At 44.5% G+C, this 144179-nt stretch overlaps 1 long non-coding RNA gene across 2 annotated transcripts; it reads left to right on the top strand.

The window, feature by feature from the left end:
* Positions 1-43345: 43345 nt before the first annotated feature.
* LOC121004770 lies at positions 43346-136077 on the top strand. 2 transcript variants are annotated; one of them, XR_005779827.1, is made up of 4 exons: positions 43346-43554; positions 86346-86512; positions 134585-134706; positions 135246-136077. It is a non-coding gene; the product is annotated as an uncharacterized LOC121004770 (long non-coding RNA). The 2 variants fall into 2 exon arrangements; XR_005779826.1 differs by lacking the exon at positions 135246-136077 and having other exon boundaries at positions 134585-134778.
* The last annotated feature ends 8102 nt before the right edge of the window (positions 136078-144179 follow it).

Raw genomic sequence — 144179 nt, 5'->3', positions numbered from 1 at the left:
ACTCCATGTCTTTCATGACATGTCGAGTCTATGATGGGCCAAGAGATCGCCCTGACCAGAAGCCTGATATTACTGAAACAGACCTAGATCCTCTACGTCACCAAAGCTGCAGTCTCTACCTGACCTCAGATTACAACCGCTGACCCGTGGTACAGGTCTAGAACCCACAGACTTGTTGGCATCGGTAAGTAACCAGTGACTTTTCTGTGTTTTATCATCTTCCTGTACTGATTGTAATAAAGTCTTCTCATGTGATAATATATGTATGTGTAGTAAGTACTTAGACAACCACCAAAGGTTCTGGATAATGCCCACAAACATTGGCCCTTTAGCCTATGGGCCCCATAACTTTGCTGTGTCTATAGTTATACCTATTAATGTGGGGGTGTCCTAATTTATTATTTTAACTCAGTCCCAGAGACCTGATTATCAGGCAGTTGTGTCCCGGGAACATGTGTCAGACTATCAGATGATAGGGACTGCATCCATGAGAAGACCTTGTATCTTCATTGGGTATATTGATGATTTGTGATTTTTCTGCTTCTTGATATTTATGGTGTTTTCTGTATAATTTGGACACAGCGGTATCCACTGGTCACCACTGGAAATAAAAACAGCCTGGGGTTAAGAAGGCAATTGCAGCAGATCGGATCACCAGAGGTCTGAGACAAAAGGAGGCGCAGAATAAACCATCTCCTGATCTTCACCAGTGACCCCTGCTGGAAGGTATTGGTCTTAAGAACCAAAAAGAGCCCTAAATAAGGTAAGATCCTTGCTACAGGAGTCATAAAATGTAATGTGATTTATGACAGGAGCTCATAATAATAACAGACATGATGCCAAGTTCTGGAGGCACCAGAGTGATGACACAGAATAATTTAGGGTTTAGATTCTCTCAGTGGCCATTAGTGGAAATTCGTCCAAATCGCCTGATACATGGCATAAAAGTATAATACAATTCTAACTATCTGCAGTCACCACTAGGGTGTGTAAGAAAGCAGGGGTTTTGGCCATTTGTATCAGAAAAACGGAGCTCCAAACCCTATAAAGATGAAAATAAATAAGCCCACAATTATAAGGTGTATTATTCTGTTTATGTTGGATACAGCAGTGGGTCCCAGAACAAGAATAACAGCTATAACAGTCAATGAAAATGATAAGTGTTGGTATCGCTGTTAGAAACACGGACCCAAGTTTAATACAGTTAAAGGGATTACAATGACCCACAGTGACCGGGAGTAAATTGTGTGTCACTTACATGTAACTTTCCGCTGCTCCATGTTCACTCATAATTAGTTATATTTTTCACATCTGCAGATCACTGTACCAGAGTGGGGGTCTCACTGTGTCCTGGCAATGAATATGGGATACAGCTGGAGGTGATGACTCTACCACAAGTCAACGACACGGTGGCCGCCATGTCAGGATCAGATGACTTGCGCTTCAGCAAGAGGCAGATTCCGGGCTCGGTCTCTGCACTCACCCACTGGACTTTCTGCAGTCAGACGTATTCACCGAATAAGTGAGTTTCCTGCTGCACCAAAGGCAGATTCCAGGCTTGGTCTCTGCAATAACCACTGGACTTGACATTCACCGGACTTTCCGCAGACAGATGTATTCACCAAAGAAGTGAGTTTCCTGCTGCATTAAGAGGCAGATTCCGGGCTCGGTCTCTGCATTCACCACTGGACTTGACATTCACCGGACTTTCCGCAGACAGATGTATTCACCAAAGAAGTGAGTTTCTTGCTGCATTAAGAGGCAGAATCCGGGCTCGGTCTCTGCATTTACCACTGGACTTGTCATTCACCGGACTTTCCGCAGTCAGATGTATTCACCGAAGAAGTGAGTTTCCTGCTGCATTAAGAGGCAGATTCCAGGCTTGGTCTCTGCAGAAGTCAACGCACTTGACATTTACCATTGATTGAAGGAAAAATCTACCGTCCTTGTCATGTGACATTGTTTTCCTCCACCGCCTAGGGGAAGGGCAGTCCTTCAGCCATGGTTCCCTAGAGGTTTCCTCCACTGGGGGTTTTTCCTCTCCTGAGTGCTGAAGGCCCGACTCTTCATGAGTCAAAGCCCCATCATCAACAGGGCCACATTTAAGACTAGTGCCCTGACAATCTAATGAAAACATCTACTACTGTACATTTGATACCTTGCAGTTAATAAATAAGTCAGTGTATATTAAGTACTGGTGTGTCTGAGCCTCTTTATGAATCTTCATAGTCAACTGGATGGGGGTGCAGGGTGTCGGACCCTGCTGATCAGATAGTGATGGCTTTCTTGGTTTTACAGCTCAGCTTATTTTTTTATCCCCTACCTACAGGATAGGGGATAAGTATCTGATCGGTGGGGACTGCTGGGTTCCCCATGATCATGAGAATGTGAATCCTGTGTACTCAAAAAAATGGAATTGTAGGTCAACCATGTTCCCTTCTGCTTCATTCAGTGTCTATGGGACTTCTAGAAATAGCTGAGCATTGTACTCGTCTATCTCCAGCAGTCCCTATGTGCACGCTCGACCTGCCACTTCATTAGTAAGGGGCGCCGGATCCAGTTCTCGTGATCAGTGGATATTCTGTGGATAGGGGAAAGTTTTGTATTGACAGAAACTATCGCCGGACAACATACCCATTGAAGTCAACAGGTCCGCAAAAAATGTGGATGTAACATGGACCACATCCATATTTTTTGCAGATCAGCGATTTTCAGACTGCAAAATGGATATGGTTGTTTGCATGGCGTCTTATATAGATCCTACTGAAAAAAAATTAAATCGAAAAATTGAGGTACAGTCAGCTATGCACCTCCAATGGAGGCAGAATACGCTGCTGCTATGGGGCACCTGGAGGAGGGGGGCCCGATATTGGAAAATCCCCTCCTCCTAATTACTCTTAATTCTTGCTCCTGTCTTGAGTTGCTGCTCGGGGCTCAGGCTCCGCTTCCCAACTCCCTGCTTCCTTTGTCCTGTCCTCGGGGCCTCCCTTTACTCAGCACATCATCAGTGGCTAGCGCTGCACCTGCTGGAGTCCCGACTAGCGCTCTATGTTGTCTCACTGCTGGGTGCTGGGCTGTCCAATCAGCATTAGCGGTGCTCGCAGAGCCTGCTGCTGATTAGCTTGCCTAGCGCCCAGCAGAGAAACTTTAGTGCCCTGTGCCACGGGAGTTGGGATTTCATTCCTCTGTAAGCAACTTGCAAGTGACAGTGTAGAGGATGATGAGAGTGACTTCTGCGGAAACTATGACTTAAGGTGAGAAGTGACTGTGCTGTCAGTAATATGTGTTTTGGGTGTGAAGTGAACCCCTCATTTCCAGTACTGAACCTGCAACGGGGACCTCCCCTAAGGCCCCTCTATGTAATGCGACCCAGGTATAGGAATGCCATGTGGTATAGTGCAGCCTAAAATGTCCCTTTATGTGTGTCATGGTGCTCCTACCTGGATATGGCTGGACCCCAGGCGTTGGCTCCGAAGCAATAAATAGGGGGCATAACTGAGGAATTTGCAAGAAAAACTTAGTCCAGACCTTGCATGTATATGAACAGCAGCTTTACTTGAATAAACGTTCATCAGAATCAATCTTCAAAATTTATCTTGGTCCCAGTAGGCTTTAGCATGAAACTGGCAGGCAAACTCATCTCTGCTACATCTGTTTATGACGAGACTCAGGCCTAATTATAAGGGCTCATGCACACGACCGTATTTTTTCAGTGTCTGCTTTGTGTTGTTGTTTTTTTTGCGGCCCGTATGCAGAACCATTCACTTCAAAGAGGCCACAATCGGGCGGAAATGGCTCCATGTGCATTTTGTGTCCGTATGTCTGTTCCGCAAAAATATAAAACATGTCCGATTATTGTCCACATTACATACAAGGATAGGCCTGTTCTATTAGCGGCTGGATGTTCTGTTTTCCGCGTACCCGGGTTTTGCGGATCTACAATTTGCGGACCGCAAAGCATCCCAAGATCATGTGCATGAGCCCTAAATTAGCACAGTCTGTATGTCTAGATTGACTCCTACTCCAGCCCCTAGGTGGAGTAGATTTCAATCAGCATTTATATGCCAGAAAACGGTCCCCGCCTCTGCCACTCCTCAGAGTGTAAAAACACTGTGTGTGCCTAAATTTAGGGGCATTAGCATTCAAAAAGTCACAAACGGGGCCGTGTGACTTATTTTTTTACACCAGTTTCTGGCATAGGGGGTAATAATAAATGCCCTGCAATGACCCAAATTTACTAATTCACTTAAATTTACTTATGTGTGCGTCTAAAATCTGGCGCCATTTTGGTGCAACTAGGGTTTGCACATTTTTTCAGACTTGCTTGAAAGGCGGTGGAGCATTGTCGGAAGGGGTGTGGCCTAATTTTGCACCACAATTATGGCATAAACTTCTGTTGCAAAGTAAGCCAACCAATAGTTGTTAGCGAGTTAGAGAAAAGTGTCTATTCCTGCACCAGATTTATCATCCAGCCTGAGCCACTGTGATAAATCTGCTGCAGGACTAGACAGCCTTATGATCAGTGACTGCAGCTTAGCTGCATTGTGTATAGGAGGTTCTGTCTACATATAAACTTGGTCTGCTCTTCTGTATCTCCCTCATGCTTTACACTGCAGCACGGCCTGTTCAATTTTGCTGCTGTGTGTAAGTGGAAGGTCAGTACGTGGAGAGATGATTAGGTTACAGTAAGGACAGAAGATTATAAACTACAGGGACCCAAACCCTCAGAGAGAAGAGGACTATCAGGAAGCTGCTGCATGTAGATGGAGGGGAGGGGCATTAATAAGGGGGACGGGCCTTGGGAGCTGCTTTCATCAGCCATTAATTAGTAAACTCTTGACTCCTTCTCCTGAACGGTGCAGGACTCGCTGCGGAAGGAGAGGTTTTGGGGAAGTTGCTTGGGGTGTTTCCAAATTTTGACCCTAGTTATGCCCTTGGGGTACAGTAAGGCCCCATAGACTACTTTGGGGGCTGTATTATGGCTGCGTACCACTTGCATATTACTCTGGTGTCAATGGGAGGCTGAAAATAAATTGACAATTTGGACAACCCCTCTGTAATCACCAGTGTGGGCACAACACAAAAATACACATCTCATATACTGCAGACCTTCTTATGACGAGGCATTTTCCAAGCAATCAACGATGGACAGGAATCTCTTACTTACTTTTCAGAAAAGAGGTTCTGTAGCATCGGCATGATGTAATTTTATTTAAAGTATTAGAGTGTTTCATATAATATAAAGATCTGACCCCTAAGTTTTGGAACTATACAGATTTAAAAAATAATAATCAGCAACCAAATCAACTAAAAATGCGAAGCACAAAATGTACTGTAAAAGTAAAAATCTATGTATTCTCGAAAACTGAAAATCTGCATCCATTAAACAAACACTATCCATATATCTTAGTTCATTAACATATTATGTGCTCTGGCCATTAAGTGGTTAAAATAATCTGGCCTTCATCCTGGCACAGCATTGTGATGTCACCACATTTGCATAGAATGTTCTAGAACTGGGCCTACAGCTGTGATGTCACTGGATGACATCACAATGACGAATTTGTAAAGGTGTGACTCCAAGTTGCACACGACTTCAGAAAGAAGATTGGACGCCATCATGAGGATTCGTAGGCGTCGGCGCTATGTTGATCGGCGGCTGCTGGTCAACTCTCTCTCATCCTGCATGTCGATTGGCTCATTCTTTCTGACCCGATTCAGGAAATTGAATCAAAAATGGAGAACTCTGATCAGGAACTCCAGCTTCCTGGCCAAGAAATCAACCATCATAACACAGGCCAGGAGCTTCTTCAGGTCAGTTGTCTTAAGACGTAAAAACCATGTCATCCGCCATGACACAGCTGAGAAGACACCAACCAATTTTATTGCTGATCCAAAAGTTGCACATGAGGGGCCCGTAATACCACAAGGCATGTCCCTGGGAGAAATACCAGAAAGGGGGGAACCCCCACAAAAAAGACCCCGGGACACTGATGCTGTGGAGCCATTCCTTGTCCACAAAGCACCACCTGCTAAAAAAACACCAAAGAGCTGTAAGCGACGATATAATAGAAAAACTCGTCAAAAACAGGGCAAGAAAATGGCTGAGTCTGCTGAAGACCTTTTGAAGGCATCTTGTGAAGCTTCCAAAGCCAGTCTTAAAAGGAAAGCACCAACCTCCAATGACAGTCAGTCCGGGACACTTCCACTAGCCAAAAGAGCTGCGGCAGAAAACATGTCCGCTCCATCTACGAACGATGTAGGAAGCCCGGAGCTGGGAACACCACAAGTGGAGATGGCCTATACCTGGAGAGCACAGAACAACTTGTCTCCAGAGCACTTATCCATCCTGAAGAGCAGCGGCCAGGAAGGCATGCTGGTTGATGACATCATTAACAAGGCCCAGGATCTCGTTCAGAATCAGTTTGGAGACTTTGATGGCCTGCAGCCCGCAGCTGCTATTCTCTTTCCAGGGTACAGTGTGCTAAATGAGGCCGTACAAATCCACTACGACGAGGACAGGGTGCACTGGCTGACCACCTGCTTCAAAAATGGCGACATCTTAGTGGCCGACAGCATCAAGACCAGCAATTTGCCTCTATCTGTTTGCCAGCAGATTAATAACATCTACAGTGTAGTGGTCCATGAGCCCCTGAAACATCTAAAATTTCTCAACGTGGATCAGCAGAGAAACACCTATGACTGTGGGGTGTTCGCCATAGCATTTGCCTTTGAGTTTCTGGCAGATGACGGTGAACCCACGGCAATCTTCCAGCACAACGTGATGAGAGACCATCTAATATCCTGCCTGCAGAATGGCAGGATCACAAGCTTTCCCAAAAAGGTCAATTAGTGACTCCATGTCTTTCATGACATGTCGAGTCTATGATGGGCCAAGAGATCGCCCTGACCAGAAGCCTGATATTACTGAAACAGACCTAGATCCTCTACGTCACCAAAGCTGCAGTCTCTACCTGACCCCAGATTACAACCGCCGACCCGTGGTACAGGTCTAGAACCCACAGACTTGTTGGCATCGGTAAGTAACCAGTGACTTTTCTGAGTTTTATCATCTTCCTGTACTGATTGTAATAAAGTCTTCTCATGTGATAATATATGTATGTGTAGTAAGTACTTAGACAACCACCAAAGGTTCTGGATAATGCCCATAAACATTGGCCTTTTAGCCTATGGGCCCCATAACTTTGCTGTGTCTATAGTTATACCTATTAATGTGGGGGTGTCCTAATTTATTATTTTAACTCAGTCCCAGAGACCTGATTATCAGGCAGTTGTGTCCCGGGAACATGTGTCAGACTATCAGATGATAGGGACTGCATCCATGAGAAGACCTTGTATCTTCATTGGGTATATTGATAATTTGTGATTTTTCTGCTTCTTGATATTTATGGTGTTTTCTGTATAATTTGGACACAGCGGTATCCACTGGTCACCACTGGAAATAAAAACAGCCTGGGGTTAAGAAGGCAATTGCAGCAGATCGGATCACCAGAGGTCTGAGACAAAAGGAGGCGCAGAATAAACCATCTCCTGATCTTCACCAGTGACCCCTGCTGGAAGGTATAGGTCTTAAGAACCAAAAAGAGCCCTAAATAAGGTAAGATCCTTGCTACAGGAGTCATAAAATGTAATGTGATTTATGACAGGAGCTCATAATAATAACAGACATGATGCCAAGTTCTGGAGGCACCAGAGTGATGACACAGAATAATTTAGGGTTTAGATTCTCTCAGTGGCCATTAGTGGAAATTCGTCCAAATCGCCTGATACATGGCATAAAAGTATAATACAATTCTAACTATCTGCAGTCACCACTAGGGTGTGTAAGAAAGCAGGGGTTTTGGCCATTTGTATCAGAAAAACTGAGCTCCAAACCCTATAAAGATGAAAATAAATAAGCCCACAATTATAAGGTGTATTATTCTGTTTATGTTGGATACAGCAGTGGGTCCCAGAACAAGAATAACAGCTATAACAGTCAATGAAAATGATAAGTGTTGGTATCGCTGTTAGAAACACGGACCCAAGTTTAATACAGTTAAAGGGATTACAATGACCCACAGTGACCGGGAGTAAATTGTGTGTCACTTACATGTAACTTTCCGCTGCTCCATGTTCAGTCATAATTAGTTATATTTTTCACATCTGCAGATCACTGTACCAGAGTGGGGGTCTCACTGTGTCCTGGCAATGAATATGGGATACAGCTGGAGGTGATGACTCTACCACAAGTCAACGACACGGTGGCCACCATGTCAGGATCAGATGACTTGCGCTTCAGCAAGAGGCAGATTCCGGGCTCGGTCTCTGCACTCACCCACTGGACTTTCTGCAGTCAGACGTATTCACCGAATAAGTGAGTTTCCTGCTGCACCAAAGGCAGATTCCAGGCTTGGTCTCTGCAATAACCACTGGACTTGACATTCACCGGACTTTCCGCAGACAGATGTATTCACCAAAGAAGTGAGTTTCCTGCTGCATTAAGAGGCAGATTCCGGGCTCGGTCTCTGCATTCACCACTGGACTTGACATTCACCGGACTTTCCGCAGACAGATGTATTCACCAAAGAAGTGAGTTTCCTGCTGCATTAAGAGGCAGATTCCGGGCTCGGTCTCTGCATTCACCACTGGACTTGTCATTCACAGGACTTTCCGCAGTCAGATGTATTCACCGAAGAAGTGAGTTTCCTGCTGCATTAAGAGGCAGATTCCAGGCTTGGTCTCTGCAGAAGTCAACGCACTTGACATTTACCATTGATTGAAGGAAAAATCTACCGTCCTTGTCATGTGACATTGTTTTCCTCCACCGCCTAGGGGAAGGGCAGTCCTTCAGCCATGGTTCCCTAGAGGTTTCCTCCACTGGGGGTTTTTCCTCTCCTGAGTGCTGAAGGCCCGACTCTTCATGAGTCAAAGCCCCATCATCAACAGGGCCACATTTAAGACTAGTGCCCTGACAATCTAATGAAAACATCTACTACTGTACATTTGATACCTTGCAGTTAATAAAGAAGTCAGTGTATATTAAGTACTGGTGTGTCTGAGCCTCTTTATGAATCTTCATAGTCAACTGGATGGGGGTGCAGGGTGTCGGACCCTGCTGATTAGATAGTGATGGCTTTCTTGGTTTTACAGCTCAGCTTATTTTTTTATCCCCTACCTACAGGATAGGGGATAAGTATCTGATCGGTGGGGACTGCTGGGTTCCCCATGATCATGAGAATGGGAATCCTGTGTCCTCAAAAAAATGGAATTGTAGGTCAACCATGTTCCCTTCTGCTTCATTCAGTGTCTATGGGACTTCTAGAAATAGCTGAGCATTGTACTCGTCTATCTCCAGCAGTCCCTATGTGCACGCTCGACCTGCCACTTCATTAGAAAGGGGCGCCGGATCCAGTTCTCGTGATCAGTGGATATTCTGTGGATAGGGGAAAGTTTTGTATTGACAGAAACTATCTCCGGACCACATACCCATTGAAGTCAACAGGTCCGCAAAAAATGTGGATGTAACATGGACCACATCCATATTTTTTGCAGATCAGCGATTTTCAGACTGCAAAATGGATATGGTTGTTTGCATGGCGTCTTATATAGATCCTACTGAAAAAAATTAAATCGAAAAATTGAGATACAGTCAGCTATGCACCTCCAATGGAGGCAGAATACGCTGCTGCTATGGGGCATCTGGAGGAGGGGGGCCCGATATTCGAAAATCCCCTCCTCCTAATTACTCTTAATTCTTGCTCCTGTCTTGAGTCGCTGCTCGGGGCTCAGGCTCCGCTTCCCAACTCCCTGCTTCCTTTGTCCTGTCCTCGGGCCTCCCTTTACTCAGCACATCATCAGTGGCTAGCGCTGCACCTGCTGGAGTCCCGACTAGCGCTCTATGTTGTCTCACTGCTGGGTGCTGGGCTGTCCAATCAGCATTAGCGGTGCTCGCAGAGCCTGCTGCTGATTGGCTTGCCTAGCGCCCAGCAGAGAAACTTTAGTGCCCTGTGCCACGGGAGTTGGGATTTCATTCCTCTGTAAGCAACTTGCAAGTGACAGTGTAGAGGATGATGAGAGTGACTTCTGCGGAAACTATGACTTAAGGTGAGAAGTGACTGTGCTGTCAGTAATATGTGTTTTAGGTGTAAAGTGAACCCCTAATTTCCAGTACTGAACGTGCAACGGGGACCTCCCCTAAGGGCCCTCTATGTAATGCGACCCAGGTATAGGAATGCCAAGTGGTATAGTGCAGCCTAAAATGTCCCTTTATGTGTGTCATGGTGCTCCTACCTGGATACGGCTGGACCCCAGGCGTTGGCTCCGAAGCAATAAATAGGGGGAATAACTGAGGAATTTGCAAGAAAAATTTAGTCCAGACCTTGTATGTATTTGAACAGCAGCTTTACTTGAATAAACGTTCATCAGAATCAATCTTCAAAATTTATCTTGGTCCCAGTAGGCTTTAGCATGAAACTGGCAGGCAAACTCATCTCTGCTACATCTGTTTATGACGAGACTCAGGCCTCATTATAAGGGCTCATGCACACAACCGTATTTTTTTAGTGTCTGTTCTGTGTTGTTGTTTTTTTGCGGCCCGTATGCAGAACCATTCACTTAAAAGGGGCCACAATGGGGCGGAAATGGCTCCATGTGCATTTTGTGTCCGTATGTCTGTTCCGCAAAAATATAAAACATGTCCGATTATTGTCCACATTACATACAAGGATAGGCCTGTTCTATTAGCGGCTGGTGTAAAAACACTGTGTGTGCCTAAATTTAGGGGCATTGGCATTCAAAAAGTCACAAACGGGGCCGTGTGACTTATTTTTTACACCAGTTTCTGGCATAGGGGGTAATAATAAATGCCCTGCAATGACCCAAATTTACTAATTCACTTAAATTTACTTATGTGTGCATCTAAAATCTGGCGCCATTTTGGTGCAACTAGGGTTTGCACATTTTTTTCAGACTTGCTTGAAAGGCGGTGGAGCATTGTCGGAAGGGGTGTAGCCTAATTTTGCACCACAATTATGGCATAAACTTCTGTTGCAAAGTAAGCCAACCAATAGTTGTTAGCGAGTTAGAGAAAAGTGTCTATTCCTGCACCAGATTTATCATCCAGCCTGAGCCACTGTGATAAATCTGCTGCAGGACTAGACAGCCTTATGATCAGTGACTGCAGCTTAGCTGCATTGTGTATAGAAGGTTCTGTCTACATATAAACTTGGTCTGCTGTTCTGTATCTCCCTCATGCTTTACACTGCAGCACGGCCTGTTCAATTTTGCTGCTGTGTGTAAGTGGAAGGTCAGTACGTGGAGAGATGATTAGGTTACAGTAAGGACAGAAGATTATAAACTACAGGGACCCAAACCCTCAGAGAGAAGAGGACTATCAGGAAGCTGCTGCATGTAGATGGAGGGGAGGGGCATTAATAAGGGGGACGGGCCTTGGGAGCTGCTTTCATTAGCCATTGATTAGTAAACTCTTGACTCCTTCTCCTGAACGGTGTAGGACTCGCTGCGGAAGGAGAGGTTTTGGGGAAGTTGCTTGGGGTGTTTCCAAATTTTGCCCCTAGTTATGCCCTTGGGTACAGTAAGGCCCCATAGACTACTTTGGGGGCTGTATTATGGCTGCGTACCACTTGCATATTACTCTGGTGTCAATGGGTGGGTGAAATTAAATTGACAATTTGGACAACCCCTCTGTAATCACCAGTGTGGGCACAACACAAAAATACACATCTCATATACTGCAGACCTTCTTATGACGAGGCCTTTTCCAAGCAATCAACGATGGACAGGAATCTCTTACTTACTTTTCAGAAAAGAGGTTCTGTAGCATCGGCATGATGTAATTTTATTTAAAGTATTAGAGTGTTTCATATAATATAAAGATCTGACCCCTAAGTTTTGGAACTATACAGATTTAAAAAATAAAAATCAGCAACCAAATCAACTAAAAATGCGAAGCACAAAATGTACTGTAAAAGTAAAAATCTATGTATTCTCGAAAACTGAAAATCTGCATCCATTAACCACCTCAGCCCCCAGTGCTTAAACACCCTGAAAGACCAGGCCACTTTTTACACTTCTGACCTACACTACTTTCACCGTTTATTGCTCGGTCATGCAACTTACCACCCAAATGAATTTTACCTCCTTTTCTTCTCACTAATAGAGCTTTCATTTGGTGGTATTTCATTGCTGCTGACATTTTTACTTTTTTTGTTATTAATCGAAATTTAAAGATTTTTTTGCAAAAAAATGACATTTTTCACTTTCAGTTGTAAAATTTTGCAAAAAAAACGAGATCCATATAGAAATTTTGCTCTAAATTTATAGTTCTACATGTCTTTGATAAAAAAAAAATGTTTGGGTAAAAAAAAAATGGTTTGGGTAAAAGTTATAGCGTTTACAAACTATGGTACAAAAATGTGAATTTCCGCTTTTTGAAGCCGCTCTGACTTTCTGAGCACCTGTCATGTTTCCTGAGGTTCTACAATGCCCAGACAGTACAAACACCCCACAAATGACCCCATTTCTGAAAGTACACACCCTAAGGTATTCGCTGATGGGCATAGTGAGTTCATAGAACTTTTTATTTTTTGTCACAAGTTAGCGGAAAATGATGATTTTTTTTTTTATTTTTTTTTTTCTTACAAAGTCTCATATTCCACTAACTTGTGACAAAAAATAAAAAGTTCTATGAACTCACTATGCCCATCAGCGAATACCTTGGGGTCTCTTCTTTCCAAAATGGGGTCACTTGTGGGGTAGTTATACTGCCCTGGCATTCTAGGGGCCCAAATGTGTGGTAAGGAGTTTGAAATCAAATTCAGTAAAAAATGACCTGTGAAATCCGAAAGGTGCTCTTTGGAATATGGGCCCCTTTGCCCACCTAGGCTGCAAAAAAGTGTCACACATCTGGTATCTCCGTACTCAGGAGAAGGTGGGGAATGTGTTTTGGGGTGTCATTTTATATATACCCATGCTGGGTGAGAGAAATATCTTGGCAAAAGACAACTTTTCCCATTTTTTTATACAAAGTTGTCATTTGACCAAGATATTTATCTCACCCAGCATGGGTATATGTAAAAAGACACCCCAAAACACATTCCTCAACTTCTCCTGAGTACGGGGATACCAGATGTGTGACGCTTTTTTGCAGCCTAGGTGGGCAAAGGGGCCCATATTCCAAAGAGCACCTTTCGGATTTCACTCCTCATTTTTTCCTGAATTTGATTTCAAACTCCTTACCACACATTTGGGCCCCTAGAATACCAGGGCAGTATAACTACCCCACAAGTGACCCCATTTTGGAAAGAAGACACCCCAAGGTATTCCGTGAGGGGCATGGCGAGTTCCTAGAATTTTTTATTTTTTGTCACAAGTTAGTGGAAAATGATGATTTTTTTTTTTTTTTTTTTTTCATACAAAGTCTCATATTCCACAAACTTCTGACAAAAAATAAAAACTTCCATGAACTCACTATGCCCATCAGCGAATACCTTGGGGTCTCTTCTTTCCAAAATGGGGTCACTTGTGGGGTAGTTATACTGCCCTGGCATTCTAGGGGCCCAAATGTGTGGTAAGTAGGTAAATGACCTGTGAAATCCGAAAGGTGCTCTTTGGAATGTGGGCCCCTTTGCCCACCTAGGCTGCAAAAAAGTGTCACACATCTGGTATCTCTGTACTCAGGAGAAGTTGAGGAATGTGTTTTGGGGTGTCTTTTTACATATACCCATGCTGGGTGAGATAAATATCTTGGTCAAATGCCAACTTTGTATAAAAAAATGGGAAAAGTTGTCTTTTGCCAAGATATTTCTCTCACCCAGCATGGGTATATGTAAAATGACACCCCAAAACACATTCCCCAACTTCTCCCGATTACGGAGATACCAGATGTGTGACACTTTTTTGCAGCCTAGGTGGGCAAAGGGGCCCATATACAAAAGAGCACCTTTCGGATTTCACAGGTCATTTTTTACAGAATTTGATTTCAAACTCCTTACCACACATTTGGGCCCCTAGAATGCCAGGGCAGTATAACTACCCCACAAGTGACCCCATTTTGGAAAGAAGAGACCCCAAGGTATTCGCTGATGGGCATAGTGAGTTCATGGAACTTTTTATTTTTTGTCACAAGTTAGTGGAATATGAGACTTTGTATGAAAAAAAAAAAAAAAAAAAAAATCATCATTTTCCACTAACTTGTGACAAAAAATAAAAAATTCTAGGAACTCGCCATGCCCCTCACGGAATACCTTGGGGTGTCTTCTTTCCAAAATGGGGTCACTTGTGGGGTAGTTATACTGCCCTGGCATTTTCCAGGGGCCCTAATGTGTGGTAAGTAGGTAAATGACCTGTGAAATCCTAAAGGTGCTCTTTGGAATATGGGCCCCTTTGCCCACCTAGGCTGCAAAAAAGTGTCACACATGTGGTATCGCCGTATTCAGGAGACGTTGGGGAATGTGTTTTGGGGTGTCATTTTACATATACCCATGCTGGGTGAGAGAAATATCTTGGCAAAAGACAACTTTTCCCATTTTTTTATACAAAGTTGGCATTTGACCAAGATATTTCTCTCACCCAGCATGGGTATATGTAAAATGACACCCCAAAACACATTCCCCAACTTCTCCTGAGTACGGCGATACCAGATGTGTGACACTTTTTTGCAGCCTAGATGCGCAAAGGTGCCCAAATTCCTTTTAGGAGGGCATTTTTAGACATTTGGATACCAGACTTCTTCTCACGCTTTGGAGCCCCTAGAATGCCAGGGCAGTATAAATACCCCACATGTGACCCCATTTTGGAAAGAAGACACCCCAAGGTATTCAATGAGGGGCATGGCGAGTTCATAGAAATTTTTTTTTTTTGGCACAAGTTAGCGGAAATTGATATTTTTTATTTTTTTCTCACAAAGTCTCCCGTTCCGCTAACTTGGGACAAAAATTTCAATCTTTCATGGACTCAATATGCCCCTCACGGAATACCTGGGGGTGTCTTCTTTCCGAAATGGGGTCACATGTGGGGTATTTATACTGCCCTGGCATTCTAGGGGCCCTAAAGCGTGAGAAGAAGTCTGGAATATAAATGTCTAAAAAATTTTACGCATTTGGATTCCGTGAGGGGTATGGGGAGTTCATGTGAGATTTTATTTTTTGACACAAGTTAGTGGAATATGAGACTTTGTAAGAAAAAAAAAATAAAATTCCGCTAACTTGGGCCAAAAAAATATCTGAATGGAGCCTTACAGAGGGTGATCAATGACAGGGGGGTGATCAATGACAGGGGGGGTGATCAATGACAGGGGGGTTGATCAATGACAGGGGGGTTGATCATCGACAGGGGGGTGATCAATGACAGGGGGGTGATCAGGGAGTCTATATGGGGTGATAACCACAGTCATTGATCACGCCCGTGTAAGGCTTCATTCAGACGTCCGGATGCGTTTTGCGGATCCGATCCATCTATCAGTGCATCCGTAAAAATCATGCGGACATCTGAATGGAGCTTTACAGGGGGGTAATCAATGACAGGGGGGTAATCAATGACAGGGGGGTGATCAGGGAGTCTATATGGGGTGATCACCACAGTCATTGATCATGCCCCTGTAAGGCTTCATTCAGACGTCCGGATGCGTTTTGCGGATCCGATCCATCTATCAGTGCATCCGTAAAAATCATGCGGACGTCTGAATGGAGCTTTACAGGGGGGTAATCAATGACAGGGGTGTAATCAATGACAGGGGGGTGATCAGGGAGTCTATATGGGGTGATCACCACAGTCATTGATCACGCCCCTGTAAGGCTTCATTCAGACGTCCGGATGCGTTTTGCGGATCCGATCCATCTATCAGTGCATCCGTAAAAATCATGCGGACGTCTGAATGGAGCTTTACAGGGGGGTAATCAATGACAGGGGGGTAATCAATGACAGGGGGGTGATCAGGGAGTCTATATGGGGTGATCACCACAGTCATTGATCATGCCCCTGTAAGGCTTCATTCAGACGTCCGGATGCGTTTTGCGGATCCGATCCATCTATCAGTGCATCCGTAAAAATCATGCGGACATCTGAATGGAGCTTTACAGGGGGGTAATCAATGACAGGGGGGTGATCACCACAGTCATTGATCATGCCCCTGTAAGGCTTCATTCAGACGACCGGATGCGTTTTGCGGATCCGATCCATGTATCAGTGCATCCGTAAAAATCATGCGGACATCTGAATGGAGCTTTACAGGGGGGTGATCAGGGAGTCTATATTGGGTGATCACCACAGTCATTGATCATGCCCCTGTAAGGCTTCATTCAGACGTCCGGATGCGTTTTGCGGATCCGATCCATCTATCAGTGGATCCGTAAAAATCATGCGGACGTCTGAATGGAGCTTTACAGGGGGGTAATCAATGACAGGGGGGTAATCAATGACAGGGGGGTGATCAGGGAGTCTATATGGGGTGATCACCACAGTCATTGATCACGCCCCTGTAAGGCTTCATTCAGACGTCCGGATGCGTTTTGCGGATCCGATCCATCTATCAGTGGATCCGTAAAAATCATGCGGACGTCTGAATGGAGCTTTACAGGGGGTTGATCAATGACAGGGGGGTAATCAATGACAGGGGGGTGATCAGGGAGTCTATATGGGGTGATCAGGGGTGATTAGGGGTGATCAGGGGCTAATAAGGGGTTAATAAGTGACGGGGGGGGGGTGTAGTGTAGTGTAGTGGTGCTTGGTGCTACTTTACTGAGCTACCTGTGTCCTCTGGTGGTCGATCCAAACAAAGGGGACCACCAGAGGACCAGGTAGCAGGTATATTAGACGCTGTTATCAAAACAGCGTCTAATATACCTGTTAGGGGTTAAAAAAAACACATCTCCAGCCTGCCAGCGAACGATCGCCGCTGGCAAGCTGGAGATCAACTCTCTTACCTTCCGTTCCTGTGAGCGCGCGCGCCTGTGTGCGCGCGTTCACAGGAAGTCTCGCGTCTCGCGAGATGACGCGTATATGCGTGACTGTGCGCAGGGCTGCCACCTCCGGAACGCGATCCTGCGTTAGGCGGTCCGGAGGTGGTTAAACAAACACTATCCATATATCTTAGTTCATTAACATATTATGTGCTCTGGCCATTAAGTGGTTAAAATAATCTGGCCTTCATCCTGGCACAGCATTGTGATGTCACCACATTTGCATAGAATGTTCTAGAACTGGGCCTATAGCTGTGATGTCACTGGATGACATCACAATGACGAATTTGTGAAGGTGTGACTCCAAGTTGCACACGACTTCAGAAAGAAGATTGGACGCCATCATGAGAATTCATAGGCGTCGGCGCTATGTTGATCGGCGGCTGCTGGTCAACTCTCTCTCATCCTGCATGTCGATTGGCTCATTCTTTCTGACCCGATTCAGGAAATTGAATCAAAAATGGAGAACTCTGATCAGGAACTCCAGCTTCCTGGCCAAGAAATCAACCATCATAACACAGGCCAGGAGCTTCTTCAGGTCAGTTGTCTTAAGACGTAAAAACCATGTCATCCGCCATGACACAGCTGAGAAGACACCAACCAATTTTATTGCTGATCCAAAAGTTGCACATAAGGGGCCCGTAATACCACAAGGCATGTCTCTGGGAGAAATACCAGAAAGGGGGGAACCCCCACAAAAAATACCCCGGGACACTGATGCTGTGGAGCCATTCCTTGTCCACAAAGCACCACCTGCTAAAAAAACACCAAAGAGCTGTAAGCGACGATATAATAGAAAAACTCGTCAAAAACAGGACAAGAAAATGGCTGAGTCTGCTGAAGACCTTTTGAAGGCATCTTGTGAAGCTTCCAAAGCCAGTCTTAAAAGGAAAGCACCAACCTCCAATGACAGTCAGTCCGGGACACTTCCACTAGCCAAAAGAGCTGCGGCAGAAAACATGTCCGCTCCATCTACGAACGATGTAGGAAGCCCGGAGCTGGGAACACCACAAGTGGAGATGGCCTATACCTGGAGAGCACAGAACAACTTGTCTCCAGAGCACTTATCCATCCTGAAGAGCAGCGGCCAGGAAGGCATGCTGGTTGATGACATCATTAACAAGGCCCAGGATCTCCTGCAGAATCAGTTTGGAGACTTTGATGGCCTGCAACCCGCAGCTGCTATTCTCTTTCCAGGGTACAGTGTGCTAAATAAGGCCGTACAAATCCACTACGACGAGGACAGGGTGCACTGGCTGACCACCTGCTTCAAAAATGGCGACATCTTAGTGGCCGACAGCATCAAGACCAGCAATTTGCCTCTATCTGTTTGCCAGCAGATTAATAACATCTACAGTGTAGTGGTCCATGAGCCCCTGAAACATCTAAAATTTCTCAACGTGGATCAGCAGAGAAACACCTATGACTGTGGGGTGTTCGCCATAGCATTTGCCTTTGAGTTTCTGGCAGATGACGGTGAACCCACGGCAATCTTCCAGCACAACGTGATGAGAGACCATCTAATATCCTGCCTGCAGAATGGCAGGATCACAGGCTTTCCCAAAAAGGTCAATTAGCGACTCCATGTCCTTCATGACATGTCGAGTCTATGATGGGCCAAGAGATCGCCCTGACCAGAAGCCTGATATTACTGAAACAGACCTAGATCCTCTACGTCACCAAAGCTGCAGTCTCTACCTGACCCCAGATTACAACCGCTGACCCGTGGTACAGGTCTAGAACCCACAGACTTGTTGGCATCGGTAAGTAACCAGTGACTTTTCTGAGTTTTATCATCTTCCTGTATTGATTGTAATAAAGTCTTCTCATGTGATAATATATGTATGTGTAGTAAGTACTTAGACAACCACCAAAGGTTCTGGATAATGCCCACAAACATTGGCCTTTTAGCCTATGGGCCCCATAACTTTGCTGTCTCTATATTTATACCTTTTAATGTGGGGGTGTCCTAATTTATTATTTTAACTCAGTCCCAGAGACCTGATTATCAGGCAGTTGTGTCCCGGGAACATGTGTCAGACTATCAGATGATAGGGACTGCATCCATGAGAAGACCTTGTATCTTCATTGGGTATATTGATGATTTGTGATTTTTCTGCTTCTTGATATTTATGGTGTTTTCTGTATAATTTGGACACAGCGGTATCCACTGGTCACCACTGGAAATAAAAACAGCCTGGGGTTAAGAAGGCAATTGCAGCAGATCGGATCACCAGAGGTCTGAGACAAAAGGAGGCGCAGAATAAACCATCTCCTGATCTTCACCAGTGACCCCTGCTGGAAGGTATTGGTCTTAAGAACCAAAAAGAGCCCTAAATAAGGTAAGATCCTTGCTACAGGAGTCATAAAATGTAATGTGATTTATGACAGGCGCTCATAATAATAACAGACATGATGCCAAGTTCTGGAGGCACCAGAGTGATGACACAGAATAATTTAGGGTTTAGATTCTCTCAGTGGCCATTAGTGGAAATTCATCTAAATCGCCTGATACATGGCATAAAAGTATAATAAAATTCTAACTATCTGCAGTCACCACTAGGGTGTGTACGAAAGCAGGGGTTTTGGCCATTTGTATCAGAAAAACTGAGCTCCAAACCCTATAAAGATGAAAATAAATAAGCCCACAATTATAAGGTGTATTATTCTGTGGGTCCCAGAACAAGAATAACAGCTATAACAGTCAATGAAAATGATAAGTGTTGGTATCGCTGTTAGAAACACGGACCCAAGTTTAATACAGTTAAAGGGATTACAATGACCCACAGTGACCGGGAGTAAATTGTGTGTCACTTACAAGTAACTTTCCGCTGCTCCATGTTCAGTCATAATTAGTTATATTTTTCACATCTGCAGATCACTGTACCAGAGTGGGGGTCTCACTGTGTCCTGGCAATGAATATGGGATACAGCTGGAGGTGATGACTCTACCACAAGTCAACGACATGGTGGCCACCATGTCAGGATCAGATGACTTGCGCTTCAGCAAGAGGCAGATTCCTGGGCTCGGTCTCTGCACTCACCCTCCGGACTTTCTGCAGTCAGACGTATTCACCGAATAAGTGAGTTTCCTGCTGCACCAAAGGCAGATTCCAGGCTTGGTCTCTGCAATAACCACTGGACTTGACATTCACCGGACTTTCCGCAGACAGATGTATTCACCAAAGAAGTGAGTTTCCTGCTGCATTAAGAGGCAGATTCCGGGCTCGGTCTCTGCATTCACCACTGGACTTGACATTCACCGGACTTTCCGCAGACAGATGTATTCACCAAAGAAGTGAGTTTCCTGCTGCATTAAGAGGCAGATTCCGGGCTCGGTCTCTGCATTCACCACTGGACTTGTCATTCACCGGACTTTCCGCAGTCAGATGTATTCACCGAAGAAGTGAGTTTCCTGCTGCATCAAAAGGCAGATTCCAGGCTTGGTCTCTGCAGAAGTCAACGCACTTGACATTTACCATTGATTGAAGGAAAAATCTACCGTCCTTGTCATGTGACATTGTTTTCCTCCACCGCCTAGGGGAAGGGCAGTCCTTCAGCCATGGTTCCCTAGAGGTTTCCTCCACTGGGGGTTTTTCCTCTCCTGAGTGCTGAAGGCCCGACTCTTCATGAGTCAAAGCCCCATCATCAACAGGGCCACATTTAAGACTAGTGCCCTGACTTCTAATGAAAACATCTACTACTGTACATTTGATACCTTGCAGTTAATAAAGAAGTCAGTGTATATTAAGTAGTGGTGTGTCTGAGCTTCTTTATGAATCTTCATAGTCAACTGGATGGGGGTGCAGGGTGTCGGACCCTGCTGATCAGATAGTGATGGCTTTCTTGGTTTTACAGCTCAGCTTATTTTTTTATCCCCTACCTACAGGATAGGGGATAAGTATCTGATCGGTGGGGACTGCTGGGGTCCCCATGATCATAAGAATGGGAATCCTGTGTCCCCAAAAAAATGGAATTGTAGGTCAACCATGTTCCCTTCTGCTTCATTCAGTGTCTATGGGACTTCTAGAAATAGCTGAGCATTGTACTCATCTATCTCCAGCAGTCCCTATGTGCACGCTCGACCTGCCACTTCATTAGTAAGGGGTGCCGGATCCAGTTCTCCTGATCAGTGGATATTCTGTGGATAGGGGAAAATTTTGTATTGACAGAAACTATCTCCGGACCACATACCCATTGAAGTCAACAGGTCCGCAAAAAATATGGATGTAACATGGACCACATCCATATTTTTTGCAGATCAGTGATTTTCAGACCGCAAAATGGATATGGTTGTTTGCATGGCGTCTTATATAGATCCTACTGAAAAAAAATTAAATAGAAAAATTGAGGTACAGTCAGCTATGCACCTCCAATGGAGGCAGAATACGCTGCTGCTATGGGGCACCTGGAGGAGGGGGGCCCGATATTGGACAAAAATCCCCTCCTCCTAATTACTCTTAATTCTCGCTCCTGTCTTGAGTCGCTGCTCGGGGCTCAGGCTCCGCTTCCCAACTCCCTGCTTTCTTTGTCCTGTCCTCGGGGCCTCCCTTTACTCAGCACATCATCAGTGGCTAGCGCTGCACCTGCTGGAGTCCCGACTAGCGCTCTATGTTGTCTCACTGCTGGGTGCTGGGCTGTCCAATCAGCATTAGCGGTGCTCGCAGAGTCTGCTGCTGATTGGCTTGCCTAGCGCCAAGCAGAGAAACTTTAGTGCCCTGTGCCACGGGAGTTGGGATTTCATTCCTCTGTAAGCAACTTGCAAGTGACAGTGTAGAGGATGATGAGAGTGACTTCTGCGGAAACTATGACTTAAGGTGAGAAGTGACTGTGCTGTCAGTAATATGTGTTTTAGGTGTGAAGTGAACCCCTCATTTCCAGTACTGAACCTGCAACGGGGACCTCTCCTAAGGGCCCTCTATGTAATGCGACCCAGGTACAGGAATGCCAAGTGGTATAGTGCAGCCTAAAATGTCCCTTTATGTGTGTCATGGTGCTCCTACCTGGATATGGCTGGACCCCAGGCGTTGGCTCCGAAGCAATAAATAGGGGGCATAACTGAGGAATTTGCAAGAAAAATTGAGTCTAGACCTTGTATGTATTTGATCAGCAGCTTTACTTGAATAAACGTTCATCAGAATCAATCTTCAAACTTTATCTTGGTCCCAGCAGGCTTTAGCATGAAACTGGCAGGCAAACTCATCTCTGCTACATCTGTTTATGACGAGACTCAGGCCTCATTATAAGGGCTCATGCACACGACCGTATTTTTTCAGTGTCTGTTTTGTGTTGTTGTTTTTTTTGCGGCCCGTGTGCAGAACCATTCACTTCAAAGAGGCCACAATCGGGCTGAAATGGCTCCATGTGCATTTTGTGTCCGTATGTCTGTTCCGCAAAAATATAAAACATGTCCGATTATTGTCCACATTACATACAAGGATAGGCCTGTTCTATTAGCGGCTGGATGTTCTGTTTTCCGCGTACCCGGGTTTTGCGGATCTGCAATTTGCGGACCGCAAAGCATCCCAAGATCATGTGCATGAGCCCTAAATTAGCACTGTATGTTTAGATTGACTCCTACTCCAGCCCCTAGGTGGAGTAGATGTCAATCGGCATTTATATGCCAGAAAACGGTCCCCGCCTCTGCCACTCCTCAGAGTGTAAAAACACTGTGTGTGCCTAAATTTAGGGGCATTGGCATTTAAAAAGTCACAAACGGGGCCGTGTGACTTATTTTTTACACCAGTTTCTGGCATAGGGGGTAATAATAAATGCCCTGCAATGACCCAAATTTACTAATTCACTTAAATTTACTTATGTGTGCATCTAAAATCTGGCGCCATTTTGGTGCAATTAGGGTTTGCAGTCATCTATTTATTCCAGCAGAGAATCCAGCTCATAAGCAAAGGTACTGTGATAGTTAAATCAAGTGCCAATACTGGAGGAAGGAATTCATATACCAAGGATTTAAGCCAGCAATTAGGCATCCGGGCCTTGGGAAACAGCCAGCTAGAATAGCTGTGGGGATAGAGCAGCACTGTACTGCAAAACATTAACTGTATACCCTCCAAGTATCTTGCAAGATTGAAACCTGCTGTGCTGTGAAGTAAACCTGCTGTGCATTTGTACTATAAAGGACTGCATTATTATCACCTACTGCAACTGTCTGTATAAAGTTGGACTGTTTCCTAAAGTAAAGCAACGTTTGGTTTACCACCTGTGTACTCCATTAATCCTCCTGCAAATCGGTGTGCCACCGTTACAGGCACTGGCGTCACGATTCTTAAAGGGACCTTGCCTCAGGCACTCAATACACCTGCAACATCCAGGGCACCTCACCCAACATCAGGCCAGGTCTCTCCATACACAGTGTGCCCCAGAGGAACTTGTGTCTACCTCTCATTCACTGCCGCATGCCTGCCCAGGGTTCTCCTCCAAAAAGTGAGTAACCCTCGATTGCCCATAACCGTGACCTCACTGTCGCTATACCCTGCAGGTCTGGCGTGCTGCAGATAGACTGCAGGCTTGGGCAGATAATTGGCAGATGAGGTTTAACACTGACAAATGTAAAGTTATGCACATGGGAAGGAATAATGCAAGTCACCCGTACATACTAAATGGTAAAACACTCGGTAACACTGACATGGAAAAGGATCAAGGAATTTTAATAAACAGCAAACTAAACAGCAAAAACCAGTGTCAGGCATCTGCTGCCAAGGCCAATAAGATAATGGGTTGCATCAGAAGGGGCATAGATGCCCGTGATAAGAACATAGTCCTACTACTTTACAAATCACTAGTCAGACCACACATGGAGTACTGTGTACAGTTCTGGGCTCCTGTGAACAAGGCAGACATAGCAGAGCTGGAGAGGGTCCAGAGGAGGGCAACTAAAGTAATAACTGGAATGGGGCAACTACAGTACCCTGAAAGATTATCAAAATTAGGGTTATTCACTTTAGAAAAAAGACGACTGAGAGGAGATCTAATTACTATGTATAAATATATCAGGGGTCAGTACAGAGATCTCTCCCATCATCTATTTATCCCCAGGACTGTGACTGTGACGAGGGGACATCCTCTGCGTCTGGAGGACGAAGGTTTGTACACAAACATAGAAGAGGATTCTTTACGGTAAGAGCAGTGAGACTATGGAACTCTCTGCCTGAGGAGGTGGTGATGGTGAGTACAATAAAGGAATTCAAGAGGGGCCTGGATGTGTTTCTGGAGTGTAATAATATTACAGGCTATAGCTACTAGTGATGGGTCTTTGATCCAGGGAGTTATTCTGATTGGAGTCGGGAAGGAATTTTTTATTCCCCTAAAGTGGGGAAAATTGTCTTCTTCCTCACAGGTTTTTTTTGCCTTCCTCTGGATGTTGCAGGATGACAGGCCGAACTGGATGGACAGATGTCTTTTTTCGGCCTTATGTACTATGTTACTTACTATGTTATTCTAAGTGCGACGCCTGTCATCTGCATGTCATACTGACTCACGGTATTGTTTCACTACCACAGCAGACTCCCTATGCGTGTTACTGCAAGGCACCGTGTTCTACACCACTATACAGACTCTCTGCAGCCATGAAATAGCTGTTTTTTATGCTATTCGCCACAAATAAATTCGGATTCGGCCGAATTGAATTTTTGAGAAATTCGCTCATCTCTAATCCTGGTAATAAAAACGGCATAAAAGGTATACTTGTACTGCTTTTCCCACCCCTTATCTAATGCTGTCGGCAGTTTAGCTGACAGGGTCTTTTTAATTCTTGGTCTGTGGAGGGGATTTGGAGCACTGTATCAGAAAAAGGAGCTTTGACTGCTATAAAGATATATTAAGAAATGAATCAGCAGAAAGGGAACGGATCGCCCTGTCTTGTGGAGCACAAGTACTGCTATCCCATAGCATTCCTGCTTGGAAAACAACACAAGGAGGGTCATTTATCAAACTGATGTAAAGTACAACTGGCTTAGTTGCCCATAGCAACCAATCAGATTCCTCCTTTCATTTTCCAAAGGAGCTGGAAAATGAAAAGGTGGAATCTGATTGGTTGCTATGGGCATCTAAGCCAGTTCTATTTTACACCAATGATAAATGACCCCAAAGATTGTTACACTCATACCTATTGATACTCGTTCTTCTGCTGATATCCACGTATATTTTATATGCAGTATCCGGTCTACTGACACTTTGTTCTTGATGCATGGTTGTGATTGTATCTGCTGGTCCTCGTGTATTCAGAATGTCATTAATAAAAGTAATGTTTCATTGTCCCCCCTGCCGCCTGTAATTATGTCCTGGTTGCATCCGTCTCAGGGGCGTAGCTATAGGAGAAGCAGGGGAAGCGGCTGCTTTGGGGCCCTGACCCAGAAGGGGCCCATCCAGAAGGAGGAAGCGGACTAAAAGATTTTGTCAGGGCCCCCTCAACAGTATTACACAATGAAGTGATATACAGTGACAGTATAGACAGTGTATAAAATGGATGGATCAGCTGCCGGGCCTGGTCTGAGAGAGCCATCTTTACTAGCCACAGGAATCGGGCGGCATGAAATGAGGGGGTTGCGAAAAAATGACTGGGCGAGGGGGGCCCCATTCAAAAATTTGCTGTGGGGCCCAGTCATTTCTAGCTATGCCACTGATCCGGCTCTATTATCAGGGTGAGGTTTTTTCATAAGTTCCACATTTATTCCACGGTGGGGGCACTGTGGGGGCATCTATGGGGGCAATTCTTACTGCCACATTATTGGTGGGGCACTGTGGGGACACTTGTTACTGGCACATGATTGGGGGGCACTTCTTACTGGCACATTATTGGGGGCATCTTTGGGGGCACTTCTTACTTGCACATTGGGGGGCACTATGGGGGTATCTATGAGGGCACTTCTTACTGGCATATTATTGGGGTCACTATGGGGGCACTTTTTACTGGCACATTATTGGGTGGCACTATGGGGGCATATACTGAGGCCACAAAGAAGGGGTATTTTATATGGGGGCACTATGGGGGAAGGGGGGAGAGGGACACTATGGGGGCATCTACTGAGGCTACAAAGAAGGGGTATTTTATATGGGGGCTCTGTATAGGGGAATTTTGTACTGGGACACATTATGGTGGGTACTATGGGGAAGAGGGAGAGGAGTACTATGGTGTTATCTACGGGGGCATGAAGAAGGGGTATTTTAAACTTGAAAATTATGGGGGACACTGAGGACACCTACTGGGGCACTATATAGGGGCATTGTATACTGGTACATTATGGGGGCACTAGGAGGAACGGGGAGAGGAGCACTATGGGGCATTTACTGGGGGCACTATATAGGGGTATTTTATACTGGCAAATTATGGGGGCATTAAGGGGACATTAGCTCAACTGGGGGAAATAAAAGGGGTTATCTTTTGCGCTGGCACACATTATAAGGAGGGTCTATGGGGAACATGATTACTAGTATGGGCACTATGGGAGCATTATTACTTCTGGGGCACAGTGGGGACATTATAACTGTTGGGGAAACTGTAGGAACACTATTACTACCATGTGTGCTCTAGCAGAGAATTATTACTGTTGGTGGGACTTTGGGGAGCACTATTACTGTGGGGGCACCTTGGCACAGTATCAGCTTACCACAGTTATTTTTGGGGGACGTTATTTTTTACATTATTAGTGTCAGGGGCACTATTTGCTGGGCACAGTTATTTTAGAACAATGCGTGCCAATAATCATTGAAGGGCACTATCTGCATGGTACTAATATTATCAGGGGGTTTATATGTTTCTGCAGTATAGTATTGGGGAGCACAGCGGCACAGTATTGGGGGTGGTAGGATGATTTGTCCAGAAGATGGGAGGATGATGGAAAAGTAGTAAACTAAGATTATTTTTTGTCAAACTGCAGAGATGAGAAATGGCTAAAAATGGTGGTCTGGTCTGAAAGGAGAAGATGAGGAAAGAGAACGTCTACATCAAATGAGACGTCACTGTATGTAAGGGGTATGGGGAGCTGTATTACCCTATATGTTCTGTAGTGATATAAGTAATGTTAGGAGGAAAGGGGTTAGGTTGAGAAATTGGTATAGGGGAGGGGCGCTTTTTCAATTTTTGCCTCAGGCAGCAGAAAGGCTAGGTGCACCCCAGATTCCACCCATCACACCTCCTCCTGCTGTACACCTTTATGTATTCCTCTGCCAGATGTGCTGCATTCTGAGCCTGCAGTTAATATACCGTACAATGTATTACTATCATTCTTGCCTTTTTGCCTCCAGATGGGATGGGTTTTGTACTGAGCACATTTAAATCTGTTGCCATTGACTATACAGAAGACTGTCTGCAACTGCTCCATACAATGGGCTCAACACACAAAAGAGGAGCGGCATCTGCCACAAGCAGCTGAGAAATAGACACCCTGCTAATGTCCTCGGAAAGATCTGTATCCTCATTGTAATATCCAGGATAGATAAATCAGATAGATAGATAGATAGATAGATAGATAGATAGATAGATAGATAGATAGATAGATAGATAGATAGATAGATAGATAGATAGATAGAAAGACAGTGTGATAAGGTGGACAGTGCGGGAAGAGATGTATATCCCACTCAGATACCTCAGCTGGGTGAGATACCTAAAGTCCGGGATGTAATAGTCTCAACAGCATGTAGGTTGTTGAGACAAGGTTCTTGTTGGTGTACTCTGGGGCGGATTTTATTAGGATTGGCAGATAGTATTGGAAGTGGGATCTGCCAATCCACACCCTTCCAACACGGGCGTTCTCTTAAACCAGAGAGGATCGCAGGTGAGGTCTGCGATAATCAGACTGGGATAAAGATCCTCCCAGGGTGTCAGTTAGGGGGAGTGTGCAAACAGAGGCCTGGTGAGGCTCTGTGAGTGTGGTCTCACCTGGGCAAGGCTGAGAGACCACGAGGCTGGTAGATAGTCTGGACTGACCATGCTACAGCCTGGGGGCTGTTGGACTACTGCAGTGATGGGCAACCTTTTTTGTCAACTGAGCCAAATATCGCCAAAACCACGATTGGAATTTCTTTCGAGAGCCACATTTTTAAAACCTAAAATATTGCATCAACAGTACCAGTGAGGACTATTAGGCTCATGCACACGACCGTGTGCCCGCAAAAAAGTAGCGCATGCTGAAGTGAATGGGTCCATGATGCGTGCTGCACACGGCCGTGTGCAGCCCGCATCATGGACCCATTCACTTCAATGGGTCCAGGATCCGGGCGCATGCACTAATTTTTGCGGTGCGGGTGCACAGCCAGAAGCACCTCGGAAGCACACTGTAGCACTCATATCCCGGATCCTGGACCTATTGAAGTGAATGGGTCCATGATGCGGGCTGCACACGGCCGTGTGCAGCCCGCATCATGGACCCATTCACTTCAGCATGCGCTACTTTTTTGCGGTGCGGGCAGTCGGATGCGGATCGCGAACCCCATTCAAGTGAATGGGTCCGCGATCCTCATGCAGCTGCCCCATGGTCTGTGTCCGTGCATTGCGGACCGCTATTTGCGGTCCGCAGCACAGGCACGGCGCCCTTACATTCGTGGGCATGAGCCCAGAGTGTGTTTTTGAATACTTTTGTAAATGTACTTTCTTTTATTTGGATCTTGATTATTATTTCATGTTATCTTTATCATTTTTTACTTTTCTTAAACTTGTCTGCAGATGTGGATGTAATGTGGATGACGCACTTATGGGGGATATCTGTGGATGACGCACTTATGGGGGATATCTGTGGATGACGCACTTATGGGGGATATCTGTGGATGACGCAGTTATGGGGGATATCTGTGGATGACGCACTTATGGGGGATATCTGTGGATGACGCACTTATGGGGGATATCTGTGGATGACGCACTTATGGGGGATATCTGTGGATGACGCACTTATGGGGGATATCTGTGGATGACGAACTTATGGGGGATATCTGTGGATGACGCAGTTATGGGGGATATCTGTGGATGACGCACTTATGGGGGATATCTGTGGATGACGCACTTATGGGGGATATCTGTGGATGACGCACTTATGGGGGATATCTGTGGATGACGCACTTATGGGGGATATCTGTGGATGACGCACTTATGGGGGATATCTGTGGATGACGCACTTATGGGGGATATCTGTGGATGACGCCCTTATGGTGGATATCTGTGGATGACGCACTTATGGGGGATATCTGTGGATGACGCACTTATGGGGGATATCTGTGGATGACACATATATAGCATAAGATGCTATATATGTGTCATCCACAGATATCCCCCATAAGTGCCCTCCACAGATATCCCCCATAAGTGCCCTCCACAGATATCCCCCATAAGTGCCTTCCAGTAAGTAATGTATTAGTGGGGGGAAGGAAGGGGGCAGGGACACTTGCGGCGGGGCCGGTGCAGTGCACACACCGGGGGCAGCTCCTACCTTTCTGCTGCAGGACATATTTCGTTCCTCCTGAGCGGCGGCCTCTTCACCACTCCACCCCTCCTCACAGTGGGCAGCCGAACTAGAGCCGCGCTGCCCGCCCTTCTGCTGCTGTGCGCAGCGTGACATCTCTCCCTCCGTCATGCGCCTCCTGCCCCGCCTGCCTGCTTCATTCATAAAGTGGAAGGAGCAGACAGACGGAGCAGCAGGCGCATGACGGACAATTTACAAGCAGCTTGAGCGGCACGATATGGCTGCGCGGCCGCCCACCCGCCAGCCCGCACCAAAGAGCCGCAGCGAATGTTCAAAAGAGCCGCATGTGGCTCGCGAGCCGCGGCTTGCCGACCACTGGACTACTGGCTGAGAAAGCCGCACCACAGAGAGTCAGGGAATTATGTTATATTTATTTAGGTAGAGCCCAGACAGGCAGGTTTTCATTTTGTACCGTGTTTGTTGGTGCTGGTGTCAAAAATAAATGCATTGTTTGGACAATCAACATGGTTGTCAGCGAGAATTCTGTGACTGAGACCCCGGAGCTAGAGCTAAACCCTCACAATTGGTGGATGATGTGTGCAGCGTCCATTCTGAAAGGATACCACAGAACGTAAAAATCAAAGTGTTGCTAGGGGCAACGGCAAGAGCAGGTGCTTCTGAATACTGCTGTGCTGCAAGCAAAAGCTGTGTGGATTTAAAGGGCCAGCAGACCTGTAAAATAAACTGTGATATCTGCGATGCAAAAGAGACTGTGAATGCTGAAATTGTCTCTAGAGAGTGAAATACCTGGAGGCTCTGTTTTAAAGTGGACTTGTTGCTGAATTTTTTTTCTGGTGCCTGGGTTGTCTGTTGCTATGGGGTGGATGGAGGATCTCACCAAGCAGCTGAGGAAGGCCAATCTGGAAACTAACCAAAGGAACCTGAAGTGGCAGCAGGAGCATGAAAAACTCATGGAGGAGTATGAAAGACAAAGAGGACTCCTAACCCAAAGTGTTTCCCAGGGTAACAGCTGTGCTGATGCTTTGAGGGCGCAATTGCAGTGGGCTCTGGAGAAAAAGCCTGCAAAGCTGAATGGACAATTTGTAAAACTCCAAAGGGTTGGTGATGCGGCTGGAAAACCAGACGAAAAGGTGATGTGTGTTGTTGCCAAGGGCAACCGTCGGAAAGAAAAGGAGGTGGAGAGCTATGCGGCTCTCTATAGTTCAAGTGTTTACGGCTCGGGTGTACAGAGTCCTAGAGAGGATGTGCGGCGGATCCGTGTTGCGGTTGCTAGGTGCAACCAACCACAATGGCAGGCAGCTGTCCTGCAACAAAGAGAGCGCTGCTGGAGATGCCGTCAAGTCACAAAGTGTGCACCTGATTGTCCTATGATCAGAAGTCAGGTAACCAGGAATCAAAGGCAGGAGGTTCCTAATGTCCAGGAGAAGGACAGTGACCTCGGGGCACTCCCTCATCGCCTGGGACTGCAAAACCAGTGACGTCTGTGAGTAAGACTGTTCCGTTTTTTTCTTGTGTAAAAGACAAAGTGACATTGAGCACAGCTCTGGAGACTGGGCAGGTTGCTGACCAGTTCCCTGGGGCTTCAGAAGCCGTGAACTCTGGTGTGAACCAGCAGCAGTTGCTATCTGCCGAGCCGGGAGGTGTTGAGACACCAGGACTGGAGACTGCGCCGCAAATGATAGATGTGCGGGACAGTCATGCGGATAATAAGGACTGTCCGGTGGTTCTCACTGAGCGTGAGACTGTGGTGAGAACTGGGACTTATGGACTTGTTGGTAGAAATACGCTCATACATGAGAGAATGTTGGGCAGTGATTTCCCATTGTTCCGTGACTTGTGGGAAAGTGGAAACACTTCTGCAATCAGTGACAAAACTCCTGTAGAACTGGTACCTAACCCTTTAAGTGAAGTGACCATTAGAATTAATGGTGTGGATACGGTGCAAGGTGATTGTGCCAAGTTAACGGAAATGCATAATGAAAGTGGGATGTCATGTGAAATATGTGATGATGATAACATGCCTTTTCCGTTGCAGGTTGTGGTCAGGGGAGAAGCGCCCCCTGGTGGTAAAAATGTCAATGATGATGAAGCTTTATTTTCTTCATCTGCTATTTTTCATGAAGAGCTATGTGACTTGATCAAGAGATTTGAAGAATTGCATATAGGTAGTGTGGAGCGAAGCGCAGCTCCAACTCAGTGTTTGGTGAATGTGCAGGAAAATATGGTAGGGCTAGCGGGTGCACCGCACGTACCAGAGGTGGATATGCAGTCTCCACAGTGTTTTATGGTTACTAAGGAAGTGTCCCAGGTGGGGATTAGCTCATCGGTGCCCCTAGAGGTCAGAATTAATAATGACAAGAGTGGTATATGTGACGTATGTGCTGTGACCAATAGCAACTCAGAGAGTGAAGCTACCATGTCAAGGTCCTGCGAAACTAAGGTAGTTACTATTAGCGACCAGATGACAGTTATATCTGATGAGATGAGAGTTAAGTCGGGTGACGTCAGCCTCGTGTCTGAAGCCCATATCCAGACAGTTGTAGATGACCTGACAGGACAGTACAGCTGCAAACAGGAGGATGATCTCTCTCTCTCTCTACACACGGTCCCTAGAAACGTTAGAGAAGGGACTAGCTGTCTTTACAGAGCAACTGAAGAAGGCTTCAGAAGGGTCAAAGGAGGAGACCCAGAAAGAGAGTGCTGATATTCCTACATCTGCTGCAGCAGAGCCAAGCGAGGAGCAGCTGTAACCAGAGGCCCAAAAGCGGGGCTCTTCCCACAAGCTTGTGCGAAAAGCTGAGAAGAAACTGTTGAAAAACATGGAGTTGATGGTTCAGCTCCTGGAGAAAAAGGGTCTGACATATGAAAAGTTGGAGAAAACCAAGAACAAACTTCAGTGAGAATTGGATGATCTGATGGTAGACCTGGACCACCAGAAGCAAATTATGTCTAACCTAGAGAAGAAACATAAGAAGTTTGAGCGGCTCCTGGCTGAAGAGAAATACATCTCAGCTCGACATGCCGAAGAACGTGACTGAGCAGAGACTGATGCTCGGGAGAAGGAGACCAAGGGCCTCTGCTTGGCTAGAGCCCTTGAAGAAGCGTTTGAGGAGCGAGGTGAATTTGAGAGGCTGAACAAGCAACTCAGAGCAGAGATAGAGGATCTCGTGAGCTCAAAGGATGACGTCGGAAGGAACGTCTATGAGCCGAGGAAAAGAAGATGTACGATGCTTCTGCTGAACCAGTTGATGGGGCTGATGTGGAGGCCAAAGCCCAAAGACCCGTGGTAGAGTGTACCTTGGGCCTGGAAGACATCCCTTCCGCCTACAAGGCCTTCCAAATAGCCATCAGCCTCCTGGGGAAGAAGTACGAGGAGGTGAACGATCAGTTTTCGGATCCCCAAAAAGAGAACAGTGTCCTGGGTGAGCCTCTGGAGAAAATGCCAGAAGACGAGGAGTCTGCTGAAGACCCCGGTGCCTCCTGTCTTGATGAGAAAGAGGAGGAGGAGTTAAGAGGGCAAGTATATGATGCCATGTCCGAGAAGGCTGTCAAAGAAATTGAAGACTCCAAGAAGACAAAGGCTGAAGAAGTTACGGCCAGTGTGTTGGTGGACATGAAGTCCCCAGGTGCTGCAGAGACCAAAGTTAAGACAAAAGGAGCAGCGGTCGAAGTGGAAAAAGCCACTAAAAAAGCAGAGGTCTCTGAAATTGCCACCAAAGTTGGGGAAACCACTGCTGAAAAGAAGGAAGAAGTGAACCAGATGCATGTAAAAGAAGCAAGCGGGGGCAAGCATGCTCTGCAGAAAAGAGCCCCGGAAAGCAGAGGAGAAAGTGTCTGGACACTACCATGACTGGGAATAACTTGGGAATTGTTCAGTCAACAGCTGCAGCAGTCCAAGAAAGGACATGAGGAGCATGTGCGGGAACCAGAGAATCTAAAATGAGAGGGAGATCAAAGAGGGCGAGAGCACATCATCATCACCCGTGAAATAGTAGAAAAAGAGTATCTGGCCATGAGATGGGCACAGGAGGCCTTTATTGGGCAAGACGTTGGTTTTGGTAATAAACCAAGCTCTGCTGGCATAGGTCTGAAAAAAATAAAGGGAAACAGGTGCGGCGGATGCCCTCTCATGAGCATCCGGGTATTATATGTGTTCACCCCCATAGGTGTGAACAAAGGGGGGATATGTGATAAGGTGGACAGTGCGGGAAGAGGTATATATCCCACTCAGATACCTCAGCTAGGTGGAATAGCTAAAGTTCAGGATGTAATAGTCTCAGTAGCATGCAGGTTGTTGAGACAAGGTTCTTGTTGGTGTAGTCTGGGCTGGATTTTATTGGGATTGGCAGATACGATTGGAAGTGGGATCTGTCTGATTATCGCAGACCTCACCTGCAATCCTCTCTGGTTCAAGGGAACATCCGTGCTGGAAGGGTGTGGATTGGCAGATCCCACTTCCAATCCTATCTGCCAATCCCAATAAAATCTGGCCCAGACTACACCAACAAGAACCTTGTCTCAACAACCTACATGCTGCTGAGACTATTACATCCTGGAATTTAGGTATCCCACCCAGCTGAGGTATCTGAGTGGGATATACATCTCTTCCCGCACTGTCCAACTTATCACAACAGATAGAAAGATAGATAGATATAGATAGATATGAGATATATAGATAAATAGTAGATAGATAGATATTATAATAGATAGATAGATCTCGTAGATAGAATAGATAGATAGATAGATAGATAGATAGATAGATAGATAGATAGATAGATAGATAGATAGATATAGATATGAGATAGATAGATGAATGGTAGGTAGATAGATAGATAGATCTCATAGATAGATCTCTTAGATAGATCTCGTAGATAGATATATCTCACAGATAGATCTCATAGATAGATAGATAAACGAAAAAAGAAAAAAAGATGAGCAGCACACAACTTGCAGAGGTGCAATCCCTTGGGTAGATCACAGACTTGATCCAATAAGTTATATATGTAGAAGAATCCAAGGCAGCACACGAATAACGGTGAAAAAAAGGATGTTTATTCCCCCATGTGCAGACAGCAACGTTTCAGCTCTCTCAATGGAGAGTGCTTGACAAAGGCTCCATTGAGAGAGCTGAAACATTGCTGTCTGCACATGGGGGAATAAACATCATTTTTTTCACTGTTATTCGTGTGCTGCCTTGGATTCTTCTACATAGATAGATAGATAGATAGATAGATCTCATAGATAGATCTTGTAGATAGATAGATCCTGTAGATAGATAGATCCCATAGATGATAGATAGATCCCGTAGATAGAATCAATGAAAAATGCAAAAACTGGCAGCACTCTCCCAAAAAAATAATTTAAAAAGGTCTTTTATTCACCTACACATGATTGCTAAATTTCAGCTAATTTCTCAAGCTCTAATGTTAAGCTGAAACATTGCATCCAGACATAGGGCAATAAGAGATAGATAGATAGATAGATAGATAGATAGATAGATAGATAGATAGATAGATAGATAGATAGATAGATAGATAGATAGATAGATAGATAGATAGATCCCCTAGATAGAATCAATGGAAAATGCAAAAACTGGCAGCACTCTCCAAAAAACAATCATTTAAAAAGGTCTTTTATTCACCTACACGTGGTTGCTAAATTTCAGCTAATTTCTCAAACTCTAATGTTAAGCTGAAATATTGCAGCCACACATAGAGCAATAAGAGATAGATAGATAGATAGATAGATAGATAGTTTGATGATCGATGGATGGATTGATTGATAGACATATTAGACACATATTAGACAGTTTGATAGATAAAAATTGGATAAATTGCTAGATTAATAGATGGATGATGGATAGTTAGCTTGCATGTTAAATCCAAAGTATATCTACCGTATACCGTATATATCCATTCCATTCTCTATCATTAATTCAGACTGTATGGATATTACAGCAGAGGCAGAAAATCAAAAGGGAACTCATTACTGCAGAAGAAATGAATCCGGCCTGGTTATATATTAATAGTACTCTGCAGCGTTGGTATATATTGCTATCTGCTCTTCCCAGACTGCTCTGCTTATAAATATGCTAATTAATTAAAGTAAATGTTTCAAGCAGGGCTGGCATAGCAGAGATAGGCATGGCGGATATACTACAGACAGGCAGCACAATTTGAGCAGATCCTGATGTGGAAAAGTCATTAGCCAGCATCACTGTTGCTGTTGACGTGCGGAATTTCGGGAGAGTATGTTGAAGAATAATTTGCATGCAGAGAAACAGGCAGACGTATTGTAACTCTTGCAGGGAGTGGGTTTCATTAAACTCACGTCTGATAGGAATGAATGAAGCATATTTATACATCGACTAAGTCACAGATTCACACCTTTGAATAACCAGGGTGCATTAACATGAACATATTAGATTTCTTTAAACACCATCCTTTACTTACACTGGAGGGAGATTAATTTAGAATTATAGATCTAGTGGTATGGTGAGCTATAGCTGATACCTCTATCATAATAGACATCTCCATAGAAAGTACTATAACAGATAAAACGCTTGTGTTGGTTTAACATGAATAAGAAGATTTAAGAATAAATAGGCTTAAATAGGCTAAGTGATGAAAATATTTATTACATGTGATTAAATAAATGCATATAAATATAAGGTAAAACAGACAAATCACATACAGAATAAATAGTAATCAATCAACTGGCCTACACAATGGGGGAACACAATTAGGCAGCTCCCAGCGCCACACTACCTATGTAGCACTTGGCCGACACCCCACAGTAATATAAGAGAAAGATAGTGACCTACAACATCCTACCGAGATGATGTTCTCAGTGAAGCTGACTTCTTTGTCTTTGTGCACAAAGATTTATACCTCTCAGCCTCTCCTTCTAAGGATGTCCAGTGTGCAGTGTGGTAACTAACTATTACTAACTCACTACATTACAGAGAATAGAGAAGGTAATATAATAATTAAAGGGGAAAGAACCAATCAGTACTTAAGTATGTCACATGCCAATAATTTTTTTTGTAAATTACCCTTACAACACAGTGTTTAGTAATGTGGACCTATGTGAACATTACACTGAGCTGAAAGGGATTAGTCAAGATTTTTTAAAGGTGGATAAATATTTTTATTACATAACTATTTATTATCCAGTGTTACTATAGTGCCAATAAATTCATAGGCAGGGCTATACTTAAGGGACGCCTTAGTACCTGAAAATCCTATGAGCCATTTGGGAGAAAACATGAGTTAGGGCGGGTTCACATTCACATTATAATTTCCATTATAGGGTTCTGTTATAACAGAGTTATAACGGAAGGTAATGGAATTTTAGGACAGAATGCAAAATGAAACCCTTTAAGAATGAGCACCTGCCCTTAAAGGGGTTTTCTGGGACTTTACAATTGATTTTATAACAAGACACGGAGGCTTCGTATTGCTTTTCTCCTTCTTTACTGAGACCAACAGCAGCAAAGAATTAGCATAAAAAATTAAGGACAACCCCAAACAATCCCTCCCCATAGATAGTCCATAAATAGGTCCTCCTCTGTCATCTCTTCCTCTTTCTTTGCTGCTGCCCACAGCAGATAAGTACCTCTCGTTTTTGCAGTTCATCTATTATCTTAACTGTTATTATTATTGGGATTTTATTATCCTTATACATATAAGTTGAATCGCTTTCTCATGCTTAATCAATTGTCTTATACCGATGTGACTAGATTTTTTCTTGTTTAGGTAAATCATCTTGCCTGTCTTAGTTTTTATTTGTGACCTTTTTCACCCAGGTCTTATCGATTATTTTTGCGCCGCATCGCCGGCAAGCCTAACTTCGTTTCATTCACCTCCGGCCGCTCTCCCCTTCCCCCGCCCCCCCACTTACTTCAGACGCCATTTCCCAGTTCGGCTAGCCGTTCGCGCTTCTTGCCGCCCGAAGTCTCGCTTCTCGCGGGACTTCGGGGGCAGCAGCGGTAGGAGGCGGGGCGCGCGCGTCACTCGGGATTCTCGGCCGCCATTTTCCTACACCCTGCTGCACCTTCGGCGCCGAGATTGGTCATCTCGGCAGCCATTTTAGTGCACCTTTTTCATACTGGGTGTAAGGGGGCGTATCGGAGTTTCTCCGCCCCCTTTCTTCCGTCGGCTCCATCTTCTCTCTGGGACACGGTCGTCGCCTGCTCCTGCCTGCCCTCAACCTAGTTAGGTGTTTTCACTCTGTTTTTTCTGCCTCTCTCAGGAGTGACTAACTCCTTTATCATGTCTGTTCCTACCAATGTGCCCTCTGTACTTGGGGACCTCTCCATTACACCTGCCATACGCCCTGCAGCACCTGCCCTACACCCTTCAGTTGCTAATATCAACCATGCTGAACCACTTGGGGTAGACTTGCAGCAGTCTATATCTGCAGCAATTGCTAATGCCATGGGCAATGTATCTACCATGATATCTCAGTCTATTTCCCAGGCACTTATGGCGCAAAACCCTGTCACCACCCCACCTATCGACATTACCCCAGCTACCTCCAGAATTGATTGTAATGATGGCTTAGCTCCATCCAAAGACGTCGTGCATAGATCACGCAAGAGAGCCTGCCCGCGCCAGGCGGAAAAAGCGCGCCCCTGGAAGTCTGCTCGGGCCGGGCCCGAACCCAGCTCTGACTCTGAAATTGAGTCTGATGAGGAGGTTTTTAGTGAGGATCAGTATGCCTCTGATGTAGATCTTGAAGGGGTCAAGGTGGCTGACGAATTAGAAGGGTTTTCACCTCCACTTCACCCCCCTTCTAGTATGGTTCCGGATCCTAATCTTCCAGGATCCAGTTCCCTTATTGACCCACAGGGCGAACCCCTGTTTGATCCAGACAGCCTTCACCACCCTAGGTCGGCTGAATGGGTGCCTATTCCACATGTGGCACAATACCTGGAGAATAGGGTGAGGAAACCTCTCTCCAAGGAGACTAGGAACAAACTAAAGGCCGAGTGCCCCCGTCCCTTAATCCCGAATAAAGTGGGCGAGACGCCCAATGTGGATCCTAAGATGATCCAGTTCCTTTCAAAATCGGGTTTTAACCCCCGTAAGGGCCTAGATTCCGCTCTTAGGGCTTGCCAAGACAAGCTCTTAGACAGTCTAGGTCCCATGACAAAAATCTTTGAGATGGCTGAAACTGCCAGAATTGAGGGTACGGCCATAGACCCAGAAGAGCTTAGTGGCTGGGCGCAACGCGCCATTTGTTTAATAGGAAACGTGAATTCCTCGTTATCCATTGAACGTAGGAAGGCATTGCTCATGAAGATTGAGCCCAAACTCACTAACATGGCCCTAACGGAGACGGGTAAGGAGGCCCAGGGGCTCCTCTTTGGTGATAGTTTTATCAAGGACTTAGGTAAATTTGTGGGAGCATTTACTGCGCTTGACAAAGCTCAGAGCTCCATGCGTAGAGTTTTCCACGGGCGTGTCTCTAATAGGGCCGGCAGTTTTAGGGGCCGACTGTCCGGCCGTGTCCACTTCCAGACGCGTGGAAACGCTCGAGGTTCCTATAACCAAAGACCATCGTTCCAAGAACAAAGGCAACAATCTTCCTTTTTTCCATCCAGAGGTCAACAGTTTCGCTCCAGAGGATTCAGAGGAAACCTTGGATCCAGACGTCCACTGGGTAAGTCCTCAAAACCTGTGTGTTTCTTCCAACCCTTGCATCGGGGGCAGACTCCAACATTTTTTACCCGCTTGGAACCGGGTTACCTCCGATCCGTGGGTACTAACCACGGTCCAAGGGTTTCAAATAGATCTTGTGGTTTCTCATCTGTCACTCCCACACCCCCATCCTCTAATACTCTCGAGATCGGCCCAGTCTTGCTTAGACCGGGAGCTCCGTTCCCTGGCGGACAAAGGGGCAATAGAGAGAGCACCTTCTCACTCCTTGGGGGTGATCAGCAATATGTTTTTGGTAGAAAAGAAGGGAGGTCAATTCCGCCTAGTAATAAATTTACGGAATCTGAACAAATTTGTATGTTACCGCCATTTCAAAATGGAAGGGATTCATTTGCTCAGGGACCTTCTACTACCAGGGGACTGGATGGTGAAATTGGACCTGAAAGATGCCTATCTGACGGTTCCGGTGTCTTCTCAGTCCAGAACGCTCCTCCAGTTTTACTGGCACGGCCTCCGATGGCAGTTCACATGTCTCCCGTTTGGCCTATCGTCAGCCCCCTGGTGCTTCACCAAGTTGATGAGACCAGTGGTGGCTTGCCTTCGGAGTCAAGGTATCCGTCTTGTGATTTACCTAGACGATGTCCTATTCATGGCTCAAACCCCATCGGAGCTCTTAACCCACCTACATGCGGCGATCTCTCTTATTACAGGTCTTGGATTCGTCATCAATACCGAGAAGTCCTGCCTACATCCTTCGAGATCGATGGAATTCCTGGGTTTTGTGGTGAACTCCACCGAACAGACCCTATGCCTCCCTGGATCCAAAATCAGATCTATTCGCAAGGAACTTCGTCACGTCCTGAGACTTCCTCAGATGTCCCTGCGTCACCTGGCACGCATTATCGGCCTTCTATCTTCGTCGATTCAGGCAATTTTTCCAGCCCCCCTTTATTACCAAGCATTGCAACGACTGAAGATCGCCCATTTGCAAGCGGGTGCATCATATGCGGACATGGTGACGTTGGATCGCGAGACGAGAGACGAACTCACGTGGTGGATCTCCAATCTCGATGCGTGGAATGGCAAGGCCATCGTTGGACCTCAACCGGATCTGATCGTGGAGTCGGACGCCAGTCTTCGTGGATGGGGTGCATACTGCAACGGGGTTTCCACCGGAGGTCCGTGGTCAGGCAACGAATCTCACCTCCACATAAACGCTCTGGAACTGTTAGCGGGCTCCTTCGTCATTCGCAGTTTCACCAGCGACAGGATTTCGGCCTGTATCAGGCTCAGGATGGACAACGTGTCAGCCGTACGATATGTCAACGCCATGGGGGGCACCCACTCGTCAATCCTAACCCATCTAGCAAAGGAATTCTGGACCTTCTGCCTGGACAGAGGTTTTTCAGTGGTCGCGGAATACATCCCAGGACTACACAATACTTTCGCGGACTGGAGTTCTCGTCACTCATCGGACTTCAGCGACTGGAAATTAGATCCAGCGGTATTCTCATCCATCACGTCGATTTGGGGACCGCTCTCTATGGATCTGTTTGCTTCACGTTGGAACGCCCAGCTCCCGCACTTCTACAGTTGGAGACCGGACCCTCTGTCGGTGGCCGTGGACGCCCTTCTTCAAGATTGGTCGGGTCAACTAGCCTATGCGTTCCCCCCTTTTGTGCTCATCCCGCGAGTGCTGTCTCAGGTCCGCCGCCAACTCGCGGACTTGGTGCTAATAGTTCCCTTTTGGCAAGCCCAATCATGGTTCCCTCAACTCCTGGAACTTTTAGTGGAGGACCCCCGTCTTCTTCCATCGTTTCCAGATCTTCTTCGCGGACCTCTGGACCAACTTCATCCGCTGGTGACGGACGGCTCTCTTCGCCTACTCGTGTGCAGAGTCTCAGGGAACACTGGGGAGTCGCAGAATTATCGGGATCGGCTCGTGCCCTTCTGGAGAACGCGTGGGCCCCTGGCACCCGGCGCGCTTATCAATCAGCCTGGAAGCGTTGGTCTGACTGGTGCTTGGGGCGGAATCTGGATCCCTCTTCGGCTCCTGTGACTGACGTGCTCGAGTTTTTGACGTCACTTTATGATGAGGGCAAAGCTTATAGGTCCATTAATCTTTTCCGCTCAGCCATATCTTCTCGACACCAAGGTTTTGCGGGTTGCCCGGCGGGGCAGCATCCTTTGGTATTTCGTCTTCTAAGGGGTTCTCGGTTATCTCGTCCTCCTAGACCCCGTTTCTCTAGTTCCTGGGATGTTACGTTGGTTCTTCAATTTTTCTCTAGTTGGCCCCTCAATCCTTCTTTGTCGCTTCGACAACTCTCGGCGAAATTGGTCACCCTACTGTGTTTGATCTCATGCAAGAGGGTCTCAGATGTAAGAGCTTTGGATTTCGACACTCTCTCTTTTATTCCTAGCGGTGTCTTGTTTAATATTTCTCGCCGCACAAAAACTAACATTCGATCAGTATCGTACCCGGCCTTTCCAGATAACCCGGCCCTGTGCCCAGTGCAATGTTTGAAAGAATACTTGGAGCGTACTACTTCTTTGCGTGTTCCTTCTAGCCTGCAGTTGTTCATTTCTTTCCGTAAACCCTTTCTTCCGGTTGCTAGTGTCACTCTTTCCCGCTGGGTTAAATGGATTCTTTCTCTAGCTGGAGTTGATACGTCCATATTCACAGCTCATTCAGTGAGGGGTGCCTCGGCTACCTCCATGACCGTTGCGGGTGCCCGCCTGGAAGATGTCTTACGTTTAGCTGATTGGTCTAGAGCTTCTACGTTTAGGGAATTTTATTTCAGACCACCTCCACATGCTTTTTCTACAGTGATTTCGTCGCTTTAAACTTGCAATACGAAGCCTCCGTGTCTTGTTATAAAATTGCATGATTTTCCTATTTTATGACGTAAAGTCATGATTTTATTAAAGACACGGAGGCGAGTATTGCCCACCCTAATTGTTCCCTCCCTGTTATTTTGTTTATATGTTATTTATGGCAGATAACCAGATGTTTGCATGATGTTATTTATGGTGTTATTTATGACTGATATTTGCTTCCCACATGATTGGTAAGTCTTTAGATTCTTGATATTTCCTCGTATTATCATATTTCTCTTTCCATAGGTTGACTCCCGATACATTCCTTCATATCTCGTGAGGTTGCCAGGTCGTTTTTAGGACCAGTTGGCCGTGGTTTCGGTTGAGCCTTGGTTCCAGTTCTCGGGTTGTGTTTCCGTTTGGAGTTTCGGTTACAAGAGGTTCGGTCCGGTGTTCAAGTGGTCCACATCAAAGAAAGAGGAAGAGATGACAGAGGAGGACCTATTTATGGACTATCTATGGGGAGGGATTGTTTGGGGTTGTCCTTAATTTTTTATGCTAATTCTTTGCTGCTGTTGGTCTCAGTAAAGAAGGAGAAAAGCAATACTCGCCTCCGTGTCTTTAATAAAATCATGACTTTACGTCATAAAATAGGAAAATCATGCAATTACCAATCATTAGGATAGGTCATCAGTTTCAGATTGGTGGTCCAATTCCTAGCACCCCATCAGGTCAGCTGTCTGAAGGAGCCATGAATGGTACTGTAGCTCTCATTCATTCAAGTGAGTTCACAGCCACTAACCAAAGTACACAGTTGTCCCACTGCCTGTTCTGGAGTGTCAGGGCTCTTTAAGCCAGCTGTTCTGAGGAGGTGTCGGGAGTTGGACCTCCACTATTTTAATATTGATGATGTTTCCTAAAGATATGGTAGGTCATCCACCTACACAAGTATCCACTATAGGGAATTATCAGCAATCCCTCCAGGAGCTGTGGTATGCAAAAGAGAAGCAGGAAATAAGATTAAATTACACGTCTACTTTCCTGTCCTGAACAACCCTGCCTTCATGATATGATTATGAAAATTTTGCCAGTTGCATTAAGACTACCATGGTCCCTGGGCTGAGTGATGAGTGTGTCCCCCCCACACATACACCCAACCTTCTAACACTGTATAGATATGATAACAAAGCCAAGATTATTCCAGACTAATTACAATTTAGTTACAATACCAGAACCAAAATGACTACATATTTACAGTAAGAGAACCAAGCATACTGCATAGATTTGGTAGCAGAACTGAGCTTATTGCATAGATATGGTGAGTGCACAACACCGTATATTGCTGAAATGTGTATGTTTGTTTAATAGTTTATTTTTTAGGAACTAACAAAATGCAAAAAGAATCAGATGTGACACCATTTGCCGTCCATACAGCTGCTATTTTTTTCTGTGCAGATTTGAAATCCACATCAAGAAGCGATCTGTCTCTGTGTGGAAACCACTCCTGGGTAGTCACATGCAGATTAACCCAACTCAGTTTAGGGTCCACTGCTATAATTACCCAAGCTACAAATCCATGGTGTCAGGCTTGGATTTTTGCCACGGATTCCAAGGCAAATCCGTATTGTAAATGACATGGCTATAGCCTTACTGCTTTCCTAACTCTGCGTAACATTTCTATACAACCTAATCAGCAGATGCTGTCAACAAAAAGATATTTGGGCTAAGTTCCGAATATGGGGCCATATTTAACACCTATTATTATTATTATTATTATTATTATTTATTATTATTAAAGCGCCATTCATTCCATAGCGCTGTACATATGAAAAGAGGTATACATACATAATACAGACAATTGCGCTAAGCATGAACAAGACGAGTTACAAACTAGTACAGAAGGAAAGAGGGCCCTGCCCGTGAGGGCTTACAATCTACATGGTATGGGAGAAGGACACAGTAGGTGCGGGTGAAGTTGGTCATGGCGGTATAGAGGCAGCAGGGTCACTGGTCATAGGCTTGTCTGAAGAGGTGGGTTTTCAGGCTTCTTTTGAAGGATTCCACTGTAGGTGGGAGTCTGATATGTTGGGGTAGCGTGTTCCAAAGTGTGGGGGATGCACGGGAGAAATCTTGGAGGCGATTGTGAGAAGAGGTGATAAGAGGAGAGGAGAGAAGGAGGTCTTGTGAGGATCGCAGAGTGTGTATCGGGAAAGTAGCTCAGAGATGTAGGGAGGGGACAGGTTGTGGACGGCCTTGTATGTATTTGTTAGTACTTTGAAGTGAATTCGCTGGGCAATGGGGAGCCAGTGAAGGGATTGGCAGAAGGGAGAGGCACAGGAGTAACAGGGTGAGAGGTGGATTAGTCGGGCAGCAGAGTTGAGGATAGATTGGAGGGGTGCGATAGTGCTCGATGGAAGGCCACAGAGGAGAATGTTGCAGTAGTTTAGGCGGGAGATGAGGAGGGAATGTACAAGCATTTACGCAGATTCAAAGTTAAGGAAAGCGCGGATGCGGGAGATGTTTTTGAGTTGGAGGTGGCAGGTGGTGGAAAGGGCTTGGATGTGCGGTCGGAAGGAGAGGGCAGAATTCAAGGTCACTCCAAGGCAGTGGACTTAGTTGACTGGGGAGAGTGTGCAGTCATTGATCGTGATAGATAGGTCTGTTGGGGGGGTTGAGCAAGATGGGGGAAAGATGATGATGCAGTACCGCAGTGTATGTTGCTTTGTTCCTCTGCTCTCATCAGAGTTCCTGGCAGCAATCCTCCTTCCTCTGGACAGAATCTGTATCTTGAACATGATCAGCTTCACTTAGCTGCAGCTCTGGTCACTGAGGGATGCTTTCACACCTGGATGCTGTCAGATTCTCTGCTCACACAGTTCCTTACTTTCACCTCCCTCTAAGATGGCTGCTCTCTCCTTCTCTTCTCTCCAGACTCTGTGTAAACCCCACCTCTCTCATGAATATGGAGATATATGTGCAGTCTGTAGCTGTGTTTAGGAAACAGCGGCATCTTGTGGCCAAACAGCAGAATGTCAGTCCAGAACATTTAATTTAAGCACACAAACAGTGTTCAGACAAGGAGAGCTGTTTCATAAAAACAAAGGTGATCTGGCACTGAAGGGTCCTATTTTCGACATTTCTTTATTGCCAAAACTTGAACATATATGGAACAGGACAGGACATAGAGCATTTTATTTTTTATTTTTTCCTTCCCTGTGTCAGCCTTGTCAGTCATCGCTTTTCATGTTATGACAGTTTGGTGATCATGGACATACTGTGGTCCAAGGGTCCTGTTTGCCTTACTTTGTCATACATGGTTTTATATTGAAGGTGTGGTTGAGGTAAGTTACAGTCAGGTCCATAAATATTGGGACATCGACACAATTCTAAGATTTTTGGCTCTATACAGTACACTACCACAATGGATTTGAAATGAAACGAACAAGATGTGCTTTAACTGCAGACTGTTAATTAAAGGGTATTGACATCCAAATCAGGTGAATGGTGTAGGAATTACAACAGTTTGCATATGTGCCTCCCACTTGTTTAGCGACCAAAAGTAATGGGACAGAATAATAATCATAAATCAAACTTTCACTTTTTAATACTTGGTTGCAAATCCTTTGCAGTCAACTACAGCCTGAAGTCTGGAACGCATAGACATCACCAGACGCTGGGTTTCATCCCTGGTGATGCTCTGCGAGGCCTCTACTGAAACTGTCTTCAGTTCCTGCTTGTTCTTGGGGCATTTTCCCTTCAGCTTTGTCTTCAGCAAGTGAAATGCATGCTCAATCGGATTCAGGTCAGGTGATTGACTTGGCCATTGCATAACATTCCACTTCTTTCCCTTAAAAAACTCTTTGGTTGCTTTTGCAGTATGCTTTGGGTCATTGTCCACCTGCACTGTGAAGCGCCGTCCAATGAGTTCTGAAGCATTTGGCTGAATATGAGCAGATAATATTGCCCGAAACACTTCAGAATTCATCCTGCTGCTTTTGTCAGCAGTCACATCATCAATAAATACAAGAGAACCAGTTCCATTGGCAGTCATACATGCCCACGCCATGACACTACCACCACCATGATTCACTGATGAGGTGGTATGCTTAGGATCATGAGCAGTTCCTTTCCCTCTCCATACTCTTCTCTTCCCATCACCCTGGTACAAGTTGATCTTGGTCTCATCTGTCCATAGGATGTTGTAACAGAACTGCGAAGGCTTTTTTAGATGTTGTTTGGCAAACTCTAATCTGACCTTCCTGTTTTTGAGGCTCACCAATGGTTTACATCTTGTGGTGAACCCTCTGATTGTTGATTTTGACACACATACACCTACCTCCTGGAGAGTGTTCTTGATCTGGCCAACTGTTATGAAGGGTGTTTTCTTCACCAGGGAAATAATTCTTCGGTCATCCACCACAGTTGTTTTCTGTGGTCTTCCGGGTCTTTTGGTGTTGCTGAGCTCACCAATGCGTTCCTTCTTTTTAAGAATGTTCCAAACAGTTGTTTTGGCCACGCCTAATGTTTTTGCTATCTCTCTGATGGGTTTGTTTTGTTTTTATGATGGCTTGCTTCACTGATAATGACAGCTCTTTGGATCTCATCTTGAGAGTTGACAGCAACAGATTCCAAATGCAAATAGCACACTTGAAATGAACTCTGGACCTTTTATCTGCTCATTGTAATTGGGATAATTAGGGAATAACACACACCTTGCCATGGAACAGCTGAGAAGCCAATTGTCCCATTACTTTTGGTCCCTTAACAAATGGGAGGCACATATACAAACTGGTGTAATTCGTACACCGTTCACCTGATTTGTATGTAAATACCCTCAAATTAAAGCTGACAGTCTGCAGTTAAAGCACATCTTGTTCGTTTCATTTCAAATCCATTGTGGTGGTGTATAGAGCCAAAAATGTTAGAATTGTGTCCATGTCCCAATATTTATGGACCTGACTATATTCCTAGACACCTACCCACCGCTTATTATGCCCATGTGCAATTTTTGTTTTCATTTGCAGGTGATACATTTGTGTGTATTTTTCAATGTATACACATTTTATTATTATTGTATATGCTTTGAATCAATGTACATATTTTTGTATTTTATGTCAGCACATGTCCATAAGCGCACGAGGTGTTACAGATATGCTGTGTCTGAACTGACGGGACCTTTTTTTTTCCTCCCCTTCATTTTTCCTTCCCCTCCCCCCCCCTCCTCCCTATCCACCTGGGGTGGGGAGGTGTGAGCCTTTAAGTTCTAGGTCAGTTCACACACACCTGAGGCCACGACTAAGAGCCTAGGCGGCTCGAAACATGTCGGCTAAACGGGAGTAAGAGGGAGAAGGCTGCTCTATGTCCTGTCCATGTTCAAGTTTTGGCAATAAAGAAATGTCGAAAAAATAGGACCCTTCAGTGCCGGATCACCTTTGTTTTTACGTGACTATACAAGTTTGACTTTAACTTTTGCCGTGCACGACGGAATTACAGGTGAGCTGGACTTTTGAAACTATTGATCAAGGAGAACTGTTTCCCAATCTCATAGTAGTATATATTGAGGGTAGCGGCCTCTTTTAGACTAAGCAACGCCCATCTGCCTGGAGCTTCTGAGCAAAGTACAAATATAGCTGGTTACTACTACTGCTACACTGCCCTGAAAATGTAGGCTTAGGTAAGTCCAAGAGAGGCGGTATATTAGTGTTAGGTACCCATCTGCGGAAGCCACCTTGACACCTGGTAGATGGGCCCGACACACATTTGATCAACAATGTGCGCAAAGAGCTTCTATTTTTTCATTTATAGTAGGTATAATACCATTTTAATTTAGAATGATCTCCATTTCAGATTTTTATTTTTTGCTGGCGTAGATTTAGAACATTTTCTACGCCTAAAACAGGCATAGAAAATGATAAATGAAACAAGCCTGGCTATTTGCCCCCTTCCCCACCCGCATACCCCCCCTCCTTTTGTTAGACCTTGTGTAAGCGGGGAAAAGCCACAGATTGTGGCACCAAGGTTATCTGCAACAGATATATGCACAGAAAACTGGCGTATATCAGTTGGTAAATTACTCCCATAATGCCCCCATCTGCATGTCACGATTGTGATTCCTTCTAAAGTGACCATTAATGTTCCATACATTTATCTATCAGTGGAGGACATTGAGTAATCAGGCTGACTCCTAAGCAATGATGAAGTTATAAAAAAATTGTTCGCTCCTTTTTAGTGACTCTTAGGCCAATTCCTTGCCCCCTTATTAGCTAAGACTGGAGCACCTGTGAAGAGAAAATGAGTCAAAGAGGGTTAGAAAGCAAGTTGACATCAAGAGGCAAGGCCAGATGTTTGTGGTAGACATTCTCGAGTCTTTTGGTTATGCATTTTAACACTAAATTGATGTTTTCTTCATGGGAACGACTTAAAATATCACCCGGGGAGCTCAAAAACAAATGTGCATAGATGAGACCAAATTCTTAGAAAGTAAATTTGAGCGTTTCATTTAAGGGGTTGTCCTACGAAAAATATTCCTCAGTTTTCAAACCAGCACCTAGATACTTTTGTAATTGCATGTAATTAAAATTTTTGGATTGCTACTGAGTTATTCAGTAAAACGTATCTTTATAGAGCCACTTAATTTCTTATTTCTTTGACCTGCTCACTGAGATGGCCGCACATGCTCATTTTCATCTTTCAACTGCCCCCTGAGCTGCAATGGAAAAGACACTCTGCTTCAGCTGTCAGCTTGATATAAATCTAGCAGAGCTATGAATGGGGAGATCTCTGGACCCATGTGAGGCACAGGGCTGGTTCTACCTTTGTTAGAAAGGTATTGTCATGGACTATATGATATAATCATAAATCCAAAAAGTTTAATTTTGTCTCATTCTGAGGAATTTATTGTGATTAGTGTTGAGCGAAGCAAGCTTCAGATGCTTCATTCAAAACACCGGAATAATACTGTACGCAGTATTAGAATGTATGGGTTCCGATGAGCCGAAGTTAGTTATTCACGAAGTTGCGAGTGGTTCCGAGGTACTAGTCGGAACCAAAGCCAAGTTCGGCTTCAAGTTTTAAAGTGGTTTTCCACTTTGAAAATCAACTACCGAAGTTATTCAACTAAGTCAAGCGCCACTTCTTGAATAACTTTCTTCGGCTCATCGGATCCCATACATTCTAATACTGTACCGAGACGAATCTCCGTACAATAGTATTCCGAAGTTTTGAACGAAGCGACTTCGGATGAAGCATCTGAAGCTCGCATCGCTCAACACTAATTGTGACATTGGAGGGGATGTGCTCATTGGAAGTAAAGGATATGAATCTGAAGTCACAGTTAGGACAGTGTCTGGAGTCCTGCACAGTGGCAATAGCAAAGTGCATGGGACAACGAGGTCTGGGCCTTTCACTCTGAGGGCCCCATATCAGCTGCATGGTCTGCCTCTATTATATTTGTCACATTACAAGCTCGGAAAAGGTTTTTAAAATTACACTTCTGAGATTTTTTAACTGATGATCTACTGGATAGGTTTTCAGTATCTGATTGGTGGGGGTCCAATATCCGGGATTTCCACTGATCAGCTGTTTCAGAAAGCACCGGCGCTCGCTGTAGCGTTGCGGCTTTCTCTAAGCTCACCGAGCACAGCACCATACATTGTATAGCAGCTGTGCTTGGTATCGCAGCCGAGCCCCATTCACTTCTATGGGGCTGAGCTGCGCTTAGGCCACATAACCAATGAACGTGACATCACACAGCCTAGGCTAAGCTGGAGAAGGCCGCGGGAGTACTGAGAGCACCAGTGCCTACTCAAACAGCTGATCCGCTGGGGTCCCCAGTGTCGGACCCCCACTGATTAGATACTGATGACCTATCCTGAGTATAGGACATCAGTTAAAAAATCTCGGGAAAAAAAAACTTTAAACTTATACACGTTAGATTAACATTGGCCAAACCCATCAATTTCATTGGGGCCTATTCACTGCCTGATGTGTACAGGGTGTCCCAACTCTCCCCCAAAAGACATCAGGGCAAAGGGAGGGTGGGCATACAAAATTTTACATGCCTCATCCTTTTTTTCTCCGGGGAAATAGTCTTGCAGCGGCCTATTCCTATCTTCGTATGCAGAAGAGTTACGCGGAACTAATAGCATAGTTAAACTATTTAAATCAAACCCAAAGCAAACAATGAGAAGGTTACAGCAGTGTAGCAAAAAGGAAAAGGGTATAAACCACAATAACTGTGGAAGCCACAATCAGATTTTCTCCATCCACTGATTGCGTTATGAGCGCTTTAAGTTGTCAGAATGTGACTACTAGAGCACGTTAAAGGGGTTCTCCGGGAATCTATATTGATTAGCTATCCTCTGGATAGGTCATTAATATCAGATCGGCAGGGGTTCACATGGCCTAATTGCAGCACAGCCCCATTTAAGTCAATGGAGCTGAGCCGCAATACCAAGCACAGTCACTATACAATGTATAGCTGCCGTTTACCAGAACTCCGGTGAGTACGGCAACTTCCTGAAACAGCTGATCAGCTCCCCTGCCTATGTGATAACGATGACTAGTGTTGAGCAAATCGAGCTTTGGATCATCGATCAGAAGTCGATTCGGTCAATCACTTCTGAGGCCTGTCTCCGCACAGCATAAAAATGTATTGCCTCCGTGTAGGCAAAATTAGTTTCACCCAAAGCCGCGCAAGACAACGGTGAATTATTTCGCTATTCATTTCTACGTCTTTAGCAACATTTAAAATTAGGAATCCAAAGTCGAGTTTGGTACCGGCTAGTACCACCAGGAATTTTAATGCTGTATGGAGACAGGTCTCAGACAGCATTAAAATCGAAATGTCTGAATGAAACAACTAATGATCTCTCATCCGAAGCTCGATTCGCTCAAGCCTAATGATGACCCTATCCTGGGGATACGTCATCATTATCAATTCCTGGATAACCCCTTTAATATGCTCATATGGCGCAAAATTCCCATTGTAGTGTCCAAACTTGTCAAAACAGGATAATCGTGCACATATTTTAGAGTCTTTTATATTTGACAAACAGTATATTCCAAAAAATATTCTCGGAAGTAAAACCTTCAATTTTTTTTTTTATCTTCGGTGGAGAGTTTTTTTTTCCTTTCTAGTGAAAGGGAACCTGTCAATTTTAAACTGACAAACATAGCAATAAGCATCTCATTTCACAGATTTAACGCATTTCTTTGCTTTGACATTGACACAATTAGCTGTGTTCTAGCTCATGCAAAACCGTCCGTATGAATTAAACATATCGCCACGTTTTTCAGCATTAGGGCTTGAAATGTTATTCTGCCAAATACGATCAAGACTTTTCGAACATGTCTGATAAAATCGCTAGTTATAAAGGGTGGTGAATGTCTTCTGTACATTTGTAGGAAGTAGTTACCCACAGCAGGCATGGCAAAGGCGTTGGTAATAATCAGACAGTCATTAGGAATGAAGCGTGCTTTACTCCAAAGAGGAGAACTAGCATGGTGGCTACGGTTTACTCCACAAGTGCTGCAAGCCCAGGAGGAGTGGAGAGGAGGATTGGAGTGGTAGTGGCTCTGGATGCACATCCTCACACTGATGCTTCCTAGGACCAGGCAGTGACAGGAAGGTGTACTCTTTCTTTCCTCGGGGAACAGCCTGGTGATGGGGTTCCTGCCTGATGATAGTTGGGGTGTACTTGGTGTTATGGATGTGGTACGGGTGCAGGCCATGAGATGTAGGTGCTGTGGCCGTTGAATGGTGCAGGGGTCAGTAACCAAGCCAGTTGTAGTAAACAGACAAGTCTCTATTTACTAAAGTGCAGAATGAGGATTGTAGTACATCAAACAGTATCAAAACACAGTTCTGAGGGATTCACAGTGCAAATGTTTCCCAATAGCCATATGTAGTAACATAGAAACATAGAAACATAGAATGTGTCGGCAGATAAGAATCATTTGGCCCATCTAGTCTGCCCAATATACTGAGTACTATGGATAGCCCCTGGCCCTATCTTATATGAAGGATGGCCTTATGCCTATCCCATGCATGCTTAAACCCCTTCACTGTATTTGCAGCTACCACTTCTGCAGGAAGGCTATTCCATGCATCCACTACTCTCTCAGTAAAGTAATACTTCCTGATATTACTTTTAAACCTTTGCCCCTCTAATTTAAAAACGATGTCCTCTTGTAGCAGTTTTTCTTCTTTTAAATATTCTTTCCTCTTTTACCTTGTTGATTCCCTTTATGTATTTAAAAGTTTCTCTCATATCCCCTCTGTCTCGTCTTTCCTCCAAGCTATACATGTTAAGGTCCTTTAATCTTTCCTGGTAAGTTTTATCCTGCAATCCATGTACCAGTTTAGTAGCTCTTCTCTGAACTCTCTCCAAAGCATCAATATCCTTCTGGAGATATGGTCTCCAGTACTGAGCACAATACTCCAGATGAGGTCTCACTAGTGCTCTGTAGAGCGGCATGAGCACCTCCCTCTTTCTACTGGTAATGCCTCTCCCTATACACCCAAGCATTCTGCTAGCATTTCCTGCTGCTCTATGACATGGTCTGCCTACCTTTAAGTCTTCTGAAATAATGACCCCTAAATCCCTTTCCTCAGATACTGAGGTTAGGACTGTATCACTGATTTTATATTCTGCTCTTGGGTTTTTACGTCCCAGGTGCATTATCTTGCACTTATCAACATTAAATTTTAGTTGCCAGATTTTTGACCATTCCTCTAGTTTTCCTAAGTCCTTTTCCATTTGGTGTATCCCTCCAGGAACATCAACCCTGTTACAAATCTTTGTGTCATCAGCAAAAAGACACAACTTACCATCAAGGCCTTCTGCAATTTCGCTGACAAAGATATTAAACAATATGGGTCCCAGAACAGATCCCTGAGGTACCCCACTGGTAACAAGACCTTGGTCTTAATATACTCCATTGACTACAACCCTCTGTTGCCTGTCCCTCAGCCACTGCCTAATCCATTCAACAATATGGGAGTCCAAGCCCAATGACTGCACTTTATTGATAAGCCTTCTATGTGGGACAGTATCAAAAGCCTTACTAAAGTCTAGATAAGCGATGTCTACTGCACCTCCTCCATCTATTATTTTAGTCACCCAGTCTCTATGTTTCCAGAGTCCCTCTGTGCAGAATCTAAGGCTAGCAAAAAGCTTCTTGCAAATTTGGCTGTAATTCCCAGGCTGAGGGCTACAGGATTAAGATACGGTGGGCCAGGACCGTGTCAGAGTGTGAAGAGGGTATCAGTAATGTTCTCTCACTCCAGTAAAGTTTTGATCATCCTTAAACAGCTAATGCCTGTCACAAGGGTGTCACGACCTATCGCTGACCCTGTTGTGCCTGAGGTCAGAAGGTCGCAGCGGGTGGCTACTCACTCGGTTTCAAGATCTAGTGGTGGGAATGGATTCCGGTCCAGGTTTTCCTGCTTAGGTTTGCGATCCTTTTTGTCCCATTTAGGAATCTGTAGCTTTTCCTTTCAGCTTTTCTCTGTCAGCCACTCCCAGCTACTATATATTCTCCCTTTCTGCTTCCCTTGCTGCCAGATATAGACCTTCCTTCAGATCTTTTATTCTGAGGTGCTGTGGAGGTGTTGGAACTGGAGCTGTTGGATCTCCGGTTCACTCCTGTTGTTGTCTCCTGTTTGTTGTCTCCCTTCTGGGATTGTTTGTGGTGTTTGTGTTGTTTGTCCTTTCCCTGTTGTTACCCTCGGTGTCAGTGCTGAGGACTAGTGCTCCTAGGGCTTATTTCAGGGTAAGCCAGGGGCGAGGCACGTGATCGGCATACAGGTTAGCAGCCTGTCTAGGGACGTCAGGGCAGCCAGGTGCCAGTGCTAGGTGAGTTAGGGGTCACCACTCCTCCCTCTCCCTAGTGAAAGGGTACTCTCCTTCCCTCCCCTCTGCGCCACACGTCTGTTACCTGCCATATCAGACGTGATAATACCTTACTGACCAATGCTGGGCCATGCAGATTCAGGACCTTCTAGTTCTTTTTCTCTCTCTCTCTGGAACACTGTAAAAAGATGGCTTTCTTTATGCAATTTAAGAATGAACTAGGGGGAAACCTAGGTCTATCTCCTAGCCTCCTACAAAGATTTATTCAGGATTGTTAACTCTGACTTATCCATAAAAAATCTAAAGAATACAATACAACACACCATAATTACATAGAACCAAATAACATAATTATATTCAATAATTAAATATCAATAAACAATTTTGCAAGTACCCTTTTCTGGGTTGCTGCACAAGTAGAGGACATGGTCCTTAGAACACAACCTTGTGGGTACAGATGCTGCTCATGGTGGCTTTTCTATAGACACACTTCTCAAACTAGTGAAGCACTGAGGATGCTGAATATGCCTAAAGTCAGATAAGACCATCTGCTTTAGCTTAATACTAAAACCCCCTGCTCTGTCAGGCATGTTAGTTTCAGCTTCTGCACCTCCTTCTGGGTGACACTTCTCTTGACCACCATCACTTAGGCTCCATCTACATCTGCATTTGGTAAAATCTGGTACTCTGTTCGGTCCGAGGAGCACACTACCGAAATTACCATATTCACTTCTATGGGGCTGAGCTGCACCTAGGCCATTTTATCGAAAAGTGTGACATCATATGGCCTAGGAAAAGCAGGAGAAGGCTGTGACACTCACAGGTGCATTCTCAAACAGCTAATCAGCAGGGGTCCCAGGTGTCAGACCCCCACCGATCAGATATTGATGACTAGAGATGAGTGAGGTTTTGAAAAATTCGATTCGGTTGCTTCGCTGAACTTCATCAAAAAATTTGATTTGTGACTAATTACTTTGTCACAAATTACCTTCCATTGTATGGAGCGGGTGCAATGATAGGGAACAGCGATTACGCTGTCCCCCGTCATTTAAACTCTCAGATGCTTCAATAAGCGCTGATCTGAGACTCACATTCAGGTGTTCAGGGGTTAATCCAGGGTTAAAAAAAAATTGATCCACTTGATCGCGGAGAGGCCATCCGCTCCCGTCTTGATTGAAGAAAACCTGCCTAAGGACGTCATGATGTCACGCTGGCCACACGCTGTGATGTCATCGGTGATCATGGCTTCACGCTAGCTTCAGATCCTTTGGTGGGTTTTCTTCGAGCAAGTTTGGAGCAGACGGCCTCTCGGCAATCAAGTTGATCAAGCGGATGAGGTGAGTATAATTTCTTTTACATATAGCTACCATTTTAGGAAAAATTTATTCGTTGCCACAAAAGTGCAAGGAATTTCAGCTTCCTGAAATTCGGATCGAAGTACACTTCGGATACTTTGACTCGTTCAAAACTACTGATGACCTTTCCAGATAATAGGTCATCAGTTTTAAAATGTCGCAAAAGCCCTTTAACAATAAATAAAAAAATATGCTTGAGTGAAAGTAGCCTTAGCAATTGCCCTAATACTTAAAGGGCCAATCTCAAGAAGAGACCTCTGTCCATATGCCCTATTAGGACATTTGAGCATCTTAGAGTGATGTTCCCCACTTGGGGCCCACCTTTTAAGCCAGAATGAAAACCAAATCTGTATGAGAGGTTCTTTTTACGGTATACTTGAGCATTCCTTGTATTACAAGGACTTCCTTTCATTAGCAGGAAAAAAAATGCTTGGCTGGCTATAGCATCCAATAGAAAAAACAGTTGTTTGCCAAAGGAGTCAGTAGCGAGACCCAGGATAATAAGATGTGTAGGAAAAGCGCAAGGGGCCGTCATTGACGGAAGATATGTGTCACCGAGGTTCCTGGCCTCGGTGAGGTAAGAGCCGGTAATTTTAAGTGTCAGTGGCAGCTAGTGCTGACTGACACTATTGGTTATTTAGTGTGGCTGTAAAGCCGATTCGGGCAGGCTCTTACTGGGAGAAGCCAAAGTGCAGGGTGGGTGGCTGTTCCCCACATTCCAGGTCGGGTTTTGGTTAGGGATATAAAACCCAGCCAGCAGTCTCAGCTGGTGTGGATTATCCTCCATCTGATAGTGGAGCTTTGCCAGTCTCTGTGTTGGAGCCTGAGAGTTTGGGCCGGGATTAAGGTCTGTTATCAAGTTTGGATGAAAGCACGTGGACTTTTGTTTCACCCAAGGACTTATCTGTTGCTGCCTGGTGTGAACAAACACAAGACTCAAGGTGACTGTTTTTTCCTTGAAACTGACCTTTTGTTGTCACTTTACTTATGTGTGAATAAAACACTGAACTGTTTAAGTTAAAGACATTGTCATTGCCTCTGTACTGCGTCCGAAAGCCTGTCTACCAGAGCAAATCCCCACAGATGATCACCCTGAAAGCCACATTCTGAAATGGGCCACTTGCTCATAGTCTTCTATAAAGCCAGCTTTCCCTGATGTTACATCATTTACCATGATTCCAACCTGGGCTGTGGACTGGACCTCCCTTACTTGTAGATTGGACAAGAACTATTCCTTTCTTGGAACATGCACAGATGAGGTGGATGCAGGAGTTTTCACGTGTACCAAGAAGAGGTATAATTCTGGCCTTATCCAATAACAGAAGTGATGTCCCATTCATAGCTCAGGCCACAGTCTGGTAAAGGATGTTGATCGGGTGCTGGATTTTCAGAAGAGAACCATTACATGACTGCATTCCCATACACCTTCCAAATGGTTAATGTATTACAAGCTTTCTCCTACAGGTGTGCAGGTGTTCTATGAGTAAGTCTACTTTCACACTGGCATTTTGGCTTTCCGTTTGTAAGATCCGTTCAGGGCTCTAACAAGCGGTCCAAAACTGATCAGTTTTGCCCTAATGCATTCTAAATGGATAAGGATCCGCTCAGAATGCATCAGTTTGCCTCTGTACTGTCTCTATTCCGCTTTGGAGGCGGACACCAAAACGCTGCTTGCAGCGTTTTGCTGTCCGTCTGATGAAAAAACGGAGCCAAACGGATCCGTCCTGGCACACAATGTAAGTCAATGGGGAAGGATCCGTTTTCACTGACACAATCTGGCACAATAGAAAACTAATCTGTCCTCCATTGACTTTCAATGGCGTTCAAGACGGATCCGTCTTGGCTATGTTAAAGATAATACAAACGGATCCGTTCTGAACGGATGCAGACAGTTGTATTATCTGAACGGATCCATCCATGATGGATCCGCATAAAACATGACTGTGAAAGTAGCCCAATTAAGGCGAGTTTGTTGGAACCATGTGTCCCAGAAAACTCCTTTAAGACCTTATTGCTACAAAAAATATTCTTCTTCAAAAAAAGTCAAAACAATAGTTTGTATTCAGATATTGGAACTTATACCAGATGGAGCTTCATAGACAAGTGCAAGAGACATACAAGGGAATCGAAAGCCCATGTCCAAGTACTGCACAACCATCAGGATGGGGCACCAAGCAGAATAGCCTGTTTATAGAGTGGAAGATATAGTCATAAAACTCAGCTCTATTAGCCGAACGCCATTGTTTGCAAATGCAGTGAGTGATTTTTTTGAAAATAGAGAATGGTTAGGAAATTGTTCTTTATACGTTTAATCCTCTTATGTATAAATATCTATAAAGGATTATCTGAATCTGCCAAAATCCGTTTATCTGCAGAAGAATTTCACTTTATGTCCGCCACAATTCAACATTTGCTCAACAGATAAAACTGGCAAAAGTTTTGTTTCCATCTACCTGTACATTGATCTCGGAATCGATAGCGCCGAAATGGCATAAACTGCTGGGCAAAAAATTATTTTGTTGTGGGGGATAGAATAATCTGACTGTAATATTTTTCTTTCATATAAATACTGTATATAGTTTGTTCATTCAGCCTGTTTGGATGTTTATGAATAGAGATGAGTTAATCAATTTGAAACAAATCTAATGAACACACGTCATCTGTATGACCACTCACTAATACAGAGGGATAGCCAGAAGCCTATGACCCATCAATAACAAAATGCTTCTAGTATTGATGCCTTCTTAGTCTGGCCATACACAATAGATAGCTGTCAGCCATGTAATTGTCCAGCTGACAGGTATCACCCCTCCGATGTATGCTTGTGTTCTCAGTATGCAGAAGAAAAATAAGCCGCTACCAGTCTCCACTGTGGCAGCTTATCTTCCTTGAGTAAAAAAGGATCAAGCATATTGAAATCCAACTGTCCGATCCTTCTTTCTACTGGCATCAGCTGTCAGGGGAGATGGTCATCTCAGTATAGTATCTGTTATGGCGAGAGATCATGTCAGTTTTCTAGGGTTTACACATAGATACACAGAGCTTGGTATTATTAGGCACTATTTGCGGTGGTATTCTGTGGTTGTGTGGCAGTACTATGTCATCACACAATGACAGTAGGAGTTATAGGGTGCCCAGGTCACAAAACTGCCCTAGGACCTACAGGAGTTACTTCCCGGGAAGAAATCTTGTAGAGGTATAAATGGAACCTACTGTAGGTTCTGAAGATTCCCCCAAATGTTTCAAGAAATACAGGACATTGGCAAAGGTAGGGTACGTGAACACAACCACACTAGTTAGCTTGACTACCATGTTTCCTAGGGTGCATAAACATCAAGCACACAGTAATATAATGTCCAAAGAGAGCAGGGAAGACACTTTGCTGTTTTAACATGGCAACAACCTTGTATATCAATCCAGAATCCATTAAAAACAATTGACTGAGTTTCCCATAGACTGGTCTGACGCAGCCCTGACTTCAACCACATCAAATAAACTTATGGTGCATTGGTACATAAGGAAAAAACTAAATCTATTAACCCGCCATTGCTCTTTTTTACAAATTCCTTTGAGAGTGATTGAACATTGTAATGTATCTCCAAAATTTTGTAAGTGGGTACCAATGCCATATTTAGAACTAAAGAACATGGGAGAGACATGTGCGTGGAGTGCGTTTAGAGATACATGGGGTCCTTGTGGCTGTCGGCACAAGGACCCCATGCCCATCCTCTGGTGGTCAGCAGCCAACCACACAGAGACTACTCCATGATGTAGCGATCTGGTGCATTCCCTGCAGCGAAGTCCAGATCCCTGTGTAGGGTTTAAAGGGTGAATACCAGGGAACTGGTAAGATAATGCCCTTTGGGATAAACCTAAGTCAAATTAATTGGTTGGCACAGTGGTTTTACACCCACTGCCATTACAGTCACATGACAGGAAGTTGCAGACAAATCACACAACTTATGGTCACACTAGTCTGAGCATTGATGTCATGCAACTTGCCCTAGCCTACTCATAGACTGGAATAAGATGTTCCACTAGCATTTATTTCTGTGATATTTGTCCTCTTTTTGCCCATGTAATGCATCCCACAATTCTTATATAACATTCAAAGTGTCTCCCAGGTAAAACCTGAGTATAATTTGCTTCACTTAAAATTATAGCATTTATTGCCGCTGTGACATTTAAAAAAAATCTATTATATAACCGGACATAAATAATTTGCTCCAGCACATCCAAAGTTCCTCTAATTCCACACACTTCGCAAACTCCTGATTAACTCTAATAATTCATACAGTACCTATAAAAATTCTACCTGAAAACTTTTAAAGCCCCAGCCTCTCGGATTTGCGTTCGAAACGTAAAAATCTAATAAAACAAGTCATACAGCGTAATTGCTTCCCACAGTTTGGATTAATTATATTTATCAAGTTTCTAACGTTCTGTAGTGAATATGAATTAAGACGACTCTGAGAAATAGAAGACTCAGTCGTCAACGTCAAAAGCTTTTCGAATTCTCCAAACACAGAAAATAAAACAACCCGACGGGTAAAAACTTCCCATCCCACAGATGAACTATTCATGTTCTAAGTATCTAATTTATTGTTAAATGAATGTTTAATTTCACAAGAATTATTAATGCCTACTGTGAGAGAGGGAAAAAAAGAAAGATAGCAACCTGTTAATTTTGCAAATGTCCATTTTTCACAGTGGAGACATGCATAATTACATTCTGCCGGGGTGACAAGGCAATTGCTCTTATATGTCCATGAATTACCATACTTTGCAAAGTAATAAAAAGAAAGTGCTGTGGACAGGGTCTGGATATACCGAAGCATCACACGGTCTGTCCTCTTTTTCCGTGGCATTTGCTGTGACAGCTGCCACGAGTTACCTGTCCCCTCATTACCTTCCTTTTTATTTTAGATTAATTAGTGCTGGCAGACTGCTTGAATCTGAAAGTAGTCTAATGTGAACATCAACAGCATAAAAAAAAAATAGGCAGAATTTTGTTACAATGTGATTCTTCATATTATAAACGTACAAAGATTAAAAGAGCTGTGTGAGATTAAAAAATAGTCCATTTCCTTGCCAAAAACAGCACCACTCTTGTCAACCGGCCGTGTGTGGTATTGCTATTTAGCACCATTTGAGATGGGGACGATAGGTCAAAACAGATTTTGGCTTAAAGGGGTTGTTCACCTGTGCTGTGCTGCTTTCAGACCCCCCAGAATGGCCATACCCATGGTGGTAAGCATAATTACCTGAGCCCCACCTCTGGGATCTGGCTCTTTTCCTTCCCCTCAGGTGCTGCAGGTCCCAGTTCTAGCTTTGTCACCCACGTATCACGTGACCCATTGATTACAAAACAGACGCATTTGGCCACAACGCCCTGCTTGCCCCAGATACCTAATACATGTGTTAAAACATAACCTTTACTGGGTACAGTTAAAAATAATCGATTGTCTGTTAATAGTAGAGAAAAAAAGCTTGTGATTAAAAGTAGCAAGCAGCAGTCCTTGAATAGCAACTCTCAGCTACAGCACGGAATGACAAGTGTGCACTACCTGTCACCCCAATAACGTGTCTACTCTGATTTGCTTTCTGTAAGGTCAGTTAACTTCACTGACTCTGCTACATTTGATAAGGAGCACTGCTAGACAATTAAAATCTCTTCTGCCCGCCCCCACCCAACATGTTTCGCCAGTTAGTCTGGCTTCATCAGGGGTAACGGGCAGCACTCATCATAAAATATCTGCTTCATCCCAAACAAATTGTTTTAATTATACTGATCTTGAATTGCCGCTTACATTATAGTTTAGAGCAGGATTCATAATTCTGCGGGATTCAGAGCTGAAATCTCAATGCAGAAAGCATGAAATCACTTTCTGGAAGCTGTTTGATGCCTGTTTTAGATGGTTACTACTTATTTCTACCATTTGTAAAACTTTCATTTTCAGATATCCTGGCCTGAAAAGTGTTAATGCTGTAAAGAGGCTGTGCTAGAATGTGCAAGGGAAGGGGGAGTTCCCTCACTTGACCAGACCTCTAAAGGGGTTATCCAAGAGTATAAAAAGCTCCCCCATATGCCGGGCCCCTCACAATGAATACACTTACAGTACCTGGCTCCCCGCTCCCTGTGCCGCTCAGGTCCCCGCACCGCCACTGCTGCTTCTCCCTGTGCTCGGATGAAAACATCTGGTGTCAGGGGGGAGCAGCCAATGGGGGACGGAGACGAGCCTCCCTAGCATCACTGGTGACGCCAAGGAGGCTCGTCCCAGTCCCCGCCTGCCATTGGCTGCTCCCCATCCCCCAACACTGGATGTTTTTATCTGCGCATGGGGAAAAGCTGCAGTGGCGGTGCGGGGACCAGGAGCAGCAAAGGGAGCAGGGAGTGGGGTAAGTATATTCATTGTGAAGGGCCCGGCATATGATGGAGCTTTTTATACTCTCGGATAACCCTTTTAAAGCAAAGTTTACTTACCTGCTTCCCAACATTGGCTTCCTGCTTCATCTCCTGGTCTGCACTGCTCGGATGGACTCCCTTAATGTCAACATCTGGTATGACAACACCACATCCAATCACTAGCCATGGGGGAGACCCTTGTGTCATTTGACCATTTGTCATGACCTAAGCTCAGCTGGTCACTGCCGTGGCCAGTGACTGGCTGAGGCAAATTTAAACATGATGTTGACATTGAGGAAGCCAGCGCTGGGAAGCAGGTAAGGAAGCTTTCCTTTACAGGTCTGGCCAAGCAGGTGACAGTGTGTGTGGGGGGGGGGGGGATTTGCCAAAACCACCCTATTCTTGGATAACCACTTTACCTAATACAATATGCATTCTAAGAACTAGATTGCACTGAAGGTCAGCAATGTAACATGGTAGAAATTGTGGTCACAGAAAAAAGGGTGTCCTACAAGGGTGTTGTGCAATCCAGTTGGGCTCTAAAATGGATAAAGATAAGTATCCCTAGGGGTTTGTAGAATAGAGATGTCATAAGCTTTGGTGAGGTTCTTCTCATTTGGAAAAAAAGAGGGATTTGGAGAGCACTGAGAGGTCCCACAATAACTACCCTTTAATGCTCCGTAGAATACAAACATTCTTGTCGAATAGACAGTTGACCTTCGTCCTATAATTTTGGTTATATATATTACTTGTAATATAGTTACTATGGTACCTTCCCTTAAAAAAACATTCTCTATAATTGGTAAATGAAGTTTTAATTCACCTAATGAATATCGTTAAGCCAGAGACACTCGATAGTTCATTTCGACTTCCACACTTTGCATAGCAATTAGAGAAAAAATGGGCACCACATTCTAGCAGTGAAAATAGGTTAATACAACATTATTTGCTTTGATGAATAAAACATTAATTAGCATGCACAGTATTGTGTGCTAAAGCTCCATGAAAATTCCAAAGCCTCTTATTGAATGTGAGCGGTGGATTTTTTGCGGTTTCGCATTAAACAGTGTTATTTGTTCTGCTCCTTTTGTTGAAGTGTTACATGTTCAGACCATGGCAGAAATAAGGAGGTGTGTCACACACGCATGCTATGGTAGAAGAGGTGGTCACACAGGGGCTGTTACACAGTAAAAACCACCCGCTTGCAGGCACCGCTCAATGAGTGTTGGTTCTGCACAGGAGCACGGAGGGTAGGGGTTCCAATTGTTGGACCTACGCTGATCACATACCAATGACCTATCATGAGGATTGGTCATCAGTATAAAACAGTCAGAACATCCCTTTATTTAATTTAGGGGTGCATTATGAGGTCTGCATAATTAAGGAATCTGGTTTGGGAATTACATCAATTTAGCAGTCTAGGGTCTGGATTAATTAAGGAGTCTCATCTGTGGTTTCAATAAATTTCAATAGAGTTGTCAGTATTTTTGTCCATTCTAATCTGATCTAGGTAGGGACTGGGGATAGCAGAACAAACATACCTTTTGTCAAGCTTTTATCATCAGGAGTAGTATGAATATAAGGTTTTATTCTACAAAATTTTGCACATTCAAGCACCCTGTATGGGGCTTCACTCAGCTCTCTGCATTGAACTATTTCATAGCCCCTTCCCCCCCCCCATTCCCCGTGACCGGATGTTTTCATCTGCACAAGGGGGAGAAGCAGCAGCAGCGGTGCAGGGACCAGGAGCGGCACAGGGAGAGGGGACCCAGGTAAGTATATTCAGTTTGGGGGGCCCGGCATATGGGGGGACATTTTATAGGACTGGATAACCCTTTTAAGGGTTCAATATTGGCCTAATAGGGACGCTCACCAGGTACTAGCACAATCAGAAATGTAGAGCACTGCCTGCCTTCTACCCAAGGACATTATATAAAAGTACAGCAAATCATAAAAAAAGGCTGGCTCACAGTAAAATAATTCTATTTAATAAATTACAATAACATAATTTAAAAATATTTTATTTTTTATTAAATTTTTTAGTTATTTATATATATTGTTCAGATTTGTACTCCATGATTATGACCACTTATTATGTATTGTTAATAAGGGGATTGTTGTATTTTATGAATGAGGATGTCTAACGGGTTCTAAATAATGTATATTTATGAATACACTCACCTAAAGAATTATTAGGAACACCTGTTCTATTTCTCATTTGCCTTCAGAACTGCCTTAAATCTACGTGGCATTGATTCCTAAGGAATGCTGATAGCATTCTTTAGAAATGTTGGCCCATATTGATAGGATAGCATCTTGCAGTTGATGGAGATTTGAGGGATGCACATCCAGGGCACGAAGCTCCCGTTCCACCACATCCCAAAGATGTTCTATTGGGTTGAGATCTGGTGACTGTGGGGGCCATTTTAGTACAGTGAACTCATTGTCATGTTCAAGAAACCAATTTGAAATGATTCGAGCTTTGTGACATGATGCATTATTCTGCTGGAAGTAGCCATCAGAGGATGGATACATGTTCTCATTCTGTTTACGCCAAATTCGGACTCTACCATTTGAATGTCTCAACAGAAATCGAGACTCATCAGACCAGGCAACATTTTTCCAGTCTTCAACAGTCCAATTTTGGTGAGCTCGTGCAAATTGTAGCCTCTTTTTCCTATTTGTAGTGGAGATGAGTGGTACCCGGTGGGGTCTTCTGCTGTTGTAGCCCATCCGCCTCAAGGTTGTGCGTGTTGTGGCTTCACAAATGCTTTGCTGCATACCTCAGTTGTAACGAGTGGTTATTTCAGTCAACGTTGTTCTTCTATCAGCTTGAATCAGTCGGCCCATTCTCCTCTGACCTCTAGTATCCACAAGGCATTTTTGCCCACAGGACTGCCACATACTGGATGGTTTTCCTTTTTCACACCATTCTTTGTAAACCCTAGAAATGGTTGTGCATGAAAATCCCAGTAACTGAGCAGATTGTGAAATACTCAGACCGGCCCGTCTGGCACCAACAACCATGCCACGCTCAAAATTGCTTAAATCACCTTTCTTTCCCATTCTGACATTCAGTTTGGAGTTCAGGAGATTGTCTTGACCAGGAGCACCCCCCTAAATGCATTGAAGCAACTGCCATGTGATTGGTTGACTAGATAATTGCATCAATGAGAAATAGAACAGGTGTTCCTAATAATTCTTTAGGTGAGTGTATATGAAGCATAAAGTAAGCAATATAAATTAGTCAGAACATATGGTAGTTAGTATGGATAAGTAAATTTTAATATAGACTAAATGTAATTGCAGCGACCGGACCGCAGGGGCAATATGTGTGAGTTATGGTGGGCCGATGGGGGTAGTAGTAGTTTACTCACTGTTCTGTAGCGCTCCTTGTGCCGGCGTGCAGTGGAAGGACAGCACCAGTTCCTTCAGGGCACTGTCCAGGGATTCCCACCCGATGGTGGTTGAGGTGCCCTTAGTGGAATGGGTTTAACCCTTTGAGGACCGACCAAGGGACGTATTTGTTTTATAATTGCCTGTATCATCTGATTAAGAACTTAAAATACTTCTTTTTTTTTGCCAAAATATTAGTTCTTATCAACAAATGGATCTAGCTTTATTTATTGTTCAAATACATTCTTAAAGGGAAAAAAATATAATTATTTTTATATTGATGATGGTAATCTTATGGTCCTCAAAGGGTTAAGGCGCAGCGGAGGCAGGGTCCCTGTTGTTCGCAACGCCAGCATCGTAATGGGCAATAAGAAATAGTGCAAAAATAAGGAGAGAGTCAAGAGTTGAACAAACTGGAACTTTTTACTTGAAATATTTGCCTTGAGGTAGTTATCATTCACACAAATAGTGCTGAGGTTCACAAAATAATGCTGAGCTGCAACTCAGACAACAGGCTCGGTGGAGCAGTTTTAGACAGGTTCCAGCTTGACTTGAGTGAGAGAGTGATACTTTCCTTGGTTCTGGTCTCGCTCTGATAACCCAGCCTTTCGATACTTGGATCTCTGACTAGAATTTGTCAACCAACAGGGCGGTCTCCCTAACATCTGGCATCAGCCTTCTGTCCATTATTTGCACAGGTTGCTTCAATATAATAAGTCCACTTCGTCTCTGGCTTCTGGACAGTGGCACTACAAAAAGGGATCCAGTAACCCTTGGGCTTGGTTTCCTATATATCTTGCCCTACTGGAGAGTGCCCAGGGGGCACACAGCAGAAGCTACATACTCTCCTTCACTAAGTTCTCGTCTGACTTCCTGTGACTGACCTGTTCTATATATGTGATGTTTATAGCACCATCTAGTGGTGACTAGATGTAATGCAGTTACCAGCCTGTTGTGGGGAATTTGCAGCTTAATACATAGGAAATAGACAATGGCATAAGATGACATTCATAAGGTTTAGGGGCCCACTTCTAGCACGGAGTGGGACATTGCATAATTAACAGCTAGAAATACCAGAATAGTATACCAGAATAGTAACTAACTATCCGGTCAATGTTTTTGTATAGACCTATTGAAGGTATATATAAAATGAAGGTCCTGATCTAATCATAATCTTTATGCCACTGAGGAAGGAACAAGGGTTCCGAAATGTGCCTAGCGAGGACAGGAACAGTGATCCTACACATTTGAAAAACCCTTCTGGTACACTGTAAGCGTATGAACGAAGCGCTGAAAGATCTCTGAAGTCCGGCGTGGGTAAGATCTCAAAGCGCATTAGCGAAGATATCCCAGCCAGCATAGCAAGCGCTACAAGCGCTGGAAGACATCTGAGTTTGGTAAGAGTGAATTAACTCTAATCATATAACAGTGGATGATATCACAACCTGGAATATTGTTACTGAACTGTACAGTGTATAACACAAGACGTGACTAGTGTTGATCGAGCACCATAATGCTCAGGTGCTCGGGGGCTCGGATATAATGGAAGTCAATGGGTGAACCCGAGCACTAAACCAGGCACCCCCTGCTCTGAAGAGGGGAGGGTGCCTGGTTTATAGGAAAAGGTCAGAAATTGATGGAAACAACACTGAAATGGTTCAGGAACAGCATGGGGAGGATGTCTGGATGCATCTTGGACTCCCAGGTCGCTGCTGGGAACGATGTTGACCGAGTAGTACGCCACTTTTACAGACTGACAATAATACGCACAAAACCAAAGATAAAATCGATTTTAGAGGAAAAATTGTATATTAACTTGTATATAAAGTGTAAGTGCTGCCAAAAATTACAAGGAAGAGACACTCCGATACAACCTGTATATCACATAAAGGAGGGCCTCATTCACATTGTGGTACAATTGTTCAGGTAGTGGGACTCCTACACTCATAAAGCCTATGCACTAAGTGAAAGGGCTGCCAAAAATTACAAGGAACCGGCACTACAATACACCCATTATTACACATAAAGGAGGGCATCATACACAGCCTAGAAAAATAATGATTGATGGCCTGCTGGTGACCCTTAAAAACATTTGGAGCAAGGGCCTGCTGATCTGACCATCTAAAACATTATGGGCGAGGGCCTGCTGCCGCTTTGGTGACTCTAGATAACCTGGGCCTGATCGCACGTCCCCGATCTATTCGGATGTCTGCCCTTTCAACTTTTGATGTTATTCTGTGATCATGGGTAACAGGGAATCAGGGTTTGATTCCGGAGAGGGAGCCTGAGAAACGGCTACAGCTACAACTTCCAAGCAAGGCAGCATGCGCGCAAATTACCTATTAGGTATAATTAGGTGAGGGACTGCAGGTGAGCTGATCCTGTAAAAGATTGTAGGTGAGGCCTGCTGGTGAGCTGACCCTCTAAAAGATTGTAGTTGAGGGCCTGCAGGTGAGCTGACCCTCTAAAACATTATATGCGAAGGCCTGCAGGTGATCTGACCCTCTAAAAAATGACATGCGAGGGCCTGCTGCTGAGCTGACTCTCTAAAACATTATGGTTGAGGGCCTGCTGCTGAGCTGACCATTTAAAAATTTTTGGGAGAGTGCCTGCTGCTTAGCTGACCATTGGAAAAATGTACAGTGTTCAAAGCAGGCCTGGTCGCCTGAATAATTCAGCTAGGAATAATGGAATAGGACTCCGGTTCTATTTTGTTGGTTTTTGGAACTGGGGCCATGATTAAGAGGGACGGCCGGGGGCATCTGTATTGCGGCACTAGAGGTGAAATTCTTGAACCAAAGCGAAAGCATTTGCCAAGAATGTTTTCATTAATCAAAAACGAAAGTCGGAGGTTCAAAGACGATCAGATACCATCGTAGTTCCGACCATAAACGATGACGATCGGTGATCCGGCGGCTTCATTCCCATGACCCGCTGAGCAGCTTCCGGGAAACCAAAGTCTTTGGGTTCCGGGGGGAGTATGGTTGCAAAGCTGAAACTTAAAGGAATTGACGGAAGGGCACCACCAGGAGTGGAGCCTGCGGCTTAATTTGACTCAACATGGAAAACCTCACCCGGCCCGGACACGGAAAGGATTGACAGATTGATAGCTCTTTCTCTATTCTGTGGGTGGTGGTGCATGGACATTCTTAGTTGGTGGAGCAATTTGTCTGGTTAATTCCGATAACGAACGAGATTCCTCCGTGATAACTAGTTATGCGACCCCCGGCAGTGAGGATTGTGTTGACCAGACTCTTGGATAGTGAGATTGGACTTGTAGGTGAGGGCCTGCTGGTGTATGACCCTCTAAAATATTATATGCGAGGGCTTGCAGGTGAGCTGACCCTGTAAAACATTATATGAGTGGGCCTGCAGGTGAGCTGACCCTGTAAAATATTGTAGGTGAGGGCCTGCTGGTGAGCTGACCCTGTAAAAGATTTTAGGTGCGGGCCTGCTGGTGAGCTGACCCTGTGAAAGATTATAGTTACAGGCCTGCTGGTGAGCTGACCCTCTAAAAAATTATATGCGAGGGCCTGCAGGTGAGCTGACCCTGTAAAAAATTATATGTGGGGGCCTGCTGGTGAGCTGACCCTGTAAAAGATTATATGCTTATTTTTTTTAATTATATGTTATAGTATTTAATTAAATAGAATTATGTCACTATAAGCCAGCCATTTTTATGATTTGTTGTACTTTTAACGGTTCAGTTTGGGATATAATTTAAGTGTCTGGTCTGACTTCATACTAAATTTTCCCATAAACGTAAGGATTCTGCTCTATATACAAATAGATATAGTAGAGATGTTTCACATGTAGCGGGATTAATTTTGCGGCATTTTTCTGAAGTTTTCCTGACTCCTCTTTCAAAAATGCTGTAGCCAGTCCACCATATGGTGATATAAAGCACACTGCAAACTGCATTTTTTGTGGCATTTTTTTCACTTTTGGAGAATTTTTGGGGCTTTTTTTTTTTTTTTCGAAACTACATACCCCAGATATTCACTTTATTCATTGCATTTCCCATTAGGCTTTTTTATAGATTTGAAAAACACATGAAAAAACATATTTAAAAAACGAATGAACTAAAAGCACCACCTAAACAATACTTATAGCACTTTTTATAAGCCAAAAATATATAGTATGCCACCAGAAGTAAGGTGTGAAGGAAGGTAAAATGGCATCACAAAGAAAGCTGTGTTATAAATTTGATGACTTTGGGGAGCCATGGGCAATACATCACCTGTAATTAGTTGGAACCAGTACTATTACACATAGGTAACAGAGCTCTTGATAGAAGAAATGGTGCAGACACAAAACAAGTCATCGTTCTGTAGATCTTTGCCGGTGCTGAGTGGAGTGCACATAGAATTGTGCTGGAAACCAGCAATATTGTAGGATCTGTCTTGGGTGTGACAGACGCTAAATAAAACATCAGTTAGAGATTATTACATGAAAATAGGAATGGAGTTATATAATATTCTGAATGCTGCCTGGGGGCACCTCAGCTTTAAGGCAGCATCTTTGAAAGCTCATCCCAATTCCTCGCCTAAAGCAACAATTGCTGAGAACCTCATCTTGTTCACTTGCAGATCAATATCCATAAATCAATCTTGGTTTACCTAATAATGATGGATTGAGAGCTTCTCACTTGAGGTTGCTCCTAGATAGAAATGTATCTGTGCCAATGACAGTGACTTCTAAGTGGGAATGTTACAATGTTAACAAGCCTATGTTTTACAGACAAGGGCTACATGGAGACTTGTCCATGACACACATCGCAGAGCCAAAGATCTTAGTGTAAGTCTACATCTTAACTAACAAAAGTGAATGGGCTTGAGTTGGGACCCACAAGTTCTCGAGATGACAGGAAGAAGTCCAAACTTGCTGGTTTCCTTAGACTGTCATGTCACGGCCACTTGAGAGATGCAATGCATTCACTTTCATTAGATGCGATGCAGTCAATGATACACTGAGATCTTTGCCCATGCCAAACAGGCATTGCAGCCCTAGCCTTCTGTAAACTAATAACTAGTCTCATAGATGTGAGAATATAGGCAATGATGATACCAGATGTATACAACTGGCCATACCATCTGGCGTCCTGGTCGTCAGTGTCCTCTCCATGTCGCAGCTTCCATCATTCTGCCTAGTGTGCCCCTAGGGCAGGGCCGGTGCTACCATAAGGCAGACCAAGCGGCTGCCTTAGGGCGCACCCTGGGGGAGGGCTGAAAAATGAACTTTTTATTTTATTTTTAAATCACTTACTTGTGAGTTGCAGCCCAGCGCCGCCGGCCGCCCGCCCCAGCCTGCGAGGGCCATGCGGCCCCGGCCCTCACTCACAGAGTGGCACGTGCCCGGAAGCACGGCAACACGGTCTCGGGATCAGGCCAGGGGGGGTGACTGGCGAGTGGCGCAGCTGTGGCGGGCGGCAGCAGGGACTGGAGCTGTCTGTGTCTGTGAGTCTGACTCACACACAGCTAGATTGCCGTAGCAGCAGGACAGGTGTGTGGGTGATCACTGATGAGCGCACTAGCGCCAGAGTGCACGGCATAAATGTGTTTTAAAAAAATTATTACACAATCATAAATGGAGGGGGGAGGATGGTGACAGTGACATGATGGGAGGAGGGACAATGTCTGTAGTCTGTGACATGGGGATGGGGCCAGGGCTGGCCCGGGGGGAAGGGGGGAATGATGTGCCATGGGGGGGGGAGAAACACAAGGGGGTGATGTGACATTGTTTGGAGGGGGAGAAATGTCACATGGAGGAGGAGAAATGTGACATGGAGGGCTGATGTGACATAGGTGATTTGACATGGAGGGGGAAAAATGTGACATTGAGGCCTTGAGGGGGAGAAATGTGACATTGAGGGGGAGAAATCTGACATGGGGGAAAAATCTGACATGGGGGTGATGTGACAGAGGGGATTATGTAAAAAGGAGGGGGAGAAATGTGACATGGAGGGGGGGAAATGTGACATGGAGGGCTGATGTGACATAGGGGGTGATTTGACATGGAGGGGGAGAAATGTGACATGGGGGGCTGATGGCTTACATGGGGGCATGATGGCTTACATGGGGGGCTCATGGATGGGGGCTGATGGCTGACATGGGGGGCTGATGGCTGACATCGGAGGCTAATGGCTGACATGGAGGGCTGATGGCTGACATGGGGGGCTGATGGATGGGGGCTGATGGCTGATCTGAGGCATTGGGGGTCTGATCTGAGGTCTGATTAACATTGGGGGTCTGATTGCTGGTCTGGCCTGAGGTGTAATGGAAATTATGTTTTTCTTGCTATTCTCCTCTAAAACCTAGGTGCGTCTTAGAGGGCGAAAAATACGGTCCTCAAACCAGCAATTGTCTAAAGCAGAGAGAAGATACCAGGACCACACAGAGGAGAAGCCAGCTGCTGCAGACGGGACCAGGGCCAGGTGAGCTGCAAGGTGAGGGGGGGGCGCGCCAAAATGTAGCCTCGCTTGTGTTGGCAAAAATCCTTGCACCGGCACTGCCCTAGAGCACTCACAGGCTCGTGCCCTCATTAAACCTTCCCCAACCAATGGCTGATGGTCCCCTGGGTATTTAAGGCAGTTAGAGGGCAAGTAGAGGGTGCCTGAGATTTGGGTTCCCCAGTGACCAGCAAAGATGATTTGATAGTCTTGTGCTATTGCGATTTACCTGCATTTATCCTGTGTTATTTCCTGCCTGTATTCCTGCTGTGCTCCAAGTCACGTTCTAGCCCTGCATGTGTGCTCCTCCACCTTCAAGTCAAGTTTGAGTTTTGTTTATGCTTAAAGTGGTTTTCCAACATTTTAATACTGATGACCTATTTGATAGGTGGGGGTCTCACACCTGGGACACCTGTCGATCAGCTGTTTGAGAAGACAGAGGCGCTTTTGTGAGCACTGCGGCCTTCTCACAGCTTTCCCTAGGCCAGTGATGTTACGTTCATTGGTTAAGTGGCCTAGGAGCAGCTCAGCCCCATAAAACCCCACCAAAGCCAGACAGACTGACCTTTTGTATGTCTGGTTTAGTTATCTTATTATGTCTGAAGACTTGTTTTTGTCTGGTAAAAACTGATTCATCATTCCCATTGACTATTATTGAAGTTCTAATGCAAGCCTATGACAGACAAAAATTATCACATTTTATCTGTTTGGGCTGTGTTTCTCCACTCCTCCCTTCCCTCTATAAGGTTCTGGTTCAGCTAGAACTTTATATAACGGGACCAGTCAAAGCCCCTAGGTGTCTGCAGTTAGGGAACAGTGCTTAGAAAAGGTCCTTCTTTTAGCAACAATTCGAGAATGACCATTGACTACTTAGAACAAGATGGAGAAATCAGAAACAAGGGGCACTACACTTCATTGCAGTCTCAGAATTCAACAATTACATGGTAGCAGGCTTTGTTTGTAGATTCTTATATTTGTCACATGCCCAGGCTAAAGGCTCATGTAGATTGATTCATAATAAGGTGCCCATAGCATGACATAGCTAATGGGATACAACTTCTGGAGTTCCTGGTTTCATGTACTTTAATTGTAATACAAAAGCTATACCTGGGCCCACCACCTGAATAGTGATAACTAGGGTTGAGCGAACCCGAACTGTAAAGTTCGAGTTCGTACCGAAATTTAGGATTTTTGGACCCCGAACCCAAACTTTTCAATATAAGTTAGGGTTCGTGTTCGGCAAGTTAATGGCGCTTTTTGAAAGGCTTCAGAGCAGCCAATCAACAATCGTTTAACTCGTGTGCCCTTAGAAGCCATCACAGCCATGCCTACTAATGGCATGGCTGTGATTGGCCAGTGCAGCATGTGACCCAGCCTCTATATAAGCTGGAGTCACGTAGCGCTGCACATCACTCTGCTCTGATTAGTGTAGGGATCGGATGCTGCTGCTGTGAGGGAGAGAATAGGAAAGAATCTTTTATCAGAAGTGCTTGTTTAACTCAGCGATCTACAACTATTTTGTTTTGTGGGTGCAGTGCACAATATTTTTACCCTGCCCTGAGCCCAGTGACACTGAAAAAGAACTTTTATCCGCCTGTTAGGTGGGCTTCGGTGGCCATTTTATGCAAGTTCAGTGCACCAGCACTACATATGTGCTTTTGTGACAGTCAAATACAAGCTTGAAATACTGCAATTATATTCTGGGTTTAAAAAAAATCACCCATTTTTGGCAATACACTATATCTGGGGCCTTTGCTGCATTTGTCAGTGTGAAATACAAGCTTGAAATACTGCCATAATATTCTGGGTTTAAAAAAACCATTTTGGGCAAAATACTTAATTTGCGGCCTTTGCTGCATCTGTCAGTGTGAAATACAAGCGTTAGATTCTGCTGTTATATTCTGTTATTAAAAAAACACCCATTTTGGGCAACATCCTAAATTTGCAGAGAATGAGGAGAGCGTCAAATAAGGGGTGCTGCTGGTGGAGCTAGTGTTGCAGGGAGAGGACATGGTCAATCTATGCCAGCTACACACACAAGTGAAACACCTTCCTCAGGTGCGAGTAGGCGACAGAACCTTCAGCGTTATTTGGTCGGGCCTAATGCGGCTCTACGAATGGTGAGGCCAGAACAAGTACAGGCGATAGTAGATTGGGTTGCTGACAGTGCCTCCAGTTCCTTCACATTGTCTCCCACCCAGTCTCCTGCTGAAAGATCCGAGTTGGCACCTGCAGCCCATGTCCATCAGTCTTTCACCTCACCCCCTTGCAAATCAGCCAAGCAGTCTGAGTCCCAAGTCATGCAGCAGTAACTTCTGCATTTTGATGAATCTCCTCGCAGGGTTTCCCAGGGCCATCCACATAGCCCGGCCCCAGAAGTGGAAGAGATTGAGTGCACCAATGCCCAACCACTTATGTTTCAAGATGAGTACATGGGAGGACCACCGCAGCACGTCTCGGATGATGATGAAACACAGGTGCCAACTGCCGTGGCTTTCTGCCGTGTGCAGACCGACAAGGAGGGCAGGGTGGAAGATGATGTGGAGGACGATGAGGTCCTCGACCCCACATGGAATCAAGGTCATGCGAGTGACCTGTGTAGTTCAGAGGAAGAGGCGGTGGTCGCACAGAGCCACCAGCACAGCAGAAGAGGGAGCAGGATGCAAAAGCGGAGCGGCCGTCCCCTAGACAGTACGCCTGCTACTGCCCAACTCACTAAGGGACCGAGCACACCAAAGCCAGCTCCGAGGAGTTCCCTGGCATGGCAGTTCTTCGGACAATGTGCTGATGACAAGACACGAGTGGTTTGCACGCTGTGCAATCAGAGCCTGAAGCGAGGCATAAACTTTCTCAACCTGAGCACAATCTGCATGACCAGGCATCTAAGTGCAAAGCACAAGCTGCAGTGGAGTAGACACCTCAAAAACCAAAAAAGGTCTCTAGCTCCTCCTGCTTCCTCTTCTGCTGCAGTCTCGGCCTCTTCATCCACCTCTGGAGTTACAGTGGCACCTGCCACCCTGAAAACAGAGGATCTGCCAGCAACACCACCACCTGAGTCACCAAGCATCTCCACAATGTCCCATGGAAGCGTACAGCTCTCTATCTCCCAAACACTGGAGCAGAAGAGGAAGTACCCCCCTACCCACCCGCGATCCCTGGCCCTGAATGCCAGCATTTCAAAATTAATGGCCTTTGAAATGCTGTCATTCCGTCTGGTGGAAACGGAGAGTTTTAAAAGCCTTATGGTGGTGGCTGTCCCACAGTACATCATGCCCAGCCGCCACTACTTTTCCAGTTGAGCCATCCCTTCCCTGCACAACCAAGTGGGGGACAAAATCAGGTGTGCACTGTGCAATGCCATCTGTGGCAAGGTCCACCTAACTACGGATACGTGGACCAGTAAGCACGGTCAGGGACGTTATATCTCCCTAACAGCACACTGGGTAAATGCAGTGGCGGCTGGGCCTGAGGCGGATAGCAGTTTGGCACATGTCCTTCCACCACCGAGGATTGCAGGGCGCTTCAGTTTGCCTCCTGTTGCTTCCTCCTCCTACTCCGCTTCCTCATCCTCTACTGTCTCCTTATCCGGTCAGCGTAACACCTTCACCACCAACTTCAGCACAGCCAGGGGTAAACGACAGTAGGCAGTTTTAAAACTTATCTGTTTGGGGGACAAACCCTACACCGCGCAGGAGCTGTGGACGGGCATGGAACAACAGACCGATGAGTGGTTGGTGCCAGTGAGCCTCAAGCACGGCCTGGTGGTGTGCGATAATGGGCGAAATTTCGTAGCAGCTCTGGGACTAGCCGGTTTGACGCACATTCCTTGCCTGGCGCATGGGCTGAATTTGGTGGTGCAGAGGTTCCTTAAAAATTACCCCGATATGTCAGAGCTACTGCAGAAAGTGCGGGCCATCTGTGCGCTTGGCATTCTCACTCTGCTGCTGCTCGCCTGTCAGCTCTGCAGCTCACCGCCTCATATGCGACGTGCCCATAAGGTGGAACTCCACCTTGCACATGTTGGCCAGACTGTGCGAGCAGCAGCAGGTGATAGTGGAGTTTCAGCTGCAGCATGAACGGGTCAGCACCACTTCACCACCAATGACTGGGCCTCCATGCGAGACCTGTGTGCCTTGTTGCGCTGTTTCGAGTACTCCACTAACATGGCCAGTGCTGATGAAGCCGTTCTCAGTGTTACTATCCCACCTCTACGGTTCGGGTGATGATGGAAGAGAAAGTGGCACAGGAGGAGGAGGAGGAGGAGGAGGAAGAGGGATCATTTTATAGGGTTTCAGGCCAGTCATTCACAAGTGGCTCCGAGGGTGGGTTCCTGCACCCACAAACGCCATGTACACCTTTGTCGAGCCAGGGAACAGTTCTGGAGGATGACGAGGTGGAGGATGAGGAGATGGAGGAGGAGGAACCGTGTTCACAGCAGGGTGGCACCCAGACCAGCTCATGACCATTACTGGTGCGTGGCTGGGGGGATACAGAGAACACAGACGATACACCTCCCACAGAGGACAGCTTTTCATTGCCTCTGGGCAGCCTGGCACACATGAGCGATTACATGCTGCAGTGTCTCCGCAACGACCGCCAAGTTGCCCACATTCTAACTTGTGCTGATTACTGGGTGGCCACGCTGATGGATCCCCGTTACAAGGACAACGTGCCATCCTTAATTCCGTCACTGGAGTGTGATCGTAATATGCACGAGTACAAGCGCACGCTGGTAGACGCGCTGCTGGTGGCATTCCCACCTGACAACAGGGGCACAGTGGAAGCACAAGGCGAAGGCAGAGGAGGAGGAATAGGTCACCAACGCAGCTGGGGCACCACCAGCACCTCAGAAGGCAGGGTTAGCATGGCCGAAATGTGGAAAAGCTTTGTCAGCAGGCCACAACAACCAGCACCACCAGCTGAAATGGAACGTATTAGCAGGAGGCAGCATTTCAGCAACATGGTGGAGCAGTATGTGTGCACACGCCTACATGTACTGAATGACGGGTCTGCCCCCTTCAATTTCTGGGTCTCCAAATTGGGCACAAGGCCTGAGCTTGCCCTTTACGCCTTGGATGTGCTGGCCTGCCCTGCAGCCAGTGAATTGTCTAAACGTGTGTTTAGCGTGGCAGGAGGCGTTATCACAGGACATTAAAATGAACCAGGCATGGATCCCACAGGACTTGTCCGTACCTTGTGCAGAATAGACATGTATACCGGCCTTACCCAGCCATTGTTATACTACAGCGCAGCTGCTCATTGTTGTATTTTTGATATTTCCCACTCTTTTGGGGTGTACCCTAATTTAAAAAAATAAAATAAAACTAAAAACCAGTGTTGGCTACTTCGTCCTCCTCCACCGCCGCTTCCACCGACACCGCTACGTCCACCGCTTCCTCAACCTCCTACTCCATATGGCCCTCCACCTCATACATGAAGATAATTTTTTTTAATTTGTACGTATTTTATTTTATGTCATTTCACTAATTTGTCTGTTACATTTTCGGTTGAAATTCACCAATTTTTGGCTGCGATATACCCCTGCTTTACCTAGTAGATAGGTAAATAAACTTCACTAATTTGTCTGTTACATTTTCGGTTGAAATTCACCAATTTTTGGCTGGGATATACCCCTGCTCTACCTAGTAGACAGGTAAATAAACTTCACTAATTTGTCTGTTACATTTTCAGGTGAAATTCACCAATTTTTGGCTGTGATATATCCCTGCTCTACCTAGTAGACAAGTAAATAAACTTCACTAATTTGTCTGTTACATTCTCAGGTAAAATTCACAAATTTTTGGCTGTGATATACCCCTGCTCTACCTAGTAGACAGGTAAATAAATTTCACAAATTTGTCTGTTACATTCTCGGGTGAAATTCACCAATTTTTGACTGTGATATACACCTGCTCTACCTAGTAGACAGGTAAATAAATTTCACAAATTTGTCTGTTACATTCTCGGATGAAATTCACCAATTTTTGGCTGTGATATACCCCTGCTCTACCTAGTAGACAGGAAAATAAATTTCACTAATTTGTCTGTTACATTCTCGGATGAAATTCCCCAATTTTTGGCTGTGATATACCCCTGCTCTACCCAGTAGACAGGTAAATAAATTTCACTGCTATGTCTGTTACATTCTCGGGTGAAATTCACCAATATTTGGCTGTGATATACCCCTGCTCTACCTAGTAGATAGGGAAATACATTTCACTAATTTGTCAGTTACATTGTCGGGTGAAAATTCCCAATTTTTGGCTGTGATATACCCCTGCTCTACATAGTGGACAACGAAATATATTTCACTAATTTGTCTGTTACATTGTTGGGTGACAAATGCTCATCTTTTGCGCTAGAAAGTACATTTGCGGCCCACATTGCATTTAGGACAGTTTGCAGTATGCAGACCGACAAGGAGGGCAGGGGTAAAGAGTGGGTGGAAGATGATGTGGCGGATGATGAGATACTAGACCCCACATGGAATCAAGGTCAAGTGAGTGACCTGTCTAGATCGGAGGAAGAGGCGGTGGTCGCACAGAGGCACCAGCACAGCAAAAGAGGGAGCAGGGTGCAAAAGCGTCTGTTACATAAATTTCAAAAAATTGTCAGTTACATTGTCAGGTGACATTTTACCAATTTTGCCGTATGCAAACCCCTGCTCTGCATAGGTGACCTAATATTTGCAAAATCGTCTGTTCAATTGGTGGGTGACATGAACATAGTTTTACCGTGAATAAACCCCTGCTCTGCATAGTTAACAGGGACCGAAATTTGAAAAAATCGTCTGTTCCTTTGGTGGAGGACATTAACCCATTTTTGGTGATGAAAAACCCCTGCTCTGCATAGGTGACAAGGAATTAAATTTCAAAAATTCGTCTTTAATTAACGCGCGCCCCCTCCTTTTCATTCAATGCTTCAACTTTAACAACTTGTCCCACATTTCCGCTTGATCACATTGGAGCCATTGACCTCCCTTGGATGCGGTATCTCTTTCTCACGCTCCCTCTCTGGCGTGGAACCCTGATTCGCCACTAACCGTGATCAACATGGTAGAAAAGAACATCGAAAGTTGATAGAGAAGATATCAAAATTGATCGTGGACGTCACGGGACTTGCGATCAGGCAGAAGTTATCTAGTGTCAACAAAGCGGCAGCAGGACCTCTCCTGTCTAATGTTTCAAAATCCAAAATACCCCAGTGACATTCCCTATAATTTTTTATTAATCATTCCAATAACAGTGCATCTTAAGAGTCGGGAGTCGGCAATTGTCGTGCGCCCCCTCCTTAGCTTCTGCTTCAATACTTTGTCCTACATTTCCGCTCGATTACATTTAATTTCATCCATTGACCTCCCTTGGATGTGGTATCCCTTTCTCATGCTCCCTCTCCAGCGTGGATCCCTGATTCCCCACTACCTGTGATTACCAAGGTAGGCGCATAAAAGAGCATCGAAAGTTGAAAGAGAAGATATCCAATTGGATCATGGAAATCACGGGGACATGCGACATGGTGGAGCAGTATGTGTGCACCCGCCTACACGTACTGACTGATGGGTCTGCCCCCTTCAACTTCTGTGTCTCCAAATTGGGCACATGGCCTGAGCTTGCCCTTTACGCCTTAGAGGTGCTGGCCTGCCCTGCAGCCAGTGTATTGTCTGAACGTTTGTTTAGCATGGCTGGAAGGGGTTATCACAGGTTATATTTCCCAATGTTTTGGGGGTGTACCCTAATTTAAAAAAATCTCCTACTCCATATGGACCTCGTCCTCCAAGATCAAGATTATATATTTTTTTTAACGTATTTTATGTTATTTTAAGTCATTTCCATATCCATATTTGTTTGAAGAGCACTTGCCATGCTCCTAACCACATTTTGCTGCCATTTGCAGCCCTCTAGCCCTTTCCATTACTTTTTTAGAGCCATTTTAGTGCTACAAACTTCGGGTCCCCATTGACTTCAATGGGGTTCGGGTTCAGGGTTAAGTTCAGGTCCCGAACTCGAACTTTTTTGTGAAGTTCGGCCGAACCCGTCGAACCCGAACATCTAGGTGTCCGCTCAACTCTAGTGGTGACTTTATACCATAATAATGGATTTGTAGGTATTGTTAGATAGTTTTGTCTGGTATAATTTTACCATTCATACTTGTGATGTCACTGATATGGCCACTATTAATGGTGGTTAACACTACATCCATTATAGATATGCTATGGTTGGCTGCTAGGTTTTACTTAGAGTCCTTTTACTTAGATAGTTTTTAATCCTCAGTTCCCTTCTATTATCCTCAATAATATCTGACATCACATACTATGCAATTTAGTTCTCCTCCAGAAGGTAGTCTAGCTATTGTATTGAAAAATGATTTAAGATGTGAGCCAAACCAGAGTTTTTTTTCCAAACGGAAGAGATACTGAACTGTAGACAGCTGTTTTGGGTTGAGTGCTCCAAACCAGACTATTCTTTGGTTGGCCTTTAATGTACTGTAGCTCTCAGGGGGTATGGTTTCTCCTTGCGCAGATGCCAGCTGGTGTAAGGAGCATTAAAGGAAATTCTCCTTAGGAAAAGGTATGCAAATTAGCTCTCCTCCAGAAGGAAGATAACTGTTTCTGATGCCATCTATAGGTAGCTACCCTGCAAGTCTATGTTTTACCTATTAAAGGGATCTGTCACATCCTCAGATATTAAATCTGGCAGCGAACCTTTACAGCTAGCTCTTCACAGTTTTTTTCTTGCCTCCACCCCATTCAACCACAATTGGTACTGTTAGTTTCTGTGAAGGACTTTTATGCAATTGCCTATATGCTTCAGTTTGATTCTCTCCCTGCTATTTTGAGGACTATATTGTTCGGTTCCAAGTGTCAAGAATGAATGTATTCGTGTACCGGACAATGATGTTGAGATTATGTTTGTATGTGGGATAGAAAGTACTTGTGTGAAATTGTTAAGAATTGTAAATGTTCTGGCCAGCAGATAATTGAGCTGTGTGTATTGGTAAAACTCAATTGTCTAGCCTGGCCCAGAGGAGGAGTTTTAGGATAATTGAGCTGTGTGTATTCTTAAAACTCAATTATCTAGCCTGGCCCAGAGGAGGAGTTTTTGCTGCATAAATTGTGAGTTCTGTGTACCAGTAAATCAGTCTTGTTCCAGCATTAAGTTGACTCATGTGTGGATTATTCGGCGATTCCAGGGATATTCCTACTCGTGGAATATTGGGTGATTTTCTTTTATGGGAAGAAGGGAATGCTTGACGAGGATATTTTCTACTACCGTCACAATTGGTTGGCAGCAGCGGGATTTTCCCTTCTACTTTCCTTTACACCAGGATTCCAAGCAGACACTGGGAACAGTGAATGGAAGGCTGGTACACCTTGCTTAAAAGAAATACACTTAAAGAACTACTGGAAGTCCGTGGAAGGATTGCTAGCAACAAAACCAAGCGGGTCATTATAGCAGAAATTAATGGAGCTAGACCAGGAGAACTTGGTTGCAGCAACGCCAGCAGTACAAGAGATGGGGACACCAGTGATTCAGGAGGAGGAATCACCAGCCAACAAGTCAATGAGAGAGAAGCTAGCATGGTTCGGTCCGAACCCAACAGCGGATGTGGTGCTGAAAGTGATGAACCTGTTAGCGGAGGAGGCTAAACAAATAAGAGACGCAGAGCTACAGTTAAAATTGGCAGCAGTCCAACGAGCAGCCGCACATTCTCCAAACAGTGAGTACAGCACAGCAGACACAAGGAAGATTCCGTTTAGCGCTTTTAAAGCTTTTGATGAAAAAGACTGTGACATTGATAATTACCTGGCAGATTTTGAGCGACAATGTAACCTGCACCGAATAGATAGAGGAGAGTGGGTCGCAATATTGTCAGGCAAACTGTCAGGCAAAGCTTCTGATGCTTTCCGGACCGTGCCAGAGCAGGAGATCCATAGCTACGCCAGGGTTAAAGAAGTGCTCCTGGCTCGTTATGCAGTAACCCCAGAGTCCTACCGACAAAAGTTCAGGGACTCACGCAAAACCACGAAAGACTCTTACGTGGAATGGGCATGCCAGTTATCCCTGTCGGCCTCTAACTGGGTCAACAGCAGCCAGGCCACCTCCGCAGAGGACATTTTACAACTAATGCTCCTGGAACAATTTTACAATCACATCCAGACGGATGTCAAAGACTGGGTGAGAGATCGCAGGCCCATGACTCTACCAGAGGCCGCTAAGTTGGCGGATGAATATGCGGATACTCGCCAGACGAACCCGGTCACACCACGGGTACAACCTCCACGACCAACGGTGCCCTCACACCCACCAGCCGCTAGATACCAACCTCCTAACAGACCGGTGACATCTAGCCCTCGCTATCCACGCCAGGAGGACAATGAACAACGCTGCTTCCGGTGCAAACAGCTGGGTCACTACAAGCAGAATTGCCCCATGGATAACAACACCAGGTCAAATTGGTCTCGACCTGGGTACCGCCCACCAGCAGCAGCCCATTGTGTAGACTCGGCTTGGGATCCCCAGGAACTGGGTCAGGAAGAACCATTGGGCACCCTTTACGAAGCCCTCATGGTACAATCTGTTATTACGGACAACAGGAAACACCATTGTCAGCTGGTCATGGTTAACGGAAAAACCGCCCGGGGATTAAGAGACAGTGGGGCAACCATCACGTTGGTACAAAGACACCTTATTAAGGCATCAGAGAAACCGGGGAAATCAATTGCTGTGAGAGTGGCAGGGGGGGCAGTATACCGTATTCCTACTGCACAGGTACACCTAGACTGGGGTGCGGGAGCTGGCAATGTTCATGTGGGCGTCATGAAAGACTTACCTTCTGAAGTCATCCTGGGCAACGACATTGGCCCCCTGACTTCGGCGTTCGCCTCTACCCCCGCTCAGGAGGCCCACGCAGTAACCACCAGAGCACAAAGTCGCGCTGCCGAGAGCCATCCGCTTCCTACTGAGACCCAGGTAAGCCAACCCAACCTATCCTTGACTGTAGAACCCCTACCCTGGGACACCCCAGAGGATTTTGGGCGGGAGGTGACCGGAGACCCTTCCCTCAGAAAGTATCGAGAGAAAGCCAGGAGGGGCCAAGGGGGGTTAGAGAAGGAGCAATTTATCTGGGAGGAAGGCCGCTTGTACAGGCTCACCGAGACCCGGGGTAATACACCAGGGCCTAAGCAAAAACGCCAGCTGGTAGTTCCCCGGAAATACCGCCAGGAGTTATTGAGGATTGGGCACGACGTACCCTTGGCAGGCCATTTGGGAATACGCAAGACAGGGTATCGGATAACCCAGAACTTCTTCTGGCCTGGGGTGTCCGACGACGTCAGGGCGTATTGTCAAACGTGCGAGGTATGCCAACGTATAGGTAAAAAGGGAGACCACCCAAAGGCTAAACTAGTTTCCATGCCCATTATTGAAGAACCGTTCACAAGGGTAGCCGTGGACATTATAGGGCCCCTGGCCCAACCTAGCCGTTCCGGCAAGCGGTATATACTCACCATAGTAGACTACGCCACCCGTTACCCCGAAGCGGTAGCTCTCTCTAACATACAGGCTGAGACCGTAGCAGAGGCCCTAGTTAAAGTATTTTCCCGAGTAGGCTTTCCCAAGGAGGTTCTGTCCGACCAAGGTACCCAATTTACGGCCGAGGTAACCCAGCAGATATGGAAAACCTGTGGAGTTAAATCCCTGACTAGCTCCCCATACCATCCCCAGACTAACGGCCTGTGCGAGCGCTTCAACGGAACGCTAAAGCAAATGTTGAAGTCGTTCACGGGGGCATACAAGGATTGGGAGCGATTCCTGCCACACCTTCTCTTTGCCTACCGAGAGGTACCGCAGGAATCGACCGGATTCTCACCCTTCGAACTTCTCTATGGGAGGCGGGTGAGGGGGCCCTTAGATCTCATCAAGGATCACTGGGAGGGGCAGACAGAGATTGAGGGGACCCCGGTTGTACCTTATGTCCTGGAGCTGAGGGACCGCATGGAGGAATTAGCCCAGACAGTGCGAGAGAACCTCCGGGCGGCCCAACAGCGCCAGAGGGTATGGTATGACCGACGGGCTAGGCACCGGAGCTTTCAGATAGGCCAAAAGGTCATGGTATTAAGGCCGGTCCGAACAGACAAGCTCCAGGCCGCCTGGCAGGGCCCCTATAAAGTTATAGGACAGATATGCGACACTACCTACACGATAGCCAGCTGCGAGGATGAAGATGTGAAACGAACCTTTCACATCAACATGCTCAAGGCCTATCAGGAACGGGCAGAGGAGGTAGCCGCTATCTGTGCACCAGCAGGAGAAGACACAGAGACCCTACCCCTTCCCGACCTATTGGGCAGTAACGAAGGGATGACCCAGATAAAGAAAGTCCAGCTAGGTGAACAGCTGGAGCCGCAAGAGCGGGATCAAGCTGTCCGCTTACTAGAAACAAAACAGGCCACATTCTCTCAGGAGCCTGGATACACACTCCTAGCCATACACAAGGTAGAGACTCCAGGACAGGCACCCCTGAGACAGCCTCCCTACCGTATCCCCGAAGCAGTCCGGGAAGGGATGCGGAAGGAGATAGATGAGATGCTTCGGCTAGGCGTAATCGAACCCTCAGAAAGTCCTTGGGCCTCGCCGGTAGTCTTAGTGCCAAAGAAGGATGGGACAACCCGCTTCTGTGTAGATTACCGGCGCCTCAATGACAAGACAGTTACAGACGCCTATCCGATGCCACGGATGGACGAGCTGCTTGACCGTATCTCTGCAGGGAAGTATCTGACCACAATAGACCTATGCAAGGGATATTGGCAGATTCCCCTAGCAGAAGATGCCATACCCAAGTCGGCCTTCATCACCCCGTTCGGCCTATACCAATTCCGGGTTATGCCGTTCGGGATGAAGAACGCCCCGGCCACCTTCCAACGGATGGTGGATCAGTTACTTAGGGGTCTCCAGAGCTTTGCATGCGCTTACCTGGATGACATCGCCATCCACAGCGATACCTGGGAAGCGCACCTAGAGCACGTAGGGGTAGTATTAGATAGGATCAGGGGGGCCGGGCTGACCCTGAAACCCGACAAATGTCACTTGGGTATGGCGGAGGTACAATATTTGGGCCACCGAGTAGGATGTGGTAAGCAACGGCCGGAGCCGGCTAAGATCGAGGCCGTTGCCAATTGGCCCACTCCCCACACCAAGACACAAGTCATGGCTTTCTTAGGCACAGCCGGCTATTACAGACGCTTTGTACCCGACTATAGTGCCCTGGCCAAACCCCTGACCGACTTGACCAAAAAGAAGCTACCCCGACAAGTCCTGTGGTCCCCGGAATGCGAGGTGGCTTTCCAAGCACTAAAGACTGCTCTGGTTAATGCTCCGGTGTTGGTTACCCCAGATCCTAACAAAAGATTTATTGTCCATACAGACGCTTCAATGTTTGGACTGGGGGCAGTACTAAGCCAGATCGGGGAGGATGGAGGAGAGCACCCGGTGGCATACCTGAGTCGGAAGCTGTTGCCAAGGGAGGTCAGTTATGCCACCATTGAAAAAGAGTGTTTGGCCTTGGTATGGGCACTCAAAAAGCTCACACCTTACCTTTATGGCCGGGCGTTCACTCTCATCACCGATCACAACCCCTTGGTGTGGCTTAACCGGGTTTCAGGGGACAACGCCCGTTTGCTACGCTGGAGCTTGGCCTTACAGCCCTATGACTTTACGATTCATTATCGCCCAGGCAAGCAAAACGGGAATGCCGATGGATTGTCACGCCAAACGGACTAAAAGCTCTGAACCCGTCAACCCTACTGGACCAGGAAAGGTCCAACCGAGTTGCCGGAGCAGGGAGAAAAAGGGGGGCCATTGTGAAGGACTTTTATGCAATTGCCTATATGCTTCAGTTTGATTCTCTCCCTGCTATTTTGAGGACTATATTGTTCGGTTCCAAGTGTCAAGAATGAATGTATTCGTGTACCGGACAATGATGTTGAGATTATGTTTGTATGTGGGATAGAAAGTACTTGTGTGAAATTGTTAAGAATTGTAAATGTTCTGGCCAGCAGATAATTGAGCTGTGTGTATTGGTAAAACTCAATTGTCTAGCCTGGCCCAGAGGAGGAGTTTTAGGATAATTGAGCTGTGTGTATTCTTAAAACTCAATTATCTAGCCTGGCCCAGAGGAGGAGTTTTTGCTGCATAAATTGTGAGTTCTGTGTACCAGTAAATCAGTCTTGTTCCAGCATTAAGTTGACTCATGTGTGGATTATTCGGCGATTCCAGGGATATTCCTACTCGTGGAATATTGGGTGATTTTCTTTTATGGGAAGAAGGGAATGCTTGACGAGGATATTTTCTACTACCGTCACAGTTTCTACATCCAATACTAGTAAATTGTCAGATGGGAGGCCTCTATCACCTATTATTAATGATTGAAGTAGTGTTCCATTGATACTGGGTGGTGGAGATTTTTTAAAATCTCCTCCACTGATAGAGGTCCAACTAAAGGAAAAAAAAAGGTCAGAATATATGACAATTCGCACACTTTACATCTGTTGACATGAGATAGGCTTAGGAAAGCTAATTTGAATATCTTTCCCAGAAACCCAGAGGGATATGGCTTGGGCTACAAAACTCTGCACATGTACTGCACATACTAGGCGCTCTCCATAATGAGTACCTCCAAGATAATGCATTTATATATTGCTGTAGTGTGCGCTACTGGGCTCTCGCTCTCACAAAAAAAATTCAGGTTCTTTGAAATCAGAATTTTGGGGGAAATTCGGGATTAATTCCAAACCGGTAAAATTGATTCACTCCAACTACACAGTCACCCCTGTTTTGGGGTTCTTGTCCGTCTTAGTAAATAGCAGGGTACTGGTTGGCTAGATGAAAGGCATGTAATGAAAGAGTAGATAAATGTAGAATGTACTGAAACACTCATTCTCAATTTCTTGCTTTCTGTGCATTAGCATAAAATCATCCTTGATGAACTCTTTTATATTCCAGGCAGACAGAAAACCATCGGCAAATGAGCACTTCTGAGCACGAGCACTGTGGAAGAAGTGGTTAAAGTGCAACAGAAGAACAATCCATATTATACAAGGTTTGCTTCTGCAGCGATGCCGAAAACTAAGAACAAAATAATTGAGCCCCTAGATGAAATTGCAAACAAGGTTTGTATTTCTCTAATCCTCGCAACCTACAGAGGATTTTCCCAGACTGACAGCTAGAGTCGGTGCCGATTTAATGAAACACTTGTTAAGATGCCAGTGGCTAGAATGGGTTATAAAAAAAAATAAAAGCACAACTGAAAGTTTAACTGGTCATGAAGGTTAAGGCAAAATACATAACGAACTATACACTTAATCTCGTCAAGCTTGTTCAGGGAAAGAAAGAAATTGACTTCAATAGAATAGTAAAATCAAAAAAGGATCTGGGCTGGAACGACAAGTGTTGCAGAAGACTACCAGCTCTTTTTCTGAGAGCAATTTAGGGCTGCACAAGTACTCCAGAAATTACTATGCATGCTGAAAGTAACGCTGGAGTCCCAAGGGTCACCATGAAATCAGTCTAAAAATTCGAAATGTCTCGATTGTTTCACTAAGTGACGCTGTTCCCAATGGCTTTTTGGGTTCTTTTTATTGATTTTCATGTAAGTGAGGCAGATTGACATCTTGCCAGCTCTTAAATAAGAGGTAAAAAGATATGAAATATATTTTTAGGTTGTGCTCGATGCAATTTAATGCCAATGGGACCGAATACAAACTTGCTATTCTTGGGAGGTACCTTCTCTTGAGCTGATTGTTCTACTCCATTGAGTATTTATTGGTATGGTTAAATGGTCACTGACCTTTCAAAAAACTTGCATAAATCAATAGTACTGGTGAATATAAAAATGTTTCGTAGAAAAATGCCTCCCCCCAAACTAACATTCTCTGCTAAAACCATCTTGAAAGATTAGATGGACTGGAAGTTCACTAAATGATCAAATTACAAGTGTCCCGTAGAAGTCTAAAGAGATGGAAGGGGGAGAAGGAGGTGCAGAGAGAGAGAAACACAATATGCCTATAGAAATTTATGGATTTGTAAAAGAGGGAGGGGGAACGAGCTGCTAGATGAAGAAAGAGACATTTTTCACTGATATGATATATTACAAAATTTCTTATATTCACCTACACTATTGTTTTATTTAAAGTTCATTGAAAGGTTTGGGGCCATTTAAGTTTGCCTCCTGCTACTAGGGAACAAGGCATGTGTAAGTAAAAGCAGTGTATTGCCTTTTTACTATGCAAAAAAAACATTTTAATCAGTGCCATTTACTTCTTCCAGATATAAAATATGGGAACTGGCAGCTGATTGTATCTTCTGCCAACAGGTCTTACTCCACTATTATTACTCGGCATGTATGTTTATTTCAACAGGGAGAGAGGAATAAGCCAATGCCAGATCCCTGAAGGAATAAAGCATGCTAGAATGCCCAGTGGGTGCCCCATAAACATTAGTCATCTAATCCTGTGGAAACTGACAAGTTTAGTTGACTAGTCTGTAAAACCAGTTTAAGAGAGGAGGCGGGAGGGAAGAAGCTGCTCTCTAAGCTTGTTAGGACTTTAACCTTTGACTTACATTGATCCTGTCTGTATTATAGCCAAAAGCTGTGTTCTCAGTTCTGAGGTCTATTATGGCAAGCAGTCAACAGCATGTCCACAGACACATCCATGAGAGCACAGCTGAGCTCCTGTATTGCAATGGAAAAGGTCATTTTTCCTATATCAAAGGCTTGACTGTCACTCGACAGAGAAAGTCTTGTACAGTATTAAAGGGGTTGTCCAGGAATAAGTAGTTATGGCCTAACGCTTGCAGCTGAAAGATTCATACTTGCCAGCTTACCGCCATATCGATTGGCCACGATGGTTCCAGTGTGTCCATTTTCCGGTTCCAATCTTGTTTTCTTCTGGCTCAGCATGGGCATGTTCACATGTTCCGCTGCAGCCAATGAATCGCGCTAGCAGTGACATGCCGCTTGCGAATTAAAACTTGTAATCTCACACGGTCAGCTTGTTTTTAGCATGGTCAGCTTCCTTTAAGAGGCATTCCGTTTTGCTCCTTCTTAGTACATGTCTATGGGCACAAATAAAAGTTCCTTTTAAATAGTCCTGTCGACAGGACTATATTTTCCGTCATGTATAATGGAACTGTTATGTGCCCCCATAGACATGTATTAGGACGAAGCAAAACAGAATGCCCCTTAAAGGCTTCCATTTTGCATTCGATCCTAGAATTCCGTATATTCTGTTATAACAGAACCCTATAATGGCATTCATAAAGCTAATGCGAATACACCCTAAAATGTAGACTGGGGCCATTCATTTTTCATACCTCCTTTTCACCATCTATAGTCATCTCATACCTGATTAGAAATGGGCTCTTTAGGGCTCATACACACGACGGCCTGTGTTTTGCTGTCCGCAAATCGCGGATCCGCGAAACACGGATTTTAGTTGTGTGCATGATGCATTTTCTCTTTCACTTCAATAGAAATGTCCTATCCTTGTCCGCAAAACGGACAAGAATAGGACATGTTCTAGCTTTTTTGCGTGGCCGCGGAGTGGACATGCAGATGTAGACAGCACACGGTGTGCTGTCCACATCTTTTGCTGCCCAATTGAAATGAATAGGTCCACATCTGATCCGCAATAAATGAGAATCGGGTGCGAAACAAACATATGGTTGTTTGCATGAGGCCTTAGACCTGTAGATCTGCAGTCCATGAAGCCTGCCAAGTAACGCTCAATCATACCTCCCAACTTTGTAAATGAACAAAGAGGGACACATCGCTTTGCGCGCCACTGTAAATTTTTTCAGCACTAGGCCACGCCTCTAACTCCGCCCAAAACATAACTATGCACCTCATCCCAACCAGTCCCCTTAGTTCCCCCACATAGTAATGTCCAGTTATGTGCCCCCAGTAATATGCCCAGTTATGTGCCCCTCACAGAAAGTTAAAAAAAAATAAACACCACACAGTATTTATGCCCACATTGTTCCCTTCACAGAATTATGCCTAGCTGTGCCCCCAGTAATATGCCCAGTTATGTTCCCCCTCACAGAATTATGCCCAGATTTGCCCCAGTAATATGCCCTGATATGTGTCCCCAGTGATATGCCATGTTATGTGCCCCCTCATGGAATTATGCCCACCTGTGCCCCCAGTAATATGCCCAGCTGTGCCCCCAGTAATATGCCCTGTTATGTGCCCCCCCAGTAATATGCCCTGTTATGTGCCTCCGAGTATTATACCCAGTTATGTGCCCCCAGTAATATGCCCAGTTATGTGCCCCCAGTAATATGACCATTTATGTGCCCCCAGTAATATGCCCATCTGTGCCACCAGTAATATGCCCAGCTGTGTCCCCAGTAATATACCCAGCTGTATATGTCCAGCTGTGCCCCAGTAATATGCCCAGTTGTGCCGCCAGTAGTATGTCCAGTTATGTGCCCCCAGTAATATGCCCAGTTATGTGCCCCTAGTAATATGCCCATTTATCTGCCCGCAGTAATATGCCCAGCTGGTCCACCAGTAATATGCCCAGCTGTGCCCCCAGTAGTATGTCCAGTTATGTGCCCCCAGTAGAATGTCCAGTTATGTGCCCCCAGTAATATGCCCAGTTATGTGCCCCTCACAGAAAGTTAAAAAAAAATAAACACCACATGCATACCCCGTTCCTAGCAGCAGCAGGACATCGGTTGCTCTGGTCGGCCAGCCGACCCCCCCTTCCTCCCACAGACCAGAGGTGTGGAGAGCCAGCAGGGGGGAGAAATGATGGAGCAGAGAGCTGACGCCGGCTCTCTGCTTCATCATTACAGGCAACTGTCTCTGCATCCTATGGAAGCAAGGGCAGCTGCCAGAAAGCGGGACATATACCTCCCCCGTACCGGGACAGCGACTGCAATCAGGGACTGTCCCACCAGATCTGGGAAGTTTGGGAGGTCTGCTCAATGGATTTACGGTAAATAGCTCCTGCGGTTAAAGGCTGCAATTGCAACAAGAACGTCACATTTGAGAATAGCTACTTATGCAGTTTTCCTATATACTTATTAAACTGTGGCAAAATGGGCGCGTCACTATATTCATCCACATAATAGCAATCCTACGACTTCACGTCACTTCAGTGCTGCAGAATAAGACTAACAAACATCGGCCTGTCCAAGCTCAATATGTGGTCTGCTTTATGGCTGCTGTAGACCACAGTCAAAAGTTTTTTATTTTGCCAACAAAACTACCTACTTTGCTGTTTTCCCGGCTAATATGGAGTTCCAAGTCGCTGGGGTCATTAGACAAACAATTTACTTTTCTTTCCTAAAGTCAAAATGAGGATAAAACTGCGTAATTCTGAAAACTCAGGGCAATGGAGCCGCATGCAAGAGGATTGAATTGTGAGAATAGAGCTTCTGATATCGCCTCGCTAAAAGATAACATTTATCGACGTTAACTTACCCACTGGCCGTGCATGCTGGGATGTACTGGAGGACCCTACACTATTGTTGCTATTTCATTTCACTGGATTATGACGATGCGGTATATACATTGCACTATGGGGCAGGAGAAGTCAAGATTGAATTAATGAGAGTCCGTGCCGTCGATGGTTGTTTAGCTTTTGGAGAACATTTGATTTCTAAAAACTATTTAAGGCATAAAATTCTGTGCAGTTGTCAGTCGGAAGGAGACAGACGTGCCAAACAATTACGGCAGGGCTCCTTCACTATCTCTCCGACTCTCCAGAGGGTACCGTGTGTTCCAGCTACTTTCGCCTCTGCTGGGTTAGCCTCCTACCAACACACAATGTCCTTTCTTTTTTTATGTGTCAATTAGTAGCAAAGCTGGTTTCCAGCTAAGAGCGAAGCTCCTTTCTGTAGTCTCAGCATGTGTACACTTTGCTATTCCGTAATTGCCTGAACTGTACTTTAAAGCAGCTTCCACAGAACACACATATACACACGTGAGGAGCACTGCCGAGGATGCTCACCTGCAAAAACTAACAGCTGCTTTTATACAACAAAAAAAAAAAAGAATCTAAAAATGTAAAAGAAATGTCCTCTCACATATAACGGTTAAAAGTGTGACACTGGGCAAAAAAAACGAGCCTTCAAATTCCTTCTTAATTAGGACTGATGGTAAAACCATCAGCTGATATGGAGATTTTAAGAGGTTCCCGTGTACTCGTTTTCGACACCCTTAGCATCTAAAAGAAGCAAAAATCTTCTAGAAGTCAAGCTTTTCCTCATCAAATCGAATGGATAAATCATGGAGAAGAGACCTACATGGACAAAGAAGACCTGGAGAAACTAAGAGATGCCTGAGGGCACCTCCTCATCTGAGCATCGGGTTTTCTAGCATTGTGGAATCAAAAAGTGACTAAGGTAGCAAGAGTATGCAAGATTGTTCGTATGTGAGCAAAAAAACTAATTTTAGTTATTCCCCAAAGTAGGGATTGCAAGATGTGGTCATAGGTGAGAGAAGGAAGAAAACTGTCTTGAGAGCCTTGAAATATGTCTGGGGATAATGGCAATGCCTCCAGACTGCCGCTCCGTCCCCATTGATTATAATGGGGCGGGGGCAGAGTTCCGGCAAGGCACGGCAGCACACGGCGAGAGGCTGACGGAATAAAACTATGACATGTCCGACATTTATTCCGGCAGCCTCTCGCCATGCGCTGCCGTCAATGGGGACGTAGCAGCAGTCCGGAGGTACACGGTCACTACAGGCTGTTCACCTGACGGAACAGCCTGACGGAGGTCCGTGCCGCTAGTGTGAAAGTAGCCTTAGGTAGGAAATAGTTAGGACGTGCCTACAAGTATTGATGAGATGAGCTGGTGTGTGCGCGCAACACACCAGCCCAGTTACTAACAGAAAAATCTATTGTCACTGCTGAGAAGCCAAGCAGTAGACATATTTAACCCCTGCATCTGCACCGCTAGCACTGTGTGTTCCACTGTAGTGTTTTTAAACATTACCAATATTTTCTACGAGTATGTTAATAAATGAACTATAATAAAGGTTATGTTTTATATTTAATAGTAGGTGAAAAATAGGGCAATCTTTAGTCTGTTCTGACTATATGAAAATAAAGCTATTAACTAATATGCCCATGACCTCCTAAGTGGGTCACATAGCATGTGTCCGAACTAATGACACACAATAAGTGGAGCTGTATGAGCACCAATTGACTTGCTATACTGTGGACTAGCATTCGTTATAGGATCCTTAGATAAACAAGGAATTCAAAATTTACCCTATCACTGACCTAGACCACTCCCTATCACTGCCCTAGACCACTCCCTATCACTGCCCTAGACCACTAAGGATGTTAAACCAATGGAAAAAAATAATTACAAAAATCATCAAATCTCCTAACAATTTTCCAAACTCCCAAATGAAACATATTCCAGTTTATGTAATAAAATATCCCAGCCTTACCTCTTCACAATCTGTACTATTTTATATATGAGTAACAAAGTAAAAATAAGTTCTTTCTCATAAAAGAATACTGTCAGGGACTAAAGTAAAATAATCTGGTATGTACTTTGGCGTAATAAAATAACCATAAAAGACGTCATTTTAAAGATTTAAACAGGCACAATAACGGTGCAGGTAAATGGTGCCCATTAATCACCATGCTGGTCATGCTGGTATAAATAAAAATTTTCTTGTGAAAATCCCATTAAAATAATGTTTTATTTAACCATTCTTCATGGGGGGGGGGGGAACATTCTACATCCCTGCTGTTAGAGCTGCAATGTGCCAACAAATATGTAAATTGTGTCAATTTAGGGCACATTTCCCAGCTGCATTTTGCTGAGTGTTTTATACTAGATTAGTTTCCTGGGTCATGTAATCGTTCTTGTTGCATTTTTCCATTTACAATGCATGCAATGAGATGTCGTAGCCCTGCTAAACTGATAGATAAATGATTTACCACAATTATTTGGAACAACATACGCCTACAGCTGTCTCTGCCGATTCCCCCCTATATGTACAATCTCGGCTTCACCTAGAATAAATGTGTTTTCAATGGGGAGAGTAGAGATAGCTTTTGCCAGACACATCTAGTGGTGGTTAATCTGGCAGGAGAACAAAAGGATCAGGTGTTGAAATTCAATCTGCCCCATCCGTCTCTTCTCCCACATCATTAATGGCGGAGAGTCTGAAGCTCCACATACACATTAGATCTTTTGCCGGTCTTCAGGTTCAGCCATCAACAGTCTGTATGGAAGCCTTAAAGGGTTTGGTCACCGCTTGAGGGGGCTTTTGGCATCCACCCCTTCTCCTCCTAGACAGACCTGCAACGGAACGCAAATGTAACGCCCCGCAAGGGGGCATTACCACTCTTTTTACCCCTCCACTATCCTTAATGGTGTAAACTGTATCATCATGTATATTTATCCTAGGTCCTGCACAATATGTACATTTATTATTCTGTAATGGTTTAACATCTAATTGGTTCACCAGCAGATGGCGACACTTCTGGCAGAGCTGTGTTAGATAGAATGGAACCTTTCTTCCATTCTATTCCCCTCTCTAGAGAGGGAGGAGTTGAGTTAGTTCAAGGTCAGTCTAGCCTCCCCCTCCTTGGGGATAGGTTGTGTAGAGTCTAGTCTACCCCTTTCCAGGGGAAGGCTGTGTGTCAGCCAGCAGAGCACTGTCTGCTCTGCTGGGCCCAGAGGCCTAAGCTGAAAGCTTCGCAAGTCAGGAGGAAAGATTCCATGGACAAGATAAAGACAAAGAGAAAGATAGAGTCAGACAAAGAGAGAAGTTGCAGCAGAAAGCAAGCAAAAGGAAAAGATTCCTATTTAAAATTGCTGACATAGCAGAGCTGAGACAGTACAGATTCAGCAGAGAGGAATTTGTTGCTTTCTTTGTTTGCCTACCAGATCTTAATGCCAAAGCTTGCTGGTAATCAAGATAAAGTTGAAAGATTGTTCCATGATGAAAGTTTATGCCAAGTAAAACTGTGTTCAACGTTAATACAAGTCTGGACTCAATTATTTTCTTCACCCACTTCATCCACCACCCTATTTGCACTGCTTCGGACCACCACGTCTGGGATCCAAGGATATCCAGGTAGGAGCACCGTGACAAGTGCTAAAGCCACACCTAAGGGACACTATAGGCGACCCTTACACTGGGTTCCACCATCACCATCTACTTAGGGGACTCCATGTCCTCGTTTCTGAAATGCAACTGGCGTCACGGCGACTTGCTCTGTCAAAAGGGACATATATCGTACAAACCTCTTAAAGGGTAATGGATACACCCAGACGCTGGGTACTACGCCTGTCCGCTCCAACCAAGTGGCATCACGAGCGGGTCCCTCTTCACTTTAGGGGAACCCCGGCAGTACATGATACGTTGCACATACAGTACAGACCAAAAGTTTGGACACACCTTCTCATTCAAAGAGTTTTCTTTATTTTCATGACTATGAAGGCATCAAAACTATGAATTAACACATGTGGAATTATATACATAACAAACAAGTGTGAAACAACTGAAAATATGTCATATTCTAGGTTCTTCAAAGTAGCCACCTTTTGCTTTGATTACTGCTTTGCACACTCTTGGCATTCTCTTGATGAGCTTCAATAGGTAGTCCCCTGAAATGGTCTTACAACAGTCTTGAAGGAGTTCCCAGAGATGCTTAGCACTTGTTGGCCCTTTTGCCTTCACTCTGCGGTCCAGCTCACCCCAAACCATCTTGATTGGGTTCAGGTCTGGTGACTGTGGAGGCCAGGTCATCTGGCGCAGCACCCCATCACTCTCCTTCATGGTCAAATAGCCCTTACTTTCAAAGTTTTCCCAATTTTTCGGCTGACTGAATGACCTTCATTTCTCAAAGTAATGATGGCCACTCATTTTTCTTTACTTAGCTGCTTTTTTCTTGCCATAATACAAATTCTAACAGTCTATTCAGTAGGACTATCAGCTGTGTATCCACCTGACTTCTCCTCAATGCAACTGATGGTCCCAACCCCATTTATAAGGAAAGAAATCCCACTTATTAAACCTGACAGGGCACACCTGTGAAGTGAAAACCATTTCAGGGGACTACCTCTTGAAGCTCATCAAGAGAATGCCAAGAGTGTGCAAAGCAGTAATCAAAGCAAAAGGTGGCTACTTTGAAGAACCTAGAATATGACATATTTTCAGTTGTTTCACACTTGTTTGTTATGTATATAATTCCACATGTGTTAATTCATAGTTTTGATGCCTTCATAGTCATGAAAATAAAGAAAACTCTTTGAATGAGAAGGTGTGTCTAAACTTTTGGTCTGTACTGTACTTACCTGTTTAATGTCACTGGGGCATGATGCCTTTTCTCCCCAGCCTTGGCTATCTTGCTCAAGTCTCCTCTGTCAACATCCTCGTTCTTCTGGAAAAAAAGTTTTAGAGGAGATTTATTAAGATCTCCTTTGTTTACGTCAGTCTCAGTTTGTCCTGCACTGGCGTGAGATGCACCACAATTATTAAGAGGTGCATGCTACATGAACTGAAATCTACTCTAGCTATAGGCTGGAATAGATTTCAGGTGTCATGTTCTCCAGTTCTTTGGCACAGATATTGTTAAAGGGAACCTGTCACCTCAAAAATGCATCTACACCCACCAGCAGTACCTCATAGTAGCCCGCAGCCTGTTAATAATCATTTGCTTCATCCGGTTGTCCGATACTGCATAAGTTTAAAAAACTCAGTTTTATTCTCCATCAGCGCTATAGTGCCGGCCAGCTTGAAGTCAAGGGGGCAGCAGCCTCCTTGCTTCAAGTCAAGGTAACCACACACCCTAACCGTCCCCTCTTGCCTGAGAGTGACCGCCTGCAGTGCGGTCACGATTCCCCAAGTCTCACTCAAGCGCAGTGCGCTCTGTAGAAATGCGCTATCCCATCTGCTGCTGCCGCTGTTAGCCGGGTTTCAGCGGCTCAATGCGCATGAGCGTCCGCAATTCGCCTAACATGCGAACATATGGTGATATTCGCGTCCGCCATAATCTTTTACATTGTGAAGAACTTTGACCCATGACACATCCATCAGGTGGTACAGGACAGCCAATTGAGACGTTTCAACACATGGACATACCCCCACCCTCTAAAAAAAAAACAAGCTGGCAGCCATTTTACATTCAGTATTTTGCCAGTGTAGGGAGAGGTTGCTGTGTGGAGACAGACTGTTAGGGACACAAAACGCTAGCTAATAGGGCCACAAAAGTCCTTTTAAGGACTGGTATAGGTGTGCTATCGATAGGTGTGACTTACTGAGGGGTGTAATACACTTATAATATACTTTCTAACATAGAAAGTATATTGTAGTGCAATTGTATTGTGCAGCAGTTGTGTGCGGTTCTGCTGAGATACTGCAGCTACACAGAGGGACAAACGCTATTGGAACAACTAATTGCAACTGGTGTAATATACCAGTTGACCCCCAAAAAAACTGATTGAGGCAGGAGTGTGATATACCAATAATATACTTTCTATATACAGTTGCAAGAAAAAGTATGTGAACCCTTTGGAATAATATGGATTTCTGCACAAATTGATCATAAAATGTGATCTGATCTTCATCACAACAATAGACAATCACAGTCTGCTTAAACTAATAACACACAAATAATTAAATGTTACCATATTTTTATTGAACACACCATGTAAACATTCACAGTGCAGGTGGAAAAAGTATGTGAACCCTTGGATTTAATAACTGGTTGAACCTCCTTTGGCAGCAATAACTTCAACCAAACATTTCCTGTAGTTGCAGATCAGACGTGCACAACGGTCAGGAGTAATTCTTGACCATTCCTCTTTACAGAACTGTTTCAGTTCAGCAATATTCTTGGGATGTCTGGTGAGAATCGCTTTCTTGAGGTCATGCCACAGCATCTCAATCAGGTCGAGGTCAGGACTCTGACTGGGCAACTCCAGAAGGCGTATTTTCTTCTGTTTAAGCCATTCTGTTGTTGATTTACTTCTATGCTTTGGGTCGTTGTCCTGTTGCAACGCCCATCTTCTGTTGAGCTTAGGCTGGTGGACAGTTGGCCTTAAGTTCTCCTGCAAAATTTTTCCTTCGATGATAGCAATCCGTCCAGGCCCTGACGCAGCAAAGCAGCCCCAAACCATGATGCCCCCACCACCATACTTCACAGTTGGGATGAGGTTTTGATGTTAGTGTGCTGTGCCTCTTTTTCTCCACACATAACTCAACTTTGGTTTCATCTGTCCACAGAATATGTTGCCAGTACTGCTGTGGAACATCCAGGTGCTCTTGTGCAAACTGTAAACGTGCAGCAATGTTTTTTTTTTACAGCAGTGGCTTCCTCTGTGGTATCCTCCCATGAAATCCATTCTTGTTTAGTGTTTTACGAATCTTAGATTCGCTAACAGGGATGTTAGCATATGCCAGAGACTTTTGTAAGTCTTTAGCTGACACTCTAGGATTCTTCTTCACCTCATTGAGCAGTCTGCGCTGTGTTCTTGCAGTCATCTTTACAGGACGGCCACTCCTAGGGAGAGTAGCAGCAGTGCTGAACTTTCTCCATTTATAGACAATTTGTCTTACCATGGACTGATGAACAGCAAGGCTTTTGAAGATACTTTTATAACCCTTTCCAGCTTTATGCAAGTCAACAATTCTTAATCGTAAGTCTTCTGAGAGCTCTTTTGTGCGAGGCATCATTCACATCAGGCAATGCTTCTTGTGAAAAGCAAACCCAGAACTGGTGTGTGTTTTTTTATAGGGCAGGGCAGCTGTAACCAACACCTCCAATCTCATCTCATTGATTGGACTCCAGTTGGCTGACACCTCACTCCAATTAGCTCTTGGAGATGTCATTAGTCTAGGGGTTCACATACTTTTCCCCCCTGCACTGTGAATTTTTACATGGTGTGTTCAATAAAAACATGGTAACATTTAATTCTTTGTGTGTTATTAGTTTAAGCAGACTGTGATTGTCTATTGTTGTGACTTAGATGAAGATCAGATCACATTTTATGACCAAATTGTGCAGAAATCCATATCATTTCAAAGGGTTCACATACTTTTTCTTGCAACTGTAGTACATTTTTGTAGTGCAGCATTTGTGTGCAGTTCTGCTGCGATACCGCATCTACACAGAGTGACAAACGCTATTGGAACATACACTCACCTAAAGAATTATTAGGAACACCATACTAATACGGTGTTGGACCCCCTTTTGCCTTCAGAACTGCCTTAATTCTAAGTGGCATTGATTCAACAAGGTGCTGATAGCATTCTTTAGAAATGTTGGCCGATATTGATAGGATAGCATCTTGCAGTTGATGGAGATTTGAGGGATGCACATCCAGGGCACGAAGCTCCCGTTCCACCACATCCCAAAGATGCTCTATTGGGTTGAGATCTGGTGACTGTGGGGGCCATTTTAGTACAGTGAACTCATTGTCATGTTCAAGAAACCAATTTGAAATGATTCGAGCTTTGTAACATGGTGCATTATCCTGCTGGAAGTAGCCATCAGAGGATGGATACATGTTCTCATTCTGTTTAGGCCAAATTCGGACTCTACCATTTGAATGTCTCAACAGAAATCGAGACTCATCAGACCAGGCAACATTTTTCCAGTCTTCAACAGTCCAATTTTGGTGAGCTCGTGCAAATTGTAGCCTCTTTTTCCTATTTGTAGTGGAGATGAGTGGTACCCGGTGGGGTCTTCTGCTGTTGTAGCCCATCCGCCTCAAGGTTGTGCGTGGCTTCACAAATGCTTTGCTGCATACCTCGGTTGTAACGAGTGGTTATTTCAGTCAACGTTGCTCTTCTATCAGCTTGAATCAGTCGGCCCATTCTCCTCTGACCTCTAGCATCCACAAGGCATTTTTGCCCACAGGACTGCCGCATACTGGATGTTTTTCCCTTTTCACACCATTCTTTGTAAACCCTAGAAATGGTTGTGCGTGAAAATCCCAGTAACTGAGCAGATTGTGAAATACTCAGACCGGCCCGTCTGGCACCAACAACCATGCCACGCTCAAAATTGCTTATCACCTTTCTTTCCCATTCTGACATTCAGTTTGGAGTTCAGGAGATTGTCTTGACCAGGACCACACCCCTAAATGCATTGAAGCAACTGCCATGTGATTGGTTGACTAGATAATTGCATTAATGAGAAATAGAACAGGTGTTCCTAATAATTCTTTAGGTGAGTGTATAATTTCTACTGGTGTGACATACCAGTTGCCCCCCAAAAAAAACTGATTGAAGCAGGGGTGTTATATACCAATTATATACTTTCTATATAGTGCATTTTTGTAGTGCAGTATTTGTTTGCGGTTTTGCTGCTGTAAAATTGATATCCAATGACCGTGTAATCTACCTCCAGCCACATACTTGTTCTTTTCTGTACGGTGAATGAATAATTGTTGCGGCCTCGGAGGAATTCAACACCAGTGATAACCACATGTTATCGAAATTCAACTATTATCATTAGGGGTTTATTCAAGAGGGGGGATTTCGTTAGCCATGTTTTTAATCCAATTTTATATTTTTAGTTCTTTTAAACATATGTATTTGACCTGTATTTGTACTGGCCTACAGTAAAATTGATATCCATTGACTGTGTAATATACCTCCGGCCACATAATCATTTGATCTTTTCTGTCCGGTGAATGCCTAATGTTTGGGGCCTGTAGTCCAGTGGCCTACAGTAAAATCTTTATCCATTGACCGCATAATGTACCTCGAGCCACATAATCAGAATTTCTTTTATGTCAGGTGAATGCCTAATATTCAAGGCCCGTACTCCCGTGGCATAAAATAAAAAAAATTTAAGCTCCAACAGGGCACATTTCAGATAATTTCCCTTTAAGACGCATAAAAATGTTTCCTGATTAAAATACATATTTTTTGTTAGAATTCTTGTCATCTGTCCCTGCCGATGTTTGTGCATCACTAGTTACCAGTTCACACCAATTGCTCTTCCTTAGACCAGCTTTCGTAGGCACCAAAGACCGACCATTTGGAGATACTTTGACCCAGTCCTCTTGCCATCATAATTTGGCCCTTTTCAAAGTTACTCAGATCCATATACCTGCCCATTTTTCTACTGATTCCCACTTTGAGGTCTAGCAGTAGTGATCTGCTATTTGATTGGCACTGATTAATACCACTGTGCACCAGACTCTGTTTATGCAGATAGGAAAGTATCTCATATTATTTCCCAATTTTCATATTTTAATTTTCATTAATAAAACATTTTAAGCACATTGTCATATTCAAAAAATTGCCAACCTACAGATTGTACCCTGGCCTTTCTCAATGTAATTGTACCAAAAACCTCTTGTTATAAAAAAGTCTTGTTATATTTTCTTTTCTTTTCCTACCGGTTTGTAATCTGTGGACAGGAAACCTTTTAAAGCCTAAACCCTCTTGAGATCACCAAGCCATTGAGTGCTAAGCCACTTCAGGGATAACTTTTTTTATTGCCAGGACCAAGCAGTTCAACTGCAAATCTAGTTTTATTATGACTTTTTATTTTATTTAAGTCCATGTTATATCCTCTGCTGGGAATTAATATAGTCTGCTGCTGCACCGTGAGGTCCCACTGAGGCTAGAAACCAATAAAGAGTGTTTCAATTTTTACCAAACCCTCTGGTGCAATTGTTATATTATTAATTCACAGTTGGAGCTGTGTTATTGTCCATTTTGCATTATGAAAACCCTCGGTACAAATGAATGTCAAGTGATTTCAATACAAACTGCAGCTGAGTGTTGCCAGAGTGTTGTTTTCCAAGACATATATTTTTTATTTTCCTTCTATATAAAACAAAAGGGAGATTGTGCAAACTGTTGGTTACTATAAAAACCTCAATAAGGAAAAACGAGAAAGTTCTGGGGCTATTAGGAGACGTCATGCCACGTGAGCACAGCTGCCAGTTAAATGGATTGTCCAGCCACCTAAATAAAATAAAATAAAAACCTTAGGATATTACAATAAAATATAAAAAAAACTATTATACTGTTTACTAATCCTCCACAGCTCCCTTTATACACTACTCACAAAAAGTTAAGGATATTTGGGTTGTGGGTGAAACTTCAGGATGAACCTAAAATGCACTTTATCCTTTACAGGTGAACTTAATGTGACCTTCTCTAAACTTTTCAATGCACATGTCCCACTGTTTAATGTTTCAGTACATTGTGCACAACTTGCTGTTCTCTAACAAGGAGCTTAATGGCAAAATTCACAACAGGTGTTTGATCCATGAATACATTTCCTGGTTCAATTAGAATTGGTATTTAAACAGTCCTCCTCGTCATGCCGTTCACATTTTGACATCATGAGACTAAGACGACACCTAAAAATTGATCAACAGTACCTCGCCATTGTGAGGCTTCAAGCAGGATGTTCTCAGAGGGAAATGTCTACTGAGTTTAGAGTGTAACAGAGTGTCAACAGCAGGTTGCAACCGAGATACAGAGAGACAGGAAGAGTCACAGAGAGGCATAGAAGTGGACTTCCTTTGGCCACATCCCACACTGATGACCACTTCATTGTGAACAGTACCCTGAAGAACCGGATGATGAATGCCACACAACTCTAGGCTTATTTAAGGGAGGTGAGACGTCAGACCATTTGAAACTGTTTACATCAGCGTGGTCTGTGTGCTAGATGACCTTCAAGAGTACCTGCCCACACCACCAGGTACAGGCGTCATTGTCTTGTATGGGCCAGGGAGCATCTACGCTTGACGAGGGACCTGTGGGCCTCAGTGCTGTTCACTGATGAAAGTCGATTCACGTTGAGCAGAAATTATAGCCCCCAATTATGTTGAAGATGTCAAGGAGAGTACTATGCATCAGCCACTGTTGTAACCAGACGATCCTTTGCTGGTGGTGGTGTTACAGTGTGGGCAGGTGTGTCTGGTCAATACAGAACTGCCCTACATTTTGTGAATGATACTGTGACAAGCCCATACTACTTGAATAACATCTTTAATCCAGTGATTGTGTCTGTGCATGAACAACACAGGCCTAATTTCATCTTCATGGACGACAGTGTGCCAGCTGATCGAGGTCACATCATTAAGGAATGGCTGCTGGAGACTGGGGTACCTTAAATGGAGTGGTTTGCACTTTCTCCAGACATGAATTCCATTCAAAAACCATTGGATCAGCTGAGTTGCCATGTAGAGGCTCGTAACTCTGTACCCTAGAACCACAATTACCTGAGGGCTGCCCTTCAAGAAGAGTGGGATGCCATGCCTCAGCAGACAATAAGTCGACTTGTGAACAGAATGAGACGTCGTTGTTAAAGGGGTTATCCCATCTTAGACAATGGGGCCATATCGCTAGGATATGCCCCCATTGTCTGATAGGTTGCGGTCCCACCTCTGGGACCCGCACCTACAAGGAGAACGGAGCCAGCTCCCGCCTCTCCCATTGAAGTGAAAAGGAGAGCACCGCGCATGCGCGGCCACAGCTCCCATTCATTTCTACGGGGCCAGCGGAAATAGCCGAGCCAGCGCTCAGCTATTTTCAGCGGCTCCATAGAAATGAATGGAGGGTGGCTGCGCAGTGCGCCCTCCTCAACTTTCTCCGCTCCGTTCTCCTTATAGGTGCGGGTCCTAGAGGTTGGACTTACACCTATCAGACAATGGGGGCATATCCTAGCGATATGCCCCCATTGTCTAAGATGGGATAACCCCTTTAAGATGTAACTGATGCTCAAAGCCACATGAGTTAGACCCCTTTCACACAGGCGAGTGTTCCGCGCGGGTGCAATGCGTGAGGTGAACGCATTGCACCCGCACTGAATCCGGACCCATTCATTTCTATGTGGCTGTGCACATGAGCGGTAATTTTCACGCATCACTTGTGCGTTGCGTAAAAATCGCAGCATGCTCCTCTTTGTGCGTTGCGTGAAAATCGCAAGCATCTGCAAGCAAGTGCGGATGCGGTGCGATTTTCACACACGGATGCTAGGAGAAGATTGGGATGGAGACCCGATCATTATTATTTTCCCTTATAACATGGTTATAAGGGAAAATAATAGCATTCCTAATACAGAATGCATAGTACAATAGAAATGTGCCATTGGGGGGGGAGATGTACCATGGGGGGGAATGTGACAACATGGATGGAGGGGGGAGAAATGTGACAACATGGAGGGAGGGGGAAGAAATGTGACAACATGGATGGAGGGGTAGAAATGTCACAACATGGACGCAGGGGGGAGAAATGTGACAATATGGATGGAGGGGGTAGAAATGTGACAACATGGATGGAGGGGGGAGAAATGTGACAGCATGTACGCAGGGGGGAGAAATGTGACAATATGGATGGAGGGGGGAGAAATGTGACAACATGGATGGAGGGGGGAGAAATGTGACAACATGGATGGAGGGGTAGAAATGTGACAACATGGATGAAGGGGGGAGAAATGTTACAGCATGGATGGAGGGGGGAGAAAAGTGACAACATGGATGGAGGGGGAAGAAATGTGACAACATGGATGGAGGGGTAGAAATGTGACAACATGAATGGAGGGGGGAGAAATGTGACAGCATAGACGGAGAGGGGAGAAATGTGACAACATGGATGGAGAGGGGAGAAATGTGACAACATGGATGGAGGGGGAGAAATGTGAGGGCTGATGTGACATAGGTGATTTGACATGGAGAGGTGAGAAATGTGACATTGAGGGGGAGAAATGTGACATGGGGGCATGATGGCTGACATGGGGGCATAATGGCTGGCATGGGGGGCTGATGGCTGACATGGGGGTGATGGCTGACATGGGGGCTGATCTGAGGCATTGGGGGTTTGATCTGAGGTCTGATTGCTGGTCTGACCTGTGGTGTAATAGAAAATATTTTTTTCTTATTATCCTCCTCTAAAACCTAGGTGCATCTAATGGGCCGGTGCGTCTTATAGGGCGAAAAATGCGGTCCTCAAACCAGCACCAAAATGTAGCTTCGCTTGTGTTGGCAAAAATCCTTTCACCGGCCCTGGGTGGGGTGAGCCTGAAACTCCCAGAACTGTGTGTAAAAAAAAATATGATTGGTGGGGATCCCAGCAGTCAGACCAAAATGATTAGTATAAATCTAAAGACAAACACTTTAATGAAGTTGTGTCCCATTTGGACATCTTAAAGGAGCCTCTTCAAGCTAGACTGGAGAGCTGCTAACCAATAGAGGATAAGATAACACTACAGCAATCACTCAGATCATAGAGGAGGGACTTTGAAGCAGCTCAGTGCAGAGAGTATTTCACAGTGAAACTCCACCCCCAGGACACTGGCAGGAGCAGAACTTGGCAAAAATAAAGGTCCATATTTACACCGCTGCTGAAAATAAAAGCTACACATAAGGTACGTTAGTACTGCTTTGCACAGCCCCTACATAGTCAGCAGTTTAGCATATTCAAAACTGCTGACAGATTGCTTTTAAATGTCAGCAGTTTTGACTATGCTAAACAATCAGAGTGCCCATAAGAAAGTGTAACCCCCTAGCTGTGTGCCCATCAGTGACTGTAACCACCAAGTTCTGCCTGTGCATAATGTTCAGAATGATAGGCAGAGGCGCATAAAGGAGTTCAACATATGGCTTGGTAAATGGTGTCAAGAGCAAGGATTTGGCTTTGTTTCTCATGATAGCTCTACTTGGAATAGAAAGGAACTGTACAAAAAAGATGGTTTGCATCTTTCTCTCAAAGGAACAAATGTACTAAGTGAACAACTCCAAGAATTTGCGAAAGAGTATTTAAACTAGGAAGGGGGGGCAAAAGAGTGAAAATAAAAGAGTCCAATTGCCCCCCGAAACAATGCCAGAACAGGCCAGAAGCACTGAGGTTAAGAAATGATAAGCTCAGAGTCCTGTCTACAAATGCTCGCAGTTTAGGTAAAAAAATCAATGAACTTGGGTCAATAATGGCATCTGAGAATGTGGATTTAGTGGCTGTTACGGAGACATGGTTTAATGAAAGAAATGACTGGGACATAACCATACCAGGGTACTCTTTATACAGAAGAGACAGAGAAGGCAAGAAAGGAGGAGGAGTGGCCCTGTATGTGAAAGATAGCATTAAATCTAACCTAATACAAGTTGGTGAGGCCAACATAGAGTCAGTTTGGGTTACGTTGCAGTTTGCTAACCATGCAGTAACTCGTGTAGGTGTGATATATAGACCACCTGGTCAAGTTAAAGAACTAGATGATCTACTAGTTGAAGAAATAGCTAAAATGACAATGAAAGGAGAAGTTATCATTATGGGAGATTTCAATCTTCCAGATATAAACTGGAAAACCAAAATAGCAAGTTCTACCAGGAGTACAGATATTCTAAATTCCCTACTGGGGTTATCTCTACAACAAGTGGTTGAGGAGCCAACCCGGAGGGAGGCCATTTTGGATTTGGTATTCACAAACGGGGATTCGGTATATGATGTCATTGTAGGCGAAACCTTGGGATCTAGTGATCACCAGTCAGTGTGGTTTAATATAAGAACTGTGAAAGAGTCCCACCACACAAAAACAAAAGTTTTAGATTTTAGAAAAACAGACTTTTCAAAAATGAAATTAGTCATAAATGAGTCCTTATCAGACTGGAACGGATTACATGGAGTCCAGGAGAAATGGGACTACTTAAAAGGTGCATTATTGAAGGCAACAGAAAATTGCATTAGACTCGTCAGTAAAAGCAAAAAAAGGAGGAGACCAATGTGGTACTCAGCAGAAGTGGCCCAAATCATTAAAAATAAAAAGCTAGCATTTTGTAATTATAAAAAAACCCAGAGCAATGAAGATAAGGAAATCTACAAGATTAGGCAGAGAGAGGCCAAGCAAGTTATAAGAACTTCTAAAGCGCAGGCAGAAGAAAAACTAGCTCAGTCTATGAAAAAAGGGGATAAGACATTCTTCAGATATATAAATGAAAAAAGGAAATTAAAACAAGGAATAACTAAATTAAAAACAAAGGACGGAAGGTATGTAGAAGAGAATAAAGGGCTAGCCGACTGCCTTAATGAATACTTCTGTTCAGTTTTTACAAAAGAAAAAGGAGAAGGACCTCCACTAGAAAGAATGACTATTAAATCGTTTGATGCATGTATCTTTACAGAGGAAGATGTTCTAAGTTTGCTGTCTAAGGTGAAGACGGATAAGTCACAGGGGCCTGATGAGATACACCCAAAATTATTAAAAGAGCTTAGTGGTGAGCTGGCAAAACCGTTAACAGATTTATTTAACCAATCATTAGTAACAGGAGTCGTCCCGAAAGATTGGAAATTGGCAAATGTCGTGCCCATTCACAAGAAAGGTAGTAGGGAGGAATCGAGCAACTATAGACCAGTGAGTCTGACATCAATAGTAGGCAAATTAATGGAAACCCTATTAAAGGATAGGATTGTGGAACATCTAAAATCCCATGGATTGCAAGATGAAAAACAACATGGGTTTACTTCAGGGAGATCATGTCAAACAAATCTTATAGATTTTTTTGACTGGGTGAATAAAATAATAGACGGTGGAGGTGCAGTAGACATCGCATATCTAGATTTTAGTAAGGCTTTTGACACTGTCCCACTTAGAAGACTTATCAATAAACTGCAGTCATTGAGCATGGACTCCCATATTGTTGAGTGGATTAGGCAGTGGCTGAGTGACAGACAACAGAGGGTTGTAGTCAATGGAGAACATTCAAAACAAGGTAATGTTACCAGTGGGGTTCCACAGGGATCTGTACTGGGACCGATTTTGTTTAATATCTTCATAAGTGATATTGCAAAAGGCCTCGCTGGTAAGGTTTGTCTTTTTGCTGATGACACAAAGATATGTAACAGGGTTGATGTTCCTGGAGGGAAACGCCAAATGGAAAAGGATTTAGGAAAACTAGAAGAATGGTCAGAACTCTGGAAACTGAAATTTAATGTGGATAAGTGCAAGATAATGCACCTGGGATGTAAAAACCCAAGGGCAGAATATAGAATATTTGACACAGTCCTGACCTCAGTATCTGAGGAAAGGGATTTAGGAGTAATTATTTCAGAAGACTTAAAGGTGGGAAGACAATGTAATAGAGCAGCACGAAATGCCAGCAGAATGCTTGGATGTATAGGGAGAGGTATAAGCAGTAGAAAGAGTGAAGTGCTTATACCGCTGTACAGAACACTGGTGAGACCTCACTTGGAGTATTGTGCGCAGTACTGGAGGCCATATCTCCAGAAGGATATAGATACTCTAGAGAGAGTTCAGAGAAGAGCTACTAAACTAGTACATGGATTGCAGGATAAAACTTACCAGGAAAGGTTAAAGGACCTTAATATGTATAGCTTGGAAGAAAGAAGAGACAGAGGGGATAGGATAGAAACTTTTAAATACATAAAGGGAATCAACTCGGTAAAGGAAGAGAGCATATTTAAAAGAAGAAAAACTACCACAAGAGGACACAGTTTTAAATTAGAGGGGCAAAGGTTTAAAAGTAATATAAGGAAGTATTACTTTACTGAGAGAGTAGTGGATGCATGGAATAGCCTTCCTGCAGAAGTGGTAGCTGCAAATACAGTGAAGGGGTTTAAGCATGCATGGGATAGGCATAAGGCCATCCTTCATATAAGATAGGGCCGGGGGCTATCCATAGTATTCAGTATATTGGGCAGACTAGATGGGCCAAATGGTTCTTATCTGCCGACACATTCTATGTTTCTATGTTTCTAAATTGGGACTGCAACAGCCAAGCTCAGCCATTGTTTGCAAACCATTATGTTTGTAGCCCCAACTGGAGTAAAGTTCTCTTCCATTCCAGTTTTGCTTCAGTCTCCATTACTTTGCTATCTTCCGGTGGGGTACCACATCATGGCCAAAGCCTACACACTAAAAACGGAACCTTTTTACATTTAATTATATAGAGAGATCATGTACAATTTCAATAGATTCTGTAAAGTTTGGAGATCTAATACTGTATGTTATATGATTATTGTAGCTTCTTACTTGATTATTGCTATCTTAGAAGATTTTCCAAGAGATGCTCTTATAAGCTCATACAAAGCTCCTCTCGCCGCGGAACTCACCGGCAGTCATTTCTCACTGTCTCTCCTTAGTCTATTACTCAAATGTTCTCAATGTTATCCCCTCTTAACGCTCTCACAAGTTTTTAATGATTTTCCTTACAATGACACATCTTAAAGATGTGGTGACGGGGAAGTAATTTCACATCACACTGTGAGGCAGGGGTCATTGAGTTGCTGTCTACAGTCCTTAGCTTTTCCAGGCTTTGTGGGAGCGAGAGTTCTGCAAGCGAGTATGTGCTAAAGTGCCGATGGGGGGAGAAATGCTGGGATCTCATTTCTATGTGATGCTAGGTGCATTAAGCAAAGTATTCAGAGCAATGAAGGCTGCTGGGTAATGTTCAGCAGATGTCTATTAGGACTTTAAAGGGAGCGTTTCACCAGGAAATTCCCTGTTACACCAAGTACAATGTCTTGTAGGTCTAGCTTAGCTGAATGTAAGGATACTTCTCACTTAACGATCTGTTGCCTCACTCTGGAGAAAAGGTACTTTTAATCTATATGCAAATTAGGAGTTAGGTGCACTTAAGGCAGGCCCAAGCTATTATGTGCACCCTTGCTCATCCTGCTTCCTCTGCCAGCCCCTGCCTCTCCTTGATTGACAGGATCAGGCGAGATGACTAGAGATGAGCAAAGTTCTCAAAAATTTGATTTGGCTGCTTCGCTGAATTGTACAAAATAATTTGCTTTGTGACTAATTACTTCGTCACAAAGCGCATTTCTTTGTAAATAGCGGATGAAATTACAGAGAGCGTCGATCGCCCAAGTTGAATATTAAGGCCTTTCAGCGGTTGATCAACAACAACAAAAAATTTTATGACACTAACCTCATCCATTTGAGTGCGAAGAGGCCACCACGGCCATCTTGCTTGAAGATCCAGCGAGAAATCTTGTGCAGCTCATGATGACGTCGTGGTGATGTCATACGTCACAGCACATGAGATTTCGCGTAGGATCTTCAAGCAAGATGGCCGCAGTGGCCTATTCGGATTCAAATGGATTAGGTAAGTATAATTTTTTTATTTTTACCGCGATTTCAGGGAAAATCAAACGAAACATGAGAACTTCCTGAACTTCTTATGGAGGTCCACTTCATGAACTTCAATTCGCTCAACACTAGAGTTAGAGAAACCTGGTAGGTTCTAAATCATACCCAATGAATACAGCCTCATAATCATCCGGACCCAACTAACTTGGCTTTTACGTGTATGGTCACCTTTTGTTTTTGTGATAAGGTCATGGAATGACAGTGATGAGTATATGGATGCTTCTATAATATACACATATGTCCTCTTGCAGGCATCTTTGCACTTTTGATTGACTTTCATTAATGAGCTGTGCATTTACGGTATTACTATACTTGTACAGTCTTACCTAGGTATTATGGTCACATTAATTCTCCCAAAGCCTGCCAAGCACAATTTTATTTTAATTTTTGTGAAAGATTTGATCCATTAAGATTGGGCAGGCATAAAACCCACTAATGGATCGTATGGTGTATAAAGCCACAGGGGCTGCATGTGCTGAATTAAGCCACCTAGGTAATTGGCGGTATTAAACTGAAGGGATAAGACTGGAACGCTCGCATTCACAATTCCTATTAGTGGAACATGCTGCGGAAATTCTTATTCAGGGATGTAATAGGATTTTGTGAAATGTTTATCAGGCCTCCGATGAAAACAAGTGACAGAGTCTAAATGTGATGGGTTTCTGCCGCTTAATACTTAGTGTGAATGAAGACAGTAATCCAAATCTATATACATGGACAACAAATGCAAAAAATAGAATAGACCTGATTTTAAAAAAAAGTATTATAATTAAATGATTATCTATCTATAATCCTTATCTATATCTGTCTATCGTATACCTATCTGTACAGTGCAAAAAACAAAGTTAGACGCGCACCTCCAAATAACATGAAACAATATGAAAGTTTGGTTTGGACCCGAATCGAATCGGACTGAAGCAAAGTGACTCCAATTGCCTGAAATTGGTAATTAACACCCTCTAGTCTTCAAGGACACTTTTTTGAAAACTTGTTATCTCTTCATTTATTTTTATGAATAATGACAGTAATTGTCCTTGCAGGAAGCTGCTTTTGAGGTTTGCAGCAGCTGTGGTAGGAGGCACAACCAGCCTCAGCTCCTCACTTCTTCTCCCCTGCCTGTCCCTATTCCACACACACAATTCTACTTCTTTGTCATTCTAGCCTTTCCCTTCACTTTCCCTTCACTCTCCCTGGCAGTAGAATACAAGCTTAATTGATTCCTGACTCTCCCTGATAGTTTTTTTTACTTTCCCTGACATTGTAACACCCAACCACCGTCATTCACAACCCAGCACGTAATGATGTTTTGCTCATTCTGCTAGGGCACCTCCCTGTCTGTTGGCCTGGGAGCCAATCAGGGCAAGACCTCCCTTCCTCTCAGGGTAATATCAGCACCCTTTTTCTTCCTCCCTATTGCTCTTTTTCTTCCCGCCAATATGTGCAGTAAAATGGCACTACGTTTTGTTTTACTGGATTTGTCTGAAACTAACCTGAAAAGGTTCAGGTTCATCTGTCATCCGAAAAATTAAAAAAAAATGGTCTGCTCATCTTTAAAACAAACGCTGTATGCAGCAGCACCCTGCTTCATGCACAAAGATGCATGCAAACGCTGGAAACAGGGAAAAAGCTAAATTGCAATACTGCCATAGTTCTTATATGAAAATTAGAAGCTCTTTGTGAGGATGCAGATCACTTGGAAAGTCCACCCTAGGAGGATCAGAACACTTTATTCAATGCTTTCTCCTTGGCTCTGTGTTTAGCACATGCCCTCAGCTAACTCATCTTCTCCTCCATGATACATCACTGTTGCTAGGAAGACTAGCAAAGGAGTGAACAATGAAACTTACAGAACAGTTATAACTAGAATACAGCTCTCAAAACTCAACCATAAGTTCAACCATTATAAATGGACAACAAATCAAAAGTCCACATACTCTAAATAGGAAAATTTTACTGTAGAACATAATTCATGAGGTGAGCTGGTTGCCTTCAACTTGTCCTTGTCAGAAAGCGCTGAGGTATCTCTTTACCAGATAAGGTCTGAATTCTCTGAAGTATCCTTTGGTGGTGGTGCTAAACCAGTTGTATCTGGCAGGATTTAATCATCATCTAACTCATCTGTACCGGTTGTTCCTGCATCATAGGCACAAAGCTTTTTAAAATGGGACACATTTCTAGTGACCTGAAGAACAGGGTGTTGAGCAGTAACCATGGTACCTTGAGGTGCGTAACTTGAAAGGATTCAGGGTGGTATAGTGATGATAATTTGTCACCAGGTCTCAACCTTTTAACAAGGATCAAATTTCCCACTTGACCCACGATGACTGCCCTTATCCGCTTATCTCTTCATCTTTTCTTTTGAGATGGAATCATTGACAACAAATGGAGTCTGGACAGAGACTACTGTGATGTTCGGGAGCTTGATGCACAAAAGCCTGTTGAAAAGCACAGTTGTTAGCGTAGTGGAGTGTGGCATGGCTCCGTATTGTCTAAGGAGTCTGTATAACTCTTTTTGTAAATCCTTGGGTTCCATGCAGGAAACCCTAAGAGTTTTGTTCATCGATTGCTTGAACCATTCTACTTTGCCATTAGCCTGAGGCTTGAAAGGGGTTTGGTACAGACCTGAGAGACCTGAGAATGTCATATGCAACTTTTCAGAGCAATAAGGGCCTTTTGAATTCAGATCAAATTCATTTGGACCGAATCTAATCAGATGGCCGATTGCACCAAATATACCCCCCAAAAAATGTGGGAAATTTGTTAATTCTCTACTGTAAAGTAAAAAATAAATAAAACATTATCCAAATTGCTCACTGCATGCTATGGAGTAGACATGTTACTTATCTATTCCCCATTAACTCGTTGTTATATCAGTGGCCCATGCCCGCCACGGTCCCGCTACTTCGGACAGGTCACTCACGCTTTGTCTTTCACAGTTACTGCGCTCCGGCAGCAGGACTGTGCACCTGTGTCCTGTGTATCTATTGGGTTATTCTTCAATGAACCTCCCCTCATTCTGCCGTACTGTAAGGGTTTACCCTCCCCTTTGGTTCTGGGTACAGCTGTTTCTAATGTGTTAATCAGCTCTGCTATATATTCTGTGCTGTTTATCTTAGTGCCTGAGCATAAGGTTTACTAGCTTGCTAGATCCTCTAAAGGTGGTATAATCTGCTTGTCTGCCCGTGTTACAACTTCTACTTGATTCCCAGATTTCAACCCTCTGCCACCTGTCCTGACCCATGCCTGATCACCTTATTGAACTTGAGCTGCCTGCCCTGACCTTCGTCCTTGTTTCATGGATTTACATGAAATCTGCCTGTCCTGAGCTTGGCATGTTACTCACTATGATCCTTCGGTGACCTGCACTGGTGTCCCGGACTACCGTGGATCAGCTGTCATCCACACCTAGATTCCAGGAGGTATCAGCCTGGAAGCTCCCTAGCAGCAATGTACTGATCCCTATTTAGGGGTTAAAGGGTGAATACCAGTGGACTTCCAGGATAACACCCGTAGCATTAGCGCAAAGTCAAACTGGTCAGTTGACATATTTGTCCCAACCTACTGTTCATTACACTCATCAATCAATAAGGCATCTGTAATTAAAACCAAGCATCAACTAATAGATTCCAAGTACTGTAGCTTATTTAATTATTTTCTACGTTTCAGGGGTTATAACAAAAGAACTGAACAGACATAATTAACATTACTTTTAAATAAATTTATCAAAAGAAGTGTTATCAAGAAGCTCTTCTTTGGCATGTATTTCAATTAAAAATCCAAACTGTGTATGAATTGTTTGCATTTCTTGAAAGAAATGGAAGCAGAGCTCAGGGAGTTGCAGACTGTAGACTGTAGTCAGTAGGGGGAGACCAGAGACTCAGGAGTTGCATTGTGGAGGTGGGCACAGGTGAAGGCCAGGCACTCTCTGCGTCACCCCCTCTCATAGGGTACAGGCTCTCAAGCTGTGTCTCATCATTCAATATCATCAATATCCTGAGGATAAGGATGAATTCAAGAGTGGCACTTAGCCTCCGATCTACACCTGACCCATCGGCGATCCATCTGTCGATCGTGATCGATGAGTTTCCGACCCACAATTAATAGAGAATACAAAGTAAGAGAACTTATCCACTCATTTTACCTCAGTCTCTCAGTTCTAATCATTTAAAATTCTAATGACATTACAATGCAATAAGTCCAGCTGCACAGCGGCATGAAAGGATTAGGGAAATTGCAGGATGCCAACATTACCATGAATGTCATTGATTGACATTGCGCATAGAACAGGACTTTAAAAAATCATAGCGTGGTTTCCACCGACTGTGATTAAAAATAGACTTTTATGGAAAGGATTTGGAGATTGATTTACAAATGCTCTGCCTTGAAACTGAAGATCCTGCCGAGTGCGGAGATTGGCATCAGCATTTTTTTTTATATACGATTAGCGCCTATTAATCTGTGTCTAAGGTGTCATTTGTCAGAGCCAGTATTCGTGAAACATAGTCCGCAATATTCGCATGAAAATGGCAGGCCGGCGTGTTAAAAAGAGGATGTTTTTACCTTTCATTGTGGCCTAGGGTGTGATCAGCAGGCAAGGAAAATGTTATATTTCACAAGAGCAGATGAGCTTTTCCTGATAGGTTCCTGTTCTTATTTTAAATGACATCTTTTAAAAGGTCACACAAGGTTGATTGATGCAGATTTTGACATGGTTTGACAAGAATTCATGTTAAAAATAAACTTTATTTTCACATCTCGTACCCTTAAACTCTCTGCATCCATTCTTAGGCAGCAGTTGATTTGTATTAGAGTAAGTATTATATTAGTATATATATATATATATATATATATATATATAATATATTAGATTAGTAATTGCTATGAATTAGAAATGGGTCTAAGCTGCATATGGTTAGTGCTTTCCTTTCCTCTTCCTGCAAATGCACAGTGTCTCGTCCTCCTCTGCTGATCCCCAACCTGTCTCCGTCCTTCACCCATTCTCATTGAAGCCTTTTCATAGTAAGAAACTGCAGCTGCATCCCCCTCCTCTCCACCTCTACTTTACTTCTATATTTTTTGCCAATCAATTTTTTATTTTTTTTGCAGATCCCCAATTTTGAGTCTACAGAGGTGCAATCACTACTGTCACTAAGATCAGAGTTTAGGAATCAAGTTCAATAATACTAAAGAATTGGCTCTGTTTACTGTTATTCAGGTAAAACTCAGATTGGTCGCCCCAACTTGTAGAAATTGACCGGCAGGCCATACTGTCCATCCATGGAATAAGAGATTTGAAAGTTTTATTGACAATGGTGTCAGTATGTTATGTTTCACACTGGAAATGTTCTAAGCCACAGTGCTTCTGACGCTGGCTAAACAGGGATGCAGAGTCTAAGGAATCTTCCCTATGTCCACAAATTACCCCCACAATGAGACATTGACTTTCCTGGTTGGATTCCCAGGTTGGATTCCCCAAGAGTAACTAATTTGTGGCAGTAACTCTACTAAATTAGTATCATAGTCATGAATGGAGCCATGGGTTGTCACCAGGAAAACAGTAAGCTTCCATGGAGCCATTGGATGAGATAGGAGCATGTTTAGGGATGAAGCCTAGGTTCAAGAAGCAAGGGGCAGAAAAACAGGCACGAGGCGACCAAAACCATTGGTGAGGCAGGAGAAATATTCAGAAATAATGTCAATGGTAGGGTCAATCAGTAGCCAAGGTCATAATCTGTAAAACACGAGAGCCAAGCAAGATATGAACCTCAATCTGAAGGCAAGTGGGAAGCCTGTAGGTAGGGACAGACAAGGACAGTAAGCCCTAAACTAGAACCCAGCCTGCTTTCCTTACCTACGTGCAGTATAAGCAAAACTGCAACTGGATGACAGTCCCTACTTTAAATAAGTGCAGGGACAGACAAACACCAACAGACAAAAAACACAAAAGCAGAGTTGTACGAAAATGGGTCAGAACCAGATGGGCTATGCAGTACCAAACGAGATACAGAGAGTGGTCATTTGACAAGCACAGATCAGAACCAGATGGGCTGCACAGTACCAAACACGTGAGACAGAGAGTGGTCAGAAGACAAGCCGGAGTCAGAAGCACAGAGAAATCAGTACGCAAATGCAGGAATAAGGAACCTAGCTAGTAAGCAAAACAAGACTATCTCTGGTAATGGTGTAAGGCAAGGAAGGGATTTAAATAGTGTGCCGAGTCCCTGGATCAGAACCTGATTGGTCCATGACTCGATGCTCCATTATTCAGAAGCACTAGTACACAGTAATAGAGCAGCTGAGCTACTCAGCCCACTGCTAATCTCCCCCAGCACATGCCTGCTGCAGGGAGAAACAGAGCATTGCATCCTGTTACTAAGGATGTAATCTTGCCACCAGGGGGCGTGGTTCAGCAGCGTATCTCTCTCGACGCAGGTGTGCTGAGGATCGCACAGCTGGAGCCCAGACAGGTAAGTTTATTACAGCAAGGCATGGAAGGCTGAAACCCATTTAAATAAGCCACCAGGTCTTAAAGGGGTTGCCCCAGTTATGAAAAAAATATATAGCACTGTAAATCTAATGGGCAGCATATTATACTAAGCTAACCAAGTTTTAGCAAAAAAATATATATTTCCTCATTTCCCTGGCTCTCTTCTGGCCCTTTGTTTAGCTGCAATAACAACATAACATCTCTGCCCCTCCCCCTGCTCTGCAAAGGGAGTGAATACAAGTCCTGCCCTGAGTGACATGTATGCCTTCTGGGATACTCAGCAGCATGTTGTATGTGTAGGACTACAAGTCCCAGCTGTACAATGACACTGCTGATACACACAGGATCTTCCCCCTACCTGTTCTTGTGCAATGCTCTGCAGAACTCCTCTAGTCTGTCAGCTCCTGTGCCCAGCATTTGTCTCCTCACAGCCTGCAGCTACTCAGTAAAAGCCTTCAGCCCTGAGTCTGTGCTACTAAGGGGTAAAAGTTTTTCCTGATGTATCCAGTGAAAGAGCAGACAGCAGCAGACGGCAGTGCAGGGGGGGCATCGCCAGCTCAGTGACGTCTCGTGTACAGGCACATATCTGATCTCTCAGGCTTGTGCACAAAACTTTATCAGAGCAGGGAGAGAAGCTGACATCACAGGTCATCAGTGAAATCTGAGAAAGCAGCAGCTGGAGATAAAGTAAGTGAATTGCAAAGTCCTTACAGTTGCCTAGTTAGAAACATACAAATAACAAAAAAAAGAACTCAGACAACCCCTTTAAGTCATCAGCAGAAGCCCAGATTCACAGAAACCTTCTTCTCTTAGACATGTTGAAGAGGAGAGCCATGGTCATATCAGCAAGGCTTTGCCTGATGTAAGGAACAAAGAAGGAGGCATCAATGCAGGATCCGGGTGAGGAAAATAACAGTGTACATAGCAGAGAGGAGGCCCTATAACAAAAATGGCTTCCCCTTTCTTACATCAGGTTTTGCTTCCTAGTATTTAAGTGTCTTGTGTTTTTTTCCCCTCTGAACTGTCTTGTTTGCAAACAGAATAGAGGACTCCTGCATAGGTTCTTACCAGCCAGGAGCAAAGGGGATGGGATCTATCAGAGCTGGGTCTCCTCCCTTTAAAGGCTCTTCAGCGGCTGCATGCTCATCCCTATGGTATCTCATCCTTTGGATATTGGCCCAATAACCAACAGCTTACATACCATTTAAACATGCCCTGGTACTGTTGGGAAAATGGGCTACTCATCTACTCCTCTGTCATGTTAGGTAGGCAACAGTGCAAGCCTGACCTCCAACCACTCCACTGTCCCTACCTACTTGGATGATCTACCCTAAAAAGCAGCCCCCAACAGGGTGAAGGTCGCTGATTTGACTAAGGGGAAGACTAAGTCAAAACCAGAGAATAACATCAGAGCCAAAATCAGCAGTCAGAGCGAAGTCACAATAGGAAGAAGATCAGAAATCCAGGAATCCACATGAAACATAAACTACGCTTGTGAGCCAATTAGACCAGCAGTTGCCTGTTTAAATACCCCACAGGAAGCACATGACGCCGGCGTCTAATTTTATTGGCCTGGCGTCACTGCTCCCTGATAGTCCAATCAGCCCACTGTCAGCTGGGCTGGCTGTCACTGGAATGGAGTGACGCAGGTGCTGTCGCATTAATGAGGCTGGACTCCCCACATGAGTGCAGATGGGTAAGTATATAACACCCTATTAGCTATTGGGCTTCTACAGGAGTGTACAAAGACAAGTATCATGTGCTACAGGATAATCCTACTTAAAGTCTAAATTAGGGTAACCCGGTAAGATTTTAAAAGTGGAGCCCTTTGGTTGTTAAACCAAATGTCTGGAGAACCACAATAGATGCACCCTGTCTTTACTGATTCTATGATATATGAGTGTAAGTATGCAATTACTTTCAGAGAACTTTGTTCTTCCCCTGCTAACACCAATATAATATCTTGAAAAGCTATTTATTTGGCTGACAGCTATCTCCTGACTCTACTATACATAATCTTGGTTCGATATGTGCTTTCAATGGGGGGAAAGCCGCTAATAGATACCTCTAGTGGTAGCTTAAGTCTCAGGTGTAGTCAGGGGTGGGATTCAAATTTTTAACAATAGGTTCCCTACTCAACGGCAGATACGCGGCATCATGACACATGTTTACATATACAGTTGCAAGAAAAAGTATGTGAACCCTTTGCAATGATATGGATTTCTGTACAAATTGGTCATAAAATGTGATCTGATCTTCATCTAAGTCAAAACAATAGACAATCACAGTCTGCTTAAACTAATAACACACAAAGAATTCAATGTTACCATGTTTTTATTGAACACACCATGTAAACATTCACAGTGCAGGTGGAAAAAGTATGTGAGCCCCTAGACCAGTGATGGCGAACCTTTTAGAGACCGAGTGCCCAAACCACAACCCCAAAACCCCCTTATTTATCGCAAAGTGCCAACGCGGCAAGTTAACCTGAATCCTACAGTCCAATATAGTATATCTTTCATGTACTTTATCATGTAGTAGCTATAATAGCCTGCCTACATTCAGTGCGCTGCCTGTCCTGTTCATAGTGCGTCCTGCGCTGATGAATGGCAGGAAAGGTCTAAGGCATATTGGTACACTCAGACTTTTTCCAGGGTGTGGGTGCCCACAGAGAGGGCTCCGAGTGCCGCCTCTGGCACCCGTGCCATAGGTTCGCCACCACTGCCCTAGACTAATGACATCTCCAAGAGCTAATTGGAGTGAGGCGTCAGCCAACTGGAGTCCAATCAATGAGATGAGATTGGAGGTGTTGGTTACAGCTGCCCTGCCCTATAAAAAACACACACCAGTTCTTGGTTTGCTTTTCACAAAAAGCATTGCCTGATGTGAATGATGCCTCGCACAATATAGCTCTCAGAAGATCTACGATTAAGAATTGTTGACTTGCATAGGGCTGGAAAGGGTTATAAAAGTATCTCCAAAAGCCTTGCTGTTCATCAGTCCACGGTAAGACAAATTGTCTATAAATAGAGAAAGTTCAGCACTGCTGCTACTCTCCCTAGGAGTGGCCGTCCTGTAAAGATGACTGCAAGAGCACAGCGCAGACTGCTCAATGAGGTGAAGAAGAATCCTAGAGTGTCAGCTAAAGACTTACAAAAGCCACTGCTGTCCAAAAAAAAACATTGCTGCACGTTTACAGTTTGCACAAGAGCACCTGGATGTTCCACAGCAGTACTGGCAAAATATTCTGTGGACAGATGAAACCAAAGTTGAGTTGTTTGGAAGAAACACACAACACTATGTGTGGAGAAAAAGAGGCACAGCACACCAACATCAAAACCTCATCCCAACTGTGAAGTATGGTGGTGGGGCATCATGGTTTGTGGCTGCTTTGCTGCGTCAGGGCCTGGACGGATTGCTATCATCAAAGGAAAATAGAATTCCCAAGTTTATCAAGACATTTTGCAGAACTTAAGGCCATCTGTCCACCATCTGAAGCTCAACAGAAGATGGGTGTTGCAACAGGACAACGAACCAAAGCATAGAAGTAAATCAACAACAGAAGGGCTTAAAACAGAAGAAAATACGCCTTCTGGAGTGGCCCAGTCAGAGTCCTGACCTCAACCCGATTGAGATGTTGTGGAATGACCTCAAGAAAGCGATTCACACCAGACATCCCAAGAATATTGCTGAACTGAAACAGTTCTGTAAAGAGGAATGGACAAGAATTACTCCTGACCGTTGTGCACGTCTGATCTGCAACTACAGGAAACGTTTGGTTGAAGTTATTGCTGCCAAAGGAGGTTCAACCAGTTATTAAATCCAAGGGTTCACATACTTTTTCCACCTGCACTGTGAACCTTTTACATGGTGTGTTCAATAAAAACATGGTAACATTTAATTATTTGTGTGTTATTAGTTTAAGCAGACTCTGATTGCCTATTGTTGTGACTTAGATGAAGATCAGATCACATTTTATGACCAATTTGTGCAGAAATCCATATAATTCCAAAGGGTTCACATACTTTTTCTTGCAACTGTACATACACCATATACAGTCAGGTCCATAAATATTGGGACATCGACACAATTCTAACATTTTTGGCTCTATACACCACCACAATGGATTTGAAATGAAACGAACAAGATGTGCTTTAACTGCAGACTGTCAGCTTTAATTTGAGGGTATTTAGATCCAAATCAGGTGAACGGTGTAGGAATTATGACAGTTTGCATATGTGCCTCCCACTTGTTAAGGAACTAAAAGTAATGGGACAGAATAATAATCATAAATCAAACTTTCACTTTTTAATACTCGGTTGCAAATCCTTTGCAGTCAATTACAGCCTGAAGTCTGGAACGCATAGACATCACCAGACGCTGGGTTTCATCCCTGGTGATGCTCTGCCAGGCCTCTACTGCAACTGTCTTCAGTTCCTGCTTGTTCTTGGGGCATTTTCCCTTCAGTTTTGTCTTCAGCAAGTGAAATGCATGCTCAATCGGATTCAGGTCAGGTGATTGACTTGGCCATTGCATAACATTCCATTTCTTTCCCATAAAAAACTCTTTGGTTGCTTTTGCAGTATGCTTTGGGTCATTGTCCATCTGCCCTTCTGCACTGTGAAGCGCCGGCCAATGAGTTCTGAAGCATTTGGCTGAATATGAGCGGATAATATTGCCCGAAACACTTCAGAATTCATCCTGCTGCTTTTGTCAGCAGTCACATCATCAATAAATACAAGAGAACCAGTTCCATTGGCAGCCATACATGCCCACGCCATGACACTGCCATTACCATGCTTCACTGATGAGGTGGTATGCTTAGGATCATGAGCAGTTCCTTTCCTTCTCCATACTCTTCTCTTCCCATCACTCTGGTACAAGTTGATCTTGGTCTCATCTGTCTATAGGATGTTGTATCAGAACTGTGAACGCTTTTTTAGATGTCGTTCGCAAACTCTAATCTGGCCTTCCTGTTTTTGAGGCTCACCAATGGTTTACATCTTGTGGTGAACCCTCTGTATTCACTCTGGTGAAGTCTTCTCTTGATTGTTGACTTTGACACACATACACCTACCTCCTGGAGAGTGTTCTTGATCTGGCCAACTGTTGTGAAGGCTGTTTTCTTCACCAGGGAAAGAATTCTTCAGTCATCCACCACAGTTGTGTTCTGTGGTCTTCTGGGTCTTTTGGTGTTGCTGAGCTCACCGATGCGTTCTTTCTTTTTAAGAATGTACCAAAGAGTTGTTTTTGCCACGCCTAATGTTTTTGCTATCTCTCTGATGGGTTTATTTTGTTTTTTCAGCCTAATGATGGCTTGCTTCACTGATAGTGACAGCTCTTTGGATCTCATATTGAGAGTTGACAGCAACAGATTCCAAATGCAAATAGCACACTTGAAATGAACTCTTGACCTTTTATCTGCTCATTGTAATTGGGATAATGAGGGAATAACACACACCTGGCCATGGAACAGCTGAGAATCCAATTGTTCCATTACTTTTGGTCCCTTAACAAGTGGGAGGCACATATGCAAACTGTTGGAATTCCTACACCGTTCACCTGATTTGGATGTAAATACCCTCAAATTAACCACCTCCGGACCGCTGTACGCACAGACGCGTCCTGGAGGTGGTTGATTCATTCCTCCTGGACGCGCCGGCGCGTCCTCTCGCGAGACGCGAGATTTCCTGTGAACGCGCGCACACAGGCGCGCGCGCTCACAGGAACGGAAGGTAAGAGAGTTGATCTCCAGCCTGCCAGCGGCGATCGTTCGCTGGCAGGCTGGAGATGTGTTTTTTTTAACCCCTAACAGGTATATTAGACGCTGTTTTGATAACAGCGTCTAATATACCTGCTACCTGGTCCTCTGGTGGTCCCATTTGTTTGGATCGACCACCAGAGGACACAGGTAGCTCAGTAAAGTCCCACCAAGCACCACTACACTACACTACACCCCCCCCCCCGTCACTTATTAACCCCTTATTAGCCCCTGATCACCCCATATAGACTCCCTGATCACCCCCCTGTCATTGATTACCCCCCTGTCATTGATTACCCCCCTGTCATTGATCAACCCCCTGTAAAGCTCCATTCAGATGTCCGCATGATTTTTACGGATCCACTGATAGATGGATCGGATCCGCAAAACGCATCCGGACGTCTGAATGAAGCCTTACAGGGGCATGATCAATGACTGTGGTTATCACCCCATATAGACTCCCTGATCACCCCCCTGTCATTGATCACCCCCCTGTCATTGATTACCCCCCTGTAAAGCTCCATTCAGACGTCCGCATGATTTTTACGGATCCACTGATAGATGGATCGGATCCGCAAAACGCATCCGGACGTCTGAATGAAGCCTTACAGGGGCATGATCAATGACTGTGGTGATCACCCCATATAGACTCCCTGATCACCCCCCTGTAAAGCTCCATTCAGATGTCCGCATGATTTTTACGGATCCACTGATAGATGGATCGGATCCGCAAAACGCATCCGGACGTCTGAATGAAGCCTTACAGGGGCATGATCAATGACTGTGGTTATCACCCCATATAGACTCCCTGATCACCCCCCTGTCATTGATCACCCCCCTGTCATTGATTACCCCCCTGTAAAGCTCCATTCAGACGTCCGCATGATTTTTACGGATCCACTGATAGATGGATCGGATCCGCAAAACGCCTCCGGACGTCTGAATGAAGCCTTACAGGGGCATGATCAATGACTGTGGTGATCACCCCATATAGACTCCCTGATCACCCCCCTGTCATTGATTACCCCCCTGTCATTGATCACCCCCCTGTAAAGCTCCATTCAGACGTCCGCATGATTTTTACGGATCCACTGATAGATGGATCGGATCCGCAAAACGCATCCGGACGTCTGAATGAAGCCTTACAGGGGCATGATCAATGACTGTGGTGATCACCCCATATAGACTCCCTGATCACCCCCCTGTCATTGATTACCTCCCTGTCATTGATCACCCCCCTGTAAAGCTCCATTCAGACGTCCGCATGATTTTTACGGATCCACTGATAGATGGATCGGATCCGCAAAACGCATCCGGACGTCTGAATGAAGCCTTACAGGGGCATGATCAATGACTGTGGTGATCACCCCCCTGTCATTGATTACCCCCCTGTCATTGATTACCCCCCTGTAAAGCTCCATTCAGACGTCCGCATGATTTTTACGGATCCACTGATAGATGGATCGGATCCGCAAAACGCATCCGGACGTCTGAATGAAGCCTTACAGGGGCATGATCAATGACTGTGGTGATCACCCCATATAGACTCCCTGATCACCCCCCTGTCATTGATTACCCCCCTGTCATTGATCACCCCCCTGTAAAGCTCCATTCAGACGTCCGCATGATTTTTACGGATCCACTGATAGATGGATCGGATCCGCAAAACGCATCCGGACGTCTGAATGAAGCCTTACACGGGCGTGATCAATGACTGTGGTGATCACCCCATATAGACTCCCTGATCACCCCCCTGTCATTGATCACCACCCCTGTCATTGATCACCCCCCCTGTCATTGATCACCCCCCCTGTCATTGATCACCCCCCCTGTCATTGATCACCCCCCCTGTCATTGATCACCCCCCTGTCATTGATCACCCCCCTGTCATTGATCAACCCCCTGTCATTGATCAACCCCCCTGTCATTGATCACCCCCCTGTCATTGATCACCCCCCTGTAAGGCTCCATTCAGACATTTTTTTGGCCCAAGTTAGCGGAATTATTATTTTTTTTTCTTACAAAGTCTCATATTCCACTAACTTGTGACAAAAAATTAAATCTCACATGAACTCACCATACCCCTCACGGAATCCAAATGCGTAAAATTTTTTAGACATTTATATTCCAGACTTCTTCTCACGCTTTAGGGCCCCTAGAATGCCAGGGCAGTATAAATACCCCACATGTGACCCCATTTCGGAAAGAAGACACCCCCAGGTATTCCGTGAGGGGCATATTGAGTCCATGAAAGATTGAAATTTTTGTCCCAAGTTAGCGGAACGGGAGACTTTGTGAGAAAAAAATAAAAAATATCAATTTCCGCTAACTTGTGCCAAAAAAAAAAAAATTCTATGAACTCGCCATGCCCCTCATTGAATACCTTGGGGTGTCTTCTTTCCAAAATGGGGTCACATGTGGGGTATTTATACTGCCCTGGCATTCTAGGGGCCCCAAAGCGTGAGAAGAAGTCTGGTATCCAAATGTCTAAAAATGCCCTCCTAAAAGGAATTTGGGCCCCTTTGCGCATCTAGGCTGCAAAAAAGTGTCACACATCTGGTATCGCTGTACTCAGGAGAAGTTGGGGAATGTGTTTTGGGGTGTCATTTTACATATACCCATGCTGGGTGAGATAAATATCTTGGTCAAATGCCAACTTTGTATAAAAAAATGGGAAAAGTTGTCTTTTGCCAAGATATTTCTCTCACCCAGCATGGGTATATGTAAAAAGACACCCCAAAACACATTCCCCAACTTCTCCCGAGTACGGAGATACCAGATGTGTGACAGTTTTTTGCAGCCTAGGTGGGCAAAGGGGCCCATATTCCAAAGAGCACCTTTCGGATTTCACTGGTCATTTACCTACTTACCACACATTAGGGCCCCTGGAAAATGCCAGGGCAGTATAACTACCCCACAAGTGACCCCATTTTGGAAAGAAGACACCCCAAGGTATTCCGTGAGGGGCATGGCGAGTTCCTAGAATATTTTATTTTTTGTCACAAGTTAGTGGAAAATGATGATTTTTTATTTTATTTTTTTTTCATACAAAGTCTCATATTCCACTAACTTGTGACAAAAAATAAAAACTTCCATGAACTCACTATGCCCATCAGCGAATACCTTGGGGTCTATTCTTTCCAAAATGGGGTCACTTGTGGGGTAGTTATACTGCCCTGGCATTCTAGGGGCCCAAATGTGTGGTAAGGAGTTTGAAATCAAATTCTGTAAAAAATGACGAGTGAAATCCGAAAGGTGCTCTTTGGAATATGGGCCCCTTTGCCCACCTAGGCTGCAAAAAAGTGTCACACATCTGGTATCTCCGTACTCAGGAGAAGGTGGGGAATGTGTTTTGGGGTGTCATTTTACATATACCCATGCTGGGTGAGATAAATATCTTGGTCAAATGCCAACTTTGTATAAAAAAATGGGAAAAGTTGTCTTTTGCCAAGATATTTCTCTCACCCAGCATGGGTATATGTAAAAAGACACCCCAAAACACATTCCCCAACTTCTCCTGAGTACGGAGATACCACATGTGTGGCACTTTTTTGCAGCCTAGGTGGGCAAAGGGGCCCATATTCCAAAGAGCACCTTTTGGATTTCACTGGTCATTTACCTACTTACCACACATTAGGGCCCCTGGAAAATGCCAGGGCAGTATAACTACCCCACAAGTGACCCCATTTTGGAAAGAAGACACCCCAAGGTATTCCGTGAGGGGCATGGCGAGTTCCTAGAATTTTTTATTTTTTGTCACAAGTTAGTGGAAAATGATGATTTTTTTTATATTTTTTTTTTTTTCATACAAAGTCTCATATTCCACTAACTTGTGCCAAAAAATAAAAACTTCCATGAACTCACTATGCCCATCAGCGAATACCTTGGGGTCTCTTCTTTCCAAAATGGGGTCACTTGTGGGGTAGTTATACTGCCCTGGCATTCTAGGGGCCCAAATGTGTGGTAAGGAGTTTGAAATCAAATTCTGTAAAAAATGACGAGTGAAATCCGAAAGGTGCTCTTTGGAATATGGGCCCCTTTGCCCACCTAGGCTGCAAAAAAGTGTCACACATCTGGTATCTCCGTATTCAGGAGAAGTTGGGGAATGTGTTTTGGGGTGTCTTTTTACATATACCCATGCTGGGTGAGAGAAATATCTTGGCAAAAGACAACTTTTCCCATTTTTTTATACAAAGTTGGCATTTGACCAAGATATTTATCTCACCCAGCATGGGTATATGTAAAATGACACCCCAAAACACATTCCCCAACTTCTACTGAATACGGAGATACCAGATGTGTGACACTTTTTTGCAGCCTAGGTGGGCAAAGGGGCCCACATTCCAAAGAGCACCTTTCGGATTTCACTGGTCAGTTTTTACAGAATTTGATTTCAAACTCCTTACCACACATTTGGGCCCCTAGAATGCCAGGGCAGTATAACTACCCCACAAGTGACCCCATTTTGGAAAGAAGAGACCCCAAGGTATTTCGTGATGGGCATAGTGAGTTCATGGAAGTTTTTATTTTTTGTCACAAGTTAGTGGAATATGAGACTTTGTAAGAAAAAAAAAAAAAAAAAAAAAATCATCATTTTCCGCTAACTTGTGACAAAAAATAAAAAGTTCTATGAACTCACTATGCCCATCAGCGAATACCTTAGGGTATGTACTTTCCGAAATGGGGTCATTTGTGGGGTGTTTGTACTGTCTGGGCATTGTAGAACCTCAGGAAACATGACAGGTGCTCAGAAAGTCAGAGCTGCTTCAAAAAGCGGAAATTCACATTTTTGTACCATAGTTTGTAAACGCTATAACTTTTACCCAAAGCATTTTTTTTTTACCCAAACATTTTTTTTTTATCAAAGACATGTAGAACAATAAATTTAGAGCAAAATTTATATATGGATGTCATTTTTTTTGCAAAATTTTACAACTGAAAGTGAAAAATGTCATTTTTTTGCAAAAAAATCGTTAAATTTCGATTAATAACAAAAAAAGTAAAAATGTCAGCAGCAATGAAATACCACCAAATGAAAGCTCTATTAGTGAGAAGAAAAGGAGGTAAAATTCATTTGGGTGGTAAGTTGCATGACCGAGCAATAAACGGTGAAAGTAGTGTAGGTCAGAAGTGTAAAAAGTGGCCTGGTCTTTCAGGGTGTTTAAGCACTGGGGGCTGAGGTGGTTAAAGCTGGCAGTCTGCAGTTAAAGCACATCTTGTTCGTTGCATTTATGTCCCAATATTTATGGACCTGACTGTATATGCAACACACATAAATACACCATATACATGGTAAACATACATAAATACACCATATATACACTACACACACATACCACAAAACTTTTAAAAAGTCTAAGGAAGTAAAATCAGTGTCATGCAAAGTTTTATTTACAGCGCCGGCCCACACCTCTAACTCCTCCCAATGTCTATCTGTACATGTCCCAACCCTGCTTTGTCTCCATTGTGCTCCCCACACAGCAGTTATGCCAGATCTGGGATGATTGGGAGGTATGCATACATAAACAGAATATATAGACACTACACTCACATAATCACATATACAATATACACCATACAGTATATAAATGACACCTAGGCTACACTTACAGTAGATTTACCTACACCATATACATTTTATACACATTTGTACCTAGCACTAAAGACATATTTGCAGACATATTATATTCTGTGCTATACAGAATACAGCACCACATACCTCTTACATCCAGGGACTTCTCCTCTGATGCAGAACTTCTCTTTCTTCATCTTCTCCTTTGAGACCAGACCGCCATGATGATTTTTCACCCATCTCTCATCTCTGCAGTTGGACAAAAGACATCTTAGGTTCCTACTTTTCCATCATCAAACGTTCTGTGTGCCAGTACAAAAAATTTCCCTCAGTGCCCCCAGTTGAGCTAATGTCCCTATATTGCCCCCATAATGTGTGCAAGTATAAAATACTCCTATATAATGTCCCTAGGAAATGCCCACATAGTACTCCTCACCTCTTCCTTATAGTGCCCCCATAATGTGCCAGTATAAGATTCCCCTATAGTGTTACCCAGAATGTGCCAGTATAAATGCCCCTTCTTAGTGCCCCCATATTGTGCCTATATAATATGCCCCCATAGTGTTCTTCCCCCCTTCAACACCATAGTGTCCCCATAATGTGCCAGTATAAGATGCCCCCATAGTGTCCCCCATGATGTGCCAGTAATGCTCCCAAAGTGTCCCCCATGTGCCAGCAATGCCCCCAGTAGATGCCCCCATAGTGTCCCCCATATGCCAGCAATTCCCCCAGTAGATGCTCCCATAGTGTCCCCATGTGCCAGCAATGCCCCCAGTAGATGCTTCGATAGTGTCCCCCATATGCCAGCAATGCTCCCAGTAGATGCCCCCATAGTGTTCCCAAGGATGTGCCAGTAGATTCCCCCATAGTGTCCCCCATGTGCCAGCAATTCCCCAGTAGATACCCCCACAGTGTCCCCCATGTGCCAGCCATGGCCCCAGTAGATTCCCCCATAATGTCCCCATGATGTGCCAGTAATTCCCCCAGTAGATTTACCCATAGTGTCCCCAATGTGCCAGCAATGCCCCCAGTAGATGCCCCCCATAGTATCCCCCATATTCCAGCAATGCCCCCATAGTGTCCCCATGGGCCAGAAATGCCCCCAGTAGATGCCCCCATAGTGTCCCCATGTGCCAGCAATGCCCCCAGTAGATGCTCCCATAGTGTCCCCCATGTGCCAGCAATGTCCCCAGTAGATGCCCCCCATAGTGTCCCCAAGGATGTGCCAGTAGATGCCTCCATACTGTTACCCATGTGCCAGCAATGCCCCAGTAGATACCCCCATAATGTCCCCCATGTGCCAGCCATGCCCCAGTAGATACCCCCCATAGTGTCCCCCATGATGTGCCAGTAATGCCCCCAGTAGATGCCCCATAGTGTCTCCCATGATGTGCCAGTAATGCCCCCATAGTGTCCCCCATGTGCCAGCAATGCCCCAAGTAGATGCCCCCCATAGTGTCCCCTATATGCAAGCAATGCCCCCAATAGATGCCCCCATAGTGTCCCCATGTGCCAGCAATGCCTCCATAGTGTCCCCATGTGCCAGCAATGTCCCTAGTAGATGCCCCTATAGTGTCCCCAAGAATGTGCCAGTAGATGCCCCATAATGTCCCCCATGTGCCAGCCATCCCCCAGTAGATACCCCCATAGTGTCCCCCTTGATGTGCCAGTAATGTCTGCAGTAGATGCCCTTATAGTGTCCCCCATGATATGCAAATAATGCTCGTATAGTGTCCCCCATGATGTGCCAGTAGATGCCCCCATAGTGTCCCCCATGATGTGCCAGTAGATGCCCCCATAGTGTCCCCCATGATGTGCCAATAATGCCCCCATAGTGTCCCCGATCATGTGCCAGTAATTCCCCCAGTTGATGCCCCCATAGCGCGCCACATAAAAGAAAAAAACACACTAATACTTACCTCCATGCTTGTAGCGATGCAGGCCTCTTCCGGCCTGTGTCCCACGCAGTACAAATCTCGACTCAGGCGTACGCGATGATGTCATTGCTCCACCTGCGCCAGCCTCTGATTTGCTGCAAGCCTAGTGCCTGCAGCCTATCAGAGGAGCAGGAAAGGAAGACGCCTCTCCCTTGCTCTGCTGCATCTCCCCCTGACCTGCTGCCGCCGCTGCCAAGCTCCGGATCGGGATTCAGCCAGCAACACGGTTCTCCGATCCGTCTGTAATTTTAAGAACCGGATCTGGAGAACAGGAGCGAATCGGCTGAATCCCATGCTTGGGTGTAGTTCAACACACCAGATCCTTCTCTTCCCCCACATCATTTGTCATGGAAGAGTAGGGAGCTCCCCATACACGTTAGACTGTCAGCCGGTGAACAGGTTTTGCCTGCAATAGTCTAATTCATATGAAGGACCCTTATTCTTTCCAAAACAAATCTTACAGATTTTCTGAAATAAAACATATTTTCTTGGAAAGTTTCCGGCATGACATACAGTATCCATCATTAAAGGGTAGCTGTCATGTTTTCATAAAAAAATCAATTTTAGCATATTTTACTGCTGTAGCTGCATTATGCATAAAGCAATCTTTAGTTTCTTCACACACCACTGTTTTCCTTGAGTTTTTCCCTTTCTTAAGGCTGTTTAAACATTTACAATATGAGGACCTTCTCAACATGGCTCCTCTGCCAGTTTTCTGAGAACAAAACTACTTTCCCTCACTTCCCATACACACTTGCCGTAGCCAGCAGCCCCCTGTCAGCCAATCAGATTGGATTACTGAGAGACACGCCTCCTCACTCTGAAGCCTAATGCAGGCATGCAGTGTGAAGGACCATCCCTCTTTATTCTGTTTACATTAATTTGGGAGACAGACAAGCCCTAGTAATGGTCTTTTAAGGGAGCAGCGGGCAGTAATGAAAGCGGTTATTATAAGGTAATTACAGATCTTTTGACAATCATTGACAGACTAACTCAGGTATACAAGCCTAGCTCTAATAAACTAGCAAAAAAAAAGACATTTATCCTTTCTCTTTCTTCCTTCACCTTTTGTTCCTCATTTTATACTGTGCGTGGCCCACAAGTGTACATGTTGACTTTCCTTTGATGGAAAAATGTACTGTATTTATTAAGTAACCTGAAATGAAGTTCATCACCACTGGAAGAAAATACAGTCTATTTTCTTTTGTCCTTCTGTCTCAACAATGATTTTCATGTGTATCGTACAGATCCAGCTCCTGGCCCTATTTCCCAGCAGTATAAATAATACAGAATGATGATCCATCTGTTTACTCCGTACATAAGAAGACCGAGCCTGGGAGACAAGTGTACTCACCAGCTTTCTCAATCATTCATGTCTGACATTCTCTTTAACTGAAACAGATAACTATGAAACTGGACAAAGTTGCCGCTGGCACATGACCTCACCATAGTGAAGCTATGTCTAGCACTATAGCATAGAGAACATCATGTATTGGAACCACATGTGCTGTCTTTACCATTAACAATTAAGGCTTAGACAGGATACTGAATTTCCTGAAAGAGACCAGTCCTATATGGAGATTTACTGACAAAGTTCCATGGAAAACAAATATGCAAAGAGTTATCTCCCAAGAAAGAGAATCTCTCTAGCGCCATCTGTTGTAAGTGGCCCCCTATGAGTCAAGATGCAACTTTCCAGCAAGCCTTGGGATTTGACTAGGGAATATAGCCAGGCCAGATATCCATCCGTAAACAGCTGTTTTGGAGTGTCTGCCCCTCATTAGTACAGAGTAGGATTTTGGCTGGCTCAGTGCGATACCTTGGAAGCAGCTTAGGCAGGGTGCTGAATCTACTTACAGAGACAAGTCTTGTATGGAGACTTACTGGAAGTACTCCATGGTATGGAGACTTAATGGCAATACTCCATGGAAAATGAATATGCAAAGAGGTATATCCCAAGAAACCATCTCACCAATGCCACTGTAACGTTACATTACCCTACTTCGTGAGATTTCCCTACCTCGTAACTTCCGGTCGCCGATCTGTGCATGCGCAAAATGACGGTTTAGGGAAATCTCACAGCGGAGTTCAGCTGGACACCGGGACACTGCGCATGCGCCGGAGAGCCTCACCAGCCTTAGGGTAGGGAAAGATTACGGCCCAGTGGGCAAGCACGGCTAACTACAGAACATCCATCCGATCTTCACGCTTGCGCAGTGTGGGGGTAGGGAGATCTGATGGCCATTTTTTCTGTTAAATAAAAAAATATTTTTATTTATTTAACAGAAAAAATAGCCATCAAATCTCCCTACCCCCACACTGCGCAAGCGCGGAGATCGGATGGATGTTCTATAGTCAGGGCCGTCTTTAACAAGGGGCAAAAGGGGCAGCTGCCCCGGGCCCAGTTGCTCCTGGGGGGCCCAAAGCAGATGCCTCTTGAGCCCTGCTGGCAACTGCCCCAAGTATCAGGCTATCAGCTACACAGGGGGGTGCTGCCATGCCATGCCTGCCGGCACTCCAGGCAGCGTACTGTGAGAGCTGTAATTTTCTAGGACCTTAGATTACATCATCAACATGTGACCAGTAACCTAGCAATATCACTGGTCACATGGCTATGAGGTCATCACAGGTCCTGTCTACCAAGAGTGTTGCTGCAGGAGAAGTTTCCCATAATTGTGGAGCTTTTTTTGAGAAGATTATATCAGGAAAAGGTGACAGGGGCTGTAATGCTAATATACTACTGTATAGTGGGGTGCTATACTGCTCTACTGTATACTATGGGGGTGCTGTATACTGTATATTGTGGGGTGCTTTATACTGTGGGGGGCTGTATATTTTGGGGTGCTGTATACTGTGGGGTACTGTATACTGTGAGGTGCGGTATTCTGTATAGTTTGGGGTGCAGTATACCGTGAGGTGCTGTATACTGTGGGTGCTGTAAATTGTGGAGTGCTATACTGCTGTACTGTATTGTGTTCGGGGCTGTATACTGTGGGTGCTGTAAATTGTGGAGTGCTATACTGCTGTACTGTATTGTGTTCGGGGCTGTATAGTGTGGGGTGCTGTATAGTGTATAGTTTGGGGTGCTGTATACTGCGAGGTGCGGTATTCTGTATAGTTTGGGGTGCTGTATACCGTGAGGTGCTGTATACTGTGGGTGCTGTATATTGTGAAGTGCTATACTGCTGTACTGTATAGTGTGGGAGGCTGTATAGTGTGGGGTGCTGTATAGTGTATAGTTTGGGGTGCTGTATACTGTGAGGTGCGGTATTCTGTATAGTTTGGGGTGCTGTATATTGTGAGGTGCTGTATACTGTGGGTGCTGTATATTGTGGAGTGCTATACTGCTGTACTGTATAGTGTGGGGTGCTGCATAGTGTGGGGTGCTGTATAGTGTATAGTTTGGGGTGCTGTATACTGTGAGGTGCTGTATATTGTGGGGTGCTATACTGCTCTACTGTATACTGTGAGGTGTTGTATACTGTATAGTGTGGGGTGCTATACTGCATAGTGTGGGGTGCTGTATACTATAGGGTGCTATACTGCATACTCTGGGGTGCACTGTAATGCTAGGGTGAACCGAGCCCCGGTCTCCTTCCTGCAGAGTGGTGCCAACTTCCAGCCTGAGCCCAGCTGCGAAGAGCACTGATCCTGAGCCGCTGGAGTCTTCAGAACTGGAATTATTTATATCACTGTACTCTACCAGGTGTGTGGATTTTTTGTGTGTGTGTGTTGTGGTGGAGGCCGTGATTGCATGCTAGGGTGTGGGAAGGCAGGATCCAGGAGGCCCAAGTCAATTTTTGCCCAGAGTCCAATCAATATTAAAGACGGCCCTGTCTGTAGTTAGCCATGCTTGCGCACTGGGCCGTAATTTTTCCCTACCCTAAGGCTGGTGAGGCTCTCCGGCGCATGCGCAGTGTCCCGGTGTCCAGCTGAACTCCACTGTGAGATACCCCTAAACAGTCGTTTTGCGCATGCGCAGATCGGCACAACTCCGGCACGCCTTCTCACGTAATTTCCGGTGAGACCGGAAGTTACGAGGTAGGGAAATCTCACAAAGTAGGGAAATGTAACGTTACACCACCTATTGGATGTGGCTCCCTGTATGTCAAGATCTGACTTTCCAACAAGCCTTGGGATTTGACAAGGGAATATAACCAAGTCAGTTATCTATCAGTAGACATGTGTTTCAGGGTGCTTGTCCTTCATCAGGACTGAGTAGAATTCTGGATTGCTCACTACAATGCCTTGGAAGTAGCTTAGGCAGGGTGCTGAATCTCTTTAAAGAGACAAGTCCTGTATAGAGACTTACTGGAAGTACTCCATAGTATGGATACTTATTGTCAATGCTCCAGGCATACTGCCAGCTAGGGCTGATCATGCTGAGGGAAACAATCCCTCTGCATTTGAAATTGGTGTCCATGTCATGGAGAAATATACGCTAGTGAAGAATTTGGAGCACCAAAGGGTGAGCCTAGCCTCTCGGAGCATTACTTCACCACTGTCTTCCCCTTTTAGCCACAGCCCCCTCCCCTTAAGTGACTGGGCCAGGCATCCCTGAATGTCTTCATTCCTGGCACAGTGATCACCCGAATGCGTCGGTTAATGTTCAGTGCATGCACTGAATCCAGACTGTGCATGCACCAGTTCAATATTCACTGGCTCATGCACAGGATTACAGGGCTAGGCAGGAAGACAATGAGGATGCCTGAACCTGTCACTGAAGGGGAGGAGGGATTGCCTAAATGGCAATGCAGTGGTGAAGCGGTGATCCAAGGGCCACTAGGCCCACCCCTCAGTGCTCTAAACACTACACTAGCATAAACAGTATATTACTCTACAACTTGGCCACTATTTTCAAATACAGGGGGATCATTTATCTCAGCATGATCAACCCTAACAGACAGTATGCCTGGTTTAATAGGGATGATCATGATGACAGATTCTCTTTAAAGGAGGAGGTATGATGTTCCAAATTTATCACAGAGGTGCATTCTATGTGATAGATTTGGTGCATCTACCTAGAAATTAGACTTTTTTCTATACCTTACACCAGCTCAATTTGGGCTGACCCACCATTTTAAAATTTCAAGACCCACTTTTAATTTTTCCCAGGTCACATTCTGCTGAAAACCAATTCTGGGTCTGCAGAAACAGCTTCAAAAATATTGATGTGAATTGAATGTATATACTCGTATAAGGTGAGAAACGTCTCCATGAAAATTTAGAATGACGACTCTTAGACTTTCTATGAAATTTTTGAGTTGCAACTTTTTTACTTTCTATGTTCTTGGGCCTTTTGAATTTTATTTGCATCATTTACCTGATTTTTTTCATTTTATATGTGACCATGTTACAGGGAGAATAATAGTTGACCCTTCAAACCAGAGGAATCCACTGCGAATGATGATGGAAATGTTGAAAATACAACCCGCTACCAGCAACAGTTATGTGGATTTCTGTTTCAGATTTCGAGAAAAGGTACAGGAGATGACCTTAATTTCTGCTGCGAAGGCACTAAAGCACACAAATAAAAATAGCATAGCATATAAATGATTGGTCTGTTTCATTTTCCAAAATTGCTCTAAAAGTCAGGTTTTTTCATAGGGTGACATCCGTAAATAGATGGATGATAAATGCAGATAGAAAGTGTGTGTATACAGAAGGTCATAAATATATATTGAGCTAGAACCGCTTCATCTCCAAAAGATGCAGAGCACTTTGTGGAGAGAACAAAAACACCAGATGTTCTGAGATTTTTTGAGATTTAGGAAATCAAAGAAAAACATTTGGAGCAGTGTGGATAATATGAGTCCTTGGCTTCATATCCTTCTTTCAGTAGTGGAGATTGATAATGGGGGCCCCAATTGTTGTGCATTATCTAAACAGTTATATTAGCATTTTTGTTGTCCCCATACAAGCACACGGAACCAAGGAGGGGATGAGGATATCTCAGCTGTATGAATAGCTTTGCGTATTTGTTATAATTACTTCTCATTCATTCTTAAATTTGTATTAAGGGACCTGACAGCTTCTTACGAGGAGAAGACATTGTGTAGTTCTGCAGGAAAACACTGAATTAATGACTATGGTGGGAGCCTCATTATGGACAATGAGCAGATTGATGGTTTATGTTGTCGAAGCAGTAATGTTTTCCCACAAAAACACTTTTAACTGTTTTATGACCAGGTTCACAGGTAGAATTTAAAGTGGTTTTCCAGCCCCTTTCTCCTACCCAATCTGACATCAGATAGAAAGAGGCACTGCTAACTGCCCGATCAGACATTGCCAAGAAGCCAGTTCAACGTGAAGCAGGTATTGCATGATACTTACTGAACATTGTCAGCTGTCCCAACACATCCCCACTGTAACAATGAAGAATTGGACTTAACCCATAGCAGTCACCTTTCCATGTACTGACAGTGTTGCGTGATACTAGATACCCCTAGACGTCTAGTAGAGCTGAATTGAACATAACATATATGAAGCTAGTATCAACACTGGAAGACAACAAAGTACTGAAATAAACTCATCGATAGATGGCAAGAACTGAACAACGATATCCACAGATGAAGGAGATTGTAGCCCGGCAGTGGTATACAGCTTGATTGTGGACGAATGACCGTGAACAGAAATGAAGCCATTCTGAACTGACCATGCTCTGAATACCACCAAGGAGCATAGCCAAGACAAGTCAACAGCTCAGCAACAGTCAAAGCTCATAGGACTACAGATCCCGGAATAAACAGATAACGCATTAGACTACAACAAGATGCAAAAAATCTGGAAAGAAATACATATAGCGTACACTATTCCCAGCAATAAAAATGACATAAGGACTGGACAAATAAAGGCTAAACAATCAAAAACTCCACCCTAAATCAACCAGGCCAAACTAGGTGATAACGTACAAAGATTCAGATGCAAGATAGTTGCTCCTAACATCCACACGAAATACCAGAATGGATGGGAGAAGAGGTGATGGACGTCTCTTTCAAAGGGGTTATCCCAATATTTAAACTTATCACCAATCTACAGGACAGGTGGTAAGTGTCTGATGTGTGCTAGGACCCCCACCAATCACCAGAATGTGGTACCAGTGCTGACTGGAGCATCATACCTCCCAACTTTATAAATGAACAAAGAGGGACACATTTTTTCCACACTAGGCCACGCCTCTAACTCCACCCAAAACATAACTATACACTTAACCCCACCCAGTCCCCTTAATGCCCCCACATAATAATTATTCCCCCTTTATGCGACCACACAGTATTTATGCCCACATTGTATCTTTACAGAATTATACCCAGCTGTGCCCCCAGTAATATGCCCAGCTGTGCCCCTCAGTACTATGCCCTCATTTTGCCACCCAGTAATATGCCCACATTGTTCCCCCCAGTAATATGCCCAGCTGTGTCCCAAGTAATATGCCAACTGTGCCCCTCAGTAATATGCCCAACTGTGCCCCTCTGTAATATGCCAACATTGTGCCCCCCCCAGAAATATGCCTATTGTACCCCCAGTAATATGTCCACATTGTGCCCCCAGTAATATGCCTACATTGAGCCCCCAGTAAGATGACCACATTGTGCCCCCAAGTAATATGCCCACATTGTGCCCCCAATAATATGCCCACATTGTGCCCCCAATAATATGCCCACATTGTGCCCCCAATAATATGCCCACATTGTGCCCCCAGTAATATGCTTACATTGTGCCCCCAGTAATATGTCCACATTGTGCCCCCAGTAATATGCCCACATTGTGCCCCTCACAGAAAGTAAAAAAAATAAACACCACAAACTTACCTTCTTCCTAGCAGCAGGACAACGTCTGCCCTAGTCTGTGAAGGAGGCGGAGCCGAGGCTGACTGTCGTCCGCCCCTGCCCCCCGCACAGACCAGAGGTGTGGAGAGCCAGCGGTGGGAGTGATGATAAAGCAGGGAGCCGGCTCTTTGCTTCATCATAATACAGGCAGAAAGAAAGCGGGACATACCTCTCTCATACCGGGACAGCCACTGTAATCCGGGACTGTCCTGCCGGATCCGGGATGGTTGGGAGGTATACATCGGTGAAGCATGTATGTTGCCACTTCATTCAACTTTATAGGACCGCTGAAGAGGAGTTAAGTACAGGTCAAAGCTATCCTTAGCAGTCCTATAGATACAAATGGAGCAGCAGTGTGCACGCTTGACCAACACTCCATGTGGTGGGGACGCACACCCATTTTCATTATCAGTGGAGGACCCAGTGGTGAAGACCCCACTAATCAGACACATATCTCCTATTCTTTGGATGGGTGACATGTTTTATTGTTGGGACAACCACTTTAAGTGTTGTTTGGAGTCTTTGATCACACATTTCATTTTTCAATATGTTTTGCTTATGTTTTGTTTGTTTCCATTGTTGTTCCATTGTTGCTCTATTTCTATGTTGTAGGGCACAATCCGGAGATTTTGAGTGGCGCATGGATGAGGTAAAGGACATCATACACATCAATCAGAGAAAGAGGGAATGGCTTAGCGCAATGGACCACTGTCAATCAATGAGTAGGACTACTCTCTGGAATTCTAAACCTGGGATGAGCAGAGATGTAAATGAATGAATGACAAGTTATACTGAATCATTTCCCATAAAATTATATATCAGTCTGCTCAGCTCCTCCTGCTCTGTAACATGCTGCCTACAGATAGACCTGCATTTTCAATATGATGGATTCCCTTAAAGTAATAAAGTGTTTTGTTACAGAGGCCGCTCAAGCCACTGATCCCGGATCTTGGCCTCCAGGCCTAGACTTGTGTCCTGCTATCCTCCGCTTCCTTGCAAGCTTGTCTCCTGGGGTAACATTTCTCCTACTCACAAACTGAGGCCTGCTAGTCTGTGCTCTCCCTGAACTTGTAGGGAGCATGCAGGCACTTCCTCTGACTCTTAAAAGGCCATGATAACACCCTTAGGTTTAGCCAAAGTCAAACCAGTAGGTTGACACAGTGGTTCCACCCCCACTGCCATACCATGTTTCTCTCCAGACACTCTACAGTTTGAAGAACCCACCAAACACCTTCAGGTGTCAGATGTCTGCAGCTTGGTGTGACATGGAGGGAGCAGGATCTTTGTGTCTTCCTGTCTGTAATTCAGGATTGAATTGGAGGCTTTAACTTCTCTGAAGAGCGTCAACATGTCCACAAAATGTTTCCTAGCCTTGAACACCAGATTCAAAAAGTGAATTTGAATGAATTTTTTTTTGACTACTCCAATTCATTATGGCATTACAAAAATATTGCCTCTCATTTAGGCAAAAATGCAAAGTGACTGGTGCTAGGCTGAGGTAGGCTATGAATACCTTCATTCCACCATGCTCTTGTCCCCTCCACAACCGCTGCCACCAACACCTGATTTACTTCAGAGGACATCTGCACATTAATCATTTTAGGCATCTCATTTTTTTTTTTTTAAGTTGAATGTCATCTCTCATTAAAGAGTATTTTATAGCATAAATTGATTAACCATTGTCATACAATTTAATGCTGTTCCACAAAGAAAAGTAAGGTAGGAAGAGCTACTGTTTACTGACCTTAAATAAGGACCTAGGACTATGTAACATCAGCAGACTGCTACAGAAAAAGACTGTACGAGGCTGCAAAAGGACTGGGCAGAAAGAGAACTATGTGCTCATTTCTACCTTCTTTATTATGGAACTACTGAGACTGCTGTGATGCTGTGGGACATGGGGCTTTCTATAATCTTTATACGCAATTTTCCAATCAGCCTTCAATTAAATTATTTTTTTCTGTGGCTCTAATAGCAGTAAATATTCATTACCCAAGTATATTCGGAGGCGCTCTACAGATAAATTTCACCTTATGGGTAAATTTATATAATGATGTATAGGGAATTCACTCACCTCAGCTCTTTTATTTCTAATCAAGCTTGCCATTTATTAACCCAAGCACACACCATGAGTAGTTTCATAAGAATCCAGTTAAAGGAACCTCTCCCCATGAAGACGTAGTGTAATCAGCAGGCAGCATATTATAGAGCACAAGGAGCTGAGCAGATTGAAATATACAGGGTGGGCCATTTATATGGATACACCTTAATAAAAATGGGAATGGTTGGTGATATTAACTTCCTGTTTGTGGCACATTAGTATATGTAAGGGGGGAAACTTTTCAAGATAGGTGGTGACCATGGTGGCCATTTTGAAGTCGGCCATTTTGAATCCAACTTTTGTTTTTTCAATAGGAACAGGGTCATGTGACACATCAAACTTATTGGGAATTTCACAAGAAAAACAATGGTGTGCTTGGTTTTAACGTAAATTTATTCTTTCATGAGTTATTTACAAGTTTCTGACCACTTATAAAATGTGTTCAATGTGCTGCCCATTGTGTTGGATTGTCAATGCAACCCTCTTCTCCCACTCTTCACACACTGATAGCAACACCGCAGGAGAAATGCTAGCACAGGCTTCCAGTATCCGTAGTTTCAGGTGCTGCACATCTCGTATCTTCACAGCATAGACAATTGCCTTCAGATGACCCCAAAGATAAAAGTCTAAGGGGGTCACTGGATATGCGAAATTGCTACATGATGATGTGTTTCCCTCTTTATGCACTGAAGCTGGCATGTTCCGTGAGGTTTTCCAGCAAGATGGTGCACCACCACATTATGGGTGTCAGGTCCGAGCATTCCTAGATGAACAGTTTCCTGAAAAGTGGATTGGTCGTCGTGGGCCAGTTGAATGGCCCCCAAGGTCTCCCGATCTGACCCCCTTAGACTTTTATCTTTGGTGTCATCTGAAGGCAATTGTCTATGCTGTGAAGATACGAGAGGTGCAGCACCTGAAACTACGGATACTGGAAGCCTGTGCTAGCATTTCTCCTGCGGTGTTGCTATCAGTGTGTGAAGAGTGGGAGAAGAGGGTTGCATTGACAATCCAACACAATGGGCAGCACATTGAACACATTTTATAAGTGGTCAGAAACTTGTAAATAACTCATGAAAGAATAAAGTTACGTTAAAACCAAGCACACCATTGTTTTTCTTGTGAAATTCCCAATAAGTTTGATGTGTCACATGACCCTCTTCCTATTGAAAAAACAAAAGTTGGATTGAAAATGGCAGACTTCAAAATGGCCACCATGGTCACCACCCATCTTGAAAAGTTTCCCCCCTTACATATACTAATGTGCCACAAACAGTAGGTTAATATCACCAACCATTCCCATTTTTTTAAGGTGTATCCATATAAATGGCCCACCCTGTAGTTATTTAGGGAAATAGATGTAGTAAAATGTGTTAGTTATTTATTTATCTACATCTCTGCTCTTTCTGTGCTTAGGAGTCATGTGGGTGGTTGTATTCAAATATCGACTGCTAACTCTACCTCTCTGGAGCTCAGGGTGTAGGCTGGCTCCACCCCCTAGTTCTTGGAGTTTCCAGTCAGTCTAGCTATAGAGAGGAAGTCCAGCTCCAAACCCTTGGTATGAGTTCCTCCCCCGTGGCGATGTGGAGAGGGATGAGACAGGGTTGTCCCCTCTCTCCCCTCCTTTTCGCTCTTTTTATCGAACCATTGGCTTGTCGGATCCGTTTGGAGAATCGTATAGAGGGCTTCGGGGTGGCGGGAGTGAGCGATAAAATAAGTCTGTATGCAGATGATGTGATTCTGTTCTTGGATCAGGGATGGAAAATCCTTCCGTATGTCATAGAGGTAATAGAATCCTACGGGAAATTATCAGGTTATATGATCAATTGGACAAAGTCATCGCTCCTCCCGCTGAACCGGAAAGCTGTAGATGTGGGGAGCCGAGTGTGTATCTTGGCCCCTAATGATTCCTTGAACTATCTGGGGGTTAAGATCGGGGTTCCAATAAGTAGGTTTTATGACTTGAATCTGGCCCCAGTTTTGAATAAAGTTAGGACCAAAGTTGGCGCTTGGCGGAAACTAATATTGGCACAGACAGATCGAATTGCATTGATCAGGATGATTATTTTACCCATAGTTTTGTTCCCGATGTGTGCTTCCCCTATTTGGATTGACGATATCTTCTTTCATAGATTGGAGACCCTAATTAACGATCTAATCTGGGGTAGGAAGAGGGTCCGTATAAAGCAGAGATATCTATGGTTGTCGGAGGCAGATGGTGGGCTGTCACTACCTTTTTTTCAAGGTTATTATTTTTGTGCACAGATTCAGCGGTGCTGTCATTGGAAAGAGAGTCTATTATCACGATACTTGAATAAAGTTATTGACACACCAATTGAGAACATTTTTGTATGTTTGGAAACTGGTACTATGGGCATGAAGAGGTCCTTGCTGGTCCCTTGCTCACTACAGAGGGTGTGGAACAGGCTGAAGGAGATCCTTAAAGTCTCCGGTCCGTTTGGTTTCACTCCTCTGTGGGGGAACGGGGCGCTGGAGGAGTTCTTCAAAATTACAGATTTTGGTTACTAGACACGAAATGGCATCTATATGGTGTCTCACCTTTTTTACTTAGGTCGCTTTAAGTCACTTTCGGAACTCGGATTTAATCATTGTTCACCATTAGATTTATTTATGTATGCACGTTTGAAATACTTATTTGAAGCCTCTAGGAATAGGGGTCGTATTTTCCCACGAGAGAATATATTTTTTGATTACTGTTATGCCCAGAAGGATGAGAAGGTGAAAATATCTAGATTATATTCTAAACTCCGAATGGCACTGGCAACTGTAACGCCTTTTAAAAGCCCAAGTAAATGGGAGCAAGAGTTGAATTGCCCTCCTCTAAATTGGTCTAATATTTACAGGAACGTGAGAAAGGCGGCAGTTTCCAGTGCACATAGACTAATTCAATTTAAGATTCTCCATAGGTTGTATTATACTCCCCAAATTCAAGGAAAATTCCCCCAAAATAGGGGCCGGGACTGCTGCTGCCCTAAATGTGGATATGTTAATGCGAACTATGTCCACTTGCTTTGGAGTTGCAATAAAATAAGAAAATATTGGGATGAGGTTTTCTTTGCTCTACAAAAAGAATCTTCAATGAATTATGACCCGGGGATCTTGATAGTGATCTTAGGAGATTATGGTTCAGAAACAGAAGTCCCCCCCCAGGTTAGACGGATTTGGATGAGAGGTTTGATGGTGGCGAAAGCTATATTGCTGAAGTACTGGGGTTCTGTCTCCCAGCCCTCTTCAAGGGAGTGGGGTCTATACCTTCAACAAATTAAAATTTATGAGGATATGGAAACGAAGCGGAGAGTAGCACGCAGAGCCACGTAGATATTTCTAATGTATTTACTGTTTTGTGGTATTTGTAAGAATTGAGGGGAACGACAGCCAATGGGGGGGGGGGAGGGATATAAGGATATGTATGATTGTTATACTATATATACTGATTTGTTTAAAATTGGTCTATGTATTAACTTTACGTATTTTCAAAATAAAAATATAAAGAATTAAAAAAAAAACCCTTGTTAAGCTTTTTTTTATATTCACTATAGTAAGGGGGCCACTAAGGGAACATTACTACTGTGTCATGCTCTAAGGGAGTATTCTAATGTGAAGGGGGCACTAAAGGATATACATGGACCAGGTGGCATACTATCAAGTAAACTCTTTATTTCTCCTCCAGTGCAGCACTAGTAAGTCTTTTATTTTCATATTTTTTACATGACTAAGACCTCATGCCGGTTCGCAATATGTGGGCACCGGCCATGTGCTCCCCGCATCACGGATGTGGACCTATTCACTTGAATGGTTCCGCAGTGCGGAGCTGCAGTGCGGAACGGAAGCACAGAACCCCGTGGTGTTTATGCCCATGCCTCCGCACCGCACTCCTACGGTGCAGACGGGTCACGGAGCCATTCAAGTTGAATGGGTCTTGATCCATCACGGCCGCCGCATGGACGTTTCCCGTGCATTGGGGATGCAAATTGCGGTCCCCAATGCATGGAATGGGGCACAGCACCTATGTATGTTGATATTATTTGAACACATTATGCTGGTATTTACTTAGACATAGTGTGGCATTACTATTAAGGAACTGTGTATTATATTATTTTTGTAGTTTATGGTGATGGGCACTGTAACCAGTAGCGGGATGTGTACACACTGTGCCAAGTAATCAGTTTGACTTTGAGCTAAACATAAAGGCATTGTCATAGCGGTCCCCTGGTATCCCCCCTCTAATCTCTATACAGGGATCTGTACTTCGCTGCAGCAAACCAACTAGTCCTCTAACTCCTGGAATAGTCCAGGTGTAGTTGGCAGCTAACCCACGGGGATCAGAGACAACGGTGCAAAGTACAAAAGGAGCAGATAACACTCGTAGCCAGGAGACAGGCCAGAATCAGGTCAGGCAGAGTTTGTGCATATACATAAAACAAATCCAAGGACAGGGCAGGCAGTGCAGGATCAGAGTCAGAATTCGTACACAGGTAGACGGACGAAAAAAACATACCTTCACTTGGACTAGAAAACACTAGAAGGCCTAAAGCTCAGGTAAATGGGTGGAACCAACAGCTCAGTATAAGGCTTAGGGCTCTTTCACACCTGCGTTCTTGTCTTCCGGCATAGAGTTCCGTCGTCGGGGCTCTATGCCGGAAGAATCCTGATCAGGATTATCCTAATGCATTCTGAATGGAGAGTAATCCGTTCAGGATGCATCAGGATGTCTTCAGTTCCGGTACGGAACGTTTTTTTGGCCGGAGAAAATACCGCAGCATGCTGCGCTTTTTGCTCCGGCCAAAAATCCGGAACACTTGCCGCAAGGCCGGATCCGGAATTAATGCCCATTGGAAGGCATTGATCCGGATCCGGCCTTAAGCTAAACGTCGTTTCGGCGCATTGCCGGAGCCGACATTTAGCTTTTTCAGAGTGGTTACCATGGCTGCCGGGACGCTAAAGTCCTGACAGCCATGGTAAGTGTAGTGGGGAGCGGGGGAGCAGTGTACTTACCGTCCGTGCGG

This window comes from Bufo bufo, chromosome 6, assembly GCF_905171765.1.
Source record: "Bufo bufo chromosome 6, aBufBuf1.1, whole genome shotgun sequence".
NCBI lineage: Eukaryota > Metazoa > Chordata > Amphibia > Anura > Bufonidae > Bufo > Bufo bufo.
Note: the sequence above shows the minus strand (reverse complement) of the source record. Positions and strands in the feature narration are given on the sequence as shown.